General features: G+C 38.2%; 11 protein-coding genes and 1 long non-coding RNA gene across 15 annotated transcripts; 4 read left to right on the top strand and 8 right to left on the bottom strand.

The window, feature by feature from the left end:
* Positions 1–28,661: 28,661 nt before the first annotated feature.
* On the bottom strand, positions 28,662–32,295 carry LOC131311240 (valerianol synthase TPS1A-like). Its single transcript, XM_058338602.1, has 4 exons — positions 31,836–32,295; positions 31,176–31,394; positions 29,655–29,796; positions 28,662–29,170 (listed from the first exon to the last, which is right to left on the bottom strand). Exons 1-4 carry the CDS (start codon positions 32,147–32,149, stop codon positions 28,898–28,900), a joined length of 948 nt encoding a protein of 315 aa, XP_058194585.1. The 5' UTR covers positions 32,150–32,295; the 3' UTR covers positions 28,662–28,897.
* A 155-nt stretch (positions 32,296–32,450) lies between these two features.
* LOC131309583 (valerianol synthase TPS1A-like) lies at positions 32,451–33,143 on the bottom strand. Its single transcript, XM_058336198.1, has 2 exons — positions 32,920–33,143; positions 32,451–32,726 (listed from the first exon to the last, which is right to left on the bottom strand). Exons 1-2 carry the CDS (start codon positions 33,031–33,033, stop codon positions 32,451–32,453), a joined length of 390 nt encoding a protein of 129 aa, XP_058192181.1. The 5' UTR covers positions 33,034–33,143.
* Positions 33,144–46,968: 13,825 nt separating this feature from the next.
* On the bottom strand, positions 46,969–48,961 carry LOC131311055 (uncharacterized). The gene is made up of 2 exons (XR_009195377.1): positions 47,974–48,961; positions 46,969–47,193 (listed from the first exon to the last, which is right to left on the bottom strand). It is a non-coding gene; the product is annotated as an uncharacterized LOC131311055 (long non-coding RNA).
* A 610-nt stretch (positions 48,962–49,571) lies between these two features.
* Positions 49,572–52,701, bottom strand: LOC131311051 (uncharacterized). Its single transcript, XM_058338370.1, has 5 exons — positions 52,434–52,701; positions 52,142–52,336; positions 51,178–51,269; positions 49,953–51,082; positions 49,572–49,798 (listed from the first exon to the last, which is right to left on the bottom strand). Exons 1-4 carry the CDS (start codon positions 52,662–52,664, stop codon positions 50,428–50,430), a joined length of 1,173 nt encoding a protein of 390 aa, XP_058194353.1. The 5' UTR covers positions 52,665–52,701; the 3' UTR covers positions 49,572–49,798; positions 49,953–50,427.
* A 5,798-nt stretch (positions 52,702–58,499) lies between these two features.
* On the top strand, positions 58,500–63,041 carry LOC131311050 (uncharacterized). 3 transcript variants are annotated; one of them, XM_058338368.1, is made up of 3 exons: positions 58,500–60,913; positions 61,006–61,229; positions 62,483–63,041. In XM_058338368.1, the coding sequence occupies exon 1, from the start codon at positions 59,342–59,344 to the stop codon at positions 60,554–60,556; it is 1,215 nt and encodes a 404-aa protein (XP_058194351.1). In that variant the 5' UTR covers positions 58,500–59,341; the 3' UTR covers positions 60,557–60,913; positions 61,006–61,229; positions 62,483–63,041. The 3 variants fall into 3 exon arrangements, with proteins under 3 accessions (XP_058194351.1, XP_058194350.1, XP_058194352.1); XM_058338367.1 differs by lacking the exon at positions 62,483–63,041 and having other exon boundaries at positions 61,006–61,390; XM_058338369.1 differs by lacking the exons at positions 58,500–60,913; positions 61,006–61,229 and adding an exon at positions 61,690–62,395.
* A 114-nt stretch (positions 63,042–63,155) lies between these two features.
* Positions 63,156–63,982, bottom strand: LOC131311052 (uncharacterized). Its single transcript, XM_058338371.1, has 2 exons — positions 63,582–63,982; positions 63,156–63,475 (listed from the first exon to the last, which is right to left on the bottom strand). Exons 1-2 carry the CDS (start codon positions 63,801–63,803, stop codon positions 63,368–63,370), a joined length of 330 nt encoding a protein of 109 aa, XP_058194354.1. The 5' UTR covers positions 63,804–63,982; the 3' UTR covers positions 63,156–63,367.
* A 10,083-nt stretch (positions 63,983–74,065) lies between these two features.
* On the top strand, positions 74,066–92,941 carry LOC131311049 (uncharacterized). Of its 2 annotated transcripts, XM_058338365.1 has the most exons (11): positions 74,066–74,199; positions 74,291–74,486; positions 76,575–76,636; positions 87,409–87,725; positions 87,822–88,078; positions 88,229–88,435; positions 89,417–89,512; positions 89,615–89,719; positions 89,821–90,069; positions 90,161–90,498; positions 92,550–92,941. In XM_058338365.1, the coding sequence occupies exons 4-11, from the start codon at positions 87,689–87,691 to the stop codon at positions 92,560–92,562; spliced, it is 1,302 nt and encodes a 433-aa protein (XP_058194348.1). In that variant the 5' UTR covers positions 74,066–74,199; positions 74,291–74,486; positions 76,575–76,636; positions 87,409–87,688; the 3' UTR covers positions 92,563–92,941. The 2 variants fall into 2 exon arrangements, with proteins under 2 accessions (XP_058194348.1, XP_058194349.1); XM_058338366.1 differs by lacking the exons at positions 74,066–74,199; positions 74,291–74,486; positions 76,575–76,636 and adding an exon at positions 80,604–80,902.
* LOC131311047 (uncharacterized) lies at positions 83,147–85,246 on the top strand. The gene is made up of 2 exons (XM_058338362.1): positions 83,147–83,503; positions 83,591–85,246. The coding sequence occupies exons 1-2, from the start codon at positions 83,418–83,420 to the stop codon at positions 85,185–85,187; spliced, it is 1,683 nt and encodes a 560-aa protein (XP_058194345.1). The 5' UTR covers positions 83,147–83,417; the 3' UTR covers positions 85,188–85,246.
* On the top strand, positions 85,234–87,398 carry LOC131311048 (uncharacterized). Its single transcript, XM_058338363.1, has 4 exons — positions 85,234–85,858; positions 85,953–86,234; positions 86,320–86,431; positions 86,515–87,398. The coding sequence occupies exons 1-4, from the start codon at positions 85,260–85,262 to the stop codon at positions 87,142–87,144; spliced, it is 1,623 nt and encodes a 540-aa protein (XP_058194346.1). The 5' UTR covers positions 85,234–85,259; the 3' UTR covers positions 87,145–87,398.
* A 12,648-nt stretch (positions 92,942–105,589) lies between the features above and the next one.
* On the bottom strand, positions 105,590–109,200 carry LOC131309582 (valerianol synthase TPS8-like). Its single transcript, XM_058336197.1, has 7 exons — positions 109,095–109,200; positions 108,661–108,724; positions 108,026–108,028; positions 107,144–107,285; positions 106,412–106,660; positions 106,290–106,310; positions 105,590–105,880 (listed from the first exon to the last, which is right to left on the bottom strand). Exons 1-7 carry the CDS (start codon positions 109,198–109,200, stop codon positions 105,590–105,592), a joined length of 876 nt encoding a protein of 291 aa, XP_058192180.1.
* Positions 109,091–109,808, bottom strand: LOC131311053 (valerianol synthase TPS1A-like). Its single transcript, XM_058338372.1, has 2 exons — positions 109,560–109,808; positions 109,091–109,368 (listed from the first exon to the last, which is right to left on the bottom strand). The coding sequence occupies exons 1-2, from the start codon at positions 109,671–109,673 to the stop codon at positions 109,228–109,230; spliced, it is 255 nt and encodes an 84-aa protein (XP_058194355.1). The 5' UTR covers positions 109,674–109,808; the 3' UTR covers positions 109,091–109,227.
* An 8,164-nt stretch (positions 109,809–117,972) lies between these two features.
* LOC131309581 (uncharacterized) lies at positions 117,973–119,530 on the bottom strand. Its single transcript, XM_058336196.1, has 4 exons — positions 119,527–119,530; positions 119,243–119,424; positions 118,756–118,847; positions 117,973–118,645 (listed from the first exon to the last, which is right to left on the bottom strand). The coding sequence occupies exons 1-4, from the start codon at positions 119,528–119,530 to the stop codon at positions 117,973–117,975; spliced, it is 951 nt and encodes a 316-aa protein (XP_058192179.1).
* Positions 119,531–143,390: the final 23,860 nt, after the last annotated feature.

The following is a 143,390-nucleotide window of genomic DNA, read 5'->3' as shown; positions in this document are numbered from 1 at the left end:
GTGCACTTGCCGTCCTTCATACCGGAAGCCCAAACACTTTTAGAAATGGAAGTTCCAGTTTCCTGAGAAGTTTTCAAAGTTTCCAAAATCTGGCAGGTTTTCACGTAGGAAAAAATGGAAATTCTTCAAGAAGAAAAAGTTCAGAGGGCAGCGAAAGTTTGATCGCTGCTACATATGTGAAAAGAAGGGGTACTATGCAAAACAATGTCCAAACAAAGTAGCAAGGGACAAAATGGTGAACTCTTTGGCTCTCATTGATGATGATCTTGAAGATGCTGATGTCGAATATCTATTTTCTATCGACAATGAAGCAACAGATGAAGCAGTCATTGCATTCACTTTTGATGATTCAGACGATTCATCAGAATCAGGTGACTCTTCTGATGATCCTGACTCATTCCCCTATGAAGTCCAAACATTTGGGTTCTCCAATATCATGCTGGCGCAACCCTTAGCCAAAGTCAAAATCCTACTTAAAAAATATGAAAAACCCATACCAGTCATCGCTTTTTTTGATACTGGTGTAGCAGCCTTCATTTTCAACCCAGCAATCCTCCCCAGGTCCTACTGGCAATCGTGTTTTAGACCCTTTACAGCAGCCAATGGAGAAACTTTTGTCATCACTTTGATCAGTAAGCCTATTACCATCCAACTTTTCCCAGGATACACCATAAAACACCAAGTCTATGGTTCTGATCTTACAGGAAAAGATTTATTGTTAGGCTTTGATATTCTCCAAAATCTCAGCAAAGTCTCCTGGCTCAAAAAAGGTTTGAAATACAAAAACTACCTGTTACCCTGGACCACCCAACCAAATCTCTTTTCTATAGAAACTTTCTCCTCCATCAAAGAAGACATAATCCAAACTTTCTGTGCTGAATCTCATTCCCAATTCCTCACAAATGTTCCAACCCACTTTGGAAAAATCCAGATTTCTTCATTTCTCTTCTTTTTAAGAAAAATAAAGACATCAACCCCACTAAAGCTACCCATCATGGAATGAACCCAGAACACTACCAGCTTGCTCTTCAAGAGCTCCAGCAACTCCAATCAGAAGGTTTGATTGAGCCCACAACCTCTCAGTGGGCATGTGAAGCATTTTATGTGAACAAGAGGACAGAGCAGATAAGAGGAAAATTTCGCCTGGTTATCAACTACCAGCCTCTTAATAATTTTTTGCAGGATAACAAATTCCCTCTTCCTTGAAGAAGTGTTCTTTTTGCAAACTTGCCTAAAGCTCAAATTTTCTCAAAGTTTGACTTAAAAGTAGGTTTCTGGCAGCTGGGCATCCATCCAGATGATCGTCCCAAAACTGGTTGTTGCATTCCAGATCACCACTTCCAGTGGTCAGTCATGCCTTTTAGATTGAAAACAGCTCCATCCTTGTTTCAAAAGGCTATGATTCGGGTATTTGCTCCCATCCTATCCTCAGCACTTGTCTATATTGATGATATCCTACTCTTTTCCCCAGATATTGAGTCTCATGTTGTCTTACTACAAATTTTCCATTCCCTGGTCCAAACCCATGGTATCATGCTTTTAGAAAAAAAGATGCTTCTTGCCCAACCAGAAATTGATTTTTAGGGATGCATATCTCTAAAAGTCAATATACCCTCCAGCCTCATATAGCCTCCCAACTTGACCATTTTCCAGATGAAAATCTCACAGTCAAACAAGTTCGACAGTTCTTTGGAATTGTTAACTATATGGCTGATTTTATTCCCAACCTTGCCCAATACCGAACTCCTCTCTCAGCTCTACTAAAGAAAACCCCTCCTCCTTGGTCAGCCATTTGTACTAAAGCTATAAAAGGCCTCAAAGCCATAGCCAAAACTCTTCCTCCATTAACCATACCTTCAGATGGAAAGAGAGTTCTTCAGACAGATGCCTCTGATCTATATTGGGGAGCAGTTCTCTTGGAAGAAAATTCAGATCAAAAGCGCAGAATTTGTGGATACAAGAGTGGTGCTTTCTCTCCAGCAGAACTTCATTACCACTCTACTTACAAAGAAATTCTAGCAATCAAAAGGAGCATTGAGAAATTTGAATTTCATCTAATCGGTCATCATTTTCTATTTGAGACTGATATGATGAGTTTTCCCAGCATGCTCAAGTTCAAACAGAAGCACCTCCCAAAGCACCTCACAAAGGCACAGTTACTCAGATGGGCAAATTGGTTTTCCAATTGGAGTTTTGATGCTGTTCACATAAAAGGAAAAACAAATGTCCTCCATGATTTTCTATCAAGGCTCAAAAAAGAAATCAACCAGTTTTCAAAAATAAAACCACATTCCTTTGTTCCTGATTGTTTTCCCATGATTTTCTGTTTCTATCCAGTCAATTTTCCTTTCCACATTCAATGTCATAATTTAGAGTTAACTCTTCTTTCTAAGTGTGTTCAAATGTGTCAAAACCTTCAACATCTTTGTATTTTCAAGTATGATCTTGATGAAGGTCCCATAAAAGGTCTACCTTTCCATCATGTCTATCCCTTTCTCACTCAATTTGAAGTGTCCTACCACAATGTCTTTTATTTCAAAAAAGAAGCCTATCTTCTCTTATGGTATTTAGTCGATGTGTATACTATAAGTGTCTATTTTAATAAATCAGCAGTATTAGTCTATCTGGCTCATGCAGCGTTCAATCAAGTTCAACTTCCAAAAGATTTCTTTTTGAAATTTCTCCTGCTCTTTGGAAATATACCCTACTGGCAACAGAAAATCAGACAAATCCCTAACAGTGCAGGCGGAGATCTCCAATTTTGCTTTTTGGACAAGTCGCAACAACAAGAGTCATCCCAATCCAAATGGTTCTATCACTTGGCGAAAGGAGTATCACACTATGATAAGTGCCAAAATATACTTATTTTGGCCCTCCAAATTATATTTACTCGTCTTTTATATTTGTCAATTGTTATTTTTTATGTGTTTTTACGTTTACAGGTTGCTCGAGCTTGGTTTTCATGATTTTTGGGTAAAGATGGAAGTTAGCAAAAGTTTTGGATTGAAGTGCGAAGTGCATTGAAGTTTTGGATGGTTAATTCAATATTAGACAAAATTCAAGGGGCCACTTTGTAATTAATTCTTTCAAACCCTATAAAACCCATGTTTTACCCTACTGATGGATGAACTTTTTGGCTGCGGGAATTTCAGGAAGTTAGAAACGAAGAATGGAACTGCCGACTGCCAAGTTATTGTTAAGTTTTTAAGTTTTGTTTAATTACTTGCACTTCGGTAACTCGTTTTAATTTTTGTTTTTAATTAAAATTGTTCATTGATTCTTGTTTAACTTAAATTCTGTGTTTATTTTCTTTCTCCAGTACTAGAAGCATGAATCAAATTAGGGTTTCTTCTATTTCTTGCATAATGATTAGTGAGTAGTCGTTCAGGTAGAGTCGCGAGGTGATTAGCACACCGTGGCTAATTCAGGCACTGCTCCTTTTATCAAACTATTAAATTAAACGATTTTAGATTGGAAAATACTTCCCGCGGACGAACTTGGGCATCGTCGGAGCCCATGTGAACGGGAGAATGGGGGTCCAAAACTCATTCTTCGCTGCGCATGGATATACGACGACCATAGGGTCTCGCATCTTGCGGGGTATCTATTTCAATATAAAATTAAACGTTTTTAAGAACTCCAAACAGAGCAGGTTAACCCGGACTGGTTACGAGTGCTATGAACCCTACGACCATACCTTCTTTTAATTTTCTAGAAAAGCACATTCAATTTTCTTGTTTTAGTTAATCTCTCAATCAATCGTCAAAGGGTGGCTACCTAAGAGCCCGTTTAAATTATAATCACCCGAGTTTTTAATCAACACACATCACCGTCTTTGTGGATTCGACTCCGGTCTTACCGGATATTGTGCTACGTCGATTTCCGCCCTACGCTTGGGGCAACCCATTATTTTAGGACTAGAAAATCGTCAAGCACACTATATTCCTCTCTGCATATCAGGAGTCTCAGGACATCTAAACTCACAATGGAAATTATCTGGTCATGACTCAAGCACTGTGTTCTCTCAATGGATTGACACCTGCAGAAGTCCCTTCATCTCTCCTCCATTATGAATCTGCAAACTGGAAATTCAACGATACTTATCCGGAAGAATGGCGCCAAAATATCCGCTATCTTTTGGAACAGTATTACTTGACTGACAGAACTGAAGACTATTCTGGAAGCAGTGATTCAGATAATCCAGAGTGACAATCACGTGCTCATGCGACCTGTTTCTCCTCCCATTTCCGGGAGGGAGTGAAATTATTGGAATTTACTATTGTTTACTGTTGTAAGGAGTATAATTGATGTTTACTGTTGGTGTAAAGTACTAGTAGGAAAGTTTGCATAGCAGGTGTGATATAGTCCTTCCTTTATGGGTAGTAAATGTTGTGCATAGTAAAGTCTACGTCTATGTACAATAGATATGTCAAAGTCTTGTAACAGTAAATCCTAATTATATGGAGTACTATTACAAGGATGTAATTAGTCAAGCAAGTTAATGTTTGTACGTAAGCCATGATGTAAATACCAATGTCAGTATTCCCTCCTTACGCCTATAAAAGGAGGGCTCTGCCTATTGTAATAACCAAGTTAGTTCAAGCCAGTGTTCTAATAATATTACTTGTGTCTTGTGTTTGCCTTTACTCACTCTATTTCTCGATCCTAACCTACTTTGTGTTTGTACTCACTTACTGTTGGTGTAAAGTACTAGTAGGAAAGTTTGCATAGCAGGTATGATATAGTCCTTCCTTTATGGGTAGTAAATGTTGTGCATAGTAAAGTCTACGTCTATGTACAATAGATTTGTCAAAGTCTTGTAACAGTAAATCCTAATTATATGGAGTACTATTACAAGGATGTAATTAGTCAAGCAAGTTAACAACCAAAATGCAGTAAGCATTGTTTGGAAAGGAAATTCCGCCGTCATTGTTTTTGTCGGATAGACTTGGTGCGTTCCTTGTAGCTCCAATCAACCTAAAATCCAGAGAAATATAACAAGTATACCAACCAAAATGTACTATGACATTGGAGATGCTTGTACTTGATGTATCTAATGTGGGTGGTTCAGGATTCAAAGAATTACAATCCGTGTTCAATGGTCTGGTTTGTGGATTTATGTTGCTGGTTTTGGTTTCAATCCGTTTCGAAATGCGTATATATTATCATTCCACGAGAGGTTATTGAGAGCTCTTGGAACAATGCTCCACATCAATCACAACACACAATGAGTTATTTTGAACCCCGGGGGCACTTGTTAGCAGAACCTTTATTATTATATATCCTTGTAGTGTTAACATACCACAAGTATAAATGACTATTTTTTAATTTTTAAAATAATCAATAGGAAAAGTTCAAAAATTCAAACATTTTTTTATAAACTTCGATTTATCGTTAGTGCACGTTTTTACACTTGGTCAAAGTATGCATTTTTTATTCTTCTTATCTGTAACAATTTAAGAGGGATTTCGTATTCCATCATTCAAGAGAAGGCAAGAGCAAATTCATTCAGAGGGTTCCTAGGTGTGGGTTTGTGCTCGAGGATTCGAGATCGACAACATGATTGAAGATCTTTTGTGGTTCGGAGGGCACCATTAGACTTGTTGGTTTTAAGGCTACGGCAATTAAGCTGGGGTGTGGTGAACGTAGATCCAAAAAAAAAAAAATATATATATATATATATATATATATATATTTTTTTTTTTTGACAGTAAAAATCTTGCCCACAGGGCTACACAAAAAAGGAAAATTCTGAAGCAAGAACAGAAAAAACGGGAGGAGGTGGACAAGCCACCCAGTTACAAGGAAGTAAACCTCTAAGTGACTTGGAAGCCACAACATGTGCTAGTCCATTAGCAACCCTGCTGACCCAATTGAGAGCTATCTCACATTCCTTCCTCAACTCTCTGATATCCATCACAATGGAGGCCACATTCCATGGTGGAACCAGCTCAGAAACACTCAATTTGATGGCTTGCTGATTATCTGATTCTATACATGCCCTGCTGCAGCCCAGAGATTTGACCATTCCACAAGCAAATCGGACTGCTAGCAACTCTCCCTGAAGAGGGTTGGATACTTTAACATGATTCGCACTACCATTCAAAATCTGTCCCTTCCAATTTCTCTGCACCACTGCGCAAACTGCATCCTTCCCATTCTTTTTAATAGCAACATCGCAATTCAGTTTAAAGCAACCTTGGTTCGGAGCCCTCCACTGGGAAGGATTGTCCACAGTGGAAGAGTTATCCGTACGAACCAAACCTGGGACCCTAATCTCCATGAATTCTCGAAGGGCTTCTCCAGCTCTTCTCATCGTCTTCTCTGGATCAACTGGGTTAGATGAGAAAACAAAATCATTCCTTGATTTCCAAATATACCACACTATTGTGACTACTCTGCTCAAAAACTGATTAAGCTCCTTGCCTTTCAAAGCATCCACCACTTGAGATGTCCATACCTTGGCTGAATTAGGGGGACCATGACCTACATTCAGCTTTATATGACTCCCAAACCACACAGCACGAGTCCAACAACAATCAAACAACACATGTTCAATAGTTTCATCGAATGAGCCGCAAATGGGGCACACTTTGGAGTTACTGCACTTCCTTCGCACCAGATTTTCTTTCGTTGCCAGGCTATTACTGCACACTCTCCACCAAAAATGCCTTACTTTATGAGGGACTTCCAGCTTCCAAATTACATCCCAGAGATTTTTGTTGGGCATGAACGAGGATGAGGGTTGGCTGTCTCTTTTACAAACTCTTTCTTGAAAGGCAAAGCGATACCCAGACTTCACCAAATAGTCACCATTTTTAGCAAAATGCCAGACCAAAGAATCCTCTCTCTCCAGCCATGGAATTGGAATCGAAGTGATCGCTTGCCATTCTTGTTCACTCACCACTTGCCTCAGCTTATCTTCCTCCCAGACCCCTCTATTCTTGTTAATTACATCTGACACCCGCTCAATACCGCAATTGATAGGTTTGTGAGACATCATCTTGAAACCAGCAATTGACGAAATCCATTTGTCTTCCCAGAATTTGATCTTCTCCCCATTTTGAACTTGCCACCTCACTCCTTTTTCTAGAATCCCCCTTCCATGCAACAAGCTTAACCATACCCATGAAGCCCTACTCCCTCTCGCTGCCTCCATAAACGAACAATTTGGAAAGTACAACCCTTTTAAAATCTTTGCCCAGTAGGACTGAGGGTTCTTCATCAGCCTCCAACCTTGCTTCGCAAGTAAAGCTTCGTTCATTGCTCTGAAATTCCTAAAACCCATCCCTCCTTCAGATTTGACACAGGTCATCGTATCCCAATCTTTCCAATGAATTCCTTTCTTCTCCGGGTCTCCTTTCCACCAGAAATTAGACACTAGGGAGTTTAACTTGTCACAAATCTTTTTAGGAAGAAGAAAGCAAGACATGGCATAACAAGGAATAGCTTGCACCACTGATTTCAACATAATCTCTTTACCCCCTTGCGACATATGTTTGATTTTCCACCCTTGCATTTTTCTCAAAGATTTCTCAACAAGATACGAATAAGCCTCAGCTTTTGACTTTCCCCAAAAAGACGGAAGCCCCAAGTATTTAGAATCTAATTTCATTAAAGGAATATCCATATAATCACAAACAAGTTGCTTCTCAACATCAGTCAAGTTAGAAGAAAAAGCAATACCAGATTTGTCGAAATTTATCCTCTGTCCTGAAGCTTCTCCATACTTGCACATAATATCCTTGATCACTTGGCAGTTCTGAATATCAGCTTTGAGAAAAAAGAGAGCATCATCTGCGAAGAAAGAATGGGACAAAGATGGACAGTTTCGGTTAAACCTGACCCCAAAAAGTTGCTTCTCCACACAGGCCTTCGAGATCATTTTGGAGAGCACATCCTTTACCAACACAAACAAGTATGGTGAGAGGGGGTTGCCCTGCCTTAATCCTCTTCCAGGCCTCACTTGCACCCTAGCTTTTCCATTTACCACAATAGAAAACTTCACAGTAGAGATACATTTCATCACCCAATTAACCCAGGTAGCATGAAACCCCATCTTGTTCATTAAAGCTTCCACAAAATCCCACTCCACCCTGTCATACGCTTTATTAAAATCCAACTTCAAAGCCATAAATCCTCCTGTACCTTTCTTCTTCATCCTCAAAAAGTGGAAAGCTTCATGTGCCACTATAATATTATCCTGAATTAGACGCCCAGGGACGAATGCTGACTGGTTTGGGGATATTACTTCTTGAAGTATACTTTTCAATCTATTCGCCATTACTTTGGTAATCACTTTCAAAGTAAAATTGCACAGACTGATCGGTCGAAATTGTCCTAAAGCTTCTGGACAGAACACCTTTGGTATGAGGGTAATATTCGTGTTATTTAGCTCTCTTAAAATAAAGCCATTTGAAAAAAACCTTTTCACAGCCCTGCAAACCCCATTGCTAACCTTGTCCCAAAAAGATTGGAAAAAGAAGCCTAGATAGCCATCTGGTCCTGAAGACTTTAGGGATCCCAATTCAAAAGTAGCCCTCTTGATCTCATCCTCTGAAACATCCCTTATGAGACTCAAATTCATCCCTTCCGTGATAACATTATCCACCACTGACAAAATATTTGAGAAATCCCTTGGTCCAGAATGCTCATAATTCCATTTTTGAGGAGTCACAATTATGTAGTAAATTTTTCATGTAAATAGACATTAACAAAAGTTCTCGATTCACCCATTTTAGGGACTTTTCACGTATATTCTTATGTCCATCTCAAGATTTTTTTAATCAGTATTAACTGTGGGTTGATTATCAAGAACGATGTAGCATTGGATGTTAACCTACAGTTTAGGCTTTACTTATCGGAATGGTGTTGTATTTTTTTTTTTGTTATTTCTTGTAAAAAAATTAAATTCTTTAGGTTGGCTCCTTGCTGATTAGTCTGATTTCAACTTGATTAGTCTGATTTCATTAAAATCACCACCTATGCACCAGGGTATTTGGGATAAGACTTTGGCTTGTAGTAGTTCACTCCGAAATTCCCTCCTTCCCCTAGGATCCATTGGAAGATCCTTTGCTACTATGCAAAGAATGTGGGAATTAGTAACATTTAAATTTTTTTCTGTAAAAGTATAATGTATATTGATAAGTGCTAAAATATACATATTTTGGCCCTCCAAACTACATTTGTTAGTCATTTATTTTGGTTAATTGATTTTTATTTTGTTCTTTTCTTATTTATAGGTCGTTCGAACCCGTTGTCCGAGACTTTGGATAAAAAGAATATTTTAAAGAAGTTTAGGGTTAAAATGCGAAATGATCCAAAATTAAGTGGCTCATTTATTATTTCCTAAAGTTCAAGGGCCTTTGTGTGATTAAAGCCCTCAACCCTATATAAACAATTCACCTACTGACTCAGTAGGTCACGGAAGAATAAAAAGAAGAAAAAAGGCTGCTGCCGCAGCACTGGGGGATTCCCACGAACAGGACTGCCGTTTCTTTGATTCGGTTTTTATTTCGTAACAGCTTTTAGACTTACGTATTTATTTTCAGAGTTTTTCCTTTAAGTTTTTGAAGTTTTGTTCAGATCTCTGCATTCCGGTAATTCGTATTGATTTATGTTCTTTATTAAAGTTATTCATTGGTATTCCATTAGTTGTTATCTTTTGTTTATTTTTTATCTCGCGCATTAGAAGTATGATTAATTCTAAGGTTTTATTTCTTTTATTTTTAATAATGAGTGAGTAGTTTTTTTGAGGTTTGGTCGTTGGGTAAAGGTGCGCCGCGACCCAATTAGGATTTGTCTCATAAATTTTCCGTACATTAATTTAATTAAATAATTTTAGTTGGTGAAAACTACCTTCGTTGGACGAATTTGAGGCATTGCCGGGACTTATGTGAGCGGGAACGGGGGACCAAAATCTGTTCGCCGCTGTGTACGTGACCGGCAACCTTAGGATTCGCATCCTTCAGAGTTTCCAATTCTCCCTAAAATTTAACCGTTTTTAGAACTTTGAAAAGCGAGCGGATTCTGATTGGGTAGCGAGCGTCGGATTCCTTACGACCGTGCCTCTCTTTTTAATTATTTGAGCAAGTTATTTGTTAGTATTAGTTAATTAATCAACCAAAAGACAATGGGTGGCTATCTAAGAGCCCATTTAATCAGTAACAACTCGAGTTTTTAATCAGCACACATATCCGTCTCTGTGGATTCGACTCCGGACTTACTGGATATTGTGCTACGTCGGTCTCCGCTCTACGCTTGGGGAAACCCATTAATTTAAGATTAGGAATCCATCAAGCATTTTTTGGCGCCGTTGCCGGGGACGGTAACGTGTGTTAAGAATTCGGGTAGTTATTTTTTTTATTTGTTTTCTTTTTAGTTCTTTTTTTTTTTATTTTTATTGTTGAAAAGGAAAAAAATGACCCAATTTGCAAGGTGGTATAGAGGTTATGCAAACCAATTTGATTGTTCAGTGTCGCTTCTTATATTTTATAGTTTGACTTCAGAAAATCCTTTTTCGCATGTTCATGACCTTGAGAAAGCTTTTGCTAGTGATGACGTGACTCTTTTACATGTATTTCCAGCATCTTTGCGTGATAGTGCTCTAGATTGGTTTAATTTTTTGAGTTCAAGATTGACATGGGGTGAGATTGTAATACAATTTTTCAATCATTTCAATCCCTCATATGAGACTCATATGCTTTTACAAGAACTATCAGATTTCTATCAACAAGATGATGAGTCTTTGTCGCACTGTTGGGAGCGATTTAAATTTTCCGTATTCTCTTAATCGAGTTTTAATTGTGAGCTTGGCAGTCTTCTGGTTATCTTTTGCCGTGGTTTAAACCTTAAGCCATGCGAGGTGGATTTTAGGTCCACTGACGAATTCCTGGATAAAACCCCTGAAGAAGCTTGGGATTTCTTAGATGAATTAACCCAAAAGCTCCAATTTTGTGAGTTGACTGAAAGTTTTGAGTATACCAGTTCTGATGGGAGGGAAAAAAAGGAAATAGAGCCACCTTATTTTGATCAATTAGCTGATTCTCTTTCTTGCAATCAAGTTGAAAATTTTCAAGTGATTAATTCTTGTGTATTGGAAGTTGAAACAACAGAGCCACTTGTAACTAACGAAATAGTTAGTTCACCTGAAGTGCAACAACATTCTAGTACACTTGAGATGGATTTTTATGACGTGACTCCTGAGGAGTCGTTGCCAATAATGGTGCGAAGTCCACTTATTCTTGATGATCAAATATCCCCAGCCATAGATGTTGATGTCATCACTCCTATTGAGCATCCACCATTGCAAAAGATTGTTAAGTTAGAACAAATTGACTTTCTTGGTGTTGATAATTTTAATATGGTTTATCATCCATTTTTTCTGATACTCATCAACAACTTGAAAGTTAATTTGGTTCGGAATATACAATTGGTGGAATTTAAATTTCAAACGCGGCTAAGGCATTTAAGATATTCTAAGTATTTGGTTTTGTGGCATGGTCGCATACAATTTTTAACGGAGTGCTTGAAGTGGGTTGCGATGTTGATTTTGATTGCTCTTCGTAGTGTGAAGAATGGTTGGATTTCACATGATGGGAGTGAATGTGATTAATTTTTTTTTGTATAATTTTTTTCCTTTTTTCTTTCTTAGATTAGCTACTTTTATTTTATTTCATTTTTTTTGTGAGGACTAACATTGCAGGATGCTTCGTTCAAATTGGGGGTGGGTCTTCTTCCCACTATGTTATTTCTTGCGTAGTTCTCCGTTCCGAGGTGATTCCTTTCCTTTCTTTTTCTTTTATGTCCTATATTTTTATTCTTTTGTATTCAATGAGGACATCGAATGGTTTAAGTTGGGGGGAGAGATTACTTTTGTAAGTTTTTCACTCTTAGAGTCTTAAAAATCCCAAAAAAAAAAAATCCAAAAAAAAAAAAAATGAAATTTTTTCATTTTGAATGCGATTTGGCACTTGTTATGATTACTTGTTGAATAATTGAGTTGAGGTGTGTTGCCTACAATAGTGATATCTGTTTTTGGCTTAGTAGTTTTACTTGCTAGCTTGTCTTAAGAAGTTGACCATGGCACTCTTGTATAGCACTATTGCACGTCACTTTTATTTGGGCCTTGACCACTTGTGAGCCTTGACTTGACCAATTTTGATGGCTGGATTAGCGAAGACTTATGCCCTAGTGAGCTTTTGTGCTTTATCTTTTTTTTTTTTTTTTTGGAGTGGTGTCACTTTAACTCTTAGTTTGTCATGGAAATAATCTATTTGTTGTGGTCTCATTATTCTTGATTGTTGAGTGTTGGAACTTGAATGCATAACAATATCCCTTGGGTTTTGGTTCGTCACATGGATGTTACACCATTTGGAGAGGATTATAGGCATTTTCTTGATATTTGGGCCAGTTCGTTCCTTTGTTTTCACATTTATCTCTTGCGAGCCACTTTGAGTCTTATATATTTAGCATTTTCTTGGTTAGCTACACCTTCCATATTGTGTTTGAAGGAAGGCAAAAGTATAAAGGTGTAATTTTTGGATGGATTGTGAACTTTTGTGCTTGAATTGGTGGTGTCTTTTAAAAAAACAAAATAGAAAAAAAAAACAAAAGAAAGAGAAAAATAAAAGGGGTGCCGATATAGATGAAAAGGAGGAATCGTGCTTTTATTGCTGAAAAATGTTAAAAGGTTAGAAGGAGAGATAAGGTGGAGTTGAAAAGAATGGAAAAAATAGGCACGCATTGTTAAATTAGCCCCAAGTTGTTTGCCTATTCTCGGACATGTGATATTTTACCCTAGCCTTTACACACTTTCAATTACCCAACGTTACAACCAAAATTAAAGTCCTATTTGATCCTAGGGGTGATGGGAAGTGGATTGATGGATGTGAGAGAGAGTTCCAATACTTGGTGTTCTATTCATGAGACTGTGTGTTCACTATACAAAGCGTTCTTTTCGTGTCATAGTACAGTGTGCGAGTGTTTTGATTTCATTTATATAACTTCTAACCGCACACTTGAGAGTTCATACTATGCACCTTGTTTCGAGTGATTTTAGTTGTGAGTGCATGACACTGTGAGGATTGAAGTCGAGACTTGGTCCGGAGAGAGCGGTTAGTCATTGGACACTTTGGTTGAAACCCATGTCACACACACATGCTAAGCCTAGGTGCCATGGTTTATTTCTTGACTTGAAAGCGTTTGGAACTATTAGTGCATTCTTTATTTTTGTGGTAGCTGCACATTCTTTGCTTGATGTATAAATGAGTTGTATGACAAGTTTTGGATTACATGTAAAAAGGTTCAATGTGTTTTGTGGGTAATCACTGCTGAAAACCCTCACGAGACTTCACTCGTCCTACCGGGGCTGCTCGAGGGTTTAAAAGAAATATCCATTTTAATTAGTTGCATTTGTTTTGGTTTGCTAGGGACTAGCAAAGTGTAAGTTGGGGGGTGTGATAAGTGCCAAAATATACATATTTTGGCACTCCAAACTACATTTGTTAGTCATTTATTTTGGTTAATTGATTTTTATTTTGTTCTTTTCTTATTTATAGGTTGTTCGAACCCGTTGTTCGAGACTTTGAATAAAAAGAAAATTTTAAAGAAGTTTAAGGTTAAAATGCGAAATGATCCAAAATTGAGTGGCTCATTTATTATTTCCTAAAGTTCAAGGGCCTTTGTATGATTAAAGCCCTCAACCCTATATAAACAATTCACCTACTGACTCAGTAGGTCACGGAAGAATAAAAAGAAGAAAAAAGGCTGCTGCCGCAGCACTGAAGGATTCCCACGAACAGGACTGCCGTTTCTTTGATTCGGTTTTTATTTCGTAACAGCTTTTAGACTTGCGTATTTATTTTCAGAGTTTTTCCTTTAAGTTTTTGAAGTTTTGTTCAGATCTCTGCATTCCGGTAACTCGTATTGATTTCTGTTCTTTATTAAAGTTATTCATTGGTATTCAATTAGTTGTTATCTTTTGTTTATTTTTCATCTCGCGCAATAGAAGTATGATTAATTCTAAGGTTTTATTTCTTTTATTTTTAATAATGAGTGAGTAATTTTTCTGAGATTTGGTCGTTGGGTAAAGGTGCGCCGCGACCCAATTAGGATTCGTCTCATAATTTTTTCGTACATTAATTTAATTAAATAATTTTAGCTGGTGAAAACTACGTTCGTTGGACGAATTTGAGGCATTGCCGGGACTCATGTGAGCGGGAACGGGGGACCAAAACCTGTTCGCCGCTGTGTACGGGACCGGCAACCTTAGGATTCGCATCCCTCGGAGTTTCCAATTCTCCCTAAAATTTAACCGTTTTTAGAACTTTGAAAAGCGAGCGGATTCTGATTGGTTACCGAGCGTCGGATTCCCTACGACCGTGCTTCTCTTTTTAATTATTTGAGCAAGTTATTTGTTAGTATTAGTTAATTAATCAACCAAAAGACAAGGGTGGCTACCTAAGAGCCCATTTAATCAGTAACAACTCGAGTTTTTAATCAGCACACATCACCGTCTCTGTGGATTCGACTCCGGACTTACCGGATATTGTGCTACGTCGGTCTCCGCCCTACGCTTGGGAAAAACCCATTCATTTAGGATTAGGAATCCGTCAAGCATATATGCTTACCTTGCAGCTCTGTATGTCATTGATAACTCGGAATATTGTTGAGGAGGTCATGAAGATTCTAGGTTTTGATTGTAACCATTGGAATGCCTAAGGGGTTGCGATTTCTCCCATCCCTACAAACGCCGCCGTTGTGAGCAATGGAGATGTGATGGTTACTAAAGCATTGACCAAATTCTCATCCATTGTTTGCACATATCCTTTATTTAACCACTCGGTGTCAACGTCGTAGCATCTTACTACATCTTTGTACTGATTCGAATGAAGGACAAAGAAAAATAAAAATCAAGAAGAATTGAGTTAAAATAAACTTTTTAATTTTTTTTTTGCTCTGCAAGTTAAAATAAACTTTACTAAATAAAATAAGAAACTTCAGCTAAACCTTGAACATTGTTTGTAATTTTATTCATTAGTTTTTCTTTTTCTTCTCCAAATGTGTCAATCACTTGAGTTATGTTAAATAGTTTTGTAAGTTACTTATTGTGCTAGAAACTTACAACTTTTAATTTTGATTGTTGGATCCGAAAAAAAAAAATGCTTAGGAAGTTTAAAACTTGAACTCATTATGATGGTTGTAGATAATCAATTTATGTGATTAAAAGGATATTATCTATGAAAATATAAAAATAAAATGCACATATATTAGATGGAGGGACTTGGAAATTAACACTCTAGTAAGGCTGGATTTGAGAATATCAAATTAATCCCATTTGTTCATGATTTGGTGGAATTGTGCATACATAAGCTTCATCATCAGTTCCTCTAAAAGAAACTATCAAGTTGCCAGTTAACGACAAAACTGCCATTTCGATGTCATTTAAGTGAAATTTTTTGTAAAATATTTATGAAACAATATTAATTGTCCCAAATAAAAAACAAATTAAAAAATAGAGAGAACTATTTAGGGCAGCCGGTCATACTGTGCTTCTTCTAAATATTAGACGCCGTAGTTTAATTTTTGTTTGCCATCTCCTGGTAAATTTCATCATGAACATTTAATTGAGCCTCGTAGATTGGCTTCATGTACTTTGGGAGTTGATCAATCGCATTCATGTCCCACCTAACACCCGAGCACTTGATGTCACACAATCATACCACTTATATTCAGGGAAGAGCAATGTGCTAGACATGTTCCAAAGTTTACACATCCATTCTTACATCTTCATAAGTACATAGAAAAAATCACAACACTATTTAAGGGTTCCACCAGCACTTATCAAAGATCATCAACCGCGTTAAAAATCATGTTGATTGAGCAGTGATTGATATATTTTCGAACCACATTTATTTTGATATATGAATGGGTTCTAATCCAATGTTGCAATCTTTTTCTAAAGAATGCATTGTGATCAAATCCAGTGTTGCAATCTTTTTCTAAAGGTCGATGTCCTCGGAATAGCTCTAAGATGTGAACCATTTGGATCATCAAGGTGGGTCCAGAAAGGATCCGAAAATAGGCAAACTAAGTTATCAAAATGAATCCAAAAAGAACAAAAAAAAAAAATATGCGAATTTTTTAATTTTGTCTCTATAGCTAGCAATAGTACCTCTGCACTGCATTTGTGAAACATTTGAGTTCTTCATAGGTACCATGAGCCTCATAGATATCATCTAGAACATATATCATTATTATAATTTTTGTGAGAACCAGACGGGCAAGAGAGTGTTGCGGCTCGAAACAAACTGCTGTAGAATAGAAAAAGCACTCTACTGTCTCTCACATAAGGAATATGTGGCCGTAGGTCCCAGTCTTTCCACCACCTAAATATATGAAAGCAGAATGCATGGTTGCATATGAGTTAAACAAAAAAACACTTACAGGAAGCCCATGGTACACCCTGAAAAGGAGAAGCATGCATTTAATCTTTTCTCTATTTTGTTTTTTGAAACGGCAATCTTTTCACTGTTCAAAGCGCTCTCAATGTTTTAATCTTCTTTTTTTTCCCAATTTCGTTGTTTATCTTTTATGATAAGCTGTTTCTATTTTTCATTTAGGAAACAAAAAAGATTGAACAGAGTTTAGATTAACCGGTGTCATTGCCAAATATAAATAACATATACGCACACACAACATATTTTCTTTTAATAAGCACACACAAAATACCTGGAGATCTGGCAGAGTTCTTCCTTGTGTAACATTTGTAGTCGATTCCTAGAAGCATCCTTTTCATAAACAGAAATGTAATGCCTAGCTTCAACTCTTGGAATTTCCCTTTGGAGTGGTTGGTATAGGCAGTGGCGACTCCAGGATTTTGGAACCATGGGGTCATTTATTTATAAGCATATATTTTATTATCAATTATAAAAAAAATCAATGGTAATGACAACTAATAATCTAATTTTGACAAAAAACACATCAAAAGCTCAACAAGCATTTCAACTAAAACAATAGAAGATATCAAAAGGTATGTTCTAATAATCTTATTTTCAGTTTCACCCACACTAAAATAAACTCAAGAACTTCTACAGTTGAATTCAACGGGTTCCGCATTTTGAAATGTTGTATGATAGTTTCTTTGTCGATAATATCAAATACTTCATTTACGCTTGCATTTTATTCTATGTGGTGTCTTAACTTTTACTAAGGGTTACAAAGAGGAGTAATTTTCAGTAGTCTTGGGCCCAACATGTCACGACCCAAAACCGACCCTGGAAGTCGTGACCGGCCAAGGGGGTGTTAAGCCGCCGAAGGCCTGCTTATATTCTAGTTTAGGGATTTCTAACATCGGCGTCATTTTAAACAATAGAATTCAAGTATGCGGAAGCGTAGAATAAATAAGATAATCCAGAGCTTCCTAGTGTACAAGTATAATAGTTACAAACCATTAGACAATACACGATTCTCCACGGTTATTCTAACACCTCATTTAGCCACAACTTGCAATCTATCTTAACCTGAAAAATTGGAAATTTTTTTTTATAAGCCGAAGCTTGGGTGAAAAACGTATACTAAAGTTATAAGTTTGACCATGGAAATACCCCACATTATAAAACAGTTCAAAGCAACAATCCAAATATTTCCTTGAACATCCAGTACATGCATTTTAGCCCGTAAGCTCTTTTTTTTTTTGTCCAAAAGATAGACCCTTTTCTTTTCATTTCTCTTTCAACTTTTACACTTTTGAGCGATAATAGCATTCACCGGTATTTTTAATTTGCCAATCGGTTGGGTAGCGACCCCATTGAAGAGTGGTAAGATGTCATTACCCGGTGATGCATGCCTGGCTGCATCTCCTACCTTATTACTTCACGCCACTAGTATCTTTACCCGTCCCCAAGCGCTCGGGACACCGTTCGAATGAATCATATTATCACGAGCATGTACTAGCAACCAGTAAAATTCAAGTTTTCCAAACATATTGCCATGGTCTAATTTAACTGAAACTCAAAAGATTTATAAACCAGCCATTGCATGCATTAACATCAATTAAACCAAGTAGGAAGTTCAAATTCCATATTTTCCAGCAAAATCAAGCAATGGCATCTCATTCCAAAATTTCAGAAAATACATGTAATTAAGGTATGCGCAACTCACCAAAAAGTAACGTCTAGCTCATCACGCGTGCGAACTACTCCATTGAATTGATACCGAAGTAGAAGCGCACTGATTATCACTAACCCAAAAATATGGCTAAGTAATTAGTCTAAATTAGGACACCCCTGTAGGACCAATAACAATTAGTTCCCAAATCTCCCACAAAAATCCAATTCTCAACCTTTTTCACCGATTTAATACTCTAATTAGGAAGAAAACGTTAGGAAGAAAACGTCAAAAATAGTAACTCCTGTGAGTTTGTCCCGAAAATTCTGGAATATGTATGGATAAATTGAGGGGATGCGACCTAGAACTCAACAAGCAATCTGATCCTTTGTCAAAAATAAGTATCCTCTGAGATTATAAAATGGGTTTTATGGTGTATGGCTCAAAAATTAGGAGTAGGGATCAAGAACAATGAAAGATAGGAGGATTCAAATTTACTGATTAAGTTTCCTTGACTTCCGAAAAGAAATTGATGTTGAACGGTGATGGCCATGGCTGGACCAGATCTTAAAGGAGAAAAATGGCCGCCTCCTTCTCCTGCACGCGCTCGCTCTCTCTCTCTCTCTCTAAACGGTGGAAGAAAAGAGGGGTGGAGTTGATTTCCTAATTACTAAGTAAGTGTAATTAACTAATATAATATCCTTATACAAGACTATATATACTTCGGTGGATTCAAAAGTTGAATCAGCACCCATTTCACCCATGCATGCCACATGCCACCACAAAGCACCGTGTTGCACCACGTGGTGCTTCGCGCCCGATCGTCGCTATTCTGGTCCGTTCGCGTACAAATTCCAGTCTCCAAAAATTCTCATAATTTCGATATAAACAAATAAAAATATGAGGATCATTGTAGCATTGTTCAATTTTCAAGGCAAAATCCTAACATAGAATAACTTGTACCGTGTATCAGATGTAACTCAATTGTCCCTTAGTATTTACAAAATTAAATCAGAATTCACACATTCATTCGGATCATGATACACTTCGCGTAGCCTGACTAACAATTAGAATTAAATTAGAGCGTCGAGTCCCTATTCGGATCACGTGACTAGAATTTTAAAAGTCGGGATTTTACACAACACCCATCAATTTACCATCGAGGATCTTCTAATGATCATAAAGGATACTCACAATTCGAAGTGGATGAGATTAATTTATACAACACCATACATTTTTGCGGGATCCATACGCTTACCGGCGGAATATTCCACGGAAATGTGTGGTATTTAGGAGTGTTGGACCACCAAATAATGTTTCTCCAAGGAGTGGGTGGGTTTCACGTGAAAAAATAATCTAGTGTGGTCATCAAATTGTAAAGTGTGGTCATCAAATTGTAATGGGTGGTGCTTTAAGTTTTAACTTTGACGTGGAAATAATCTAGTTTGGTGTCATCGATCATCAAATTGTAATAGGGTCATTTATTAATGGGGAGTGATTTAGCCACTCCCCTTTTTGTTAATATCACTCCCCTTTGTGTCTTGATTCGATGATTTGTTTTGTGAGAGAAGAAGAGTGGTATTAACAAAAAGATGAGTGACAAAATCAATTCCCTTATTATTTTGGGAAAAAATTCAGTATGGTAATAATATTTTCTTTTTCCCTCCATGGGGTTGCCCGACCCTGCGGCTCACCATGTGGCATCGCCACTGGGTACAGGGCATGGATCACTTGTTCTGCCAAATCTGGGCTTAAATAGGGCATGGGTCACTTGTTCTGCCAAATCTGGGCCGAAATGAGGTTTTAAGGACTCAAGCCTAGCTTTTGTAAAATAAAAAAAAAGCCTTGTCAAGTATATCTTCTCCACGAGTCTTAAAAAAGTAACTTCATATTGGCTTAACATACCCATCGCATCACTGCTTATGATTTTCTTGAACTCCCCATTATTGTCTATGAATCTTTCGAAAGGCAACTGATATATTCACACGATCCACACACTATGTCAATGAGATATTAATTACTTTAACTTCCAACAAATTAAGTCTGTAATGTATATACATGTATATATGAAAAAATGAAGTGTTTAGATCAAACACCTACGCACGTTGGATGCCATTGATTTCCGCGCAAGCTCACTCGGTTTTTTTTTTATAAAATTTTTGGACGGCTTGGATCGGTCGTCCAGTGGCCGGAGATGGCCCGACGTGGCCGTAGGTACGATTTCGGTGCCGGACCCGTCAGTCCCTATAGCAGCACTCATGTACTAATAAAGAGTGATTCACAAATGAAAGTTCTTAATATGAGACAATTGATCTCATCAAAAATAATATGGCAGCGTCATTTTTAAAAGTTAGCTTCAGCGTTGAAAGTTTGGGCTTGAATGAAGAAGGGATCTTGAAAAAATGCCGGCCACATTATTTTGATTCAAAAAATGGTTTCTAGCTTTAAGAAACTTACAATACTCTATATGTCATTGGATCGTTTTTCTTCTTTAACTATAAAAAGGGTTGCTTACTGGAAGACAAGTCATAGCCATGTTGCCTAAAAACTCGAAAGTGAAGTGACACCATGAACAAATTATCATGGAAAACATCTTCAAAAGCTCTTCAATCTCTTTCTGGAAGAGGTAAGAAACACCATGGCGTTCAAGTGCATCGATCAGAACCATCTTCTCTGCTCCTGATTTACCACCTCCAACATCGTCATGATCTAGTGCTAGCATATCCTTCACTTCTTCCTTCAACACTTCAACCTCTTTACTGCATTTTTCTAGTAACTGCGTCATGTGTATATAGCAATGTCGAAAATGCAATTAGCTTTAGAATCCTTCAACATATACTAACCGCAGATAATAATGTATAGGAGTGTCTTTTTGTTCATTTTCCAGTGTTTTGATTCCACAGAAAATGTGAATTAGATAGACATTGAACTACATCTATGTAGCTACATAACAATGTGGAAATCTTTCCCATCTAAACTACGTACATAAAGGGTCCAAAGCCTCTCTAGTTCATTTCTTTGTGACCGACTCATTGTGGGTTCCTGCTATATATACCGCGGTATATATCACACCCAGAAAATCAAAATTCAAAAGCATCATAGAAGACAGGCCTCTAGACCCACTTGAATTTCTATGCTAATTACCTTACTTCATTCACTGAAAATCCAGAGCTTTGGCAATGCACATCAAGTAACCCAAGTAACAGTTGACTTTTAGTCAGAGTTGTGTGATCTAACCAATTAAATACTCCTTTGTTTTCTTTAACAAGAAAAAATAATTTTACTAATCAATATATATCGTAGAATATACAAAGACTAAAGGGAATGGGTGAGAACGGCATCAAATATGGTCTGGAAGCATGCATATGCAAGAAAGATGATATTCAAATACCTGGGTATCTAAAGTAAATGCGAAGAATCGATCTCCCCATAAACTGAGGGGAAAGTTCCCTAAGGGGCGAGGAGGCATTGTAGGCTTTTCCGGAGAGAGAGATGATCCATTGTCGTTGGAGAAAGAAGAAAAAAAAAAAATTACACAATTTACGCGAGTGAATATTCAAGCTAAAATCATGAGTCCTTTTAAGAAGATTCAAGCTCTCTCTGATATATAGAACAACAGCTTGATCGTTTGTGACGGTTTGTCAAATGTTTTGAGCTAATAACTCTCCTTAAATAGGGTGAAACCCAGCCTCTACCAGATAAAGCTTATCTCTGTAAATAGCTTAATTAACTCAATTATCCTTCTAACTTCATCTACATTTATTTTATTTCTGATTAACCCTACAAGAAAAATTACATAGGGTGACGAAATGATTTTGTCGCTAAAGAACCAAATTTTGTCACCAAAGGAATTCACAATGAAATATTTTGTCACCACATTTCATCACCTATAGGTAGACGTTAAAAGGGTATTGGTAGTTTAAGTGACGAAACTTTTCATCATGCTTTCATCACTAAAAGCGACCAAAGTAGAAAAATCAGAGGAAAGAAGATTTTTTAATAGTATAAATTTTTTTAAAATAAAAAATAAATTAGACTTAAATTTGGTGATGAAAGACCAAGTTTGTTGCCCAAAGTTACTCTTTCGATGACAAATTTTGAGTTTCGCCGCCAAAAGGTCATTCACGACGAAATAAATTTTTTGACTCTAGATGTGTTATCTTTTGGTTAGGAAAGAAGATTTCGTCACTAAATGGTACTTTTGGGTGACGAAATTGTGAGTTTTGTTGCCAAATACGAGTAGTATGTTTGGGTGACAAGATTCTTTTCTCGTTGCTAAAAAGGTTCAATTTGGTGATGATCAAAGAGATACTATTCGGTGACGACGTTTTGTCAAAAAATGCCATTTTTGTTGTAGTTATTGGGGGGTTATTGATAAAAGGCATAAAGAATGACTAAAGACTTTCCGTTTGACAAAAAAAAAAAAAAAAAGACTAAACAAATTGTGCTATGTCACTATAACCCAGTGTTAGGCAACTACTCACCTAATAGAGAATCTAATGACACTTCTAGATCCCATTTTTAAACCGAGTGGAGATTAAATTGTGATTAGTTTTCTAATGTATGAGCAAATATTCAGTGAAACCCTACTTTCTTTTCTGACAATACTACTCCATGAAATAGTTAAATATATAATCATGAGGAAAAAAATTTGAAACTACTCTAGGATGACTGGATATAATAGTTATATTCCCTTTCATCTTTTTTCCAATCTGCTTTATTGTAGTTTTGGGGGATTTCAACATTATTATTATATTGCGGATAAAAAAAAAACATTATTATTATATTGCAAAGGAAATTAAATATGTGGCATCAGCATTGTTTGACTTTAAAATTAAAGTTTGAAGTGATGCCAAATTCATGTAGAATTAACAACTTTAATTTGATAGCTCTCTTAGAGCCAAATGGAGTTCATTCAAAACACGGATTTGTCATCATTTTACGTGATTGGACTACCACGTTGAATTTGAAACTAAGGCTTTTTTTTTTTGGCTATATTTTATAGTCATCAGAGGTTAGTGGGAAATTAGTCAACACTCAACAGAGGGGTTCAGAGACTATCCATAGTCTTGAAACCCCAAATCCCACCCCTCGTGGAGTTTGAACTCTAGCCTCCGGGGGGAAGGGGGGTCAAGGACCTACCACTAGGGCTAGCTGATAGTTCAATTTGAAACTAAAATTAGAGATGCCCTTATTCACCTTATTCACAGGTAAGGGAAAGGGACAAACTACCTTTAAAACTAAGATTAGAGTGTGATATTTGTCCAAGAAAGAGCTGGAGATTCATTAAAGGATGACTTGTTCTTATTCCTCAATTTGCTCCATTGAAATCTAAGAGTGATTTCGTGTTCATTCATTAATCAAGAGAAGTCCTTTGGTGGATTTCTAAAGGCAAGAAATTCATTCAGAGGGCTCCTAGGTTTTCTAAAGGCAAGAGAAGTCCTCAATTTGTTGGTTTCAAGGCAACGGCGATCAAGTTGAGGTGTGGTGAACGTGGATTCAATTAATAGATATCTTAAATCAATTTTGAGGAGTCACAAGTGTATAGTATATAATTCTTGCAATTGACAAAAGTTCATGATTCACCCATTTTAGGGATTTTTTTACGTATATTCCTATGTTCATCTCAAATTTTTTTTTTTATAAAAAGTACTCCCTTTGTTCCATATTCTTGGTCTTATTTACTATTTGGGACCTCTAAAAAAATTGGCTATATATTTTAATTTATAATATTTTTTATATCAACTATGAATCTTATTTGATCGATTTCAAATAATTTTAGTAAACAAAGTTTTCGAAATCGTAAAAAATATTATAAATTGTGAGATGTAGACAATTATTTGATTGGCACAAAGAGTGAACCAAAACCAAGAATATGGGAAGGAAGGAGTATTTAACTGTGGGTTGATTATCAAGTGACAGTGTAGGTCCCTAACAGCCTGTTTGGATGAAGAATTTGTTTTGGATGGATATAGAATGAGAGTGGATTTAAAGGTGGATATGTATGAGGGATGATATGTTAAGAAGGGGCCCCACCTTATAAGAAGTGTGGATTTGTAATGAGGTGTTTGGATAATTTTTTGAGAAGGTGAATTTTGAAGGTACATATGATGAGATAAGATATCAAATGACTTAATTGCCCCCAGTTTATTAATTTAATAGATAATAAAGATAAATTTCATTATAATTAGAATATATACATATTTATCATTATTTTTTGGATAAAATAAATTCATTTTATCTTTACAATGTTGAAACCTTAATATTTACTACAATTTTTTTTAAAAAAATTTAAAACCAAATTTTATAAAATAAAATGCTTATGCATTTATTTAGAGAGGTTGAAAACATGTGACTGATAATTTAAAAAAAAAAAACATAATTCATACATACATACATACATAATACATATAAATATGTATATGTTACTGCCTTCTTTACCACCAAAATTCCAAAATCCCCTCCCCACTGTGTTGTTCTTTCTTTTTTTTTTGATCGGCAAAAAAAATATTTATTAACTCATAACATGAAATACAGAGCTATTAAGGTCTTGGGTACACCGGCCTGACCACCCGAAACCCTCTTCTCTTAACCTCATGGACAACTTGATTTAGGCGCAACAGGCTGAGTCCAAATCAGGAGGAAAAAACACCTAACAACCCAAGGTTGGTAAGGAACCAACACAAACCTAAATACCCCAAAACGGGCAAAGCCCAACACCGTACCTAAGCCCAAAACAAACCCTAAACCCTAACGCTAGCCGCCCACCATTAGGACCTCCGTCCACTGCCGCCACCACCTAAGCCGAACCTGCATCAAACCATAGCCAAACTCACCGCCTCATATCACCCATGAATCACAGCTGCCCAATGGAGTCCCAACCATTGCACACCACCATCACCACCAAGAGGGGTTACGCACGCATGCTCCAATCCACCTAAACAAACTATGACCAAGACGGAACGAACCAAATCTGAGGACGAAGAGAAGTGTGATCGTCGCAGCCGTAAGCCACACACCCTCCACCACCTGCAGCCAACCTCCGCCTAAAGAAACGCCTTTGTTGCAACCACCACACCACTGTTGCCAAACCTTCAAACTGCTATCTCCCATATCCACAACCACCACCTGCAAAAAAAAAAAAAAAAAAAAACTAGAGCCCCAACCCACCCCTCAACCATTGGCAAGAACCCAGCACCATCCAACACGAGAACCAGAGGGAGACTGACCGGACAGAAGAAAATAGATCGCCAAGCCGTTAGGCCGAAAAACCCGTCGTACCCAGTATTACCAACGACGGTGAACCAAAACGACCAGATAAAGGGCGTGGAGAGGAGGTAAAGGGAGAGGACAAAGGGAGGAGGTAGGAGAGAGAGAGGGAAAAAAAATAGAAAACGGAGGCTTGGGGGGAGGAGGAAAGGGCGTCCCCCCCCCCGGCGGCAGCTAGGAAAGAAGCGGAAGAAAGTAGCTGGTTTTGAGAGAGAGAGAGAGAGAGAGAGAGAGAGAGAGAGAGAGAGAGAGAGTGAAATTTTTCTGGTGCCACCCAAATTTGCCAAATTCCTCCCCACTGTATACACCCAAATACCCCAAATTCCCTACACCTTCACCACAGAAAAACTCAAATACTCAACATCTCTTTCGATTACAAGCAGGAGAGGGCCCTGGTGAAGGAGTAGAGGAAGAAAAAGAGCGGGAGGAGAGAGAGCACCTCCGGCGATGAAGGAGGCTCCGATGACGAGCGGTAGTCTTTTCTGCCTTTGTTTCCCTCTCTCTTTGTAACCGAATTTCTCAATTTTTTTTCTTTCTCTTCTGGTTCAAGGGGGATTTGGAAGGGTAAAATAGTTTGAAAACTCCCGGATTTATCAAGGCTGGGGTCTGACCTCCGCTTCACAAATCCACCTCCAGGTGGATTTGAATCCGCTACGGTGTTTATATCCGGCTTCCTCAAAACTCAACCAAACACCGGATTTGAGTGAGACAAGGACTACAAATCCGATCTCCTCAACTATCCACCTTCTTCTCCTCCATCTGATAAGTGCCAAAATATATATATTTTGGCCCTCCAATTCATACTTACTAGTATTTTATATTTGTTAATTGGTATTTATTATGTGTTTTTACGTTCACAGGTCGCTCAAGCTCGATTTTCATGATTTTTGGGTAAAGATGGAAGTTAGCAAAAGTTTTGGATTGAAGTACAAAGTGCATTGAAATTTTGGTGGTCAATTTAATATTAAGCAAAACCCAAAGGACCACAATTAATACCTTCAAACCCTATAAAACACTTTACCCAATTGACTTCAGAGGTCTGCTGGCGTGAAAAAGGAAGAAAAAAGGTTGCTGCTGAACGGAAAAAAGTTACGGACGGGGCTGTGGCACATATGGTTTTAGTGTTTTCTTTTCTCTTCAAGTTTTTGAGGGTTCGTTCAATTACTTGTATTTCGGTAACTTGTTTTAATTTCTGTTCTTTATAAAAATTGTTCGTTGATTCTTGTTTAACTTAGATCTTTTATTTATTTTTTATCTCACGCGTTTAGAAGCATGTTTCATTCTAGGGTTTCTTCTGTTTCTTGTGCAATGATTAGTGAGTAGTCGTCGAGGTAGGGTCGCGGGGTGATTAGCATACCGTGGCCGGATTGGATGCGTTCTGCTCCTTTTCGAAATAAAGAATGTTTAAAAAATAATTTTAGATTGGTAAAATACTTCCCGTAGACGAATCTGGGCATTGTCGGAGTCCATGTGAACGGGAGAATGGGGGTTCAAAACTCATTTTTCGCTGCGTATGGGTAAACGGCGACCATAAGGGTTCGCATCTTTCGGGATATCTTTTTCAGCCTAAAATCAAACATTTTAAAGAACACCGATTGAAGCAGATGAGTCTGGGCCGGTTGCGAGTGCTATGAAACCTACGACCGTACCTTCTTTTTAATTATTTGAAAAGGATAAATATTTTCCTAGCTTTTAGTTAATTTCATCCAATCGATAAGGGGTGGCTACCTAAGAGCCCATTTAAATTATAACAACCCGAATTTTTAGTCAGCACACATCACCGTCATTGTGGATTCGACTCTGGTCTTATCGGATATTGTGCTACATCGATCTCCGCCCTACGCATGGGGCAACCTATTATTTTAGGACTAGGAAATCGGTCAAGCACCATCCAAACACCTCGTAAGGATTGGATTTTAACCTACAGTTTAGGCTTACTCATCGGCATCTGTGCTTTGCGTTTTTGGATACCGAGTGGAATATTATTGGTTGCCAATGTAGTTAGGATTACTTGTTTCTAGTTGTTCTGATGGCAACACGCCTTAAAATCAATCCCATGTGTGATGTGAGATTGATTTTAAGACCAATCAGGAATAATACTGATGAAGACGCTAATACAAAAAATGAAGTTTCGAACTACTTTAAGGCCAATGCTTCATCCTCATCAATAATATTCCCATAAGTGAAAACCATAGTGGAACTCCTTGATAGGGAGCACTGCAATTTGATGCAACACATCTTCCTTTTACGAAACTAGTTGCAATAAGATATCACGAACTTGTTTATGCTAAAGATTCTTATTTTGAAACACAAACACGAATAGAGAAAACTCTCAATTTTCATTAATAATCATCAAAAAAGCAAACAATTTGCTAGAAGGCTTACATCTCAATTTATAGTAGAGCATTACTAAAATACTGAAAAGGAAATAAAACATATTGGATAAAATCAATCCTAAAATTGATTTTATTCTTAAATCAATCCTAAAATTGATTTCATTCCTAAAATTGATCTTAGAATTCTTATTCTTAAAATTGAAATTCCCTAACAAAATTACTAAAATCAAAATAAGGAAAACTAGAGAATGCTATTTATTAAATTATTTCGATTTCCATTCTGCATCAATATTGCTCTTGGACATAGAGTACAAATTGAAATCCCAGCATCCACTTATTTATTTCCCATTTGAATTTGGAAACAAACACCAAATTATCAATGCTTGATCATATGGAGATTGAATCTTCGTACAGTGCAATGATGGAGTCTTTGGCACATTCTGGTTGAGTATAGCCATCACTATACTTGTATACCACACCGTAAAGGCATGCAAATTTGAGAATTCGAATGACAAGATCTCTAGATATCATAGTTGGTCTCATCATCTCTTCATTGATGTCGATCCATGCATTCTCAATTATTTTCAACAAATCACTAATGGCTTCCGGCCTTGAAACACCATGTTGCTTCATGTAGCACTCAACTCCAGTAGCCACGTGGTTTCTCTCATCTTCTGTCTTCAATTGTTTAAAAAAATTACAAAAACAATTGTTAGATAAATGATGACCATGTGTGAGCATCCACCATATGTCAATGTTTCACCTATCAGTATTGCAGAATAACTTTATGTAAAGGGAGTCGTGTGAGTGACACGTATCCCTTAATTGTTTGCAGTTTTTAGTTTTATTAAATTTTAGAAACTATCTTCATAACATCTTTGCATAGACCCTAAAATTTGCTGTTAACATAAATCAAAGCTAACATCATTTTTCCAATAATCATGTGATAAAAGGTGCTTTAAGGTAAAACAATCAGGCCAAATCAAACCCAATCGAAACCAGTTTTGTCAACTAGGCATGCCAAGGAGTTGGATTTTTAAATATATTGTTTTGGTCAGATCATTGAAAGATCTAAACTCGTTGTACTATTAAATGGAACTGCCTTCTCTGCAGTTGAAACCAGGATTACAAGATTCAGTCTGAGAATGCAGTTTCAAACCAAAATGCAAAAATGCCAAACAGAATTAACAGTATATTGTACTAATTACCTTGCAGCTCTGTATGTCATTGATGACTCGGAATATTGTTGAGCAAGCCATGAGGATTCGAGGTTGAGATTGTAACCATTGGAATGCCTCAAGGGTTGCAATCTCTCCCATCCCTACAAATGCCGCTGTTGTGAGCAATGGAGAAGTGATGGTTACTAAAGCATTGGCCAAATACTCTTCCATCTTTTGCACATATCCTTTCTTTAACCACTCGGTCTCAACGTCGTAGCATCTTACTACTTCTTTGTACTGATTTGAATGAACATAGAGAAAGTGAAAATCAAGAAGAATGTGTCAATCACTTGAGTTAAAATGAACTATAATAAAATAAGAGACATAACTCAAGCATAATCTTGAACATTGTGTGTAATTTTACTCATTAGTTTTTTTTTATTTTTATTCATCTCTATATGTGTCAATCACTTGAGTTATGCACGTTCCATAGTTTTGTAATTTACTTATTGTGTTAGAAACTTGCAACTTTTAATTATGATTGTTTTGATTTGGATTCGGAAAAAAATATGCTTGTGCAGCTAGCTTCGTTATCATCATGAATGAGTTCCTCTAAAAGAAACTATCAAGTTGCCAGTTAAAGACAAAACTACCATTTCAATTTCATTTATGTGAAAACCTTTGTAAAATATTTATGAAAGAACATTATTTTCTCATAAAATTAGCAAAATAAAAAAAATAATAGTGAGAAGTATTTAAAGAAGTATTTAAGTTGCCATACCGCTTCTTCTAAATATTGGACGCTGTAGTTTATTTCTTTCTTTCCCATGATCTCCTGGTAAAATTCATCATGAACGTTTAGGAGAGCCTTGTAGATTGGCTTCATGTAGTTAGGGAGTTGATCAATAGCATTCATGTCCCACCTAACACATGAGAAAGATGGAGTCAGAGGGGGACAAGTGAAGGCAGCCGCCACTACAACAATTTCAAAACATACTATTTACTACATTGAAAAAATTATTTTATCCTCAAACTACATAAGCCAGCCACCACTAATTTTTTTCATTATTTTTGTTATATAGGATAGGAAGTCTTTAATCCTGTAGTTTTTTTTTTCCTATAAATTAAAGGAGGACAAAAAAATAGTCCAAAACCAAATTCAACGGGCCAAGTGAATATTATGATATATGAGGTTTAAATTAAGAAAAATCAAACTTCACAATTTGTTTTTATGTAAACTCTATGGGAAAAGACAAACAGAGAAGACCTCTAAATGCAAACATAAAAGAAATGTAGCAAATTAAGTATCAAAGGCTATGATTGAATGGCGTCGAAATTTGCAAATAAATTTTCTTCAAAGTCGAGAAGGTCTCATACATAGAGAAGCACATTGTTAAAAGTTTTGATGTCGATTCTATCATCAATACTTTTAACGATACGAAAAAGTATTCCAATTCAAAATACCTCATTTTAGTAGATAGATTAAATTAAAATTACACTGTCTTGGTATTGTGTTGGATATGACAAACATCGTGGATTATAGTTTTCAATATGCTATTTTAAATTTTTTTGAAGTCGATAGACATGCATATTATGGCCCCACCACTAAGGTAAAATTTTGGCTCAATCCCTGCACATGAGCACTTGATGTGACATAATCATACCTCCTATATTCAAGGGAAGAGCAATGCTAGACATAAATGTTCCAAAGTTTACATCCATTCTTACATCTTCATAAGTGATAGAAACACTCAAAATACTATTTAGGGGTCCCACAAGCGCTTGGAAGATAGAACGTAAGAACGTGTAAACTTGGATGTGTGGCTTGCTTTTTTGTATAGGGAAAGAAAAAAGGATCCTATCGAGTGCATACAAATGGATTGAACGGCCGGTCCAATTTGCCTATTTTCGAGAATTTCTAAGGTCCCACTTAGATGATCTAAAAATCCTTCATATTTTAGAGCTTGTCAAAAAACATCAATCGTGTGAAAAATCACGTTGATCAAGTAACGATTGATATATATTTGAAACATGTTTAATTTGAGATAAGAATGGGTTCTAATCCGGTGTTGCAATCTTTTTCTAAAGATAAATGCACTATGATCAAATTGGTATATGATAACTATGGTTTTTGACGTGGTCGATGTCCTCAAATAGCTCTAAGATGTAAACCCTTTGGATCATCAGGGTGGATCCGGAAACAATCCGAAAATAGGCAAACTGAGTCATCAAAATGGATCCAAAAAGAATTTTTAAAAAAATGGGAATTTTTTAATTTTGTCTTTATAGCTAGCAATAGTACCTCTGCACTGCGTTTGTGAAACATTTGAGTTCTTCATAGGTGCCATAAGCATCGTAGGTATCATCTAGAACAGATATCATTATCATAGTTTTTGTGAGAACCAAACGGGCAAGAGAGTATTGCGGTTCGAAACAAACTGCTGTAGAATAGAAAAAGCACTCCACTGCTCTGTCCCTTACATAAGGAATATGTGACCGTAGATCCCACTCTTTCCACCACCTAAATACATGGAAGTAGAATGGTTACAAATATGAGTTACCAAAAAAAAAACTTACGAGAAGCCCATGGTACACCCCAATTAAAAAAATAATTTCGTTTACCAAAAACTGAGCTTTTTAGCTTCTTTGTACTTTTATTTGCATGCTTTTGTTGTTTTTTTTGTTTATCTAAAAATGTGAAGCTGTGGAGTAGGTCGAATCTTTGCTAACAACCGCACTAGAAGAGTACATCCTCGTACTCTTCAAAGCTCTCTCAATGTTTTAATCTTTTATTGTTCACAATTTCATCGTTCATCTTTTTTGATATGTTATTTCTATTTTTCGTTTAAGAAAAATAGATTGAACGGGAATTAGATTAACCAGTGTCATTGCCAAATATATATAACATGTACACACACACAACATATTCTCTTTTAATAAGCACACGTGGAATCTTAATTACCTGGAGATGTGGTAGAGTTCTTCCTTGTGTAACATCTGTACCCGATTGAAATCAATCTTTGCAAGCCTCAATAGCTTTTCATTCCTAGAAGCATCTTTTTCATAAACAGAAATGTAATGCCTAGCTTCAACTCTTGGAATTCCCCTTTGGAGTGGTTGGTACAGGGCATGGGTCACTTGTTCTGCCAAATTTGAGCTTAAATATTGTGGTTTTAAGGACTCAAGCCCAGCTTTTGTTAAACAAAAGGCCTTGTCAAGTATATCTTCTCCATGAGTCTTCAAAAAAGTAGCTTCATGTAGGCTTAACATACCCATCACATCACTGCTTATGGTTTCTTTGAACTCACCATTACTGTCTGTGAATCTTTCAAAGACATCTAATACAATATTCAAGTGAGCCACACCATGTCCATATGATATTAATTTCCTTAACTTTCAAAAAACTAAAGTCTATAATGTAATAAAGAGTGATTTTCAAATGAAAGTTCTTAATATGACAATTGATCTCATCAAAAATAATATGGCAGCGTCATTTGTAAAAGTTTGGGCGTTGAAACTTATAATACTACTATATGTCATTGGATCGTTTTTCTTCTTTTTTAACTATAAAAAAGGGTTACTTACTGGAAGACAAGTCATAGCCATGCTGCCTAAACACTCGAAAGTGAAGTGACACCATGAACAAATTATCATGGAAAACATGTTCCTCAAAGTTTGGAAACATGTTCTCCAAAAGCTCTTCAATCTCTTTCTGGAAGAGGTAGGAAACACCAAGGCGTTCAAGTGCATCGATCAGAACCATCTTCTCTGCTCCAACATGGTGATCTAGTACTAGCATATCCTTCACTTCTTCCTTCAACACTTCAACCTCTTTACTGTATTTTTCTAGTAACTGCATCATATATAGCTATGTCAAAAATGCATCATATATAGCTATATATAACACTAATCGAGATTTATCAAATAAGATCTATATTATATATTTTTCAAGATCCAAGCTAAAAGATATAGACAAAATGCATAAAAGAGACATACAGAATAATGGACAATGAAAATGAGACAAAGGGAGTATATTAATTAAATACCTGGGCATCTAAAGTGAATGAGGAAAATCGATCTCCCCATAAACTGGGGGGAAAGTTCCCTAAGGGGCGAAGAGTGTCGGGCATTGTAGGCTTTTCCAGAGAAAGATGGTCCATTGTCAGTGAAATTAAGAAGAAAAAAATAAATTAACAATACACTTTACGCGAACGATTATTCAAGCTAAAATCGCTAAGTCCTTTTACTAAGAGAGAGAAGACTCAAAAAGCTCTCTCTCTGATAGAACAACACAGCTTGATAGTTTGTCAAATGATTCGGGCCAACTCTCCTTAAATAGGATGAAACCCAACCAGCCTCTGTTAGGAGTCTGATTTGTCTGAGGTCTTCTGTGTGCACCAAGGTCCAATCCGTTGGGGAGTATCTACAGAGTCCGCACCACATCACCTGAACCCAATATACATTGATTGACTCATATACACTTAAAATGCTAAGTCTTTGTAAGTGGTGAGCCATCTAATTATATATTGAGGTCCAACCCTTTTTTTATTTATCTGATGTAGGGCTCAACCTTTCACACATGTTTCTAACAATCTCCCCCTCATGTGTGAACCATGCATTTGGCCTTAGCTCCCCCTCGATTTGATCCAAATGACTCCCCCTTGATCCATGATCTTTTTACTCTCTAACACCGATTTAACCTTGGACTTCATCGCACCCACTCCATCGATCGAGAACCAACCCCTGGCCTTCACTCCATCGAGAGCCTCCATGCAGCGCTCTGCCTACATCCTTGCTCCATCGAGAGCCACCTTGGATTTTTCTCGCGCCATTGAGAGTCTCCATGCAAGCCCAACAAATCGGTTTGAGTCCGCCCAAAGATCGTCAGCCATCATCTCTGATACCACTTGTTAGGAGTCTAATCCACCTGAGGTCTTCCTTGTGCACCAAGGCCGAATCCATTGGGGAGTATCCACGGAGTCCGCACCACATCACTTGAACTCAATATATATTGAATGACTCATATCCACTTAAAAGACCAAGCTTTGTAAGTGATGAGACATCTAATTGTATATTAAGGTCCAACCCTTTTTCTATTTATCAGATGTAAGATTCAATCTTTCAAACATGTTCCTAACAGCCTCCACCAGATAAAGCTTAATTAATTAACGAATTAAATGACGACAAAAAAAATGACGACAATTATCAATAAATTTTTTTTTAAAGAAACAGATGTCGCACGGTTAAAATGTTGAACGTACTGTTGCATGTTGACTCATGTTTGATACTTTACGTCCCACTCCCAGCAGCCCTTGACTTGGATCTTCTCAGTCTAGCTCCATGTCCATGGATTTGAAGGCATGTCTGGCATGCATGCATGGGAATTGAGAACGGGGTCTCCCTGGCCAGGCCCGTCCTTCTGGGAAAGTGAGGAAGTCTTGTGCCTTAAGCTTCTCTAACAATTTACTCCCTACGTCTGGATTTAATTGTTCTTAGTTCTATTCTAACCGGCTAAAAAACTTGTTATATCTTTGTGGGAAAGTGAGGAAGTCTTGTGCCTTAAGCTTCTCTAACAATTTACTCCCTACGTCTGGATTTAATTGTTCTTAGTTCTATTCTAACCGGCTAAAAAACGTGTTATATCTTTGAATCCGTAATATATTTCATATCGCATAAGTATTTTGTTTGATAGATCTCGATTAGTTCTATAATACAATATTTTTGAAATTACGTAAAACATTATAAATTGGAAGATATAATCGATTGAAAAATGGCACGAACTCCAAAAAAAAAAAGACTAGTAAATCCGGACGGAGGGAATATTTATTTTTGGTAAAATTAAGTATGCGCTCCAAAGTTAATAGGGTGTACAAAAAATAAGCACGTTATGCAAGCGTAATTGCTAGTGTTGTCGCTAAAAAATACACGAAGAAGAGTGATATTAAACTGATACAGTCACATTAATCAATGATTACTGCTGTCGGAAATTTTATCTACCTTGTTATATGTATTCTTTTTTTTTTGAATTTTTAGATTGATTTACTACTTATTTTGTTCTATCTTCTGTTAAGGGTTCCAACAAGCCAACCTTGAAAATCGCCTCTGACCCTCAAAATGCCGGGGACGTGCTTGTTTCAAGCCTATAATAATTCATTAGAAATCAGAGGGAGCCATGGAAGGCCCTGAGCTGAAGACTTAAGCCCTTATTTGGTTGCAAACTTGGAAAAAAAAAAATCCAACTCAAAAAACATTCGTTCTCTTACTTTTAATTATTACTCTCATTTCTCTCTCCACTCATTACCCATATCTCCAATCAATACACTCATTTCTCTCTCTATTTCTCTTCGCTCATTACCTTTATCTTCAATTATTACCCTAATTTATCTCTCCACTCATTACCTCTATTTCCTATCATTACTCTCATTTTTCTCTCCAATCACTACTCTCGTTTCTCTCTCTATCTCTCTTCGATCATTATCATTATCTTCAATTATTACCCTAATTTCTCTCTCCACTCATTGTCCCAAAAATCAAACTCAAAAATTTTCCAAAAAGGAATCGAACAAAGCATTAATCTCCTGAATTTTCACTCAAACTTAGGGCACTAGATAGGTATAGCCAGGTATATGTAGTGTATATATTTAATCTAATTTTATACAACATACGAGCTAGCTAGTCTAATGAAAAAGCATAGTTTTACTATTCAACTGGTGCATGATTCAAGTCCTAGGGTTCTCGCTTTTCCTTCTGCATAAAAATAATTTTTTCCTCTCACACAATCACAATCCAACGAAAAAATTTAATTTTACTATCCAATAGACACACGATTCAAGTCCTAGGGTTCTCTCTTTTAATTCCTTTTGCATAAGAATAACTTTTTCTTCTCACATACTCACAATTCCTAAGGTATATTTGTTTGATTGGTGCATGTAGTGGCCCCAGAATAGGCCTCCAACCATCCCCAAGCCAAGAACCACTAGGCGCATTCACATCAGCCTGTTTGGGTCACCGCAGATCGAGCTCCATCCAATGTACCCAGAGCTCGGAGTCCCATCGTCATGTGGCTCGGTTGCTCCAAGCTAGGTCGGGCTCCTGATGCCCCGAGCGAATTATTTGTGATATCCCACTTTTTCAATAAAAAATAATAATTATTTTGATGCAAATAATTAAATCTTCTATTTTTCTTTTCCGAACTTCTTTCTAATACAAAAAAGGATGTTGATTGTTATTTACGACATTTATTTCAAAAATTCATATAAACTTGAATGACTTATAATTTGATTTGCTAGATAATATTAAACTAGTTTGAATGAGTATACGTAGGGCCGGCCCAACCCCAAGGCCCAAGAGGCCTGGGCCTTGGGCATCATAAAAATATTCAATTTTTGGGGCACTCAATTTTTTTTTCTATTTGGGTTTGAATAAAACTCTTTTTTAGCCCAATACCATAAAAAATGCCCATCCAACGTGCAAATAAAAGCCCAAAAACTCAGATGACCCAAAAACTCGGTGGCATTTTTGTAAATCAGAGAACTAATTGGTTCATTTTCGAAGAAAACAAGAAAACCAATGCTCTGCGCCTTTGGCACGTTTTTTCCACGAGAATATGTCCGGCTCACATGGAAAACCATCTTTGCCAGCCAACCAATCAACAGGTGACAGCTCAGCTATTGCCTTTGGTTGCCTTGGAAAAACATGTGCACAGCTATTACTATTGTGGTAAAAAGCAAAAACGGAACAATCATTCTACCTCCACACCCAAACACACACTCATTTGCACATCCTCACTCATAATAGGGGTAGAATCTGTACACACTACACACCCAGTGTGTGTAGGCCTCACTTCTATTGTGGGTGGGGATATGTAAATGGGTGTGTAAGTGGGTGTGGAGTTAGAATTAACATAGTGTACTATGGTTGGTTTGGTAGGTTTTGATTAAAAAGTTAGGGCTGACTTATTATTTTTTCTATTCAATTTTTTTTCCGTATTTTTTAGTTTTGGATTCAACTCTTGTGACTTATTGATTCATCTCAATGAGAGAGATTGAAAAAGTAAAAAAAAAAAATTGATCGAAATTCATAATTTTTTTATAAAATACAATAATAAGTAAAAAATACAACTTTTTGACTTATATTTTTGTATTTTTTAAAAAATTTACGAGTTTCGATCCAAATTTTTTGTTTTTTTGATTCATCTCGCCGAAACAAATCAATAAGTCACAAAAGTTTGATGCAAAACTCACAAATACGAAAAAAAATTGAATGAAGACAAAAAAAAAGTCCTTACATTTTAATAATCCCACATCCCAGCAGTATATTGTTCTGACAAAATTGGTATGGGTACACCACTTGTACACCTTCTTGTATGAGACCTATTTTGAGGGCCTACACAAATATTGTGAACCTTGCAATTTGTTCACAACATTTTTTGAAGAGTCCCTATAAAAACTAATTCACTCAGACATCAGTAAGTGCTTGATCTATATGATGTTTTTTTGGTCTATACAAGTAGAGACAAAAAAAAAATGCAAAGATCAAGTACTTACTGATATCCGGCTGAAATGATTTCCTGGAAACCCTTCAAAAAATATTTTGAACAAATTAAAACAACTCAGATAATTTATGTGAGATCTTGAAGACTTTGTATTTTGTGTTCGTATGTAGTACTCCCTCCGTCCCATTTTTATTGTCCATTTTCGTTTTTCGTGCCGTTCTTTCAACGCTTATATCTTTCAATACACTACAAGAAATTACACCATTGCAGACTAAAATTTCCGACTAAAATAAATTTAGTCACCTATTGTTGGACAATTACCGACTAAATAAATTTAGTCGGGAAATAATAATCTTTGCCAACTAAAACAAATTTTAGTCGGGAAATAATAATGTTTGCCGACAAAAAAATAAATTTAGTCGGCAAATATAAATTTTCCCCTAATTTAAAAAACAATAAATGAAAAACATTTTTCGACTAAATAATTTAGTAGGGAATAGGTAATATTTGCCGACTAAAATTACATTTGGTCGGCAAAAATCAATTTTCCTCTAATTTTAAAAAAATCAATAAATGAAAAAACATTTCCCGACTAAATAATTTAGTAGGGAATAGTAATATTTGCCGACTAAAATTACATTTCGTCGGCAAATATCAATTTTTTTTCTAATTTACCAAATCGATCAACAAATGAAAAACATTTCCCGACTAAATAATTTATAGGTAATATTTGCTGACTAAAATTACATTTGGTAGGCAAAAATCAATTTTTTTCCCCTTTTACACAAATTTCAAGAAAGGAAATATTTGTTCCGACGGACATTGATCACGATGCAACCTTTCCTGATCTAAACCGTTCTTTTTTTTTCCTTCTTTAATCATAAGATTTTTCGAAATTTTTTGGCTCGATCGGGTTAAGGAAAGCCGTCTATCAACATGCAAATTCTTAAATAAAAAGAATTTTGTTGTCAGATCAAGTGTCTATTCATAGGTGATTAACTTCATTCTTGGTACGAATGATCTAATTTGTATTACGTCAAAAGAGATGATTTGGATTTGGCCAAAGAAAGACCTCAAGCAGGGCTTGGTTAGTGCACTATAACACTTAAACATCTCCGAACGCATTAAATATCTTTCGATCTTAATTAATTGAAAAGTCGCATGGACTCCCAAAAATGGCTAAAAAATTAGAATTGAGGAAGTAATAATTAAGGACTGTGCGCAAAAAGAAAGGGTTGGATCACTAAACTCAAACCGAACGTAGTCGCGTTTCTTGGGAAGAAGATAGTAGTTGGTGTTGGTGTTGGTGTTGTTGTACGGTGTGGTGTGGTTGCTGTGCTGATCAAGGTTCCGTTCTGTGGTCTTTGCTGTCTCTTGGCCGCCCTTGACATGGCGGTAGTGAGGGTCTTGATCAACGTTTTTGGGCGGCTGAACTTAGGGCTGGGCATGGATCTGTTGTTTGCTCGTAGGTTTTGCTTTAGTTTTTGTTTTCTATTTTTTTGTTGTTGTTTTCTTCCCCTTCATGGGAATTTCTCTCACTCCTTGTGTGTGTTGTTTTGGTGGGTTTTCTACGTCGTCTTGATGGCTTTTCGAAGTCGGAAACGAGTCTTGTCCTGAATGTTCAATTCGTTTGTAAGTTTAGGTCTCTTTGTGGTTGCTTTCCTTTCTCCTTGGAGGTGGCTACCCGTTCGGCCGTTTCCGATATATGTTTTTCATATCAATGAAAGTATCTCTAGAGTTTGACCAAAAAGTTAAAAATTTGGTAAGAACCCTAGCCCCGTTATATATTTTAGCAAAAAATTAAATAGACATCCTATCGAAGTTATCATGGGTTCCACGGAGTTAAATGTTAAGTCTTGGTCATTGGATGGTTCTGCCCATTGTCTTGGTCGATGTCGATGGTAAGCCCTTCATATTCCCATTGACTTGGGCATGCTTGTCTTTGATCCAAAGACTCCACACATACTTCTTGGAGTAGTCTTTTCTGCCTTTTTCATTTTTGACCTCCTAGCTAGCTTAATATAAGCGTACAAGATCACTCTGCCCATCTATGTTCTGCCCGTCTATTTTGGTCCCCATTTATTTACTATTTTTTGTCCCACATATACCAAGTAATTGCTGGGACTAAACCAGTCATGCATCATTTTCAAAATGTATCTATTCTTTGGATTTGTAAATGAAAAGTATTTAACTTGTGAATCTAACTTTTGGCCCCAGCAAACAAAATTCCTTGCTCCACCCCTAGGTGCAATGAATCTAATCTAATAGGCGACTCGTCCTCAGTGTCGTTATTAGAGTGAAGAAAAATGAAATTATGTATTATTGATCATGTGTAGCTCATTTGCGGGCTTTAGATAACAAAAAGGTTAATAACTATTGCCCACTAAAGAACCCTTTTTGCACGAAGGCAATTAGCTATAAACTCATATCAAAACATTAGTTTTATTTAGAATTACAACAAAGCATTTCCTTGTTTTTCAAAATGACTTTTTAATAAAAACATTTTACCTATACTTTTAAGAAATCAATTTTGTCATAGAATATAAGCAAAATCAATAATTCTAATTCTAACACAAAACCTAATATCACTTATATCCCAACAAGCGTTATCAATTGAACCTCAAATGGTACTATGCAAAGAAACGTTATCATTACGGTCCACACTAGGACAATAACCAAAATGACAAAGGTTTACGAACTTATGCATCTCTGTGGGTGAGACAACATTGGCTGGAAATGTATAAGCGAACGACATGGTCATCAGTGGCGGGCAGGAATTTTGACCCGGGAGGACCGACTTAATAGACATATATTTTTGGAAAATTTATATAAATGGTCTTCTTAGTTTCACCCGAGTCTCATTTTCGTCCTCCAAGTATATTATGTGGTCACCGATATCGAGTGATCTTCGATTTTGGTGACAATGCTATGATTGGTAATAAGTGAAATCCTATCGGTTCATATCAAGCATTATAAAAAATTACTCGGCAGTTATGTTTTACAATTTATAGCTTTGATTTACTTGATAGTCAACTAGGTCTTATGTTGCACTTATTGTTGCAGAAGCCACACGATCGCGAGAAAATCATTACGATCGAGACCGTTCATTTTGTCACACTTGTTGAATAATTCATCCTCGTAAATTTGTGACTCGATTAGGTTTAGAAAACCCCTTTATCGAGACATGAACTCATAATAAAATAATATTTTCGTTCAAACAATTGTCTAATGAAAAACGATCAAACTATAATCTCCGGTAAAGAATGATCTTTAACCCACTAATAAAACAAAGATAGATGGTTCTAACCTGGCAAAAGGACCTCAAGTGGGGCTCGGGTGATAATGGTTCTAATTTGCGTATTTGGAGAAATAGGTTCTGTCTGTGAATGTAATTGCAATATTCTCTTTTAGTGTGTAGGTCCTAAAAAAAAGATTTAGTGCTAACAAGTTTTTTTTTTTATTTTAAGAGAGTAAATTTAAAAGCTTATCCAAAAAAAAAAGTAAATTTAAAAAATAAGAGTAAAACAGATGAAACCGAATGGTATAAGTATATTTATTACCGAAAAGAAAACAAAGTATAGCGGTGGTGGAGTGGCAAGTTGCGTGTGGGATGAACCATATGGTCTTAGGTTCAAGACCCTCCATCTTGGAACAAGGGAATCTTGCCAAGGCAAATCCCCATCAAAAAGGGCAATTTAATTTTTCCATTTTGGCGACACCCCTTGATTTTTTTGTAATAACATTTGAAGCCACAATGCAATTATTATTGCTGACTAAATATTCAGTCGGCAAAAGTTAACTTTACCGACTAAAAGAGAAACTGTGACTAAGTTTTTTAGTCACCCATTTAGTCGCAAAAACCATCCATTGGCCGATTAAACCTTATTTAGTCGGCAATTACATTTGCCGACTCTCATTCCCCGACTAAATTGCCGACCAAATTATTTAGTCGGGAAAACCATTTTGCGACTAAAAAGGTTACATTAGGTAACTAAACCTTTAGTCGGCAATTGTGTTTTTTCCTGTAGTGATATAAATCTCAAAAAATATACAATATGGATCTTGTTTGATAGTTCTCGATTAGATATATAATACAAAGTTTTCAAAATTATGAAAAACATTGTAGATTGAGAGATATAACCGTTGAAAGAACGACACGAAAAATAAAAATGAACAATAAAAATGGGACGGAATGAATAATTAGTCGAAATTTTATATTAGATTAGCTTTCTCGTATTTTGATCATTGCTGTAAAAATTGTTGTGTATTAAGGGCACACTTTTTTTAATTTCGCCTTGAGCACTCAAAACTCTTGGCCTGGCTCTGAGTATACGTGAGTATGTGTTGTATCATTGGGCCGGTTAGTTTACTTGGGTTGTACTTAACTACTCCATCCGTCCCTTTTTAAGTGTCCTGCTTCGTAATTTCAACTTATTAAAAAGACATCATCATTATACCTTTCACATTAATTTTTTCCTCCACTTTCCTTACTTACCCATCATCATTACACTTTTACTCACTTACTTTTTAAAATATAATCTACTTTTAGGGACAAAATAGATAATTCACTAACTTTTACCCACTAACTTTACAAAGTGGACACTTGTTAAGGGACAGCGCAAAATGAAATACGGGACTATAAATAAGGAACGGAGGGAGTATTAAATTCGGGTCGGACCAATTGGTGAAAGTGTATTTAATTACCGGACCCTCTATTTCTTATACATGATGTGGACTAGGGTTACTTTATTTCAACGCTGAAATGACAAGTTTGGGCTGCGGCAGCCGGAGGTACTCACGTGGTTTTACTACTCTTCTAGTTGGCTTCCAGAAGTTCTAATCCTTTACTATTTTACTAATCTCTTTTTTGTCTTTATAGGTTAATTATTGAATCAGTTTTTGTTTGGTAGTTCAGAGAGAGAGAGAGAGAGAGAGAGGTGCGTGCACGGTGGAAATTATTACTAGTACTATACGTTTAAGCATCATTTGACTAGCTACAGTACATTGAATTATTATTCAAACACATATGGTTTTTCAGTACACTGAACTATTGTCGGGATCTGTAGTTTGGACGTAAAAGGCATTTTCATTTTTATTTCTTTTCTCGTGTCAAACAACTTGTGCACTTATATTTATTGACAGTTTCAATGTGAAATTTTGAGTTGGAGAATGTCGGATATTGTGTCATTTTGCCTAACAAAAATATTGGATTTTGGGTTTGCACAATTTACTTTAATAAAATGTCTATATTTTATTTGTTTCAAGTTGTTAAAATAATTTTAATTAGGCTTCGTATTCCATGATTGTTACATGGTTCACAGCTGGTCAAGCTCCCGAATTTAGGATGTGACATTAGAAGTTAAGTCTTGTCCCCGTGCACTCGAGCTGCTCGGCCATGTATGTCATCTTGACGTAGGCACGGTTACAGCACGTGAATCATCATTGCAGCTAGCTCAAGCCATTGCTTGATCCGTAACTGCCTTATCCTATGTGTCATATGTAACGTCACCTGAGGTGGTTATCCGAGCGTGCCCTGCACGCGCTTACTTGGTGGCCAAGTAAGGTGAGGTCTATAAAAGGAGAAGGAAAATAACCTAATGATATACAGTTTCACCCTAACCCTTAATCTACCTTCTTCTTCCTAGATCTAACTTGATCAGCGAGGGGAGCCAAGAACCAAAGCAAACTTGATGATCCTCAAACCGAACACCACATTGCATAAAATAATGAGCAAAAACTATTTTTAATTGGAAAAATGAAATGAATTATGAAAAAAACAAAAAAAAAAAGGGACCAAGTAACTATATTTTGACGTTAGTTTATTTTTATTTTTTTAAAAGAAAAGATAAGGGCCAGTTTTATAAGTTCGTTTTAAACCCAAGAATCTTAAGGCCGCCATTGAGAGAGTCATTCATACATAAGATATAATGAGAGGTTGTGAGTGACGGTGTGAATAATTTGTAGTTTTTCCATACAAATTATAGATCTGCTGCCCCTAGAGTACCCGAATCTGGAGAAGCACATAAATCTTGTGCTTGGTTTCTGTCAAAAAACGCAGTTGCCCGAAACTTTATTTTGGGCAGTGGGCTAGTTTCGCCTCGATGAGACGGATCCCAGAGAATTTCCTTGATCACCGTCCGACCATCAGGGACACCGCACGCGCAGTTTAAATCCGGCGCACGAAAACCGAAAAGCTGCGTTCAGGTTCACACACCGTAGTCGGCACCCGCTTCAGAAGGGAGATGAAGAAGAAGAAAACCGGTCATAATCCTTCCACGTTTTTTTTTTCTAATCCTTAATCCTTCCATGTTTTGATCAGGTCCTTTTCCACCCCAAGTTTGTAAATACTCTACTTTCAAAGATTCGCAAACCTAAATAAAACAACAAAGAAAATTTACTGTTAATATATGGAGTACGGTTAAAAAGACTCGTATTAGCAAAACAAAGGACAGGTTGCCGTAGTGTGGTACAAGCATGCAGTTCCTAGGTGGGCTATTGTGCAATGGTTGGCCATCCTGTGTAGACTTTCCACAAAGGACAGGTTGCAGCAGTGGGGTGTCTTGGTGGAAAACTAATGTGTGTTGTGTTCAAATGCTGTGGAATCTCATGAGCATCTATTTTTTCAGTGCCCTTTTTCATCTCAGTTGTGGAGCTTGTTGCAAATGAAGTTTAGTTCCTTTTGCAGCCTTTCTGTTCTTTCTCAGGTGGTAGATTGGATGGTTCAACACCATACTGGCACTCTTTTCTTGAATCTGGTGGCTATATAAAGTGGTTTTTGCTGCTACGATTTATCATGTTTGGGGGGAGCGTAACAGACGTATTTTCCAACAGCATAGAGGCTTAGATGTGCGGGGTTTGGAAGCTCAGATTTGTACAGAGGTTAGAGCTTGTATCAGTTCTTGGAGAGGAGTGAAGAGAATAGGTGTTAATCTGGCTCTCTGCTCTCGTTGGCGCTTCTCTACTCGTATTTTTTTACTCTAAGTATTAGCGAGTAGCTTGTATAGTTGTTGATTTTGGGTTAGTTGTCTTTTCTGCTGTAGAGTGTTCTTTTGAGCAATTTTTTGGCTTGGTTCACTGGGGGATGCCCCTTTGATTTTGTTTCCTGTTTGTTGTGAATAAAATTTTAATTACCCAAAAAAAAAAAACAAAACAAAACTAGATGAAAAAGACTGGCAAGTATTCAAATAAAGAAAAAAAAGAAAAGAAAAAGACTAGAAGTAAGGTAAAAACCGTGTGCCATATTATACACAGTAACTTACATCTAAATTCTAAAAAGATTGTCTTGTGAAAAGGGAATCAAGTACTTAAAAAAAAAAAGTCTTAGTAGAATAGGGCTTAAGCCTATAATACGATTTAGTACATGGATAAAATTCCAAACAAACATTTTACATCACACAATTTCGCCATAATCTCCAAAGAATTAAACAATAGCAAGAAAGCCACAAGTTTTTACACCACTGACTAAACACAAGAAAATAAAACCAAACGTTTGATTTGTCAAGAGGATGACTTTCAATGAAGATTTATCTTTTAGTTGGTTGACAGACAATCCAAATTTCGTTACTGTTCACCAAAGAGATCAACAAAGAGAGGTTACTTAAACTTTGGAACACCAGCGCAATACCCTTGCTTGAAATGGTCAGTTGACTGATCAGTTCATTGAAGGCAATCCTTGACCTAGCCCAAGTACAATAGTATGGGCCGCCCTTCTTCTTCTTCCTTTGTTTGGGCTAATTAAGCACACTTAACGCTTGAAAAGATTTTTCTCCTTGTAGCTAAACTGTTTTCACCAAAAACTTATAATAATGATCTTGTTCGGAACCTTCATTTTCCGCTAAACTTTCCAAACTTCTTTCTTTGATCGGTTTGAATGATGCTTCCAGTTTGTTGGATACAAATTGTGAGCTATACAATACCCAGACTTGACCTGATAGATGCCACTCGAGTTGAAGTGCATGTCACACCTACTACTGGGAGAGGAATTGCAAGAATGGCTTCCAACGAAAAGGCAAATTTAGATTTCAGCTTGTTAGATTTTGAATCTAACAAAAAGGCAATCTAGTTGGATATACCAACATATCTTCTTCTTTCTTGTGCATGTCATTCTTGGATTTATGTGTCACATGTCGGCTCCGTTTGTTTGGAAGTAAAATATTTTCCGGTAAAATGTTTTACCTATTTTTCGGTATTTGATTGTGTAAAAAATGAAGAAAACATTTTACATGAAAAACATTTTCCATCAATTGGATAAAAATGACTTACCCTTAAATCTTCCGTAAGTTATTTTCCGAAATGAACCCGTTGCTTTCTACTACAATTTTCACTGCTCAATTTCCTCAATCATCAGTCCTAACCCACGATCAATTCCAATAATCTCAGATCTCTTTACCGTTTAAGTCCGCCCCCCCCCCCCACTATTTTGTTGATTTTTGAAAATATTTTTAAGCGCCAACCAAACACCGAAAAATAAAAGTTTGAAATTTATTTTCTGAAAAAATATGGAAAATATTTTATATTGTAATACATCGAAACAAACGGAGCCGTAATGCACAAAAGAGCAATATCTTTGCTATAGATACGATATACCAACATATCTATAGCACTTCAATTTTTCTAAATACGGAAACACAACATTTATTTGGTCAAATCCATTTACAAACTTCCATACCGAATGGATGTGCTGCAATAATGAAGTACTCAGACAAAGCTGTATTTCAAGATGAAACAAATATCTAAGCAACATAAACTTATCACTCAATAGAAACCTACTGTATAATAAGATTTAGTACATGGATAAAATTCCAAACCGTTTGACATCACACAATTTCACCATGATCTCCAAAGAATTAAACAATAGCAAGAAAGCCACAATTAATTTTTCACACCACTGACTAAACACAATCTCTTCTACAACTAGGTGCGTGCCGACGTGCACAGCACGTCATTCATGCCTGTTGTATAGATGTGTTTTGGATTTCGTTTAAATTATGGCTGTTGTTGATCATAGCAAAGGTTATATGGATAAGCTTGATCAAGTGTATGATCAGAAGTTGGTAGTTGTAGAAGTTATGGCCTAGATAAGTTTTTGCACTAAAAAAAAGGTTTCAAGTTATTCAGCTACTTGCATGACTTTGGCTATAGGGTTTTTTATACAATTGCCAAAGGATTATACATAGCAAAAGGTAGAGTTTATTCTAGTCAGACAAAGCAAAAGCTCTTGGTGTGTCAGTTGTTCATGCCTGTTGAGGAGAGCGATGTTGAATGTTTGTGGAATTGTACAAGTATTTGAGTCTAGTAAATGTAAGTGAAATCAACAATCAAAAAATATAGAGACTAACAAAACTGGAATGTTTGAATGATAGGCTTCAAGGTTCCCCACGGTGCGCCATAAAGGTTGAACTTATGAAGGCGTTTCACTCAGTTAGCTTGGATTTCATCATGGACATTCTCATAGCCAACAATACTCCTACCCACTTCATTAGGTTGCGGGGTTCAGAACACAATGATGAGCCCCCCACACAATGTTGATCTTCTAGACTCTAAGTATACAAATAATAAAGTCAGAAACCAGAAGCACTCCTTGAAACATAGGCTGCTACAGAACACGTAAATTAGTTATCGAATGACCAAACATTGTTACAAATGGTACTTCTCCACTTGTCTCAGTCTTTGACCAATCTAAGTGCATGGATCACAGGAGCTTACCTGATAGTATTTAAGAAACTTGTCCCTCTTCTTCTTGGAAGTTGGGGGTGAGAAGATCTCAGTCCATGTCAAATGGCATCGGGTCAAGATTTACACCTTTTATCAACTCAAAACCTTTTAGCTGCAAAGAAAGCAATATAAGTCGGGGACACAAAAATTTCATATAGCTATTTGATTTCAACTCGCAACCTTTTATTCTCAACTTTCAATACAAAGTATAATTGTTATGTGTACAACCACTTAACAACATGTTAAGAGAGCGAAAGGAACCTTCTTTTCTTTTCCAGTCTTAGTAAGGTCTTCAAGAATGAATGTTTTTGCCTTGGTATTCTCACAAAGGGTTTTGAAATTGGCAGTCACTCCATTCTTTTCAGCCCAATGTACCAAAAAATTGCCTTGGTACACATACCAGCGCTCACAATGAAATCAGGTTGTTCAAGCAGTCAAAAGAGCTCAAAAAAGACACCTAATGCGGCAGTTTAGCTCTAAACAAGAACGCGAAAATAACTTCTGAGTACAAGGTTGCGAATAGCTATTTTTCCAATGCCAGTATCTTATTAAAGCTCAGAAACGCAAGCGCAACAGATCAAACACCAATGTCGATAAAAATGGCATAACTTTGAGAAGAAGGAAGTCTAAAGTTTAATGTGAGCTCTTTGCTGTTTGCCCTTCGCAGTTATGACAATAAATGAAAATAAAGTAAGCATGGACATTTCGAACGACGATTCTAAGACATCCCATAACCGTAAGGGATATATAAAAGACTGAACTCTGCAATTTCCTTTTTTCATCTGATCTTTTATAGGATTCTAGAAGCATAAAAATGGAAAATAAATAAAGTAAGAGCTTTGGGCTGAGAAGTGGACAAAAAATACCTACAAAGGAGTGAAAGGACTCTTACCAATATAAATGCCCTCTTTTGTCTCATTCGGGTTTTCTCATTCCTTCATTGGGTTGGTTGGGAAGTATGGGCTCGCTAGACACATATTTAACCCATGCATATGGACTTACATTCCCATGGCAAGATCAACAACATTAGATTTCAACACTACCATTGCATTCTCCATATTCTGACAACAAAACCAAACAGAGTATATAGGCATTATTAGTTTGTGTTTCTTTCAGATTAAAAAACAAAGCAAAAAAAATTTGTCTTTGCTTATACAGGATGTTTTACCCTAGACTCTCAGTCCATTTCAATTTAAAATAGAACTATCACACACAGAAAACCTTCTCTCCACCATATTAGTCAGTTTAAAAGAAAGGATTGGGTTTCACATGATCATGTTTGATGAGTTAGAAAGGAAAGCATCAGAGATAAGAATGGGAATGACCTTTCTTTGTTGACATTTGAATTTACTGAGCAACCTCATTGTTTCTTAGAGACCAACAAGTTTGTTTCTCACCAATTCCCACCATTTCCGTTGTAAAACAATGCCGGATGAATTAAAAAGTTCCCTTTCCCCTCTCCCTCACCCTTTCCCACCAAACATTAGTCAATAACAAACATTACGATTGGGCATGCGTTGCAAATGATTTGGGATTTTCTTTTTTCATTGAGTTAGCTTTTTTTAATATTTGTACGACAATGAAAACAAGAAATGGGCAAATATACCATGGGTGCGAGAATAAGCGTGAGACTCATGAGTGCACGGAGGCGTAATGTAAACAAAACATTCTTCCATCCATACACATCCTTTGGCTAAATCACGTACAAAACTGAAATAAATTCCAATGCCCATTTCAATATCGTCCATTTCAAAGAAATGTTCAAAATCATCTTAGAAACTCAAAATGACTCTTCCATAGAACTATCAAAGCAACACTACATAGGCTCAAATTAGTTTATATCTTGTGAATATGTTCTATCACCAATGTTCGAAATATACTCACACGTTATTCAAGTCCATTGCGCCCGGTGCAGGTACTTAAAATCTAGCATGGATGGTGTCAAAATCTAGCTAGGAAGCATAGGCTCCAATAACTAAAAACTTTATTGATTACAAAAGCTCATGCTTTAGTTTTTCCCCAAACAAACAAAGCTCTACAAAAAATCAAAAGGAAACAGTGAAAAGAAAACGGCAAGAATTCAATTGGTTTTCCCAATTACCGAGAATTATCAAAGAAAATTGCTTCCAAAAATTCTTTGCAAGTGTAGCAAAATTCAAGATGCTGCTTCTAACCAGATAATCAATCATATACAATGTAGCTGTTTAGTACCTATTCGAGAGTCAGATTTCTAAGCGTGTCCACAAACTATTTTAAGACGACACAGAAAATTGACTAAAAAATCTGGAAAAGAAAACGATGAACCAACATGCATCGCCGATAACAAGTTGAAAATTAACCTAACAATGAACACTAACAACAAACTAACCTAAAAACCCAATCTTGCTGAAAGAAAACATTCACGCAAATACGAAATTCTTTTGGAAACTTACCAACAATTTCAGGACTTGAAAATCTGCTAAATTGCTGAAAAAGATAGTAGGAAAAATAAAACAACAAATCACCTATAGTGCAGCAAAGTAGCAAAAATCAAAGATGTATACTCTAGTAATGAACGGGGGACCAAACCATAAACTAAACTCACCACTTGTTCTGAGCAACCAACTCCTCCCATAACAAGTTCGTGCGATTAACCCTAGAAACCATGGTAGCTCTGTTGGCATCCTATGGTAAATTCGTCAACAAAATCGCGAGTCCATCAACGCATGTATCGCGACCTGCACATAAAAACATCCCGTCGGTCAATACAAAATTTTCAACCAAAATTAAGACGCCAGCACTAAAAAATCTCCCAAGCAAGATTTTCAGGTAGAAAACCCCTACATGCGGCATAAGCACATTCACCAAAAATCAATGCAATTTGAAACCCACCTACATGCAACTCGAATTCCGCGTTGAAATACAAGTCCAGGGGAAGAGTCGTGCAACCTTCTCATCGCGATCTGATGTTTCCATTCCCGAAATCTCTCAAACTCAACGTCCCTTATCTTCTCCGATTCACGGAGTACTGGCGTGATGGCGATGAGGATTTCGTTCCAGAGAGAGAGGGCAGCAATGGCGTGGTGGTGTGATTCGGTTAAGAGAGAAAGAGTGGGAAAGTAAAGTTGAAGGGCTATACCTGGCTGGACACAATGAAGCCACGTACTCCATGCTTAGACCCAACAAACAATTAAACAAACACGTAGCCCAGTAAATTCAAGAAGTGAAATTATGATTTTGCCCAACAAAAAAACCAACAAGAAGCCAAAACCACAAAGGGCAAAGTCGTCCACCGAGAAAGTGGCGAGCGAAAGACGTTCTTATTTAGGAGGAGGAGGATATGACCCTAACATTATATTGCCCCCATTCAAGGATTCTTCATCTTGATCCTTAACTTCCTGGCCACCTGCTCCGCTCTAGGATGCACAGGCCTTTTGCTAGAATCACACCGTTCGACTTCCACCCAGTTGATAACCTTCAATATGAGCGACCGAGGAACTTTTTGCACATCTCCCTCTACTCTCCCCTTCGTTTTCTTCAGACCCGTCTCCAAAGCTTTCTCAAGAAATTCCATGAACCAGTTTCCCGCTTCGGTCTCAATCTGCCTCCCCAACTTGATCGTATTCCCAAGGCTGCAGCAAGTAGCTGGTTTCTTGTTTTCATCGTTTTCGGAAGAGGGAGGAGTGGGCACCACCTTGAGACATGATGATCTCACATGCTTCCCTAAGATTGTCTTCTGATCACTTCGTTCAGGAAACACTGCGATTGATTTGTAGAGTACATTCCTTCTTTTGGATGATGCTTTCGCGTCCAAGGAGTTGTGAGGGAGTTCATTTAAGATGGAGGAGTCTTCTTCAGATTGTTTTGTGTTCGGGGTTTGGGCCATTTCAGTTGCTGTTGCTGCTTGAATGGACACCATTTCAGCTACTGCTTGCACAATTTGGGTATGGAAATCCAGGAACTGATCGAAACAGGCAGCCGGTGCATCTGATTTCGCAGTTTTGCTTAAGTTTGAAAACATCCTAAAAGGAGTCAATCATGTTAATTTATGAACGAAGCATAAAGATTAACAAATCAAGTTTTTGAAAAAAAATTGGTGGAAGGAGAGGTATTGTACTTGAGGGACCGGACTAGATTTTCGGTGGCTGAAGCATCTCTTAGTGCTTGAAGTGCAACCTTTTGTGCTGTTTCTCTCGGCTGCATTGCTTCCTATAATGCCACAGAATTTAAATTTACTGAGACAAAAATGATCATAATCAAACATAAATTTCAAAAAAGATCATAAGATTGATGGTTGAAAGCATTGTTGTTTGTTCAGTGGAAGTTAACAACATACAGTTCAACAAGACGGAATGAAAAGAGGGAGACAGTGACTGGGGAATTTTTCAAGGGCCAAAACTAAAATCTTGAAGTTAAAACTGAAATTCGAGTTGTACGTTAAGGTGCTATATGTCAGACATCCAATGGGACCATCAAAGTCATTCTAAAACCATCAGCAATGATATTGTTTTTTATTGGGAGTGTTTGCTAAGTTTACGTCTAACCATTGCGAGTTGCGAATAAGGTGTCTTGAAGTGTGCTAATGCATTACGAGGTGTAGTGCACCTTGGTAGGCTTCATCGACATCTCATCACCATATTCTTGACAGCTCTTTTTGGTAAAAGCCCTTGTCTGAACAAGTGACCATGGGATCCAAACAGTTTAACTTTTTCCGCGAATGTCCTCTTCTTAGTGAAATTTAAAAAATACACGGTTCAAATCATTATGATGGAATTTCGATAGAGCCCTCCGAAATATAGCACAACCCCTTATTGTATGACTACACAACAAGGGCCCTTTCCCCTATATTCAACACTCTCAAAGTACCATGTGATATTTTCACGTGATTCTCTTGACAAATCAGGTAACTATAAATCTTTTGTGGGTGAGACATAAAAACACACCATGGACTAGAATACTACTAAGCGGAGCTGCATAATACCACACAGAATTTCGGGAGTACCCAATAAGTAGTCCCTATTCACACTCCTTAACAATTACTATCATAGAAAGAGAAGGCATATAAACAGAATCCAATTCACCTTTCCCAACGTGCTTAGCTTTCCAGGAAAATTCATTGCCAGACTTTTGTAGTCGCTACCGGACTGAGACTCCGGTTGCGAAACCACCACCACCTTTGAGTTTGCTGAATTCTGTGCATCCCCGGCCCCCATTTTCAGAGAAGCTGCCGCTCTCGCATTGCGCAAGCTCGGCGGTGGAGTCACACTTTTCTTCTCCTGAAATAGAACAAACGAAAGAGAAAAGGCTCCTCAAAACTTCTATTAAGAAAGAAATTTTTAAAAAAGGAATGGCAAAGAGGCAAAATGTACCTACAGCTGTGTTGTAGGGACTCCTAGGGATCCTCGGCTCTCTATCGCAAACACTCTTGCTCCTCGGAAACTTCGACACAGACGGAGTCACGCAGCTTTTCCTGAACAAAGCAGGACTGGTCGAATCCCCCTTCGAATCCACCATTTTAGACAAAAGCCCTCCCCCAAATGAAGACCTAATAACAGACCCACCACCACTTGAGCTTCCGTCTTTCACAGCCCTGCCTCTTATCATCGGCGAACCTGGAAAAATACCGCCGAATCTCCCCGAATTAGTCCTCTCTTTTATCGGTGTACTGCACTGACAAAACTGCCATTTCGATGTCATTTAAGTGAAATTTTTTGTAAAATATTTATGAAACAATATTAATTGTCCCAAATAAAAAACAAATTAAAAAATAGAGAGAACTATTTAGGGCAGCCGGCCATACTGTGCTTCTTCTAAATATTAGACTCCGTAGTTTAATTTTTTCTTTGCCATCTCCTGGTAATTAAATTTCATCATGAACATTTAAGAGTGCCTCGTAGATTGGCTTCATGTACTTTGGGAGTTGATCAATCGCATTCATGTCCCACCTAACACCCGAGCACTTGATGTCACACAATCATACCACCTATATTCAGGGAAGAGCAATGTGCTAGACATGTTCCAAAGTTTACACATCCATTCTTACATCTTCATAAGTACATAGAAAAAATCACAACACTATTTAAGGATCCCACCAGCACTTATCAAAGAACATCAACTGCGTTAAAAATCATGTTGATCGAGCAGTGATTGATATATTGTCGAACCACAGATATATGAATGGGTTCTAATCCAATGTTGCAATCTTTTTCTAAAGGTGAATGCATTGTGATCAAATCCAATGTTGCAATCTTTTTCTAAAGGTCAATGTCCTTGGAATAGCTCTAAGATGTGAACCATTTGGATCATCAAGGTGGGTCCAAAAAGAATCCGAAAATAGGCAAACTAAGTTATCAAAATGGATCCAAAAAGAACAAAAAAAAAAATGCGAATTTTTTAATTTTGTCTCTATAGCTAGCAATAGTACCTCTGCACTGCATTTGTGAAACATTTGAGTTCTTCATAGGCACCATGAGCCTCATAGATATCATCTAGAACATATATCATTATTATAATTTTTGTGAGAACCAGACGGGCAAGAGAGTGTTACGGCTCGAAACAAACTGCTGTAGAATAGAAAAAGCACTCCACTGTCTCTCACATAAGGAATATGTGGCCGTAGGTCCCAGTCTTTCCACCACCTAAATATATGAAAGTAGAATGCATGGTTGCATATGAGTTAAACAAAAAAACACTTACAGGAAGCCCATGGTACACCCCAATTAAAAGAATTAATCTTCTTCTGTTGTGCGAGTGTGTGGGTAAAATGAGCCTGGAAGCAGAATGGTTGCACCCTGAAAAGGAGAAGCATGCATTTAATCTTTTCTCTGTTTTGTTTTTTGAAACGGCAATCTTTTCACTGTTCAAAGCGCTCTCAATGTTTTAATCTTTTTTTTTGTTCCCAATTTGGTTGTTTATCTTTTATGATAAGCTGTTTCTATTTTTCATTTAGGAAACAAAAAAGATTGAACAGAGTTTAGATTAACCGGTGTCATTGCCAAATATAAATAACATATACGCACACGCAACATATTTTCTTTTAATAAGCACACGCAGAATACCTGGAGATCTGGCAGAGTTCTTCCTTGTGTAACATTTGTAGTCGATTGAAATCAATTTTTGCAAGCCTAAATAGCTTTTCATTCCTAGAAGCATCCTTTTCATAAACAGAAATGTAATGCCTAGCTTCAACTCTTGGAATTTCCCTTTGGAGTGGTTGGTACAGGCAGGGGCGACTCCAGGATTTTGGAACCATGGGGTCATTTATTTATAAGCATATATTTTATTATCAATTATAAAAAAAATCAATGGTAATGACAACTAATAATCTAATTTTGACAAAAAACACATCAAAAGCTCAACAAGCATTTCAACTAAAACAATAAAAGATATCAAAAGGTATGTTCTAATAATCTTATTTTCAGTTTCACCCATACTAAAATAAACTCAAGAACTTCTACAGTTGAATTCAACGGGTTCCACATTTTGAAATGTTGTATGATAGTTTCTTTGTCGATAATATCAAATACTTCTTTTACGCTTGCGTTTTATTCTATGTGGTGTCTTAACTTTTACTAAGGGTTACAAAGAGGAGTAATTTTCAGTAGTCTTGGGCCCAACATGTCACGACCCAAAATCGACCCTGGAAGTCGTGACCGGCCAAGCGGGTGTTAAGCCGCCGAAGGCCTGCTTATATTCTAGTTTAGGGATTTCTAACATCGGCGTCATTTTAAACAATAGAACTCAAGTATGCGGAAGCGTAGAATAAATAAGATAATCCAGAGCTTCTAAGTGTACAAGTATAATAGTTACAAACCATTAGACAATACACGATTCTCCACGGTTATTCTAACACCTCATTCAGCCACAACTTGCAATCTATCTTAACCTGAAAAATTGGAAAAAGATTTTTATAAGCCGAAGCTTGGGTGAAAAATGTATACTAAAGTTACAAATTTGACCATGGAAATACCCCACATTATAAAACAGTTCAAAGCAACAATCCAAATATTTCCTTGAACATCCAGTACATGCATTTTAGCCTGTAAGCTTTTTTTTTTTTTTTGTCCAAAAGATGGACCCTTTTCTTTTCATTTCTCTTTCAACTTTTACACTTTTGAGCGATAATAGCATTCACCAGTATTTTTAATTTGCCAATCGGTTGGGTAGCGAGCCCATTGAAGAGTGGTAAGATGTCATTACCCGGTGATGCCTGGCTGCATCTCCTACCTTATTAGTTCACGCCACTAGTATCTTTACCCATCCCCAAGCGCTCGGGACATCGTTCGAATGAATCATATTATCACAAGCATGTACTAGCAACCAGTAAAATTCAAGTTTTCAAAACATATTGCCATGGTCTAATTTAACTGAAACTCAAAAGATTTATAAACTAGCCATTGCATGCATTAACATCAATTAAACCAAGTAGGAAGTTCAAATTCTATATTTTCCAACAAAATCAAGCAATGGCATCTCATTCCAAAATTTCAGAAAATACATGTAACTAAGGTATGTGCAACTCACCAAAAAGTAATGTCTAGCTCATCACGCGTGCGAACTACTCCATTGAATTGATACCGAAGTAGAAGCGCACTGATCATCACTAACCCAAAAATACGGCTAAGTAATTAGTCTAAATTAGGACACCCCTGTAGGACCAATAACAATTAGTTCCCAAATCTCCCACAAAAATCCAATTCTCAACCTTTTTCACCAATTGAAATTTGGAAAGGACCATAATGAAAAGTAATTTAAATGACATGAAATATTTATCCATTTAATACTCTAATTATGAAGAAAACGTCAAAAATAGTAACTCCTGTGAGTTTGTCCCGAAAAATCTGGAATATGTATGGATAAATTGAAGGGATGCAACCTAGAACTCAACAAGCAATCTGATCCTTTGTCAAAAATAAGTATCGTCTGAGATTATAAAATAGGTTTTATGGTGTAGGGCTCAAAAATTAGGAGTAGAGATCAAGAACAATGAAGGATACGAGAATTCAAATTTACTGATTAAGTTTCCTTGACTTCTGAAAAGAAATTGCTGTTGAACGGTGATGGCCATGGCTGGACCAGATCTTAAAGGAGAAAAATGGCCGCCTCCTTCTCCTGCACGCGCTTGCTCTCTCTCTCTCTCTCTCTCTAAACGATGGAAGAAAAGAGGGGTGGAGTTGATTTCCTAATTACTAAGTAAAATTAACTAATATAATATCCTTATACAAGACTATATATACTTCGGTGGATTCAAAAGTTGAATCAGCACCCATTTCACCCATGCATGCCACATGCCACCACAAAACACCGTGTTGCACCACGTGGTGCTTCGCGCCCGATCGTCACTATTTTGGTCCGTTTGCGTACAAATTACGGTCTCCAAAAATTCTCATAATTTCAACATAAACAAATAAAAATATGAGGATCATTGTAGCATTGTTCAATTTTCAAGGCAAAATCCTAACATAGAATAACTTGTACCGTGTATCAGATATAACTCAATTGTCCCTTAGTATTTACAAAATTAAATCAGAATTCACACATTCATTCGGATCACGGCACACTTCGCGTAGCCTGACTAACAATTAGAATTAAATTAGAGTGTCGCACTACAAGAAAAATTGCATTGGGTGACGAATGAAAATCGTCGCAAATTGTATGTTTTTCGTCACAAATAATATAGGTGACGAAAAAAAAATTGTCGACTAAAGGTTGTTGAGGATTCCTACCTGGTGACGAAATCTATTTTTCGTCACCTATAGTGCCTTTTGGTGACGAAAAATTTCGTTATGGAAAAATGACTTGGTGACGAAATTTTCTTCGTCACCTATTGTGCTTTTTTGATGACAAAAAATTTCGTCACAAATAATTCCCTGTCAAAGGTCCATCGGTGACGAAATTTTTCGTCGCGAAAGACATTCTTATATGTGAAAAAAATCCAACTTTCTTGATCCTGAGGGGTTTCGAACCCGAGTCTCCTAAGTTTTGCATGCAAACTTTGCCCAACTACACCACACAAACTTTTCAGCATATGTTTGAAATATCTAATATATAACACATACATTGAACATTAAAATATATTTTGAACGGCATTTTGAACTATTAAACATTAAAATTAGCAATTTTATTAAACATGAAAGTCGTAGCTTTTTATGTTATTGTTCAAACCCAATTTAAATTATCTCAATCGGAGTTCTGAGCAAAGAGTTATGCCCGAAATATATTTGGTGACAAAGCGTAATTCATAAATTTCGTCACCAAAGGATAAATTTTTCGTCACTGAAAACGTAAAAAGAAGACGAAATATTTTTCGTCGCCAAATTGGTTCATTTGGCGACAAAATATTTTTTCCGTCACCGAATAGTTATCTTTGGCGACAAAAAATAATTTCGTCTCCTTTTTTACTCTTTTGGCGACGAAAATTTTATTTCGTCGCCAAATAGGAGCTTTTGGTGACAAAAATATATTTTTCGTCGCTAAATAGTTATAGTTGGTGACAAAATAATTTCGTCAAAAAAGTTATCAAAACAGTGACGAATTTATTTTTTTGTCGCCAAATATACTCATTTAGCGACGAAATTAAATTTTGTCGCCACTTTTTTGTCACTAAACATACTTTTTCTTGTAGTGTCGAGTCCCTATTCGGATCACGTGACTAAAATTTTAAAAGTCAGGATTTTACACAACACCCATCAATTTACCATCGAGGATCTTCTAATGATCATAAATGATACTCACAATTCGAAGTGGATGATATTAATTTATACAACACCATACATTTTTGCGGGATCCATACGTTTACCGGCGGAATATTCCACGGAAATGTGTGGTATTTAGGAGTGTTGGACCACCAAATAATATTTCTCCAAGGAGTGGGTGGGTTTCACGTGAAAAAATAATCTAGTGTGGTCATCAAATTGTAAAGTGTGGTCATCAAATTGTAATGGGTGGTGCTTTAAGTTTTAACTTTGACGAGGAAAGGGTTGGTTTCAAGTGGAAAAATAATCTAGTATGGTGTCATCGATCATCAAATTGTAATAGGGTCATTTATTAATGGGGAGTGATTTAGCCACTCTCCTTTTTGTTAATATCACTCCCCTTTGTGTCTTGATTCGATAATTTATTTTGTGAGAGAAGAAGAGTGGTATTAACAAAAAGATGAGTGACAAAATCAATTCCCTTATTAATTTGGAAAAAAATTCAGTATGGTAATAATATTTTTTTTTTCCCTCCATGGGGTTGCCCGACCCTGCGGCATCGCCACTGGGTACAGGGCATGGGTCACTTGTTCTGCCAAATCTGGGCTTAAATAGGGCATGGGTCACTTGTTCTGCCAAATATGGGCTTAAATGAGGTTTTAAGGACTCAAGCCTAGCTTTTGTAAAACAAAAAAAAAAGCCTTGTCAAGTATATCTTCTCCACGAGTCTTCAAAAAAGGGCTTTTTTACTTTTTTGGTCCCCAATCTATTTTCGCGGTGCCGTTTTGGTCCCCAATATACCAATTGCTAACATTGCATCCCCAAAGTATCGATTTTGTGTTTAAATGGTCCCTGGGTCTCACACCGTTTCTTCCCTCCGTCAAAACCAAGGGCAATTTTGGTATTTCACCTCTTCTATCATCACACGTGAATATCACGTGGGTTGAAGCAGCCCTTTTCCGGTCTCGATATACATACATACGTATACGCATATTGTGAACGAGATCCCAAAAGTCAAGTACAGAGTGAAAGATCGCCCTTGATAGAGACGATGGCCTTTGACGACTGGAATGCATCGCTGAAAGGTATGAATCTGAACTGGATCATCTCAATTTCAGGGCTTAAAGTTGAATTTTTTTTTTTTTTGATCTGAGGGCTTACAGTTGATTGGCTTTAGTAAATGAAGACATGCATGAGCTTTTTAGTCCATATAGATGTATACGTATATACATATGCAGGTGGATTGAGTGGAGGTATTTTAGGGTTATTTATTGTATGAAAGCATCTTTATAATGGGTAGAGTATTAAAGTAGGGTTTTTTTGGGTAGTTGTTGCTATTCCTGTTGTTTTTCTATGCATAAAAGCAAAGTTTGTGGTCCCATATTTGTTTGACGGTATATGGTCATGGATTCATGTAAAGTATGATAATTTTTTTTTTTGGCTGCTTTTTACTCAGGAGCCCTTGTTTACCCTACTGACTTTTCCATTGAAGTGCATCATGGTGGTGCATTTACTCTTAAGCCCAGGTCAGTGTACAGTGGTGGTAAAATAGACACAGTAAATGGATTGAACTCAGATTATTTGTCAATGTTTGAGTTGGATGGCCTGGTCCAACAACTTGGGTATGCTCCTAATGTCTTATTTTACTGTAAGAAGCCCAATTGCAGTTTGGATAATGGGCTTGTACCTATTAGGTGTGATAAAGATGCATATGGGATGTTGAATTTTTTGCACAAGAATAGGACTATTGTGCTTTACTTGAAACATGTAGGAGGATTGGACCCAATTGAGAGTCAAGTGGGCAGTTCAAAGAATAGTGTAACCCAGGCCCAGGTAATTGAGAGTCAGGTGGGCAGTTCAAAGAATAGTGTAGCCCAAGTTGATTTGGAATCCCATGTTCAAGTGTGTGATGTGGATGTAGAACCCTACAATATTGATTTAGGGCCTATTAATTTAGAATCTGAGTTTGTGTTTCAAGAGGGTAATATGGAACAGGGTAATGGATTGGATGATGTGAACATAGAGGATGTGAACCAAGTACACATGGGAGATGCCAACTCTGAGTCTTCCAATGACAGTGTGTATTATAGTGACCATTCTTACCAAGAGAGTGATGATGATAGATTATATGACATATTTGTAGATGAGAATGAAGAGTTTGTTGGATTCCCTGACATTGATGAGAGAAACCCACATGTTGAACCTATTGATGATCAAGGGCAGTTGAGTGATGGTGATCCAAAGTATGATTCAGACTATAGTTTTTATAGTTCATCTGATGAAGAAGCTGATAGGAGAACCAAGCCACCCTTTAAGACTTTCAAGCCTGAAATTGATATGGAAGATCCTAGATTTATGAAAGGCCAGTATTTTAATTCAGCTAAGGAGTTTAAGGAAGCTATTAAGCAACATGCCATTAAGCATCAAAGGAATGTAAAACTTGTGAAAAATGACAAGAGAAGAGTGAGGGCAAAGTGTGAATCTCCTTGTGAATGGCTGGTATATGCTGCTAAAGTCCTAGCAAATTCAAAATATCAGGTGATGACCTATAAGAGTAAACACACATGTACCATAACTTACTCCAATAGGAATGTAACTTCCCACATGATAGCAAAGAGATACATGGAGGATCTCAGGACCAATCCAAGGATTCCATTGCAATCATTCAAAGACAGGGTAAGGAAAGAAATGAAGGTGGATGTTTCTAAGACTCAGATCTACAAAGCAAAGAGAAAGGCAGCTGAATTGATTTATGGTTCTGATCTTGAACAGTATGGTAGGCTTTGGGATTACTGTGCATAGTTGAGGAGGTCAAATCCAGGTTCAACAGTGGTCCTGGATGCACCAATTGACTCAGAAAGTGGGCAGCCCAGATTCAATAGGCTTTACATATTTTTAGCTGCTCCCAAGACTGGATTTCTAAGTGGTTGTAGGAAGATTATTGGAGTGGATGGCTACCATCTCAAAGGTCAATATAGTGGCCAGTTGCTAACAGCAGTAGGTGTGGATCCAAACAATGCTTCTTACCCTATGGCTTATTGTGTGGTGGAGACAGAGAGCAAAGACACATGGAAGTGGTTTTTTACCCTTTTGAAGATGGATTGCAACATTACAGATGCAAATCAGCATGAGTGGACATTCATCAATGATAGACAAAAGGTCATGTTTTGTTAATGCATGTTGAATTAATTGTGGTTTACTAACATTGTTTTACTAACATGGTTTAACATGGTTAAATATTTTTTTTGCAGGGGCTAATTGGTGTGCTTAATGAGGAGGTCCCTAGAGCTGAGCATAGACACTGTGCTAAGCATTTACTGAGTAATTTGCAAAAGAGGTTCAAAGGAGTGTCTGTGGATGACAAGTTCTGGGCATGTTCTAAGGCAAGCCATGTAGCTATGTTCCAAGATGCCATGGGAAAGATGAAGGAAGAGAGTAAAGAGGTTCATGATTGGTTGTTTGAAGAACCCCCAAGGTATTGGACTAGATCTCACTTCAATGATACTATTAAGTGTGACATGTTGTGCAATAATCTGTGTGAGGCATTTAACAAAACTATTTTAGAGGCAAGACAAAAGCCAATAATAGAAATGTTAGAGTGGATAAGATGTTATTTCAGTAGCAGAATGCTGAGTAGAAGGGAGTGGATTAAGAAGTTCAGTAATGAGTTACTACCCAATCCATATGGTAAGTTAGAGGACTCCCTACATGAGTCATCAGTATGCTCAGCAAAGTGGTTTGGGGACCTACAATTCCAAGTTTGGTGTGGGGAAGGGGAGCAATACACAGTTGACCTAAACCAAAGGTCATGTAGTTGTAGGAAATGGGACATAACTGGGATACCATGCCCCCATGCTTGTGCTGCAATTCAGTTAAAGAAAGATAAACCACAAAGGTATATCCATGATTGCTACTCAAAGATGAGTTAACCAACCACTTGTAAACCCTACCAATGGATACAAGATGTGGCCATAGACTGAATCTGACCTTGTCCTACCACCAAATGAGAGGAGAAAGCAAGGAAGGCCAAAAAAGAAAAGAATTCTTGGAGCAGAAGAGTACATCAACCCTAAATATCCCCACAAGTTGAGAAAAATTGGACAAAATTCTGTGTTCTGTAGTAAATGTGATCAACATGGCCACAATAGAAGGACATGTACTGCACCTATGGCAGAGGAGAGTCATACAAGTAGGGTTAACACCTTTGATGTTGGAGCAGGTAGGGGAAGTGTGCAGATGAGAGGTGGGAGGAATGGTGTGAGGGGTGGGAGGACTGGTGTGCAGACAAGGGGTGGTGGGAGGACTGGTGGGAGGAATGGTGTGAGGGGTGGGAGGACTGGTGTGCAGACAAGGGGTGGTGGGAGGACTGGTGTGCAAATGAGGGGTGGTGGAAGGACTGTTGTAAAAGCAAGGGGTGGTGGTTCGACTGGTGTCCAGGTAGGGGGTGGTGCAGCTAGGGGGCAAGGCAGGGGTGCATCTAGGGGGCAAGCTAGAGGTGGTGGTACACAACAAGGAATGGTTGCAGCTGGACAAGGTAGGGGTGCAGCTGGACAAGGCAGGGGTGCAGCTAGACAAGGTAGGGGTGTGACAATCAGAGGTGGTGGTGTGTTTAGAGGTGGTGTAACTTTAAGATCGAATCAGGTACACATTATGATAAATCATTTACTTATTCCAAAGCCTACCATACTGAATAAATCATTTACTTATTCTCGTGTATTACATTTGCAGCTCAATATTCCAACAAACTATGATCAAGCAACACAGGCCTCTCAAACATCAACTGTGGCAGCAGTAAGGAAAGACAAGAGGATGGCTACAATTGCTACATTGTATGGAAACAGGCCATAGAAGGTTTGGAGATTCAGTTTTTTGTAAATGGTGCACAAAATAGTTTGCCAATTTCTGCACATTTAGGTCCACTTTTGGGTATTGTTATGTTCAAGTAGATAACTTATGTTGAACTGGTATATTTTGGTTGGTTGAACTGGTATCTTTTTGTATGGACATGCTGCTATAGATTTGATGCAGCATTGTTGGGTACTTGTGCCAATGAACTGGTATAATATTTGGTGCTATGTACAAGTAAACACCAAATGCTGTTAATGGTGGGTATAATAGTTTGGTGCTATGTTTTTGTAAACACCAAATGATGTTAATGGTGGCAATGGAGAATAGATGGACATGTTTTTGGCAGTCTTCCATGTTGGTTCTCTGTTTTTGTTGTTTGCATTGCTACCTGTTATTGCACAATTCTATTACATGTTTCATATACATGGGCAGTTCAATTAGGCACACAAATATGCAAAAAGTGGGGATTTCATTACATGGGGGAGTCTACATTACATATTACATGTGGTTTTTCCATTTGTTTTTTCATCCATACTCATGCCACATTTAACCCTACTTCACCACATTGGAGCAAAATGAAACCCTTCTTTACCACCCCAAAGCCTAAACCCTACAAGATTTAACCCCACAATACTACCCCATTGCTAGTACAAAGACAAAAGCTCACTTCTACTGCAACACCCAAGCCAGGACACAGATCCATAGAACCCAACTAGCAATAAGGGCCAGCCCCAGAAGCTGCTTCATCTTGTTTTGCCTCCTTAGCTAAGCTTCAAGCCTCCCAATAGACCTGAGGAGTCCTGGAATCACCACTCTTGATCTAGCACACATAGGGGGGTCAACCCACACGAAGAAGCCACATGCACCATCTTTCTGCATTTTTCATCCACATAGTGTTGTAAGAGAGAGAGAGAGAGAGAGAGAGAGAGAGAGAGAAAGAGAGAGTGAGAGAGTGAGTGACAGTGAGTGAACTGCTTACCCCATATCTCTCACAACCAATAAACCTCCTTCCTGGGTTGGAGTCTGTCCAAGAGGTTGTGGTCTTCCCGACCTTCCCACAGTAGCAGAACTGGCCCTCCATCTCTTCTTCTTTGTGTTTTTTCTCTCCTTTTGGGTGTGCTCTGTTTTTACCTTTCCAATGGCAGGTTATGTACTTATATTTCAGGGCACAGAGCTGGTTTGGCGGGAGTTTTCCCTCCATGGTGATGGGGGTGGTGAAAAACCAAGTTTACCCTTGGTTTTGACGGAAGTAAGAAACGGTGTGAGACCCAGGGACCATTTAAACACAAAATCGATACTTTGGGGATGCAATGTTAGCAATTGGTATATTGGGGACCAAAACGGCACCGCGGAAATAGATTGGGGACCAAAAAAGTAAAAAAGCCTCAAAAAAGTAGCTTCATATTGGCTTAACATACCCATCGTATCACTGCTTATGGTTTCCTTGAACTCCCCATTATTGTCTATGAATCTTTTGAAAGGCAACTGATATATTCACACGATCCACACACTATGTCAATGAGATATTAATTACTTTTAACTTCCAACAAATTAAGTCTGTAATGTATATACATGTATATATGAAAAAATGAGATGTTTGTATCAAACACCTACGCACGTTGGATGCCATTGATTCCCGCGTAGGCTCACTCGTTTTTTTTTTTTAAAAATTTTTGGACGGCTCGGATCGGTTGTCCGGTGGCCGGAGATGGCCCAACGCGGCCGTAGGTACGATTTCGGTGCCGGACCCGTCAGTCCCTATAGCAGCACTCATGTACTAATAAAGAGTGATTCACAAATGAAAGTTCTGATCAATATGAGACAATTGATCTCATCAAAAATAATATGGCAGCGTCATTTTTAAAAGTTAGCTTCAGCGTTGAAAGTTTAGGCTTGAATGAAGAAGGGATCTTGAAAAAATGCCACATTATTTTGATTCAAAAAATGGTTTCTAGCTTTAAGAAACTTACAATACTCTATATGTCATTGGATCGTTTTTCTTCTTTTAACTATAAAAAGGGTTGCTTACTGGAAGACAAGTCATTGCCATGTTGCCTAAAAACTCGAAAGTGAAGTGACACCATGAACAAATTAGGGAAAATGACTGCTCAAGACGTATTTTGATAATTAATATCTGCCAAGGACAAGCTAAGAACATTTTTTAATGCTGAAAAAGTTTTTGGCGGGTATTAATTATCAAAACGCGTCCTTAGCCGTCATTTTCCCAACAAATTATCATGGAAAACATGACTATAATATTCCTCAAAGTTTGGAAACATGTTCTCCAAAAGCTCTTCAATCTCTTTCTGGAAGAGGTAGAAAACACCATGGCGTTCAAGTGCATCGATCAGAACTATCTTCTCTGCTCCTGATTTACCACCTCCAACATCGTCTTGATCTAGTACTAGCATATCCTTCACTTCTTCCTTCAACACTTCAACCTCTTTACTGCATTTTTCTAGTAACTGCGTCATGTATACATAGCAATGTCGAAAATGCAATTAGCTATAGAATCCTTCAACATATACTAACCGCAGATAATAATGTATAGGAGTGTCTTTTTGTTCATTTTCCAGTGTTTTGATTCCACAGAAAATGTGAATTAGAAAGACATTGAACTACATCTATGTAGCTACATAACAATGTGGAAATCTTTCCCACCTGTACTACGTACATAAAGAGTCCAAAGCCTCTCCAGTTCGTCTCTTTGTGACCGACTCATTGTGGGTTCCTGCTATATATACCGCGGTATATATCACACCCACAAAATCAAAATGCAAAAGCATCATAGAAGACAGGCCTCCAGACCCACTTGAATTTCTATGCTAATTACCTTACTTCATTCACTGAAAATCCAGAGCTTTGGCAATGCACATCAAGTAACCCAAGTAACAGTTGACTTTTAGTCAGAGTTGTGTGATCTAACCAATTAAATACTCCTTTGTTTTCTTTAACAAGAAAAAATAATTTTACTAATCAATATATATCGTAGAATATACAAAGACTAAAGGGAATGGGTGAGAACGGCATCAAATATGGTCTGGAAGCATGCATATGCAAGAAAGATGATATTCAAATACCTGGGTATCTAAAGTAAATGCGGAGAATCGATCTCCCCATAAACTGAGGGGAAAGTTCCTTAAGGGGCGAGGAGGCATTGTAGGCTTTTCCAGAGATAGAGATGATCCATTGTCGTTGGTGAAAGAAGGAAAAAAAAACAATACAATTTACGCGAATGAATATTCAAGCTAAAATCGCAAGTCCTTTTAAGAAGATTCAAGCTCTCTCTGATAGAACAACAGCTTGATCGTTTGTGACGGTTTGTCAAATGTTTTGAGCTAATAACTCTCCTTAAATAGGATGAAACCCAGCCTCCACCAGATAAAGCTTATCTCTGTAAATAGCTTAATTAACTCAATTATCCTTCTAACTTCATCTACATTTATTTTATTTCTGATTAGCCCTACAAGAAAAATTACATGGGGTGACGAAATGATTTTGTCGCTAAAGAACCAAATTTTGTCACCACATTTCATCACCTATAGGTAGACGTTAAAAGGGTATTGGTAGTTTTAGTGACAAAACTTTTCATCATGCTTTCATCACTAAAAGCGACCAAAGTAGAAAAATCAGAGGAAAGAAGATTTTTTAATAGTATAATTTTTTTTAAAATAAAAAATAAATTAGTCTTAAATTTGGTGATGAAAGACCAAGTTCGTTGCCCAAAGTTACTCTTTCGATGACAAATTTTGAGTTTCGCCGCCAAAAGGTACCCATTCGCGACGAAATAAATTTTTTGACTCTAAATGTGTTATCTTTTGGTTAGGAAAGAAGATTTCGTCACTGAATGGTACTTTTGGGTGACGAAATTGTGAGTTTCGTTGCCAAATACGAGTAGTATGTTTGGATGACAAGATTCTTTTCTCGTTGCTAAAAAGGTTCAATTTGGTGATGATCAAAGAGATACTATTTGGTGACGAAATTGGGATTTCGTCACAACGTTTTGTCACAAAATGCCATTTTTGTTGTAGTTATTGGGGGGTTATTAATAAAAGGCATAAAGAATGACTAAAGACTTTCCGTTTGACAAAAAAAAAAAAAAAAAGACTAAACAAATTGTGCTTTGAGAATCTAATGACACTTCTAGAGAATCTAATGACACTTCTAGATCCCATTTTTAAACCGAGTTGAGATTAAATTGTGATTAGTTTTCTAATGTATGAGCAAATATTCAGTAAACCCTACTTTCAATACTACTCCATGAAATAGTTTAATATATAATCATGAGGAAAAAAATTTGAAACTACTCTAGGATGACTGGATATAATAGTTATATTCCCTTTCATCTTTTTTCCAATCTGCTTTATTGTAGTTTTGGGGGATTTCAACATTATTGTTATATTGCAAAGGAAATATTTGGCGTCAGCATTGTTTGACTTTAAAATTAAAGTTCGAAGTGATGCCAAATTCATGTAGAATTAACAACTTTTGATAGCTCTCTTAGAGCCAAATGGATTTCATTCAAAACACGGATTTGTCATCATTTTACGTGATTGGACTACCATGTTGAATTTGAAACTAAGGCATTTTTTTGGCTATATTTTATAGTCATCAGAGGTTAGTGGAAAATTAGTCAACACTCAACAAAGGGGTTCAGAGACTATCCATAGTCTTGAAACCCCAAACCCCGCCCCTCGTGGAGCTTGAACTCTAGCCTCTGGGGGGAAGGGGGGTCAAGGACCTACCACTAGTGCTAGCTGATAGTTCAATTTGAAATTGAAACTAAGATTAGAGATGCCCTTATTCACTTTATTCACAGGTAAGGAAAAGGGACAAACTACCTTTAAAACTAAGATTAGAGTGTGATATTTATCCAAGAAAGAGCTGGAGATTCATTAAAGGATGACTTGTTCTTATTCCTCAATTTGCTCCATTGAAATCTAAGAGTGATTTCGTGTTCATTCATTAATCAAGAGAAGTCCTTTGGTGGATTTCTAAAGGCAAGAAATTCATTCAGAGGGCTCCTAGGTTTTCTAAAGGCAAGAGAAGTCCTCAATTTGTTGGTTTCAAGCAACGGCGATCAAGTTGGGGTGTGGTGAACATGGATTCAATTAATAGATATCTTAAATCAATTTTGAGGAGTCACAAGTGTATGGTATATAATTCTTGTAATTGACAAAAGTTCATGATTCACCCATTTTAGGGACTTTTTACGTATATTCCTATGTTCATCTCAAGAATTTTTTTTAAGAAGTACTCCCTTTGTTCCATATTCTTGGTCTTATTTACTATTTGGGACCTCTAAAAAAATTGGCTATATATTTTAATTTATAATGTTTTTTTATATCAACTATGAATCTTGTTTGATCGATTTCAAATAATTTTAGTAAACAAAGTTTTCGAAATCGTAAAAAATATTATAAATTGTGAGATGTAGACAATTATTTGATTGGCACAAAGAGTGAAACAAGACCAAGAATACGGGACAGAGGGAGTATTTAACTGTTGGTTGATTAAATGACGGTGTAGGTTCCTAACGGCTCGTTTGGATGAAGAATTTGTTTTGGATGGATATAGAATGAGAGTGGATTTAAAGGTGGATATGTATGAGGGGTGATATGTTAACAAGGGGCCCCACCTCGTAAGAAGTGTGGATTTGTAATGAGGTGATTGGATAATTTTTTGAGAAGGGGAATTTGGAAGGTACATATGATGAGATAAGATATCAAATGACTTAATTGCCCCCAGTTTATTAATTTAATAGATAATAAAGATAAATTTCATTATAATTAGAATATATACATATTTATCATTATTTTTTTGGATAAAACAAATTCATTTTATCTTTACAATGTTGAAACCTTAATATTTATTACGATTTTTTAAAAAAAAATTTAAAACCAAATTTTATAAAATAAAATGCTTATGTATTTATTTAGAGTGGTTGAAAATATGTGACTAGTAATTTAAAAAAAAAAAACATAATTCATACATACATACATACATACATATAAATATGTATATGTAATACATATAAATATGTATATGTTACTGCCTTCTTTACCACCAAAATCCCAAAATCCCCTCCCCACTGTGTTCTTTTTTTTTTTTTTTTGATCGGCAAAAAAAATATTCATTAACTCATAACATGAAATGCAAAGCTATTAAGGTCTTGGGTACATCGGTCTGACCACCCGAAACCCTCTTCTCCTAACCTCATGGACAAACTGATTTAGGCCCAACAGGCTGAGCCCAAATCAGGAGGAAAAAACACCTAACAACTCAAGGTCGGTAAGGAACCAGCACAAACCTAAATACACCAAAATGGGCAAAGCCCAACACTGTCCCTAAGCCCAAAACAAACCCTAAACCCTAACGCTAGCCGCCCACCATTAGGACCTCCGTCCACCGCTGCCACCACCCAAGCCGTACCTGCATCAAACCATAGCCAAACTCACCGCCTCAGATCACCCATGAAATCATAGCTGCCCAATAGAGTCCCAACCACTGCCCACCACCATCACCACCAAGAGGGGTTACGCACGCACGCTCCAATCCACCTAAAAAAACCATGGCCAGAACGGAACGAACCAAATCTGAGGACGAAGAGAAGCGTGATCGTCACAGCCGTGAGCCACACACCCTCCACCACCTGCAGCCAACCTCCGCCTAAAGAAACGCCTCTGTTGCAACCACCACACCACTGCAGCCAAACCTTCAAACTGCTACCTCTCATATCCACAACCAAAAAAAAAAAAAAAAAAACTAGAGCCCCAACCCACCCCTCGACCATTGGCAAGAACCCAGCACCATCCAACATGAGAACCGGAGGGAGCTCGACCGGACAGAAGAAAATAGATCGCCAAGCCGTTAGGCCGAGAAACCCATCGTACCCTGCAGTACCAACGGCGGTGAACCAAAACGACCAGATAAAGGGCTCGGAGAAGAGGTAAAGGGAGCGGACAAAGGGAGGAGGTAGGAGAGAGAGAAGAAAAAAAAACAGAAAACGGAGGCCTGGGGGGAGGAGGAAGGGGTGTCCCCCCCGGCGGCAACGAAGAAAGAAGCGGAAGAAAGTAGCTGGTTTTGAGAGAGAGAGAGAGAGAGAGAGAGAGAGAGAGAGAGAGAGAGAGTGAAATTTTTCTGGGGCCACCCAAATTCCCAAATTTGCCAAATTCCTCCCCACTGTATACACCCAAATACCCCAAATTCCCTACACCTTCACCACAGAAAAACTCAAATACTCAACATCTCTTCCGATTACAAGCAGGAAAGGGCCCTGGTGAAGAAGTAGAGGAGGAAGGAGAGCGGGAGGAGAGAGAGCAGCTCCGGCGATGAGGGAGGCTCCGACGATGAGCGGTAGTCTTTTCTGCCTTTGTTTCCCTCTCTCTTTGTAACCGAATTTCTCAATTTTTTTTTCTTTCTCTTCTAGTTCAAAGGGGATTTGGAAGGGTAAAATAGTTTGAAAACCCTTGGATTTATCAAGGCTGGGGTCTGACCTCCGCTTCACAAATCCACCTCCAGGTGGATTTGAATCCGCTACGGTGTTTATATCCGGCTTCCTCAAAACTCAACCAAACACCGGATTTGAGTGAGACAAGGACTACAAATCCGACCGCCTCAAATATCCACCTTCTTCTCCGCCATCTGATAAGTGCCAATATATATATATATATATATTTTGGCCCTCCAATTCATACTTACTAGTATTTTATATTTATTAATTGGTATTTATTATGTGTTTTTACGTTCACAGGTCGCTCGAGCTCGGTTTTCATGATTTTTGGGTAAAGATGGAAGTTAGCAAAAGTTTTGAATTGAAGTGCGAAGTGCATTGAAATTTTGGTGGTCAATTTAATATTAGACAAAACCCAAAGGACCACAATTAATACCTTCAAACCCTATAAAACACTTTACCCTATTGACTTCAGAGGTCTGCTGACGTGAAAAAGGAAGAAAAACGGCTGCTGCCGAAGGGAAAAAGTTACGGACAGGGGCTGCGGCACATATGGTTTTAGTTTTTTCTTTTCTCTTCAAGTTTTTGAGGGTTCGTTCAATTACTTGTATTTCGGTAACTTGTTTTAATTTTTGTTCTTTATAAAAGTTGTTCGTTGATTCCTGTTTAACTTAGATATTTTATTTATTTTTTATCTCGCGCGTTTAGAAGCATGTTTTGTAACGCCCCCAATCTTGGGTACGTTAATCTTGGGTACGTTAAAAAGATAATTTTATTGAAAATTGAAATAAAGTATAAGAGTTTGGCTCAATATTACATCATAAATATTACATCATAAACATTACAAAAGTACTTTTATTCAAACAAGGAGGGAACTAAGGTTCCTAATTACTGCTCTGCTTCTTCCTCCATCCAGGCTAGCTCTTCGGCTCCGAAGGCCTCCAAAGTGTAGAGTTCACCCTGTTCATCTATGAGGTCTGACATATTATACCGGCGTTGCCACCAATATAATAGGTCAGGGTCACCAAAAAGGCAACACCGTGAGCTTAAAAAGCTTAATAGAATAATCTAAAACCCACTAACCCTTAACTTACAAACAATAGAAATTATACAACAGACAGTAACAATAACACATCCATATTCGATATTCAACTATCGTTGGTGTCCATGATTTTCTGTGTTTCTCCTACGCGACTCATCGTAGACCGTGTCACCATTTTCCACTTTTCTTTTTCCAAATCAACGTTTCCAAAATTTGTGTTTAACACACCCAACCTCGGTTCCGCCGCTCCGGGTTCCCGAGTATCCGCACAATGGTTCCGCCGCTCCGAGTTCCCATTGGCACCTCTCCGCCGTAACCAAGCCACACACCCTACCTCGGTTCCGCCGCTCCGGATTCCCGGGTATCCGCACAATGGTTCCGCTGCTCCGGGTTCCCATTGGCACACACACACACCCCCAACTCACATAATGCCACCAAAATTGGTCATTATGTAGTTTCAAAATATTTCCTTCTTCGAACACTTTTTCCTTGTTAACCACACCCTAGGTGCTATGTTTCTAACTTCCTTGATTTCGATGTCTTGTTTTCATGCATAGACTCCGCGGTAAGACTTTCCACATAAGGAATCATAAAGCATTCATTGAAATCTTGAAACTAAACTAGCAAGATCATCCAACTCTATATTATTTAGCATGCTCAAAACATAAGTTGACGAGTTCAACATACTCCCCATCCCTTTCATTATTTCTAGAAAACACCTTTCAAGTATTTCATGGAATTCTAACATTTTAGGCAACAGATAACCTTATACACTTATGACAGATAACCTTATATACTTATGAAAGATAACCTTAACAGTCAACAGATAACCTTATATACTTATGACAGATAACTTTAACAGTCAACAGATAACCTTATATACTTAGAGAAAACGGTTAAGATCTTTGAACTAAAGACATTCTACTTTCCAACATATGATTCTATACTATACGTAGAGTTAGTAGGCTAGGGATTCTATCTTACTTCTTGGCGGTGGTCGGCAACGAAGATTTGGTCGTCGGTTTTGTGATTCGGCAGCTTCGGATTGCTTCGAAAGGAAGAGAGATGGACTTTTCTCTTCCTAGAAACAACTTGCTAACTAAACTAAGCTATGTTAAAGATCTAGTGGTGGTTTTGGAAGTGGTTTGGTGGTTTCTCTTAAGAACTCTCAAGAAACTCAAGAAACTTTAAACTTTTGAACCAAGAACACTTAGAATTTCTAGAGAGAAGTGAGAGCAAGAAGTGAAGGTGTGAGTTCAAGCTTGGAATGAGCTTCTATTTATAGGCAAGGCTCACTCTCTTCCTCCTCTTGGCCGGCCCCTCTCTCTCTCTCTCTCCATATCCCATTTTTTAATTCAAGAAATCAAGCTTTCAAGGAAGATCAAGGTCTAGTTTCTAGGTTTGCATGGCTAGGTTTAGTCCTTGGATTTGATTCTTGGAAGATTTGTGGAAGAAAGGAGAGTTTGTACAAGATTTTGTGTTAAACAATTGATAATTGTACAAAGTAGGACAATGGAGGTTAGATTTGTCAAAGATTGGAAGGATGAAGAAGATCATGGTGGTTAAGGCATGGTACAATCCAAATCTTTCTTCTTTCTCTTCCTCTCTCTCTCGGCCAACTCTCTCTCTCTCCCCTAGAGGTGTAATATGGGTTGGGTCGACATGGGCACGGTATGGCACGACACGTTTGAAGGCGGCACGGGCACGAGCACGGAATAATCCTGGCAGGGCACGGGAACGGCACGGTCTTAGTGGGCACGCGGCACGGCACGGGCACAGAAGTGAGCAGGAACGACACGGGCACGGCACGGAAGTTGACTTGGCACGGCACGGCACGGCACGGTCTTAGACGGGCACGACACTGGCACGGCACAGAAGTGGGACGGGGCACGAGTCACGACATGGCACGACACGGTTCTAGCCAAGCACGGCACGGGCACGGAAAGTTGACTTGGCACGGCACGGGCACGAAAAGTTGACTTGGCACGGCACGGCACGGTACGGTCTTAGACAGGCACGACACTGGCACGGCACGGAAGTGGGATGGGGCACAAGTCACGACACGGCACGACACGGTTCTAGCCAAACACTGGGCACGGTTCGGGCACGTGGCACGGTTCGGGCACGGAAGTGAGGGGGAACGACACGGGCACGATACGGAAGTTGGCTTGGCACGGACGGCACGATACGGTCTTAGACGGGCACGGCACGGAAGTGGGATGGAGCACGAGTCACGGCACGGCACGACACGGGCACGGGCACGCAGGGCCGATCTTGAGATTTTCGAGGCATAAAGCGAATTTTAAAAATGAGGCTCTATATTTTTAACAAAAAAAATCAATGTATGTCAGTATGTGTCTAATATAAGGTTAAGAGATTAAACTTTTAGCTTCATAATTTAACTAAAATAAAATTTTAAAACGATTTATACCATTAGAAAAAAAATGAATCAAACGTATCGGTATCGCTCATACATTGTGTTTTTTTTTTTACTAATGAACTTTAATTGTAAGAATGTTATTTTTAATAATAAGAGAATTAATTATTTTAAACAACTTTTATCAAATTTTGTTGAGTTCGAAGTAAATATTATGCTTTTATATAGTCAAAAGTATTTTTTTTTCCTGTGAACTAGATATTAAAAGTTAAAAATTAAATTAAAAAGAAAACTTATCCAAACATTTATAGTAGTGTGCAAAAAGATTTGAACCCTCAGAGTAACATTTAAAACAACTGAAGCATAACTAATACAAGAAAATCTGGCAAATGAGCCTCGTGGGGCTCGAAACAGGGACCTTTCGGTTTAAGCAATATGGACAAACCACTAATACTTGAAGCTTGGAACTCTACTCGTGCTAGAATTCTGAATAACTTATATATAATCACTACAACAAATATGAGTTTTCACAGTTTAACTTTATAGCGTTTTTTAAAAAATGCTGTAATTGAGTTGCATCTTCAGGCTACCATAGCGTGCACTGCACTGTAGCGGAGTGGAAGACATTTCATAGCGTTCCATTAAACTCAATTACAACGTTCACCCAATTAAGAAAGGCGCGAGTCTCAATTCGGTGGGAAATTTTTAGACGCGGAAAAAACTTGGTGGGAAATCCCTTCTCTCTCTTAAATTTCGTACAGATTGCGATTGCAATTTTAAGCCCTAACACAAACACTCTCTCTCTCTCTAAACTAGATGGACGACCGCTGATTTCCGTGGATTTGGAAGAAATGGCGCCTTGAGCTTTGTAATCTCATCCTCAGAAAACCTCACAAAGCGATCTACTCCGTCGTCACCACCGCTGCTGTATCCACCCTCACCAACTCCACGTTGCAATTGTCGGAACTTAGAGAGAAGGGGCATCACGTTTTGCTTTGTGTTCCACCCAAAGGTTTGGTCCTTCTCCTCTATTTTTCCAACAATCTGATCTAAATGGGTCTCTCTCTCTCCTCTCTCTATCTCACACACACACACACACCTCTTAGCTCGCCCTCAATCAACCGCAGGAGTAAGGAGTACTTGAGGACTTCCTCCTAAGGCCCATTACTACGGAACCCCAGAATGGATGGAGTTGGCGTTGCCGAACCATCTACATCCTAGACCCTGCAAATCGAGATACAGAAGCGTGCACATACACGCACACGCACCCAATCGATCTGTCATCAACCATCAGATTGAACCATCGCAGTAACTTAGCCACTTCAAAATTAGAGTGAGAAGCTTTCGATCATGTACGATTAATCAAACTCAGCCAGAAACCCAGTTGTAGAGTTAGAAGCTTTCGAACATGCACAAACCCAGCCACTTCGACAGTGATTTCTTAAATATTTAACAGACAAATATGTACGGTTAAGCAATTTTAGGGTTGGATTTTGGGAGTTTGTGATATTGCATTGTTTATTAGAAATTAGGGGTTTTTTTTTTGCGTCTATGTGTTCTAAATGTTCTACCTTGTTTAAATCTCCATTTTATATACATAGTTTGCATAGAATAGAGCATAATTTATTTTAAATTCTGTGGGCTCCTACCCTACCTTTTGTGAAACAACTATAAAGAAAAATTTTGAAGTGGTCCACTAGTTGTGTTTTAATGTCTGGAATCAAGTATATGGATTGGACTGTTTGAAGCATGAAGCTGGGTGCTATATTAGGATATGGTGCTATATTATGGCTATTTTTTTGGAATGGAGTATATGGTGCTATATTAGTCTTCTCTTCTTTGTAATCCATCCATTCATTAGGCCTTGCAATCCATTCATTCATTTGAAGAAAAACAGATTAGGCCTTCGCTTTGGACTACATTTTTGTTTATGGAAGCATGAAGCATTATGCTTGTGGTCTGTTTTGTTTTTTCCTGTAGAATTTCAGTTGAATACCGTTTTTCCTTTCAGAATACTCGTTCTTGCTGCTTCTTTTTTTTGGTATATTAGGATTGGAATGCTTAAAGGTTGAAGTTGGTTGGCTGTTGGTTCAACAACAGTCATTGAACAGCATTCATAAAGCTAGGAAACTAGTTTTGTGACTAGCATTTATAAAACTAGTATTGTGTAAGGTACATTGTATTCTTTTAGACCTACTTGAGGGGGTTGTCCCTTGCTTCTTGGCTGTCTCACCTCATAAACAAACTTCAGGTCGCTGCTGCAGATTTGGTTAATTATTTTGCATTCATTTGTTCATGAAGATGTATCTTGTTGTTTTGGTATGCTGCATTTTCTTATGGCCGTGTCCTAAGGGTGTCGCTTGGAGTGGGTTAGTTCTTACCACAAACCACTTTAGTCTTGATTGTATTTTCAACAAGACTCATGTTTTTTTTCTGCTGCTAAACCATACTGTTCGCTACTGTGAAGAATCTGTAACTGCATTATTTTGTATATATGCTGTTGCTGTTGTGTCTGCTACAGCTGCTATGTTTCTGCTGCTGTGTCTGCCGTATCCTAGAGCATCCAGATTTGGATGTGAAGGCATCATAGAGCAGTGTAATTGTTGCTGCTGTTTTGTTGCTGTTTTTCTATGGCAGCTGCAGCTGCTGCTGTTGTTTTGCTGTTAATTTTCTGTTATGGCAACTACTTTTTATGTCAAGATGGTGTATCTTGCTGCTTTTTCCTATGGTTTGTAGTCTACTGCTGTTTATGCGCAGTCCGTGAGGTGCAGCTCCAGGAAACCATGGGGGGCTGTACCTTGGAGCTTTGGGTTTTCTGACATAGAAAATGTTCTTTCATACCTTGGAGCTTTAGGTTTTCTGCTATAGAAGTTATCCTACCCTACCTTTTGTGAAACAACAATAAAGAAAATCTTTGAAGTGTTCACTACTTGTGTTTTAATGTCTGGGTTCTAGTGTCCCTAAATTATTTGAGTGAATATAAAATGCTTATTGATGCGGATGCATAAATATTGGTGTATTATTGTCAGTGCATGGATTTACCTCTGTTTCCTTATTAATATCCTAACCTTGATTGTTCTTCTGCTTCTTGATTCCGTAGTCATAGAAGAATACATACTGCACTGGTAGAAGTAAACAACCAGTTCAAAGAGTGCTCAACAGGTGTGATTTGATTTTTGGCAGGATTGGCTTACTATTTGATTTTTCGTACATGCCTTAGTTGCCTACATTATCTTGACATAGTGCCCAAGAGTGGATAGGTTGGAGTGTGTGTATTTATGTAGTGTGTGTTTTCTACTATAGTGCAACTTTAAAAGTCCATTGGAGCTTATGTAGTGTGTGTTTGTCTGAAGTTAATTAACTAATTGCTTGTTGGTTTTCTTACAAAGGGCTGTATAATTGTTCTTGTTATAAGGTCTTTGTTATAGACCAGAAGTTAACTAAATAAGGATATCTAATCTAATTAGTCAAAGAAAGGCTTTTTGGGATGAGGGGACAGAATATCACTATGTGATTCATGAAGTAAGATTGCTACATTTGGATGTAAATTGATCCAGTGTTTTGTGGTGTTGTAATTGCTCATTTTAATTTTTCGGTTCTCTTAATCCATTTGGGGGTTTCTTGTGCTGTGATATGATCTCTTAGGGTTGTTATATTGGTGCTTCTTATGCTTATGGTGTAGTTTGTAGGTTTCTTTTCCTATTGATGCTATTTGTAATCTCTAGCTCTATAAAGAATTTTGGGGGATAATTTCTAGGATTTTTGTTGGCATCCTTTGTGGTTATTGTTCCAAGACGAGTGGACTTACCCTATGTATTACATGTACAATTGTATGATATAAGGACAAGCTTGGTGTTGTTAAGATGGTGGACAAAGATTGGGTGCATTTGAATAGGTAATAGAAAAACTTTTTTAGACAACTATAGATAAACTAGTTACATATTCTTAAAACATTTAACACACTTAGCTTGTACATTTGTAGATGCACTGACGAGTATATGAATACATCATTGAACTTTGTGGAGATGGCTAATCGAAACATAGGATATTTGGGAAAGATTCTATGCCCTTGCAAACGTTGTCGGAATTTGAGTCACCATTGTGTTAATGATGTTTATGAACACTTGGTCATAAATGGAATGGATCCACTACAACAAACAACGCCTATTATAGCATTTTTTTATAGCGTTTTCACGCCCACTCTATAATAACTGGGCTTCCGTTCCTTTTCTTTTCAGTTCAATAGCATTTCATTAAAACTGCTCTCACTATAGCGTTTTCTTCCCCTTCCATAGCGTTCCAGAACACAGGAAAAAAACGCGCCCAACTTTTCGCGCTCTCGCTTTGATATTTCCCCAAATATTTCTAATTTCCTCCTAGTTCCCAGTGCGTACTTTGCTGCTCTGCACGATAGCTCCCAAATCCCAAAATTCCCCAGACGGAATCGTTTCCCTTCTCATCCGCTTACTCAGGTAAGAGAAAACCTAATCGATTATTCCAATTATTACACGAAAATCATTGGCGCCATATCTGTTAATAATTTTGTGCGACTGGTTCTAGGAAATTCAAGTTGTGAGAGCTGCTGTTGCTAGCTAATGGATCGATTTTGGGTATTCTAGGTTTCACTCGTGAGCACCAGGTTTGTTCTTCTTCTTCTTCTTCTCTCTCTCTCGTTCCATCAAACAACAGATTCATGTTTTATGAAAAGAAAATGAAGACAGGAACACAGACCAGTTTGAGGGTGAGAAGCATTCGACATGCACAACCCTAGCCACTTTGAAGACGAAAATTTTGAATATTTGACTACATATATGTACGATTAAACATTTTAAAGGTTTGATTTTTGGGGTTTATGATTCTGCGTTTATTGAAAATTAGGGCTTTTTTTGGTCTCTGTGCTTTAAAAGTTCTACTTACTTAAAATCTCCATGTTATATACATAGTTTGCAGAGAAGCCCTAAATAGGTTCAGTTCGATTTTCCTTGATTCTTGTCGAAATACAAACTAGGGCATAATATTCAGTACACTTTTGCCTAGAAAACACAAGAAGATCATGGGGTTTTTATATGTTTCATTCATCCGATTAATGTCATGTTAGCCAGGGCTTTGCATGCGATGCCTCAATACAAGGAACTTTATACTGTACTTTAAGTTTTTCGTGGACTCTGATGCAAGTTAGAATTTCCTGTTTTTTTTTTTTCTCGTCTTGTTTGACTTGATTATTTATATTTTACACTTACCCACTTGACTAAACTTTATACTATAGTTTAAGTTTGTATGGGAGTGTGGACTTTTTTTCTTTTTTCTTTTTCAATCGGCTTTGTTGTGTTTGGGAATTTGGGCTTTGCTTTGTTTAGTCTTTTTTTGTGATATTATGGTTGCATGTTCGATTAGAGTAATGAATAGCTCAAAAAAGGCCCCTAATTTATTTATTCCAAGTGATCTTTTGTCTGTGGTCCCCCATATGCTTCTTCTTTATGTAATCTTCAAGCCAACAAAATCCTTTGATATGTCCTTCTGTTTTGTCTCTTGAAGAAGAAGCATAACGATCTTGAGATCTCTAACCATTTTTTTAACTTTACTTCTTTCCTCCCTTTTGCTTAGGCCCCTCACATTCCAAGAGAGAATTTTCATATTTGCTTGATTCCCCAAAAAGTCAGCTTTATGGTATGACTAAGTAGATGGGTGAACTGTCAGAGCAGCCCTCAATAGTTCTTCCTCATCGGTGACCATGATACTGCTGATGACCTCTTCATCATTGCCCAAGTAGTCAGTTCCCATAATTTTTGTAACCGTCCACACTGCCTGTGATACATTTAGCAAAATTCTGTTCCTGTTATTGATCCCTTAAGTGGAAACAGAAAGTGCAGCAGCAGCCAGAGCAAAGCAAAAAACCACACAATTTCGTTTTCTTCTTTTACCACCTTTGCGTCTTTCAGATACCCTTGGGATTCCCAGAATTTCCTCAACAGATTTCACTTTTCTTTTAGTTTTTCTTGCTTCCTTTGAAGAATCAATATTCACTGAAGATTTGTTAGACGACAATGCTTTACCACAAATTTTTTTGGTGATGAAGGTTCTTGTTGTATGGGACAAGGTTTAAACTCGACTCTATTTGTGATTGGGAGAGCATGGGTGAAGGGGTAGGAGATTGAGGCAATGGTAGCCCAAAACTAAGTAAGTAAGAGGCCCACCTGGCCCACCACCCAATTTAAAAATCATGTCTGAGCAAAACTTACCTCCACGGCAGATGAGATTGTTCCCCTTCCATGGGAATTCATGGTTGTTCCAATGACCTCGAGTTCCGAATAGCTACCAATTAAATATTTATTATTGTCTTTGAATAAAACCAACTGCCTGTTTTCAAAATACGACTTACCAGCATCGTGAGCCACATCAGTTGCACTGACATTTGGCAAAGTACCCACGTTGTTCCCTTCAGTTTCAGCCACCTCCTCAACCAAGTTCAAATGATCATCCACGTCATCATCTTCCTCATCCTCTTTTTTGTTCTGCTTTGACTCTTCAGTTGGTGTTTTTAGAGATGAATCCTCAATGTGGCATCCAGGGCAAGCACAATCAGTACGGAGTACCGTATTAATGACCATCTGTTATTCCATAACTCTTATCTGGAACGCACTATCGTTGTTTTCAATCTCCACTATTTGATTTATCATGTCCATTTGAGATTGTTGTGTTGTTTCTGGCTTTGAAATCTAGCAAGATTTGCCATGAGTTTGTGTCCACAAACCCATGAACCATTAATTTCCTCTGCAGCATTGACAGCTTCCATTCTGTTCCCAAGTCTGACGAACCCAAATTGCTGACATGTGATTCTGCTTGTCTTGTTGGGGATGTATAAATCACTAATTTTTCCAAATCTGGAGAATAAGTTGTAGATCCATATCTGCCAAGTATCTTTTGGTAGACTATCAATGAATAATGAGAAGATCTCGACGCCTCTATCCCGGCTTCTCTCCATTGTCTTTTTTGTTGTCTTTTTTTTGTTGTGCAACCCACAAACCATTGTCTTTTGAGAATGATTATTTGTTAATCTAAATAGGCATGCTTTTGAGATTCCAAGCAAAAGTGATAATCTTTTTAATCTATATAGGCATTCTTTGGTTCATTATGTGGGCTCCTACCGTACCTTTTGTGAAACAGCTATAAATAAAATCTTTCAAGTGGTACACTACTTGTGTTTTAATGTTCGGTTTCTAGTGTCCCTAAATTATTTGAGTGAATATAACATGCTTATTGATGCCGATGAATAAATATTGGTGTATTATTTTCAGTGCTTGGATTTACCTCTGTTTCCTTATTAATATCCTGACCTTCATCATTCTTCTGCTTCTTGATTCTGCAGTCATAGAAGATTACATACTGCACTGGTAGAAGTAAACAGCCAGCTCAAAGAGTGCTCAACAGGTGTGATTTGATTTTTGTCAGGATTGGCTGAGTATTTGATTTTTTGTACATGTTTTAGTTGCCTACATTATCTTGACATAGTGCCCAAGAGTGGATAGGTTGGAGTGTGTGTTTATGTAGTGTGTGTTTTCTACAATAGTGCAACTTCAGAAGTCCACTAGAGTTTATGTAGTGTGTTTGTCTGAAGTTAATTAACTGATTGCTTGTTGGTTTTGTTACAAAGGGCTGTGATAAGCACCCAATAATGCATATTCTTGGTGCTTAAGTCCTCTAGTATGTTGTGTTTGTACATATATATTGTCGTTTCTATGCGATATTGCACGTAAGGTACGTTTTTGTGTATTTCAGGAAAAACGTGCTAATAAGGCGGTTTTGACGCCAAGAGACGTTCCGGGATGAACCATGAGTTCAAGTGCCCGGCGGCATATGGTCATTGTCACCAGAGCCTAACGGTGCCACAAGAAGCCTCGGAGATTGGCTGGAGGTCAAGGTTGGCAAGGAACGTGCCAAAGTGGTTCAAGCGAGCCTAATGCATCGAGGATGGCCCTCGAGGGTATCCGAGACTCCAAGGCCATAAGGCATACCTCCGCCAAGTCCCGTTGATCATGTAATGAAGCATCGGAAGGCCGTCGAGGCACGACAAGGCATGATGGCCCAAGCTGACCCTGTTCTGCTGTTTTCACACAGAGGTACCAATACCTTATTTTTTAGGTATTGGTACCATCATGCCGAATTAGAAGACAGTTGAGTTGGTACCAATACCTCATTTTTTAGGTATTGGTACCAATGCCCTTCGGCCAGCACCTTTTTTGCTGAATATTTCAACCTTCCATAAATGGAAAGTTTCTACTTCTAGTATGTTTTTGGGATATTTTGGGGGCCTTTTTGTCCATTGTAAGGCTGATTTTGTAAGGCCTATAAATGGTCTTGTATGCCATTTATGGAAGGATATGGCCATTAGTTAGTTTTTAGGCCTAAGTCTTTTTCTTGCTTTCTAGAATTTTCATATTGTGTTCTTAGCTTTTCAAGCTTTCAATCTTCAAGAACTCAAGTAAGTTTAAGTGTTTTGATGTTTTCTCACGTATTAATGTTGTAGCTACTTGTTAGATCTTCATATAAATTAAGTTTATTTTCGTTTTCATCGGTAAATCATGTTTTCCATGCTTAACTCTTTTTCTAGTCTTTTTATTATGAGTGAGTAGTTAATATGTTCGGTCATGGGGTGAGGTTCACCCTATGGATTAGTCCATTAAATGGTTTCTCTTAACTTTAGCTTAATCTTAAGGTTTTGAATGAATTAAACCCATGATTTCTAGCTTTGATCATGGGGTTGGTGGCTTCTTTGATCAATGAAGTTTATCGCCTTATGCTACGAGCTTGATAATCCTACGCGTGCGAACGATCTTTTTTCGTCTCTCACTTGCGTTAAATGAGTTCAATTTGAATTAGAGCTTTGAATTAAGTTATAAGTAGTCTTCAGCTTTTAATTCGTCTAGTGGATCCGAACGGTTTCGGTCCACTCTTGAGTTAGATGAAGAAACCGTTTGATGGCTAAGTCGTGGGTAAATCAATCCTTTTGACTCGACCATCTTAACCTAGTTTATTTCCAAGTTTAATTTCGTCAATCGAATCAAAACTCCAAAGTTGGCCGCTTGAATGCCATAACTCTTTAAGCAACTTCTATTCCAAATTCGCTAAAGAAGATTTCTCTGTGGGAACGATTCCGGTCTTACCGGTTATTATGCTTTCAACGACCTAGCCCTACGCTTGGGGTGTGAACCTTTCCAAGAGGTTAGGTTGCGGCGAAGCAGGCTGCATAATTGGTCTTGTTATAAACTGGAAGGTATGAGTGGTCTTTGTAGAAAAACAAGACCTGCGTGGCTACTTGCGAAGCTGATAGGTTCTAGAACATAAATATGTTTGAAACCGCCTTGTGGGAAATTAGGCAATAACTTGTTAATGTTGCTACCTATCTAAGTTTCAACGCCTAGCTTCCACTACTTTTAGTGATGGTTGTGGAATTGAAAAAACTAAGAAAAGATGAGGAAAAATTGGATAGGATTTGCAATTGGTAACAACTTGGTTATATACTTGTTTGTAATTGGCTCTAAGTCAGTAATTTACACCACTTCAGTCTTGATTGTATTTTCAACAAGAGTCATGTTTTTTTCTACTGCTAAACCATACTATTTGCTGCTGTGAAGAATCTGTAAGCTACAATGTTTTGTATATATGCTGCTGTGTTTCTGTTGCTGCTGTGTCTGCTATTGTTGCTATGTCTGTCGTATCATAGAGCAGTGTAATTGCTGCTGCTGTTTTGTTTGTTGCTGCTACTATTTTTCTACGGCTGCTGCTGCTGCTGTTTTGCTGCTAATTTTCTGTTATGGCAACTATTTTTCATGTCAAGATGGTGTATCTTGCTGCTTTTTCCTATGGTGTATGGTCTACTGCTCTTTCTTAGGATTTTTGTTGGCATCCTTCGTGGTTATTATTCCAAGATGAGTGGACTTACCCTATGTATTACATGTACGATTGTATGATATCAGGAAACAAGCTTGGTGTTGTTAAGATGGTGGACAAAGATTGGGTGCGTTTGAATAGGTAATAGAAAAACTTTTTTAGACAACTATAGAAAAACTAGTTACATATTCTTAAAACATTTAACACACTTAGCTTGTACATTTGTAGATGCACTGACGAGTATATGAACGCAGCATTGAACTTTGTGGAGATGGCTAATCAAAATGCAGAATATGTAGGAAAGATTCTATGCCCTTGCAAACATTGTCGGAATTTGAGCCACCATCGTGTTGATGATGTTTATGAACACTTGGTCATAAATGGAATGGATCCTACATACACAACTTGGTTTCATCATGGGGAGGAGCCAAGTGCTGCACAAAAACCTAATGAAGCGGAAACGTCAGATGCTCATAACTTATACAGTGCGACTTATGCACGAGATGCCGACCATCTTGAACCACTCGACGAAGCTAAAGATAAGGTCTTTGCAAAAGCATTAGGGGATGCAGAAACTCCATTATACCCTGGTTGTGAAAACTATACGAAGTTGTCAGCAATTGTCACTTTGTACAAGATCAAAGCTGAAAGTGAATGGACAGATGAGAGTTTCACAATTCTTTTAGGGAAACTTCACGATATGTTCCCCAAGGACAATTCACTGCTATGCTCTGTTCGTGCAGTTAGAAAGTTCCTTAAAACATTTGAATTGGGTTACGAGAAAATTCATGCTTGTGTGAAGGATTGTTGTTTATTTAGGAAAGAGAACGCAGAATTGGAGAATTGTCCAAAATGTGGTTGTTCAAGATGGAAGGTAGACGTACGCACAAAGAAAATAAAAAAAGGGGTTCCTGCCAAAGTGTTGAGATATTTTCCAATAATTCCAAGGTTTCAGAACATGTATAGGTCATTGCAAGTAGCTAAAGATTTGACATGGCACTCTACTCATAGAAGCAGTGATGCCAAGATGCGACACCCAGTAGATTCACCAACTTGGAAAACAATCGATGATAAGTGGCCATCTTTCTCAGCAGACCCACGGAATCTAAGACTTGGTCTTGCTACTGATGGTTTCAATCCATTTCGGAATTTGAGTTCGACGTATAGTTGTTGGCCCGTTATGTTGGTTATGTACAACTTGCCACCTTGGTTATGGATGAAAAAGGAAAATGTTTTGTTAACACTTTTGATTCCAGGACCTAAGCAACCGGGTAATGATATTGATGTATATCTACGACCTCTTATAGAAGACCTACAAATTTTGTGGACCAACGGAGCACCTGTCTATGATAGGTTCACTAACTCTACATTCAATTTGAGGGCAATTTTGATGTGGACAATGCATGATTTTCCAGCATATGGAAATGTTGCCGGGTGTACGACAAAGGGTAAATTTGCATGTCCTATTTGTGGTGAAAATACACGTTTTCTATGGCTGAAATTCAGTAGGAAAACTGTATATTTGTGCCATAGGTGCTTTCTTCCACCATCTCACCCCTTTCGGAAGAAAAAATCATGGTTTGATGGAAAGGAAGAAAAGGGGAAAAAACCTAGAATCATGACTGGCAAACAAATTTCGGAAACCCTGAAAGATATGAAGAATGACTGGGGGAAAGGTGGAGAAGGAAATAAAAAACGAAAGCGGGACAATGAAGTTAAACAAAGGCGGAAAAAGAGGTCAATCTTTTTTGATTTATCATATTTTGAGGTAAGTGTTATCAACCGGCATTTTGATCAATCTATATCTTATATTTACATATATTGATCTTATTATAGTTTATGATTGTTTCTCTACTATTCTTTGTAGGAATTGCTAGTACGAAATAACTTGGATGTCATGCATATCATTAAAAATATTATTGAGAGCCTTATTGGTACGTTGTTGGATATTAACGGAAAATCCAAGGATGGTTTAAATGCTCGCAAGGATATGCAAGATTTAGAAATAAAACACGACTTGCATCCGCAAGATCGAGGGTCTAGGACATATCTTCCTCCAGCTTCCTATACACTTTCCAAGGATGAGAAGCGAATATTTTGCAAGAGGTTGTTTGACTTAAAAGTACCTGATGGGTATAGTTCAAATATTGGGAATTGCGTATCAATGGATGAATTGAAGGTCACAGGTCTCAAATCTCATGATTGTCATGTACTAATGCTTCAGTTGTTGCCTGTAGCCTTAAAGGGGTTACTACCAACAGGACCGAGAAATGCAATACTTCGCCTTTGCGCATTCTTCAATAGATTGTGTCAAAGAGTTATTGATCAAGAAGAAATGGCATCCATTGAGGATGAGGTGGTTGAAACGTTATGCATGCTTGAGAGGTTCTTTCCACCTTCGTTCTTTGATATCATGGTGCACTTAACAATTCACTTAGGACGAGAAGCACGACTTTGTGGGCCAGTCCAATATCGTTGGATGTACCTTTTTGAGAGGTGAACCTTTTTTGTTATTTTTTTGAATGCATCATCTATGGTTCCATCCATCATCTACGATTGTATAATGTCAATGTACTTTCTTCATGATTAGACATATGAAGATATACAAACGAAGTGTTGGGAATCATGCACGACCTGAAGGTTGTATAGCTGAACGCTACCTCGTAGAAGAGTGCATAACATTTTGCAGCCGACACATGAAATCTGTGGAAACAAACAATAGGGGACCTCGCAATCAAGATTTTGAGAACGATGTAATTCTTGAAGGTCGTCCAATATCAGCTGCCACATCTGTCACATTGACTGATGAAGTTTTAGAAAGTGCACATCGTTACGTGTTATTCAATACAGCCATAGTGGAACTTTATTTGGAGTAAGCTCGATGAAATTCTGCTTGCAAAATTCATAAATTCTCATACACATGTGAATCACTTACTCATTCTTTCTTTTTCTAGTAGGATGCATATAGAGGAGTTAAAGAATTCGGATGCTAGTCTTGGTCTTCAAAAAAATAAAAGTTTACTTTTGAAGAGGCACGCCGACAACTTTTCAAAATGGTTGAGGGAAAAGGTTACCACTTATTTTGTTTGAGGTTTATCAAATTTAATATTGTAATCAGTATAGTATTAATTGGGTTGCATATACTTGAACAGATTCAGATAAAAGCATGCACAAATAATGAATTGGAGATACTACAATGGCTTGCTAATGGTCCTAGGAAGCATGCTATGAGTTATACGGGTTATATCATCAATGGGCAGCGGTTCCACACAAAGGAAGCTGAAAAATCAACCCAAAATAGTGGTGTTTCCATTGACGCGGCAACTCTATGTAGATCAAGTGTGAAGGACAATGCACAAGTTCTTGATGTAGTTTCATACTACGGGGTGATAAAGGATATAATTTTGTTAGATTATCACACATTTCAACTACCAATGTTCAAGTGTGACTGGGCAAACATTGGCCATGGTGTTAGGATGGAAGATGGTTTTACACTTGTTAACCTACACCAAGGTCAGATCCAATATGACAAAGATCCATTTATCCTTGCATCCCAAGCAAAGCAAGTTTTTTATTCAAGGGAAACCGAATCTTCGAATTGGTATGTTGTACTAAAGGCACCTCCTAGGGGATTTTATGACTTGGAAATGTACGAAGATACTGTGGATACAACTTCTAGGCCGCAAGATGTTTCAGTCCTTGGTATGAATGATGACGATGATGATGGAAGGATAACTAACGTTAGAGGAGATTGTGAGGGTACATGGATTGAGGATTTCTAGTGATCGCGCCTTGTAACTTTTGGTTTTTGTTTTTTGGTTTGTATCTTGCTAGGATCTTTGTTGGTTTGTAACTTTTGGTATGTTGTACTAAAGGCACCTCCCAGGATCTTTTGATTTGTCTTTTTTGGCTCATATCTTGCCATCGTGCCTTAATTTGTTGTTCATATTATACTTGGATATTCGTTAAGTTAATTTCTTGTTCCTGCTATATTATTGAACATTGTTGATTTATTTTTTGTTAACTTGTTTCTTTTATGTATTCAGTAACATGAATATCCAGCCGGGGCACTTGTCCAAAATGTTGACAGACTATCAAAGGTTAAAGGAAAAAAGAATGGAACAAAACTTAGGAGAATTGAAGGCTGCTGGAATCAAGAATGTGCCAAAGTCATTGTTTGGCTTAAATCAAAGTGGTAACGGAAAAGGTAATGATAAGGAAAAGAACGACATTGGGTGCTGTGCAGTCGAGATGGAAAAGGGTGGCAGCCCCTAGGGAGCAACCCAAGCTCAGCAGCTTCCCACATCACCTGCTGAACAAACAGACATGTTTTGCAGCCCACATACAGTTGTCGGCTGCGGAGGTGAGAAACAATATTATGAGTTTATGTCTTCTTTGTTAACTTTTTTTTAATGTAATATTTCATAAGTACATTCATATCCAATGCCAAATTCTACAGAAACTCCTGCTATCCCTTCAAAAGCGTCACAAAATCTCAAACGCAAAAGAGGCCCGACCAAGCTGAAAACCATTGCTGTAGATGGAAGTAGTCGGATTGAAGTTATGTTTGACGAGATTGGTCAACCAATAGGTGAGGGATCAATCAAGTTGTCTTCTTTCTTGGGACCTCTAGTTCGAGAGATTGTTCCATATACACTTTCAGATTGGCGAAAGCTTCCTTCAGGAATGGCAGAAATCCTATGGCAATGCATTAAGGTATGGTATAGTGCCCAACAATAATGCTTTTAGTTACATGATGATAGAGTTACATGATAGAATCTTATGACTTCAACTCTTTTTTTTCCCCAAATTACTCGTGGAATTAAAAATTTTAGAATTTCATGCAAGTTACATTCAAATTTTTAGGTAAGATTCAATCTTGATGAAGAATGGCATAGACAAATGATTTTCCGGAGAATGAATGAAGATTGGAGAGCCTCAAAGTCGATATTAGTAAAAAAAATAAGAAACGCTTCAAATGAGGAGGAAAGGCTAAAGCTACAGCCTGACAATGTCAAATCACTGCATGATTGGAAGAATTTTGTGAAGGAAAAGACTAGTGAACAATTCAAGGTATGTGCACCCTGTTCATCCTACTCCACTACTTTATTCCTAAAAATTTAGTACATACTCGATTTTCTTCATCTTATAGACAATAAAACATGTCTCTTGAAATGCAAGACAAAGTGGCAAGGGCTAAAAGATCGGGATAACTTTAAAAGAGTGATTTTGATCAAAGCAATGGTTTCGATTTTAGTTTATTCTTGACTTTAGGTTAAAAGCGAGAACTTTAAAGATATGAGAACTCCAATACCATTGAACTAGGAGTAGTAGGTGCACACTGGGTGGGGAAGCACATTGGGTGGTTGTTTCTATGGTTAGGTTGCTTGGTGGAGTTTGGTGTGTAGGCAGTCTGTTATATATTTTGTTTGGGTTTGGTTTTCTGGGTTGAGTCTGTCTTTGTATAATTTTTGCTGTATTATAATAGTTCTAGACTTGCAATTTGGTGCATTTCAACTCTTTTGGGGCTGTTTTTTACGGCCATGGTCCAAATCTGTCAAATCTTTGGGGCTGATCACTTCTAAAGGGTTTCCTTAGTTCTACACTTGCATTTTGGGATCGCTACTGCCTTTTCTAGGTGCGTACATAATCTGTGGCTACAGTTCATAGACCAGTGCTGCCGCTCTCACACACATTTAGGATTTGTTGCTGCTCTCACAAGGAGGAACACAATCATTGGTCCTCCATTCTACTACTCTTTCTTTGCTATATTTAGGAGTTACTACTACCCTTCTCTGCTGCATTTAGGACTTGCTTCACATTCTAAGTTGACACCTTGACAGAGGAGTTGGATGTTTGTACAGTGCTTCTAATTGGAGCCACAAATTACCTTTGATCCTTGGTCAGACACATGCAATCTGTTGTGATGCCTTTCCCTCTCCCAGTTCTTGTACTATTCTTTTGGATCTCAATAAAACCTTATTTTTGCCCTTAAAAAAAAAAAGGGTTGTGATCAAGAGAATGGTTTTGATTTTAGTTTATTCTTGACTTTAGGTGACAAGCGAGAACTTTAAAGATATGAGAAGGAAACAATTGGAGCTGCAGCATACCATGAGTCGTAAGGGATATGCACGGTTGACTGCTGAACTGGTAATACCTCTATTATTTTGTTCATTATCAAAGGTCATTGGACTTCTTATTACAAACTATAACTTCAATTGAATTCTGATCAGATATTTGTTTTTACTCTAGAAAAAGAAAAAAAAAGTGACCTCCATAAGTAGAGCCGTTGTTTGGGCCGATGGACATAGAGACAAGAATGGTAAACCCAAGAACAAAAATGTTGCTCAAAAGATTGTAAGGCCATGGCTCATTCCTTATTTGTGTGTTTTATTTGTTACATATGTTTGACAGTCTCATTAGTCATTTACATTGTTTTTTTATTATGCCATTTTTAGGAAGATATGGGAAAAATTGAACGGAATGGACAGAATTCAACTAATCTAAAAGAAGATGCTGTTTCTAAAGTGCTTGGTGCCGAAAGGCGTGGCCGTTTAAGAACATTTGGAAAAGGAGTCACACTAACAAGATTAACTATATTATCACAAATGAATGGTCAGTTTGCTCAATTACGTGAAGAAAATGCTAAGATGAAGTCTCAAATGTCGCATATGCAAAATACATTTGACGAGTTCAAGAAAAGCCAAGTAAGTCGGTTATCATTTTCTTCGTTGGTGGTTATTTCGGACTAGTTTGATTAATGACATTTTATTTGTTTCCCGTTGTTGAACTTTCTAGGTTCTGAATCCAGTGACAAATGAAGCAACGCCTACACCCATTATTTCTCCCTCGGTAAGAAGTCATCATCAGAGTGACATTACCAAGTGCAAGTTGCTAGATTGGATGGGGACAGGAGACGTAGTTGCTGAGGGGCGTTGGGCTTCAAGTGATCCAACTTCGTGTGCTCATTGTATTCCGATTGGACCTAATGCAATGAAAATTTGGGTGGATGTAGCAAAGAAAACTGAAGTGTATCTGTGGAGGGCTCCAAGTGATATGATCTATATCGAAGATGCTGTCGGAACTACCATTGCATGGCCTGTTGACTTTGTTATTATGGACTCTTCTTCGCCAGGGTATTATACTTTTATTCTCTTCTCCATATCGAAGTATTCTCTTGGATGATAAATGTATGCCTGATTGCCCGTGTTAATGATCTCCATGTTGGAGAGTAGATTGCTATACCAGAATTTATGCATACCTAGTTTTAGTGTTGTCCATTTTTGGCTAGTTTAGTGTTGACCAATGTTTGTCCATTTTTGGCTAGTTTAGTGTTGGCCTATGTTGTTTGAAATCTGACTCTTGCACAAGTGGAGCAAGGAAACATTAGTTAACTATTTGGGAGGACATTAGTAGGCATAACATGACAAGAATGCAGAAACTTGACGATAAGGTCATTTTTAGGAGAAAACGGTTAATAGCTTTGAAAGGAACATTGAGTATGAAGGTGTTTGATCAAAGTAATGCATGCTTTTAAAAAGAAGAATATGATGCTTTTCTCTATCTATGTGGACAGCCCGTTACTAATAAAAAGAAGACTATGTTGCTTTTCTCTATCTATGTGGACAGCCCGTTACCAATATGGTATTGAATAAAAAAGAAGGATACGATACGTTGGGGGATACGTTGAATATAAAAGTAACTAAAAAACATATTATACATATAATTTACGCTCACGCGTATCCGATGGAAAGCCCATTCAGGGACTTTGTTAGCTCACTCTTTGAGAGCAGGTTAGAGGCAAGGAAATCTGGTAATGAGGCCTTTGCCTATGTGTACAAGATCCTTATGAATTCGCTATATGGTAGATTTGGTATTAACCCTTAATGCACGACTATGGAGGTCTGCGATGAAGATTGATACAAACATTTGATTAGGCATAGTGAGTTGATATTCGGTGATATGCTTAGCGATAACTGCTACATCATTGCCTACCATAGCAATATCGGGACGGACTCAGATTATTGGAACCCACCGAAGAACTCTGCTGTCCAACTCGCTGCTGTGATCACTGCCTCTGCTAGGATCTATATGTACCCTTATATCTCAAGAGAGGACTGCCACTACACGGACACATACTCAGCTATGCTTGGTTAGCCACTACTTGAAAGTGATTTCTTCTTCAGTCTTGGGTAAGTTTAAGCTAGAGCACAGAGTCATGAAAGGCTACTTTTTAGCACCGAAATCCTATTTCTAATCACAATGCATGGATGACACCAAAGTACTCAAGTACAAGGGACCAGCGAAAAGCTTGGTCAATCGCGCGTCCGAAATGTATCGAGATGCCAAAAAATAATTCTAAAAGCTAAATACTTTTAAAAAATGTATTGGATATGTATCCGGAGAGTATCGGTATCCGATACGTGATACGGAGGTCAAAATAGAGTATCCGTGCTTCATAGAGTCTAAGTAAACCAAAACCCCTTAGAATGAATATCTTATTGATGAATATCAGGGAGGCAAGCATTAAATTTGAGTGTTGCTACAGGTACCGAAATTGGGGGACCGAAATCGGACCGACGGCCGCCGGCGGGCCGTCTCCGGCCACCGGACGGCCGATCCGAGCCGTCCAAAAATTCTAAAAAAAAAAACCGAGGGGCCCCACGCGGGAATCAACGTCATCCGAGGTGTGTAGGGTGCTTGATCGGAGCACCCCTTTTCGTGTGTATATGTAAAAATTTACATATACACACGAAAAGGGGTGCTCCGATCAAGCACCCTACACACCTCGGATGACGTTGATTCCCGCGTGGGGCCCCTCGGTTTTTTTTTTTAGAATTTTTGGACGGCTCGGATCGGCCGTCCGGTGGCCGGAGACGGCCCGCCGGCGGCCGTCGGTCCGATTTCGGTCCCCCAATTTCGGTACCTGTAGCATTTTTGATTAAATTTAGGGGCAGCTTGAGCATTAAATTCAGGGGCAGCTTGAGCATTAAATTCAGGGGCATTTGTTATTTGTGTGTTCGATCTACTTGTCATATATGTTCATGGTTTGCAATTTTTTGGATGATATGGAAAATATTGAACAAGATACACCAAGCTCACCTTCGATTAATCTGAAAGAAGATGTTTAGTAGAAAAAATTGTTATGACTCCATCAAATTGATATGTTTGCTTTAACCATATGTAGGTTTATGGGTTGATAGAGAAGTGCTGCTGTGACTTTTTGCTGAAGATATAGGTATGATATGATCTTACTAGCGTGTTGAAGCCTTTTTGTTGATACTTATTGGATGGATAGATATTTTGGAAGGACTGTTTTGGTTGAATCGCACCTTTTTGTTAATATTACGGTGCCAAGGTTTGAACTCCACTTTTGGGATAGATAGATGTTTCGGAGGGCCTTTTTGTTGATATTTGGTGACAAGGCTTGTACTCCACTTTTGGGATAGATAGATGTTTCGGAGGGCCTTTTTGTTGATTTTTTGTGACAAGGCTTGTACTCCACTTTTGGGATAGATAGATGTTTTGGAGGGCCTTTTTGTTGATTTTTGGTGACACAAGGCTTGTACTCCACTTTTGGGAAGGATAGAAATGTTGGAAGGACATGTAGTATACTGATTTTCTTCTATGTAATGGTAATTCCTTTAATGTTTGGAGACATTTTGTTGGTTTTGTATGCAATATGTGAATATATGCCAAGGAAGTCATTGGAGCCATCTTTTTTTTATTTTTAGCATTGCATGGGCTTGCTATGTAGAATGTTATTCAAGTTATTGGATTGTGGGTTGTATAAAGTAAAGAAAATTGTTAAAAATCAGTTGGAAAATCATTTTACATAGCCAGTATAGAATGCTATGGAAGGTTGAACAAATATAGTGGGCCAAAAATGCAATACAAAATCTTAAAAAAAAAAAAAAAAAAAAGCAGGCCAAAAATGCAGTAGCAAATTTACCACGGATAGCGGGCCGAAAATGCTATAGAAAATTTACTGTGGGTAATAGAAAATTTTTAATAGATAGCGTTCTGAAAACACTATAGAAACGTTACATTCTATAGTGTTTTCGGAATGCTGTAAAAAGGTTCAAATTTATAGCGTTCTTTAAACCCTATAGAAACTTTCAAATTTATAGCGTTCAAAGAATGCTATAGAAACTATCACATTTATAGCACGCAAAGAACGCTATAGAAAGTTTCAAATTTATAGCACACAAAGAACGCTGTAGAAAGTTTCAAATTTATAGCATGCAAAGAACGCTGTCTAAAGTCCAAGACTTTTAACAACATCGGCTAATATAGCGTTCGACAGAACGCTATATATACCCTTCAATAGCGTTTTTAGAACGCTGTAAAAAGTGATTTTTCTTGTAGTGAATATATTTTTGTCTAATGAAAAACGAGGCCCAGTTTTCTCCCGAATTTTGGAGGCCTAAAGCGGCTTCACCTCAAGGTGAGCCCTACGGGCACGACACGAGTCACAAGGCATGGAAAAACCAAAAAAGAAAAAATGTTATTAAATAAACAAGAGTTTTAAGATTATAGTTTACTTTATTTGTGTGTATTTTTTGATAATCCAATAATTTATTAATCTTTTCCTTTTATTTAAGTAAAATAAGCTTTTAAAATATTTTATATGATTAAGAAATTTTGAATCAAATTCAAACATGATAATATATATTAATATTATATAATTGTATTTTTAAAAAACGGCCTCTTGTACGCTAGGTCGCTAGCCACACGATTGCAATACAAGTATGACGATCCATACCGTTCATTTCGTTGTTTTTGGTGTTTTAATCACTCTCGCACATTTTCGGGTCTATCGGGTTTTTGAAACCCTTTTATCGGGACGTAGATTTATTGATAGGGGATTTTTTTTATGTGCGATCGAGTATATAACGATAACCAATTTACTTTATTTTTTGTACAAATGATATAAATAGTCCCACATAAAAGGTAGACAGTTCCGATTTTCAAAAAACAACTCGGGCGGCCCTAAAGTGGTGCATTATAGGACTTTTACGTCGTTGGAAGCACCGAATGTGTTCTGATCACATGGTCTCCGATATCCGATTATCACCTATTTTGGGGAGGATGATAAATTTGATAAGATCTTAAATCGTAACGGTTTAGATCGAATATTTGAAATAATGAGTCTGCAGCTACCGTTTAAATCTATACATCTAACTTATCTAGTTCTAAATCAATGTATTCCGTTATAGTCCAATGTATGCTAGCCACACGATTGTGACACAAGTATGATGATCCATACCGTTCATTTCGTTGTTATTGGTGTTTTCATCACTCTCGCAAAAATTCGGGTTTATCGGGTTTTGGAAGCCCTTTCATCGGAACATAGATTCATTAATAGGAATTTTTTGTCATGTGCGATGTAGTATATAACGATAGCCAATTTGCTTCATTTTTTGCATGAATGATATAGTCACTCTCACATAAAAGGTAGACGGTTCGGATTTTCAATAAACAGCTCAAGCGGCTCTCGAGTGATGCATTATAGGACTCTACGAGAATTTTCGATAAGTTGGTGCATATGGATTATGGTGTATCGTATGCACATGATCACACACATCATATAAAAGGAATGAGATGCTGCCCTAGCAGACATCTCATTCAGTCATTCTTCGATCTCTCACTCTCTCAGACTCCTCTCAAGTTCTCAACGTCTCTCTGTCCTCTCACGGTCTCACCTCTGACGACGAGCCTCAACGTTCGGATTCTGGCATGCCTTATTTCTTTGGATCCATTCACCGAGTGATTCACCTCTCTCTGTTTCTCACTCTCTCACTCTTTCAGAGACTCAGACTCATACACACACACACACTCTCTCTCTGTCTCTGTCTTGCTGCTCCTCTCTCTGTCTCGTTGCTCACGGTCACCTGACATCTCTCTTTCTCTCTCTCCGTTTTCGACTTTCTGGCGACACAACTCGCAATTCTCAAAGGGTGAGTCGGTGCGACAGTGACCATCAGTCTCTCAACGTCTATCACTCCGACTCTCTCATCACCTCAGGCTCAGGTACTGAGCTCACCGACTCATTCACCAGTCACTGTATCTCTCTAAGCACAGCTGCATAGGTACCTCTCTCACTTCCCTCTTCAGTCTCCATTTATCTACTGTAAATAGGATTTCTGAAAATAGGGTTTTAACCTGGTTTTTGAAATTAGGGTTTTTGTTAATTGTTACTAATTTCTGAAATTAGGGTTATGAAATTAGGGCTCTTGTTAATTGTTACTAATTTTTGAAATTAGGGTTACGAAATTAGGGCTTTTGTTGCTAATTTCTGAAATTAGTAACAAGAAATTAGGGCTTTTCACTTTTGTTACGAATTTTTGAAATTAGGGTTACGAAATTAGGGTTTTTGTTGCTAATTTCTGAAATTAGTAACAAGAAATTAGGGCTTTTCACTTTTGTTACGAATTTTTGAAATTAGGGTTACGAAATTAGGGTTTTTGTTGCTAATTTCTGAAATTAGTAACAAGAAATTAGAGCTTTTCACTTTTGTTACTAATTTCTGAAATTAGGGTTATGTAATTAGGGTTTTTGTTGCTAATTTCTGAAATTAGTAACAAGAAATTAGGGCTTTTCACTTTTGTTACTAATTTCTGAAATTAGGGTTACGTAATTAGGGTTTTTGTTGCTAATTTCCGAAATTAGTAACGAGAAATTAGGGCTTTTCACTTTTGTTACTAACTTGAGTAATTTCGTATATTAGTATATTTTCGACAAATTTGTCGAAACTGATTTTGTACACACATGGACACGAGACACACCTGCACTAATTTCATATATTAGTACACACATGCACAGATGCACTGTTGATATTTTGTATATTCTAGAAATGACCAGATCTGATGATTTTGTTATAGATATGCACCGTTTTCTGTTGATGCTTCACATTTGATATGGATTAGTTTATTTTTGCATTACTTGAATATTGCATTTAGGGTTACAAAATTAGGGCTTTCGTGTTTTCCAATAACCCCTGTTATATTGTTTTTTTTGTAGATGGATGCTGGAAATGGGGAGGATCGTGACTCCCACTCAGGTTCTGATGAACTACCACGAAACCCTATTGGACCACAGCATATGGGTTCTGTAGGTGAGGAGGCTGCTTCAAACATTGTTGGTGGTGGAAGTGGTTCAAGTGGAACAGGACCTCTAGGTTCTACTGCTACTCCGACAGATTCTACTCATGCAGCTGCAAATTAGGCCTCAGTGGTTCAAAAAGGTCAAGACGCCACTCATGGGTATGGAATCATTTCTCTATAAATGAAAACTTCAAAAATGAAAATGGTGTTGACATAGGAGCTAGGGCTGTATGTCATTATTGTGACAAAAATTATAAATGCAAAAGTAATAATGGTGTAGGGCCACATGGTAGACATCCAAGAAGTAAACATGCTGATAAAATTGGTGATGCATCTGATAGTAGTAATTTTGTTTATTCAAAAGAAAAAATGAGACATGGACTAGCCCTTTATGTAGTTGCAGCAGAACAACCATTTACTTTTGGTGATGATATTAGATTTGAATATTTTGTCAAAAATTGTCTGAATCCTTCATTTGCTAAAGTTTCTAGAAATTCAACCCGTAGTGATACGAAGAAAGCTCATAGTGAAGTTAAAAAAGATTTGATTAGTGAACTTGCAACTGTTGGTGCAATAGGTTTTACTTATGATATGTGGTCTGGTATAAATAATCGTGGTTATATTTGTGTGACTGCTCATTATATAGACTCTAGTTGGACTTTGCGAAAAAAAATTATTGCTTTCCGTTTAGTGGAGTTTCCTCATGATGCTGAACAAATTTATGAAAGTATTATGGGTGTTTTTAGGAATTTTGAAGTTGTTGATAAAGTTTATAGCATTACTTTTGACAACTATAGTGCTACACTTCCATTGTTTATAAGAAATTTGATGACTCTTTATTTTGGTGAATTATTGCATTTGCGATGTGTATGTCATGTCATTAATTTAGTTGTGCAAGATGGTTTGAAACATATAGCACCACAAATTAAAAAAATTAGAGATGCTGTTCTTTTTATTGCTACTTTCCCATCTAGGCAACAAGAATTTGATAAATTGTGCACATCACTTTACAATCTTAAACCCAAAAATATGAACTCTGATGTTCAAAATCGTTGGAATTCGACCTACCTTATGTTAAAGTCTTGTTGAAAATATAGTGATGCAATATCTGCTTATGTTAATCAGAGGTATCGACCGTGTCGTGGTAATTCTTTAACTCAAGCTGATTGGGAAATTGGTTTTGAGTTCATGAAATTTTTGAAAGTGTTTTATGCTGCTACCGTAGCTTGTTCAGGTGTTCGTTATCCTACTTCTTGTATTGTTCTTCATCATCTTTTCAATATCAGTGTCAATTTTCGTAAACATAGGGAACATCCAAATTTTGCACATGCTTGTATAGATATGGAAGGAAAATTCAGAAAATATTATGAGAAAATGCCACCAATATTTATGTTAGCTGCAGTAATGGACCCTAGGATGAAGTTACAAGGTGTTAGCTTGCTCTTAAGAGAGATTGGTACGAATTTGGGGATTACCGCTTTACCTTCTTCTGCTAATGTGAATGATTTATTGACTATCATCTATGCCAAATATGAATCTAAGTTTCGTTCTAATGCTGTATGTACTGCTGCTCCTTTAACATCTTCTACAAGTACCAATGATGAATTTTGGGATTTTGTTAGTTCAAATTTAGGAAAAGGAAGTAGCACTGGAACTTCACGCATTGAACTTGAGAAATATTTGGACCTAGAATCTATTAACGTGAATGACAGGCATGATTTTGATGTCTTAGCTTGGTGGAAAAAAAATGAAGATAAATATCCTGTTCTTTCAATCATGGCACGTGATCTACTAACCCCTTCTGTGTCTACAGTGGCATCCGAATTCGCTTTTAGTGCAGGTAAAAGAGTGTTGGATGAGAGGAGGAGCAGACTAGCTCCAGACATTTTGGATTGTCTCATATGCTTGAAAGATTGGGAGGATGCACGCAATGGAATTCAAAAACGCTTAGCTAAAGATGAATTCAGAGGCTATTTTGCAGATTCTGATATAGACAGTGATTAGGGGGACCTGCTGTCATTTGGTTTGAATCTATTATTCATTTTTTCTGTTGGGGTTGTCTGTGGCTTATTCATTTCAGCATTGTGTATGGCTTATTCATTTCAGTAAGTGGGCTGAAGTGGATATTGTGGCAACTTATGAAGGCCTTAAATGGCAACATGATGTTGCCCCTGCTTCAGTTTTTGGCTATGATGTATTTTGTTAACTAACATGCTGAGCCTAAGGCCCTAAGTTATGCTGCATGCCTTGTGGTCTGTTTAGCTTCACTTAACTGAAGTGGATGTTGCCTGCATGCGTTGTGGTGTGTGTGGACAGTGTGGTAGTGTGGGGTGTGTGTGTGTCTCATTTTAATCTGAAATGAATAAGCCACAGACATAACCCTAGTTTTTGGCAAAGCGAAGTGTGATTGTGTTGCAACTTATGAAGGCCTTTAAGGCAACTTAACGTTGCCGCATCCATTTCAGTTTCCGGCTATGATGATAAAAAAACACTAATGTCTGAGCCATAGTCGTGTTGTTATGAACTATGAAGTGGTGTTGCAACTTATGAATGCCATAATGGCAACTTAACGAAGCATCCATTTCAATTTTCTGCTATGATGATAAAAGGAACTAATATCTGAGCAGAATTCAATTTTCTTATTCAATTTCCTTATTCATTTGGCTTTTATCTACCTGTTTTCTGCTGTTGCTGCTGCTGCTGGTTCTTGTTTTGTAGGACATTGTAGACCATAGACGCCAAGAACTAAACCACGTGAAGGCTGAAGCAAATTAATACCAACAAAATGTTGAAGGTGGATTTTCTTACTTATTTTTGTATCCATAGTTGTTTTATGATTCCCTCAATTAAAGTAAATGGTTCTTACTGCTTGGTGCTGGAAGTAGTGCTGGAAATAGTGCATACAACATATGCAGTTTGATCTGTTTGAATACCAAAAGTAAATACGTGAAATAGTAAGGATTGGAGCATTTTCAATCTCTAGACTCTAGTAGTTTATGTGTTAGTAGCTTGTATTTAGCTTGGTGGATACCTCTAACCTGTTTTTATGCTAACTTGAGGTGTAACGAAGCCAGGCTAAATATTGTGTTGTTTTTAGTTAGTATAGTTAGTTTTATTTGATTGCATTTCTTAGCTGAGGTGGTGGCATAACCCCCCGTATATTCTGTTTGCTGAGTTGAGATGGCGGCCTAGCCCTTCCAGTCTGTTAGTTTGTTAGTATGTTAGCTGTTTATTTGATTGCATGCCTTGTGGTCTGTTTAGCTTCACTTAACTGAAGTGGATGATGCCTGCATGCGTTGTGGACAGTGTGGCAGTGTGGGGTGTGTGTGTCTCCTTTTAGTCTGAAATGAATAAGCCACAGACACAACCCTAGTTTTTGGCAAAGTGAAGTGTGAGTTTTTAGGAAACCCCGAGAGGTGTGGATGTGTAAGAGGAGTGGGAAAATGAGTCGCACAAATAAGATTAGGTAAGTGAAGAAACTATTCAGTTCAAGTCTCAAATGGCACATGTGCTTAATGTAATCAACGAGTTAAATAAAAACCATGTAGTTCACTCATTGAATTCATTTAGCATTAAGATGCTACTATTGAAATGTGGTGAAATCGTGAATTAAGGAGTTTGGTTCTCTGGAACAATTCTGTTGAGTTGAGTCCTAAATGGTGGATGACGATTCCATTTGCATTCTGTTCTCTTCGAATGGTCAGAAAAAGCATTGCAAGAGATTGCCCAATATATTCCTGCATTCATTCCAATAACCAACAACTACTTTGCCTAGAATTGAACCTTGAGGTTTTTTTTTTTACCATTCAGCTTTCAGCCCTAGTTGAGTTCACACTAAATTTCTGTGGATCATGTGGTTTTTACTTATCAATTCATGAATGACCCTTTTTTCCTCGCAAAAGTATCTTGTAGTTGTCTGTCCCGCGTGTCTCAAATAATTTTACTCTATCTAAGCCCCAGGTAGCCTTCAAGGAAACGAAATTATGAACCATTGACTCACCTCACCTGATACAGCTCAAACACGTGACCTCTTTTTCTAGTTTGTGTCAATTAAGTTGAAAACCTCTTTTTGTTTTCTGCTACCGGCATTGCTATAAGAAACGGTTATCGTTATGGTTCTCAAAAACTATCAGTAACATGAGTTGGAACTTGGAAAGTACGCTAAAATAAAATCAACTTCTTTTAAAAGTAGAAGCTGTTATAGTAGTTGATTAATGGTAACAAACATTTTGTTACGAAGATCAGTTGAGATAGTATTTCAATTGCAGGAGTTACTTGAGTAAGTTGAGTTGGGTGAGGCAGTTGGAACTCAAAGACGAGGTCTTTCCCAAGACCTTATCTCCATGCTTCCAGTTAAGAAATTCAAGTGTGGCTTCTTCTCTAGGAAGAAATCAAGAAATGAGAGGTACCATTTAAGATTCTGAACCCTGTCATTCTATCGTCCTCTTCTGTCAAGTTGCTACTTCTGAGGTCAGTTTTTATGTGCTGAGAGATGTCCAACTTTCTGTCCATTATTGTTCCGTACAATTCTGGAATTATGAGACAACATGGAAAGGATTGACATAGGATAAGGTTATCAACAAAAAGTTGACCAATGTACACAGTTCGTACTATCATGTCTATGGTTAACTAATTATTGGGCATTCATTTTAGCTCAGTGTATAGTTATCTCCCTCTGTTCTGGGGATTTAGAATTATGATAACCAATGTACACAGTTCGTACTGTCATGTCTATGGTTAACTAATTATTGGGCATTCATTTTAGCTCAGTGTATAGTTATCTCCCTCCGTTCTGGGGATTTAGAATTATGATAAAGTTAACTTTCCCCAATCTAAGCTGAAAACGGAATAAGCTCCTTATTTGCTTGTTTGGACGGTGTGGTTTAATTACCTTGCCAGTGAGTAGAGGGAGGAATGCTTTATGTTTAGTTATATTACTCAGAGAGTGTCCTGTTAAACACTTTGGTAAATGCCAAACCTTTTTACTTGCAGTTTAGTTGAGTCAGCCACCCTTTCCATTTTCAGGTTCAGAAATTTGACTCTAGGATCCTTCGGGAGATTGAGTATAAAGTACATGTTTCACTTGAGCTAGCATTAGTTTCTTTGGTTAGTTTTGCTTCTACTCTCTTTGCTACCTGGGCTGAATTCAAGTAATGGAAGAGTGTTTTGTGCGTTGCATTACTTTAAAATTGGTTTTATGTATTTTTGTTATTATGTTTATTGTGTTCCTTGGAGACAGTTTTATGCTTGCAGTTCTGTATTTGTCATTGGGAGCAAAGAGGTGATGAATCGCAAAGAAGCAAGTTTCGAGTATGGAAAATTTGCAGATGAAGAATAGGGGATATTTGAACAAGATGGTTTGCCTTGTGCATTTTCTTAAAGTGAGATGCATTTGTGTATTTTATGAAAACCATGTAATTACTTTGACTATTTTGTGTGGTTTTGGGTGGAAACTATTTCCAAATCTGATGTAATGAATCATTGTGCATGGATGACTTGTTTGTTTTAATTGAAATCATGGGTTTGGATATAGTTGGTGTGTTGAATGGAATGGCAGTATAATGAATGGTATTTAAAACATTCAAAAAAACTAGGCTAACATAGGCAATGTTTGGTAACGTTGCCACTTTTCTATTTTCTGTTTTCTATTTGTTGAAATCAATTTCTATTTTTTTTTTAAAAAGTAAAAACAGAAAACATGTTTTTGTCAATTTATTTTTTTTTTAAAAAGAAGCAAACGGTGCCTTGTTGCATTTTTTCATGCCAAACAGGGACGTGCATAGATAATGTAGTGGAGGAAGATCACATGTGGCCTGTGGATTTGCAGATTCTCTTCTCTCTCTAAAATATACTCTGCCTCTCTCTCTCTCTCTCTCTCTCTCTCTCTCTCTCTCTCTCTCCCGCCTTTCTTCACGTTCTTCTCTTTCTGGTTTTTTTTTCTTCCTCTTTCTTCTCCATTTCCCTTGTCCATTTCTACTCCCCTCTTTGAGTGCTTTTACAGAAAGTGAGTGCCTGATGTTACTGGATGACCCAGAGGGTGTTTCCAGCATCTTGGAAAAACTTCTACGATCTGAAAATAAGGATGATGCTTTGCTCGCATTTCAAATAGCTTTTGATTTGGTCGAGAATGAGCACCAAGCTTTTCTACTGAATGTCAAAAATCTGTGTTTTTTGGGCACCGGAATGTGTGTTTTGTGGGAAGATTTTTTTGTAGACAAAAATCAATTGCCGGTTGGTAATGTGTATACGAAAATCGATGGCACAACATGGCACGGCACGACACACGATTAAGGGCCGCACGGCATGACACGAACCGACAAACAAGGCACGGCACGACACGAGTCACACGACCCGACAAAAAAAAGCACGACACGACACACACAACCCGGCAAAAAAAGGCACGGCATGACACGACAAAAAAAAGGCACGACACGACACGACCCGACAAAAAAAGGTACGTCACAATCCAGCACGATTAATTAATTGGGCACGACACGACATGACACGATTTAAAAAAGGCACGGGCCGACAAAGCAAAATGGCCCACCACGGCATGGCACGGGCACGGTATGGCATGGCACGCCATGGCACGATGAAGTAAACGGGCACGGTACGGCACGACACGAAGCACGGTTGGCACGGAAGAAAATGGCACGGCACGGCACGGCACGACAGACACGTTTGACACCTCTACTCTCCCCTCTCTTGTACTAGTACACACACACACACACTCACATATATATATATATATATATATATATTACAATGTGCAAGAAAATAATAGATACTTTTGTACTTGTGTCAAAGAGTTTTAAAAGGCTAAGATTTTCCCTTTAAACTAATCAATTAGCACATGTGTACTTAGTAAGTTTTTTAATCAACCAAGTACATATACTAATATATAATAAAGGTACTATGTACTCTAGGTAGTTCAACTCCCCATTAAATTAATCTAATTGGGTACAAAACCCCAATATAAAACAATATAAGAGTACTTAGAAAATCTTAGGTCTTTTAAATCCAAGGTACATATATAATATAATATAGGTACAAACATCACATGGGGATTTACAAAATGACTAGTTTATGAAAACCCTAGCACTAGTTGGAAAGACTAACCTTATTACCCAATGGATAATAAAATCCCTAGTATTTATTGTCCAATAGACAAAAGTAATAAGGAAGCTTTTATACTAAAATAATCAAATGTCCTTTTAAACAATTATAAAATTCTATTTTTTATAAATATTAGTACTTGAACAAATCCATCAAGGAACACTTTTAATATAAAGAATGGGGTTTCTATTATCCAATGGATAAAAGTTCTCCTAACTTTTATTGTCCAATGGATAAAGAAGAAAACCAAAATAACAAAAGAAAATAATTAATAAATTTTCAAGTCTAGGGTTTAAAAGGTTCACAAGGTTCAAAGATGGGCAAAAAGATCCATCTATGGTTAGGGAAATGTAACTAGGTGACTTCCTAGTTTGGTTTCTCCAACAAATTGGTTAGAAGCTAACTAGACTTGCTAAGTAGGGCTTAAAAGTCAAGAAACGATCTTTGAAGGGTTAAAGTGTAATTATGACAAATTATGGAAATTTAAAAGGAAATATTAAAAGCAATCTAAGTAATTAAAAGAAAAATTCAAATATTTAACGAAATTTTTATTGACTGAAAATCAGGGCTGTTACATGTTTCATTCTAAGGTTTCTTCTATTTCTTGTGCAATGATTAGTGAGTAGTCGTCGGATAGGGTCACGGGGTGATTAGCATACCGTAGCCGGATTGGATGCGTTTTGCTCCTTTTCGAAATAAAGAATGTTTAAAAAATAATTTTAGATTGGTAAAATACTTCCCGTAGACGAATCTGGGCATTGTCGGAGTCCATGTGAACGGGAGAATGGGGGTCCAAAACTCATTTTTCGCTGCGCATGGGTAAACGGCGACCATAAGGGTTTGCATCTTTCGGGGTATCTTTTTCAGCCTTAAATCAAACGTTTTAAAGAACACCGATTGAAGCAGATGAGTCTGGGCCGGTTGCGAGTGCTTTGAACCCTACGACCGTACCTTCTTTTTAATTATTTGAAAAGGATAAATATTTTCCTAGGTTTTAGTTAATTTCATCCAATCGATAAGGGGTGGCTACCTAAGAGCCCATTTAAATTATAACAACTCGAATTTTTAGTCAGCACACATCACCGTCTTTGTGGATTCGACTCTGGTCTTACCGGATATTGTGTTACATCGGTCTCCGCCCTACGCTTGGGGCAACCCATTATTTTAGGACTAGAAAATCAGTCAAGCACCATCCAAACACCTCGTAAGGATTGGATTTTAACCTGCAGTTTAGGCTTACTCATCGGCATCTGTGCTTTGCGTTTTTGGATACCGAGTGGCATATTATTGGTTGCCAATGCAGTTAGGATTACTTGTTTCTAGTTGTTCTGATGGCAACACGCCTTAAAATCAATCCCATGTGTGATGTGAGATTGATTTTAAGACCAATCAGGAATAATACTGATGAAGACGCTAATACAAAAAATGAAGTTTCGAACTACTTTAAGGCCAATGCTTCCTCCTCATCAATAATATTCCCATAAGTGAAAACCATAGTGGAACTCCTTAATAGGGAGCACTGCAATTTGATGCAACACATCTTTCTTTTACGAAACTAGTTGCAATAAGAGATCAGGAACTTGTTTATGCTAAAGATTCTCATTTTGAAACACAAATACGAATAGAGAAAACTCTCAATTTTCATTAATAATCATCAAAAAAGCAAACAATTTGCCAGAAGGCTTACTTCTCAATTTATAGTAGAGCATTACTAAAATACTGAAAAGGAAATAAAATATATGGGATAAAATCAATCCTTATTCTTCTTGACCAAGCATAGGAAACTAAATACTTCTTAGAATTCTTATTCTTAAAATTGAAATTCCCTAACAAAATTACTAAAATCAAAATAAGGAAAACTAGAGAATGCTATTTATTAAATTATTTCGATTTCCATTCTGCATCACAATTGCTCTTGGACATAGAGTACAAATTGAAATCCCAGCATCCACTTATTTATTTCCCATTTGAATTTGGAAACAAACACCAAATTATCAATGCTTGATCATATGGAGATTGAATCTTCGTACAGTGCAATGATGGAGTCTTTGGCACATTCTGGTTGAGTATAGCCATCACTATACTTGTATACCACACCGTAAAGGCATGCAAAGTTGAGAATTCGAATGACAAGATCTCTAGATATCATAGTTGGTCTCATCATCTCTTCATTGATGTCGATCCATGCATTCTCAATTATTTTCAACAAATCACTAATGGCTTCCGGCCTTGAAACACCATGTTGCTTCATGTAGCACTCAACTCCAGTAGCCACGTGGCTTCTCTCATCTTCTGTCTTCAATTGTTTAAAAAAATTACAAAAACAATTGTTAGATAAATGATGACCATGTGTGAGCATCCACCATATGTCAATGTTTCACCTATCAGTATTGCAGAATAACTTTATGTAAAGGGAGTCGTGTGAGTGACACGTATCCCTTAATTGTTTGCAGTTTTTAGTTTTATTAAATTTTAGAAAATATGTTCATAACATCTTTGCATAGACCCTAAAATTTGCTGTTAACATAAATCAAAGCCAACATCATTTTTCCAATAATCATGTGATAAAAGGTGCTTTTAAGGTAAAACAATTAGGCCAAATCAAACCCAATCGAAACCAGTTTTGTCAACTAGGCATGCCAAGGAGTTGGATTTTAAAATATATTGTTTTGGTCAGATCATTGAAAGATCTAAACTCGTTGTACAGTTAAATGGAACTGCCTTCTCTGCAGTTGAAACCAGGATTACAAGATTCAGTTTGAGAATGCAGTTTCAAACCAAAATGCAAAAATGCCAAACAGAATTAACAGTATATTGTACTAATTACCTTGCAGCTCTGTATGTCATTGATGACTCGGAATATTGTTGAGCAAGCCATGAGGATTCGAGGTTGAGATTGTAACCATTGGAATGCCTCAAGGGTTGCAATCTCTCCCATCCCTACAAATGCCGCTGTTGTGAGCAATGGAGAAGTGATGGTTACTAAAGCATTGGCCAAATACTCTTCCATCTTTTGCACATATCCTTTCTTTAACCACTCGGTCTCAACGTCGTAGCATCTTACTACTTCTTTGTACTGATTTGAATGAACATAGAGAAAGTGAAAATCAAGAAGAATGTGTCAATCACTTGAGTTAAAATGAACTATAATAAAATAAGAAACATAACTCAAGCATAATCTTGAACATTGTGTGTAATTTTACTCATTAGTTTTTTTTTATTTTTATTCATCTCTATATGTGTCAATCACTTGAGTTATGCACGTTCCATAGTTTTGTAATTTACTTATTGTGTTAGAAACTTGCAACTTTTAATTATGATTGTTTTGATTTGGATTCGGAAAAAAATATGCTTGTGCAGCTAGCTTCGTTATCATCATGAATGAGTTCCTCTAAAAGAAACTATCAAGTTGCCAGTTAAAGACAAAACTACCATTTCAATTTCATTTATGTGAAAACTTTGTAAAATATTTATGAAAGAACATTATTTTCTCATAAAATTAGCAAAATAAAAAAAATAATAGTGAGAAGTATTTAAAGAAGTATTTAAGTTGCCATACCGCTTCTTCTAAATATTGGACGCTGTAGTTTATTTCTTTCTTTGCCATGATCTCCTGGTAAAATTCATCATGAACGTTTAGGAGAGCCTTGTAGATTGGCTTCATGTAGTTAGGGAGTTGATCAATAGCATTCATGTCCCACCTAACACACGAGAAAGATGGAGTCAGAGGGGGACAAGTGAAGGCAGCCGCCACTACAACAATTTCAAAACATACTATTTACTACATTGAAAAAATTATTTTATCCTCAAACTACATAAGCCAGCCACCACTAAATTTTTTCATTATTTTTGTTATATAGGATAGGAAGTCTTTAATCCTCTAGTTTTTTTTTCCTATAAATTAAAGGAGGACAAAAAAATAGTCCAAAACGAAATTCAACGGGCCAAGTGAATATTATGAAATATGAGGTTTAAATTAAGAAAAATCAAACTTCACAATTTGTTTTTATGTAAACTCTATGAGAAAAGACAAACAGAAGACCTCTAAATGCAAACATAAAAGAAATGTAGCAAATTAAGTATCAAAGGCTGTGATTGAATGGCGTCGAAATTTGCAAATAAATTTTCTTCAAAGTCGAGAAGGTCTCATACATAGAGAGAAGCACATTGTTAAAAGTTTTGATGTCGATTCTATCATCAATACTTTTAACGATACGAAAAAGTATTTCAATTCAAAATACCTCATTTTAGTAGATAGATTAAATTAAAATTACACTGTCTTGGTATTGTGTTGGATATGACAAACATCGTGGATTATAGTTTTCAATATGCTATTTTAAATTTTTTTGAAGTCGATAGACATGCATATTATGGCCCCACCACTAAGGTAAAATTTTGGCTCAATCCCTGCACATGAGCACTTGATGTGACATAATCATACCTCCTATATTCAAGGGAAGAGCAATGCTAGACATAAATGTTCCAAAGTTTACATCCATTCTTACATCATAAGTGATAGAAACACTCAAAATACTATTTAGGGGTCCCACAAGCGCTTGGAAGATAGAACGTAAGAACGTGTAAACTTGGATGTGTGGCTTGCTTTTTTGTATAGGGAAAGAAAAAAGGATCCTATCAAGTGCATACAAATGGATTGAACGGCCGGTCCAGTTTGCCTATTTTCGAGAATTTCTAAGGTCCCACTTAGATGATCTAAAAATCCTTCATATTTTAGAGCTTGTCAAAAAACATCAATCGCGTGAAAAATCACGTTGATCAAGTAACGATTGATATATATTTGAAACATGTTTAATTTGAGATAAGAATGGGTTCTAATCCGGTGTTGCAATCTTTTTCTAAAGATAAATGCACTATGATCAAATTGGTATATGATAACCATGGTTTTTGACGTGGTCGATGTCCTCAAATAGCTCTAAGATGTAAACCCTTTGGATCATCAAGGTGGATCCGGAAACAATCCGAAAATAGGCAAATTGAGTCATCAAAATGGATCCGAAAAGAATTTTTAAAAAAATGGGAATTTTTTAATTTTGTCTTTATAGCTAGCAATAGTACCTCTGCACTGCGTTTGTGAAACATTTGAGTTCTTCATAGGTGCCATAAGCATCGTAGGTATCATCTAGAACAGATATCATTATCATAGTTTTTGTGAGAACCAAACGGGCAAGAGAGTATTGCGGTTCGAAACAAACTGCTGTAGAATAGAAAAAGCACTCCACTGCTCTGTCCCTCACATAAGGAATATGTGACCGTAGATCCCACTCTTTCCACCACCTAAATACATGGAAGTAGAATGGTTACAAATATGAGTTACCAAAAAAAAAAACTTACGAGAAGCCCATGGTACACCCCAATTAAAAAAATAATTTCGTTTACCAAAAACTGAGCTTTTTAGCTTCTTTGTACTTTTATTTGCATGCTTTTGTTGTTTTTTTGTTTATCTAAAAATGTGAAGCTGTGGAGTAGGTTGAATACAAAAGGGCACTTACCAGAAGACAAGTCATAGCCATGTTGCCTGAACACTCGAAAGTGAAGTGACACCATGAACAAATTATCATGGAAAACATGACTATATTCCTCAAACTTTGGAAACATGTTCTCCAAAAGCTCTTCAATCTCTTTCTAGAAGAGGTAGGAAACACCAAGGCGTTCAAGTGCATCGATCAGAACCATCTTCTCTGCTCCAACATGGTGATCTAGCACTAGCATATCCTTCACTTCTTCCTTCAACACTTCAACCTCTTTACTGTATTTTTCTAGTAACTGCATCATATATAGCTATGTCAAAAATGCATCATATATAGCTATATATAACACTAATCAAGATCTATCAAATAAGATCTATATTGTATATTTCAAGATCCACGCTAAAAGATATAAACAAAAGACATAAAAGAGACATACAGAATAATGGACAATGAAAATGAGACAAAAGGAGTATATTAATTAAATACCTGGGTATCTAAAGTGAATGAGGAAAATCGATCTCCCCATAAACTGGGGGGAAAGTTCCCTAAGGGGCGAAGAGTGTCGGGCATTGTAGGCTTTTCCAGAGAAAGATGGTCCATTGTCGGTGAAATTAAGAAGAAAAAAATAAATTAACAATACACTTTACGCGAACGATTATTCAAGCTAAAATCGCTAAGTCCTTTTACTAAGAGAGAGAAGACTCAAAAAGCTCTCTCTCTGATAGAACAACACAGCTTGATAGTTTGTCAAATGATTCGGGCCAACTCTCCTTAAATAAGATGAAACCCAACCAGCCTCTGTTAGGAGTCTGATTTGCCTGAGGTCTTCTGTGTGCACCAAGGTCCAGTCCGTTGGGGAGTATCTACGGAGTCCGCACCACATCACCTGGACCCAATATACATTGAATGACTCATATACACTTAAAATGCTAAGTCTTTATAAGTGGTGAACCATCCAATTGTATATTGAGATCCAACCCTTTTTTTATTTATCTGATGTAGGGCTCAACCTTTCACACATGTTTCTAACAATCTCCCCTTCATGTGTGAACCATGCATTTGGCCTTAGCTCCCCCTTGATTTGATCCAAATGACTCCCCCTTGATCCATGATCTTTTCTCTCTCCAACACCGATTTAACCTTGGACTTCATCGCACCCACTCCATCGATCGAGAACCAACCCCTTCACTCCATTGAGAGCCTCCATGCAGCGCTCTGCCTACATATCCTTGCTCCATCGAGAGCCACCTTGGATTTTTCTCGCGCCATTGAGAGTCTCCATGCAAGCCCAACAAATCGGTTTGAGTCCGCCCAAAGATCGTCAGCCATCGGCTTTGATACCACTTGTTAGGAGTCAGATCCACCTGAGGTCTTCCTTGTGCACTAAGGCCGAATCCATTGGGGAGTATCCACGGAGTCCGCACCACATCACCTGAACCCAATATATATTGAATAACTCATATCCACTTAAAAGGCTAAGCCTTGTAAGCGATAAGACATCTAATTGTATATTAAGGTCCAACCATTTTTCTATTTATCCGATGTAAGATTCAACCTTTCAACCATGTTCCTAACAGCCTCCACCAGATAAAGCTTAATTAATTAACGAATTAAATGACGACAAAAAAAAAATGACGACAATTATCAGTAATTTTTTTTTTAAAGAAACAGATGGCGTACGTTTAAAATGTTGAACGTACTGTTGCATGTTAACCCATGTTTGATACTTTACGTCCCACTCCCAGCCGCCCTTGACTTGGATCTTCTCAGTCTCCATGTCCATGGATTTGAAGTCATGTCTGGCATGCATGCATGGGAATTGAGAACGGGGTCTCCCTGGCCAGGCCCGTCCTTCTGGGAAAGTGAGGAAGTCTTGTGCCTTAAGCTTCTCTAACAATTTACTCCCTACGTCTGGATTTAATTATTCCTAGTTCTATTCCAACCGGTTAAAAAACGTGTTATATCTTCAAATCCGTAATATATTTCATGTCGCATAAGTATTTTGTTTGATAGATCTCGATTAGTTCTATAATATAATATTTTCGAAATTACGTAAAACATTATAAATTGGAAGATATAATCGATTGAAAAATGGCACGAACTCAAAAAAAAAGACTATTAAATCCGGACGGAGGGAGTATTTATTTTTGGTAAAATTAAGTATGTGCTCCAAAGTTAATAGGGTGTACAAAAAATAAGCACGTTATGCAAGCGTAATTGCTAGTGTTGTCGCTAAAAAATACAAGAAGAAGAGTGATATTAAACTGATACAGTCACATTAATGAATGATTACTGCTTTCGGAAATTTTATCTACCTTGTTATATGTATCTTTTTTTTTTTTGGAATTTTTAGATTGATTTACTACTTATTTTGTTCTATCTTATGTTAAGGGTTCCAACAAGCCAACCTTGAAAATCGCCTCTGACCCTCAAAATGCCGGGGACGTGCTTGTTTCAAGCCTATAATAATTCACTATAAATCAGAGGGAGCCATGGAAGGCCCTGAGCTGAAGACTTAAGCCCTTATTTGGTTACAAACTTGGAAAAAAAAAATCCAACTCAAAAAACATTTGTTCTCTTACTTTTAATTATTATTCTCATTTCTCTCTCCACTTATTACCCATATATTCTATCATTACTCTCATTTCTCTCTCCACTCATTACCCATATCTCCAATCAATACACTCATTTCTCTCTCTATCTCTCTTCACTCATTACCTTTATCTTCAATTATTACCCTAATTTAGCTCTCCACTTATTACCTTTATTTCCTATCATTACTCTCATTTTTCTCTCAAATCATTACTCATATCTTCAATTATTACTCTTATTTCTCTTTCTATCCCTCTTCGATCATTATCATTATCTTCAATTATTACCCTAATTTCTCTCTCCACTCATTGTCCCAAAAATCAAACTCAAAAATTTTCCAAAAGGGAATCGAACAAGGCTAATCTCTTGAATTTTCACTCAAACTTAGGGCACTAGATAGGTATAGCCAGGTATATGTAGTGTATATATTTAATCTAATTTTATACAACATACGAGCTAGCTAGTCTAATGAAAAAGCATAGTTTTACTATTCAACTGGTGCATGATTCAAGTCCTAGGGTTCTCTCTTTTCCTTCTGCATAAAAATAATTTTTTCCTCTCACACAATCACAATCCAACGAAAAAATTTAGTTTTACTATCCAATAGACACATGATTCAAGTCCTAGGGTTCTCTCTTTTAATTCCTTTTGCATAAGAATAATTTATTCTTCTCACATACTCACAATTCCTAAGGTATATTTGTTTGATTGGTGCATGTAGTGACCCCAAAATAGGCCTCCAACCATCCCCAAGCCAAGAACCACTGGGCGCATTCACATCAGCCTGTTTGGGTCACCGCAGAGCTTCATCCAATGTACCCACAGCTCGGGGTCCCATCGTCATGTGGCTCGGTTGCTCCAAGCTAGATCGGGCTCCTGATGCCCCGAGCGAATTATTTGTGATATCCCACTTTTTCAATAAAAAATAATTATTATTTTGATGCAAATAATTAAATCTTCTATTTTTCTTTTCCGAACTTCTTTCTAATACAAAAAAGGATGTTGATTGTTATTTACGACATTTATTTCAAAAATTCATATAAACTTGAATAACTTATAATTTGATTTGCTAGATAATATTAAACTAGTTTGAATGAGTATACGCAGGGCCGGCCCAACCCCAAGGCCCAAGAGGCCTGGGCCTTGGGCATCCTAAAAATATTCAATTGGGGCACACAATTTTTTTTTGTATTTGGGTTTGAATAGAACTCTTTTTTAGCCCAATACCATAAAAAATGCCCATCCAACATGCAAATAAAAGCCCAAAAACTCAGATGACCCAAAAACTCGGTGACATTTTTATAAATCAGAGAACTAATTGGTCCATTTTCGAAGAAAACAAGAAAACCAATGCTCTGCGCCTTTGGCACGTTTTTTCCACGAGAATATGTCCGGCTCACATGGAAAACCATCTTTGCCGGCCAACTAATCAACAGGTGACAGCTTAGCTATTGCCTTTGGTTGCCTTGGAAAAACATGTGCACAATTATTACTACTGTGGTAAAAAGCAAAAAATGAACAATCATTCTATCTCCACACCCAAACACACACTCATTTGCACATCCTCATTCATAATAGGGGTAGAATCTGCACACACTACACACCCAGTGTGTGTGGGCCCCACTTCTATTGTGAGTGGGGATATGTAAATGGGTGTGTAAGTGGGTGTGGAGTTAGAATTAACATAGTGTACTATGGTTGGTTTGGTAGGTTTTGATTAAAAAGTTAGGACTGACTTATTATATATTTTTTCTATTCAATTTTTTTTTCTCGTATTTTTTAGTTTTGAATTCAACTCTTGTGACTTATTGATTCATCTCAATGAGAGAGATTGAAAAAGTAAAAAAAAAATTGATCGAAATTCATAATTTTTTTTATAAAATACAATAATAAGTAAAAAATATAACTTTTTGACTTATATTTTTGTATTTTTTTTTAAAATTACGAGTTTCGATCCAAATTTTTTATTTTTTTGATTCATCTCGCATAAACAAATCAATAAGTCACAAAAGTTTGATGCAAATCTCACAAATACGAAAAAAAATTGAATGAAGACAAAAAAAAAAGTCCTTACATTTTAATAATCCCACCATCCCAGTAGTATATTGTTCTGACAAAATTGGTATGGGTACGCCACTTGTACACCTCCTTGTATGAGACCTATTTTGAGGGCCCACACAAATATTGTGAACCTTGCAATTTGTTCACAACATTTTTTGAAGGGTCCCTATAAAAATCAATTCACTCAAACATCAGTAAGTGCTTGATCTATACGATATTTTTTTGGTCTATACAAGTAGAGACAAAAAGAAAATGCAAAGATCAAGTATTTACTGATATCCGGCTAAAATGATTTCCTGGAAACCCTTCAAAAAATATTTTGAACAAATTAAACAACTCAGATCATTTATGTGAGATCTTGACGACTTTGTATTTTGTGTTCGTATGTAGTACTCACTCCGTCCCTAAATAAGTGTCCGACGCGCAAACCTAGGCTTTCAAAAAGATGCATTTGTTTCATTAAAAAAATCAAATTCTTTTCACAGATCAATAGATAACAATAAGTTATATTAGATTGTGAAAAAAAATTAATTTTTTTAATGAAAAATATGCATATTTTTTAATGTCTAGTTTTGCACGCTGGACACTTATATAGGGACGGAGGGAGTAATAATTAGTCGAAATTTTATATTTGATTAGCTTTCTCGTATTTTGATCATTGCTGTAAAAATTGTTGTGTATTAAGGGCACACTTTTTTTAATTTCGCCTTGAGCACTCAAAACTTTTGGGCCGGCTCTGAATATACATGAGTATGTGTTGTATCATTGGGCCGGTTAGTCTACTTGGGTTGTACTTAACTATTAAACTCGGGTCGGGCCAATTAGTGAAAGTGTATTTAATTACCGGACCCTCTATTTCTTATACATGATGAGGACTAGGGTTACTTTATTTCAACGCTGAAATGACAAAGTTTGGGCTGCGGCAGCCGGAGGTACTCACGGGGCCGGTTTTACTACTCTTCTAGTTGGCTTCCAGAAGTTCCAATCCTTTACTATTTTACTAATCTCTTTTTTGTCTTTATAGGTTAATTATTGAATCAGTTTTTGTTTGGTAGTTGGGAGAGAGAGAGAGGTGCGTGCACGGTGGAAATTATTACTAGTACTATACGTTTAACCATCATTCGACTAGCTTCAGTACATTGAATTATTATTCAAACACATATGGTTTTTCAGTACACTGAATTATTGTCGGGATCTGTAGTTTGGACGTAAAAGGCATTTTCATTTTTATTTCTTTTCTCGTGTCAAATAACTTGTGCACTTATATTTATTGACAGTTTCAATGTGAAATTTTGAGTTGGAGAATGTCGGATATTGTGTCATTTTGCCTAACAAAAATATTGGATTTTGGGTTTGCACAATTTACTTGAATAAAATGTCTATATTTTATTTGTTTCAAGTTGTTAAAATAATTTTAATTAGGCTTCGTATTCAATGATTGTTACATGGTTCACAGCTGGTCAAGATCCCGAATTTAGGGTGTGACATTAGAAGTTAAGTCTTGTCCCCGTGCACTCGAGCTGCTCGGCCATGTATGTCATATTGACGTAGGCACGGTTACAGCACGTGAATCATCATTGCAGCCAGCTCAAGCCATATGCTTGATCTGTAACTGCCTTATCCTGTGTGTCATATGTAACGTCACCTGAGGTGGTTATCCGAGCGTGCCCTGCACGCGCTTACTTGGTGGCCAAGTAAGGTGAGGTCTATGAAAGGAGAAGGAAAATAACCTAATGATATACAATTTCACCCTAACCCTTAACCTACCTTCTTCTTCCTAGATCTAACTTGATCAGCGAGGGGAGCCAAGAACCAAAGCGAACTTGATGATCCTCAAACCGAACACCACATTGCATAAAATAATGAGCAAAAACTATTTTTAATTGGAAAAATGAAATGAATTATTGAAAAAAAAAAAAAAAGGGACCAAGTAACTATATTTTGACGTTAGTTTATTTTTATTTTTTTAAAAGAAAAGATAAGGGCCAGTTTTACAAGTTCGTTTCAAACCCAAAAATCTTAAGGCCGCCATTGAGAAAGCCATTCATACATAAAATATAATGAGAGGTTGAGAGTGACAGTGTGAATAATTTGTAGTTTTTCCATACAAATTATAGATCTGCTGCCCCTAGAGTACCCAAATCTGGAGAAGCACATAAATCTTGTGCTTGGTTTCTGTCAAAAAACGCAGTTGCTCGAAACTTGATTTTGGGCAGTGGGCTAGTTTCGCCTCGATGAGACGGATCCCAGAGAATTTCCCTGGTCACCGTCCGACCATCAGGGACACCGCACGCGCTGTTTAAATCTGGCGCACGAAAACCGAAAAGCTGCATTCAGGTTCACACACCGTAGTCGGCACTCGCTTCAGAAGGGAGAAGAAGAAGAAGAAAACCGGTCATAATCCTTCCACGTTTTTTTTTTCTAATCCTTAATCCTTCCATGTTTTGATCAGGTCCTTTTCCACTTTTGTCCTGATCCCAAGTTTGTAAATACTCTACTTTCAAAGATTCGCAAACCTAAATAAAACAAGAAAGAAAAGAAAAAGACTAGAAGTAAGGTAAAAACCGTGTGCCATATTATACACGCTAACTTACATCTAAATTCTAAAAAGACTATCTCGTGAAGCGGGAATCAAGTATTTAAAAAATAAAAGTCTTAGTAGAATAGGGTTTAAGCCTATAATATGATTTAGTACATGAATAAAATTCCAAACAACCATTTTACATCACACAATTTCGCCATAATCTCCAAAGAATTAAACAATAGCAAGAAAGCCACAAGTTTTTACACCACTGTCTAAACACAAGAAAATAAAACCAAACGTTTGATTTGTCAAGAGGATGACTTGCAATGAAGATTTATCTTTTAGTTGGTTGACAGACAATCCAAATTTCGTTACTGTTCACCAAAGAGATCAACAAAGAGAGGTTACTTAAACTTTGGAACACCAGCGCAATACCCTTGCTTGAAATGGTCAGTTGACTGATCAGTTCATTGAAGGCAATCCTTGACCTAGCCCAAGTACAATAGTATGGGCCGCCCTTCTTCTTCTTCCTTTGTTTGGGCTAATTAAGCACACTTAACGCTTGAAAAGATTTTTCTCCTTGTAGCTAAACTGTTTTCACCAAAAACTTATAATAATGATCTTGTTCGGAACCTTCATTTTCCGCTAAACTTTCCAAACTTCTTTCTTCGATCGGTTTGAATGATGCTTCCAGTTTGTTAGATACAAATTGTGAGCTATACAATACCCAGACTTGACCTGATAGATGCCACTCGAGTTGAAGTGCATGTCACACCTACTACTGGGAGAGGAATTGCAAGAATGGCTTCCAACGAAAAGGCAAATTTTGTGCGTGTCATTCTTGGATTTATGTGTCACATGTCGGCTCCGTTTGTTTGGACGTAAAATGTTTTCCGGTAAAATATTTTACCTATTTTACGGTGTTTGATTGTGTAAAAAATGAAGAAAACATTTTACATGTAAAACATTTTCCATCAATTGGATGAAAATGACTTACCCTTAAATCTTCCGTAAGTTATTTTCCGAAATGAACCCGTTGCCTTCTACTACAATTTTCACTGCTCAATTTCCTCGATCATCAGTCCTAACCCACGTTCAATTCTAATAATCTCAGATCTCTTTACCGTTGCCTTCTACTACAATTTTCACTGCTCAATTTCCTCGATCATCAGTCTTAACCTACGTTCAATTCCAATAATCTCAAATCTCTTTACCGTTTAAGTCCTCCCCCCCCCCCCCCACTATTTTGTTGATTTTTGAAAATATTTTTAAGCGCCAACCAAACACCGAAAAATAAAAGTTTGAAATTTATTTTCTGAAAAAATATTTTACATGGAAAATATTTTATATTGTAATACATCGAAACAAACGGAGCCGTAATGCACAAAAGAGCAATATCTTTGCTATAGATACGATATACCAACATATCTATAGCACTTCAATTTTTCTAACATACGGAAACACAACATTTATTTGGTCAAATCCATTTACAAACTTCCATACCGAATGGATGTGCTGCAATAATGAAGTACTCAGACAAAGCTGTATTTCAAGATGAAACAAATATCTAAGCAACATAAACTTATCACTCAATAGAAACCTACTGTATAATAAGATTTAGTACATGGATAAAATTCCAAACCGTTTGACATCACACAATTTCACCATGATCTCCAAAGAATTAAACAATAGCAAGAAAGCCACAATTTTTCACACCACCGACTAAACACAATCTCTTCTACAAGGATTCTTCATCTTGATCCTTAACTTCCTGGCCACCTGCCCCGCTCTAGGATGCACAGGCCTTTTGCTAGAATCACACTGTTCGACTTCCACCCAGTTGATAACTTTCAATATAAGCGACTGAGGAACTTTTTGCGCATCTCCCTCTACTCTCCCCTTCGTTTTCTTCAGACCCATCTCCAAAGCTTTCTCAAGAAATTCCATGAACCAGTTTCCCGCTTCGGTCTCAATCTGCCTCCCCAACTTGATCGTATTCCCAAGGCTGCAGCAAGTAGCTGGTTTCTTGTTTTCATCGTTTTCGGAAGAGGAAGGAGTGGGCACCACCTTGAGACATGATGATCTCACATGCTTCCCTAAGATTGTCTTCTGATCACTTCGTTCAGGAAACAATGCGATTGATTTGTAGAGTACATTTCTTCTTTTGGATGATGCTTTCGGGTCCAAGGAGTTGTGAGGGAGTTCATTTAAGATGGAGGAGTCTTCTTCAGGTTGTTTTGTGTTCCGGGTTTGGGCCATTTCAGTTGCTGTTGCTGCTTGAATGGACACCATTTCAGCTACTGCTTGCACAATTTGGGTATGAAAATCCAGGAACTGATCGAAACAGGCTGCCGGTGCATCTGATTTCGCAGTTTTGCTTAAGTTTGAAAACATCCTAAAAGGAGTCAATCATGTTAATTTATGAACGAAGCATTTAGATAAGTACTAAAAAGATTAACAAATCAAGTTTTTGGAAAAAAATTGGTGGAAGGAGGGGTATTGTACTTGAGGGACCGGACTAGATTTTCGGTGGCTGAAGCATCTCTTAGTGCTTGAAGGGCAACCTTTTGTGCTGTTTCTCTCTTCTGCATTGCTTCCTATAATGCCACAGAATTTAAATTTATTGAGACAAAAATGTTCATAATCAAACATAAATTTCAAAAAAGATCGTAAGATTGATGGGTTGAAAGCATTGTTGAATGTTCAGTGGAAGTTAACAACATAAAGTTCAACAAGACGGAATGAAAAGAGGGAGACAGTGATTGGGGAATTTTTCAAGGGCCAAATAAAATCTTGAAGTAAAAACTGAAATTCGAGTTGTACGTAAAGGTGCTATATGTCAGACATCTAATGGGACCATCAAAATCATTCTAAAACCATCAGCAATGATATTGTTTTTTATTGGGAGTGTTTGTCAAGTTTACGTCTAACCATTGCGAGTTGCGGATAAGGTGTCTAGGAGTGCGCTAATGCATTAAGAGGTGTAGTGCACCTTGGTAGGCTTAATCGGCATCTCATCACCGTATTCTTTGGCTCTCATTGATGATGATCTTGAAGATACTGATGTCGAATCTCTGTTTTCTATCGACAATGAAGCAGCAAATGAAACAGTCCTTGCATTCACTTTTGATGATTCAAACGATTCATCAAAATCAGGTGACTCTTCTGATGATCCTGACTCATTCCCCTATGAAGTCCAAACATTTGGGTTCTCCAATATCATGCTGGCTCAACACTTAGCCAAAGTCAAAATCCTACTTGGAAAATATGAGAAACCCATACCAGTCATCGCTTTCTTTGATACTGGTGCAGCAGCCTCCATTCTCAACCCAACAATCCTCCCCAGGTCCTACTGGCAATCGTGTTTTAGACCCTTTACAGCAGCCAATGGAGAAACTTTTGTCATCACTTTGATCAGTAAGCCTATTACCATCCAACTTTTTCTGGGATACACCATAAAACACCAAGTCTATGGTTCTAATCTCCCAGGAAAAGATTTATTGTTAGGCTTTGATATTCTCCAAAGTCTCAGCAAAGTCTCCTGGCTCAAAAAAGGTTTGAAATACAAAAACTACCTGTTACCCTGGACCACCCAACCAAATCTCTTTTTCATAGAAACTTTTTCCTCCATCAAAGAAACCATAATCCAAACTTCCTATGCTGAATCTCATTCCCAATTCCTCACCAAATGCTCCAACCCACTTTGAAAAAATCCAGATTTCTTCATTTCTCTTCCTTTTAAGAAAAATAAAGACATCAACTCCATCAAAGCTACCTATCATGGAATGAACCCAGAACACTACCAGTTTGCTCTTCAAGAGCTCGAGCAATTCCAATCAGAAGGTTTGATTGAACCCACAACCTCTCAGTGGGCATGTGAAGCATTTTATGTGAACAAGAGGACAGAGCAGATAAGAGGAAAACTTCGCCTGGTTATCAACTACCAGCCTCTTAATCATTTTTTGCAGGATAACAAATTTTCTCTTCCTCGAAGAAGTATTCTTTTTGCAAACTTGCCTAAAGCTCAAATTTTCTCAAAAATTGACTTAAAAGCAGGTTTCTGGCAGCTGGGCATCCATCCAGATGATCGTCCCAAAATTGGTTTTTGCATTCCAGATCACTGTTACGGCCTAGAATTTTTATTTATCTTATTAGTTATTTTGGATCATTATTAATTGAAAGTGTTATGGTGTGGGTCCTAATTAGCAATTTTCTTTTTTTGCATAATATAGTTACTAGGTACATTATTATAGTTTGAGGGTATGAGTATAATTATTAATTACATTAGTTAGTCTATATCAATTGGATACATTAATTATCAAGTCAGCTATAAATTAGGGATTTTACGTTGTGGGTAGTTTTAAAGTTACATGTGAAGAGATATTTTAACAGAGTAGGGCTTTTATTTGGAAGAGAACGTTCGAGATAGGAAATTTGAGAGGAGAAGTTGAGGGGGCTGAGTAGTAGAACGAAGCACTTTTACGTTCGGCTGATTGGCGATCGATTGGGTAAGCGTTCTTTTTCCTCTTTATTCTCGTTCTTTTCCCATCCTTTGTAGTTCATGGACTGGGATAAAGTTGAACTTTTGAAAGGCATCGAACAATGGGATTTCTGAGAGATTAATTAAGTTCCATCGTTTTCGGCACCAATCGTTTTATGTTAATCAGATTAATTTATGGAGCAGTGGAGTTTGGGTATGGGATCAGGAGGTGTGGTGATTGCACGTGGAATTGGAGGTTGAGTTGGGTTTTGTAGCTTTCGTGTTTACTGTAGGATTGTAATTAGGATTAGTCTAGTTTCATTTTATTATTTTACTCTTACATAGGCAGGACCCTATATCTACTCAGTGTATATTAGAATAGTTAGTCATTTTGTGCTTTGATTTTATTGTTCAGGTTAGCCTCGGTCTCTATTGTTCGAGTTGCATTACTTTTGGACCCAGGTGAGTAGTTAAGCATGTTACGTATTTTCGGACTTCCCCGTGTCCCTTAAATTATTGTTTAGTTATGATTGGAATTGGAAACCCATAATTGTTTATTTGGTTACTTGAATCGGCATGCGGGAAAACGTTTGGTGAAATTTTTTATTGTCTGAATAAATCTTTTGGTGAGAACTTTGTGTATATTGTTGGGAACATATTTTGGAAAGTCCAGGAAAATTAATCCTCTATATGCGGGTGACTCTGGCCATTAGAGAAGAGACCGGGTTAGGCCGGTGACTCTAATCCTCAACGGCTTTCTTTTGTCGGGTCGTTCTTTGGGAAAACACTACAAGAAAAATGAAAATTGGTGACAAAAAAGTGGCGACGAAATTTAATTTTGTCACTAAATGAGTATATTTGGCGACAAAAAAATAAATTCGTCACCGTTTTGACATCTTCCGTGACGAAATAATTTTGTCACCAATTATACCTGTTTAGCGACGAAAAAAATATTTTCGTCACCAAAAGTACCCATTTGGCGACGAAATACATTTTTCGTCACCAAAAGCTTAAAAAAGGTGACGAAATTATTTTTTGTCGCCAAAGATAATCATTTGGTGACAAAAAATATATTTCGTCGCTAAATGAGACCAATTTAGTGACGAAATATTTTTTTCGTCACCAAATGCTTAACTTTGGTGACGAAAAATAATTTCGTCACCATTTTAATGCTTTCAGAGACGAAAAATAGATTTCGTCATCAAATGGGTACCTTTCGTGACGAAATTTATGAATTGCGCTTTGTCACTAAATGTATTTCGGACATAACTCTTTACTAAAAACTCCGATTGAGATAATTCAAATTGTGTTTGAACACTAACTCAACTGCCTACAACTTTCATATTTATCAAAATTACTAATTTTAATGTTTAAAGGTTCAAAATTGCATTCAAAATATATTTTAATGTTAAACATATATGTTATATATTAGATATTTCAAATATTTACTGAAAAGTGTGTGTGGTGCAGTTGGTTAGAGCTTGCGCGAAAAACTCAAGAGACTCAGGTTCGAAACCTAGCAGGAGCAAGAAAGAAGGATGTTTTTTCCATATGAAAACGTCTTTTGCAACGAAAATTTTCGTCACCGATGAGACTCATCAGTGACGAATTTTTTCGTCGCCAAAAGGAATAATTTATGACAAAAAATTTCGTCATCAAAAAGCACAATAAGCGAGGAAAAAAATTTCGTCACCAATTATTCACTTTTTGATGACGAAGAATTTTGTCATCAAAAGACACTATAGGTGACGAAAAATAGATTTCGTCACCAAGTAGGAATCCTCGACAACCTTTAGTCGACAAATTTTTTTTCGTCACCTATATTATTTGTGACGAAAAACAAGCAATTTGTGACGATTTTCATTCATTACCCAATGTAATTTTTCTTGTAGTGAAAGTTCCACCGGCTGCCTACTCGTGGTGACTCAAAGATACAATATTGGATCCAATTATGAGATATTTATTCACTGGCATTTGGTTCTATCGATTTTGGTTGTGGTTCCCCATTGTTGTTGGAGAATGGTTTGTGATCACCATTGAGATTTATTGGTAAATGATTTATGGTTGAAATTTGTTGGTTTAATGCACACCTTCGTATGCCAAAATACATTATCATGATAATCTATTTTTAGCCATGTTTTAGAACTACATTATTATATATGCTTTGCTACTCAATCAGCTGACGGATTTATTCCAACTTCTTTTTCAGGCAAGGTGGGAAGATAGGCAAGGACTCTGGCGGCATCTCGGGGATTCCGTTTGTTGACCTCCTTAGGGTGTCTCATCCTAGCTTAGTATTTTTTTTTCTTATTGCTTCCGCATTTGAAACATTTTTGTCTAATATTTGGATCCTCTTAATTATTGTTGTTTCATGGATATTGATTGGTTCATGGAATGTTTATTCCCCATGCTTTTGACTGGATCCAGTTGGTTTAAGTTATTGGTTGGGAATGTTTTGAATAAAAAAAAAATGATTGTCTGTTTGGAGGCTTGAAAGTTTTTATAAAATTTCTTTTTAGGCTGCATGTTCTTCGAGCTTTAGTCTTGTGGTTCATGGCCGGTCACTTCTCATTTTGGGGCGTGACAATTGTGGTATCAGAGCCAGGTTCAAAAAAAAAAAAAAAACAATTTACTTTTCTATTCATTCCATGTCATGTTCATTTAGTGGAGGTCCGAGTCCCCAGAGTCCTTTAGATTGATGCATACTTATTTATCGGTTATTGCCTTATATATATTGCCCTGTATTTATGTCTAGATTGTTCTCTGGTAAAATTCAGGTGATGGATCGTCCACGTCGTAGCACTAGGTCGACATACGCGGCTCCTACAGCTCATGGCCACGGTCAGGCGGCTGTTGCAGCTCGTGGTCGAGGTCTGGCCACTCCTGAAGCTCGTAGTCGTGGTCGGGCTGCTCCTTTACCTCGTGGTCGTGGTAGCACCAATTCGACAGGTCGTGGCCGAGGTGGTGTTGTTGAGCCCGAAATTAATGCTAATGCTGTTGAAATAGAAAATGATGAAGATCTAGTTAACCCCGTTAAGGATTCAGTTGACCCTATTACAGAAATTATTGCCAATGCTGGTACACCTGCAGGTTCAGTTGACCCAATAGCTGCTGTTCAGGCCTTCCAGACTTTTATGGGAATATTTGCAGGGCATCAAGCTCAAGTGGCACCAGCAAATGCTACAAGGTCTTTGACATTGGACAAAGGCAATACTTTTGATAGATTTCGAAAGACTAATCCACCGCTTTTTATGGGGACTGATAAGCCATCGGATGCTGAGGCCTGGCTATTGCAAATGGAAAAGATCTTTGATGTGTTGGGTTGTTCCGAGGCCCAAAAGGTGTCTTTTGCAGCATATAAGCTACAGGGGGACGCTGAACATTGGTGGCGATCAGCAAAGCAGCATTACAAAGACAAGCCAGATGAATTAGTGTGAACCAATTTCAAGAAGGACTTTGAGGAGAAGTTCATTCCTCCAGCAATCAAAGATCAAATGCGGATGGAGTTTTTGAATTTAAGGCAGGGAAATATGTCAGTAGGGGAGTATCAGCAAAAATTTGATGAATTATCTAGGTTTGCAGGGGGCTTAGTGGAGAAAGAAGCAGATAAAGTGTGGCATTTTCAGAGGGGACTTCAGCCCGAGATTCGTGGAAGGGTTTCTTTGCTTAACACTAAGACCCTACCAAAACTTGTGACTAGAGCACTTACAGCAACTGACTTAGCAGATGAAAAGAGGAGTTCAGAGAATCATGCCAAGAGATTCAAGCCAGGACAAGATAGCGAAGGTGATTTCACTGCAAGAAATGTACGTCCAGCAACTCAGACTAATGAAGGGTTGGGACAGGCATCCAGGCCATGTTTCAAGTGCGGTAAGCCACACGCGGCACTTTATCGTTGGGATGGATCAGTGCGGGTATGTTTCAGTTGTGGGCAGCCTGGTCATACCTCCACCCATTGTAGAGCTCGAGGTGATGGAAGGAATCAGATACGTACCTCAGGGTCAGAGGCAGCCAGTGCGTGGAGGTGGGCATAATCAACAGCGACAGTTTAATAATCAGGGAAATCATAGACAGCAAGCTCGAAATGGGGGTCAAGGACAGAGAAATGTGACAGAGGGACGTGTGTACGCATTGACTCAGCAACAGGCTAAGGATGCGCCATCTGTGGTGCAAGGTACTCTTTCTATTTCGAATGTACCAGCTCGAGTTTTGTTTGATTCTGGTTCTACCCATTCCTTTGCTGCTCCTAGATATTTGCATCAATTACCTGTTGTTATTGAGGCATTAGAAGTATGTGTTGTGGTGACTACTCCAGTAGGGAAAACAGTGACATTGGATAAGGTGTCTAAGTCTTGTGATGTGGAGATAGATGGTAGGATCTTACCCATAGACCTAATTTCATTAGAGATGCATGACTTTGATGTTATTCTGGCGATGGATTGGTTGTCAAAATACCATGCTACTATAGACTGCAATCAGAAAAGGGTTGTTTTTGCTATGCCAGGTCAGTCAGAGTTTAGTCTGCAGGGGGATTGAGACGTGTCATCGTTCAGTTTTATTTCATCTTTTCAGGCAAGTCGATTATTGAAAAAGGGGTGTTTTGGTTACTTAGCTTATGTGGCGAGTGGGGAGCCATCTGCACAAAAATTGGAGGAGTTGCCTATAGTGAAGGATTTTCCCTACATCTTTCCAGAGGATCTGCCTGGTCTTCCTCCAGATCATGAGGTTGAGTTCACAATAGATCTTGTTCCTGGCACAACGCCTATTTCTAAAGCTCCTTATAGAATGGCACCAACAGAGTTAAGAGAGTTGCAAGTGCAGTTGCAGGAACTACTTGATAAGGGATTTATTCGGCCTAGTGTGTCATCGTGGGGAGCTCCTGTCTTATTTGTGAAAAAGAAGGATGGTACTATGCGGTTGTGCATTGACTATAGGGAGTTGAATAAGGTTACAGTTAAGAATAGATATCCATTACCGCGTATAGATGACTTGTTTGATCAGTTGCAAGGGGCTCAAGTGTTTTCTAAGATTGATTTGAGGTCTGGATACCATCAGTTAAAGGTGAGAGAGGTGGACATTATGAAAACAGCGTTTAGAACTCGTTATGGGCATTATGAGTTCTTAGTGATGCCATTCGGTCTAACTAATGCGCCAGCAGCATTTATGGATATGATGAATAGAGTTTTCAAACCTCAGCTTGATCATTTTGGGGTGGTGTTTATAGATGATATTTTGATCTATTCCAAGAGTAGGGAGGAACATGAGGAGCATTTGAGGATAGTCTTTCAGATTCTTAGAAAGAAGAAGTTGTATGCAAAGTTTAAGAAATGCGAGTTTTGGTTGGATAGTGTGTCTTTTCTTGGCCATGTGATCGGAAAGGAGGGTGTGTCTGTCGATAGTAAAAAGGTGGAAGCTATTGTTGATTGGCCACGTCCGACATCAGTAACTGAAATACGTAGTTTCTTGGGTCTTGCTGGTTATTACAGGCGGTTTGTGGAAGGGTTTTCTCGCATTGCCCTGCCACTTACCAATCTTACTCGGAAAGGGGTGAAGTATAAGTGGACGGATAGTTATGAACGAAGTTTTCAGGAACTTAAAAAGAGATTGACTACAACACCTATTCTTGCATTGCCGACAGATGGTGGTAACTTTGTTATTTACAGTGATGCATCTCTCCAAGGCTTGGGTTGTGTACTTATGCAAAATGATAGAGTGATAGCTTATGCCTCTCGTCAATTGAAGGTACATGAGAGAAATTATCCGACACATGATTTGGAGTTGGCAGCAGTTGTGTTTGCACTAAAGATATGGAGACATTATTTGTATGGGGTGACTTATGAGACTTACACTGATCATAAGAGCTTGAAGTATATTTTCACTCAAAAAGAACTTAATTTAAGGCAAAGGCGATGGCTTGAGTTGTTGAAGGATTACGACGTAAGTATATTGTACCATCCGGGAAAAGCGAATGTGGTGGCAGATGCATTGAGTAGGAAATCATCAGGGGGTAGTTTGGCATTTTTGACAGTTCAACCGCATTTGATAGAGGACATTAGAAGATCGCAAGTAGAGGTTGTATGACATGGAGATGGTGCTATATGCAGTCAGTTGATAGTGAAGCCAAATTTGTTGGATAGATATCGAGTAGCTCAACAAGATAATCGTTGGTGTAAGAAAATTTTGGAGGGCATGTTAAAAGGCGAGAGTAGAGGGTTTACCTTGGGTGAGGATGGAGTACTTAGGCTTGGGGATCGTGTTTGTGTACCAGGTGATTGTGGTTTGAGGACGGAGATTATGGCTGAGGCTCACAGTTCTGGATATAGTATTCACCCAGGTAGCATTAAGATGTATAAGGATCTACGAGAGCATTTTTGGTGGAATGGAATGAAGAAGGTCATTGCGAGGTATGTGGCACAGTGTCTTATTTGTCAACAGGTTAAGGTAGAGCATCAGAAACCAGCAGGAAAACTTCAACCTTTACCGTTACCTGAGTGGAAATTGGATCATATCTCTATGGATTTTGTGTCTGGGTTGCCTCGTACGAGCAGTGGGCACGATGCAGTTTGGGTTATAGTTGATCGACTTACTAAGTCCGCTCATTTTATTGCTATTAACATGACATATAAGTTGGATCGTTTGGCGCAGTTATATGTAAAGGAGATTGTTAGACTCCATGGTGCACCTATATCGATTGTGTCAGACCGTGATCCCCGTTTTGTGTCTAAGTTTTGGGGTGCATTGCAGGCAGTGATGGGTACTCGGTTACTTTTTAGCTCTGCCTACCACCCACAAACTGATGGTCAGAGTGAGAGAACTATTCAGACTTTGGAAGATTTACTGAGAGCATGTAGCTTAGAGTGGAAAGGAAATTGGGATGATCAATTACCGTTGATGGAATTTGCATACAATAACAGTTACCATTCGAGTTTGGGAGTAGCTCCTTATGCGGCTTTGTACGGACAAAAATGTAGATCCTCTATTTGTTGGTACGAGGTCGGAGAAAGGCGAATTTTAGGACCAGACTTGGTGGAGGATGCGACCCAAAAGATTGCCACTATTCGGGAAAGACTTGTAACATCTTAGAGTAGACAGAAAAGTTATGCGGATAATCGTAGAAGGGACTTAGAGTTTGCAATTGGAGATATGGTGTTTCTTAAGGTGTCCCCATGGAAAGGAGTTATTCGGTTTGGTAAAAAGGGAAAGTTGAGCCCTTGTTATATTGAGCCATTTGAGGTTTTGGAAAGGATTGGTGAGGTGGCTTATCGTTTGGCATTGCCGCCTAGTTTGGCTAAGGTTCGTAATGTTTTTCATGTGTCGATGTTGAGAAGGTATGTGCATAGTCCGTTCCATGTTATTGATTATGAGCCACTTCATGTTCGGGATGATTTAACCTATGATGAGCAACCCGTTGAGATTCTTGATACGAAGGAGAAAGTACTTCGCAACAAAACGATTCTACTAGTCAAAGTTTTGTGGCACAACAATGCGGTTGAAAAAGCCACTTGAGAGCGTGATAAGGAGATGCGTGATAAGTACCCACATTTATATGAATGAGGTTAGTATGCAATTTCGAGGACGAAATTTATTTTAAGGGGGAAAGGATGTTACGGCCTAGAATTTTTAGTTATCTTATTAGTTATTTTGGATCATTATTAATTTGGAAGTGTTATGGTGTGGGTCCTAATTAGCAATTTTCTTTTTTTGCATAATATAGTTACTAGGTACATTATTAGAGTTTGAGGGTATGAGTATAATTATTAATTACATTAGTTAGTCTATATCAGTTGGATACGTTAATTATCAAGTCAGATACAAATTAGGGATTTTACGTTGTGGGTAGTTTTAAAGTTACATGTGAAGAGATATTTTAACGGAGTAGGGCTTTTATTTGGAAGAGAACGTTCGAGATAGGAAATTTGAGACGAGAAGTTGAGGGGACTGAGTAGTAGAACGAAGCACTTTTACGTTCGGCTGATTGGCGATCGATTGGGTAAGCGTTTTTTTTCCTCTTTATTCTCGTTCTTTTCCCATCCTTTTTAGTTCTTGGATTGGGATAAAGTTGAACTTTTGAAAGGCATCGAACAATGGGATTTCTGAGAGATTAATTAAGTTCCATCCTTTTCGGCACCAATCGTTTTATGTTAATCAGATTAGTTTATGGAGCAGTGGAGTTTGGGTATGAGATCAGGAGGTGTGGTGATTGCACGTGGAATTGGAGGTTGAGTTGGGTTTTGTAGCTTTCGTGTTTACTGTAGGATTGTAATTAGGATTAGTCTAGTTTCATTTTATTATTTTACTCGTACATAGGCAGGACTGTAACAACTCCGATTTTTCGTTCAATAAAAATCTCGTTGTTATTTGAAATTTCTTAATTTCTGTTAATTGCTCGTTGATTTTCTTATTTGATTTCCTTGTGGTTTGTATTTAAGCAATCAATCGCCTTATCATCGTATTTCTCGACTAGAAACCCTAATTTCACTTTGGACCCTCAAGGATCGTTTCTTGACTTATATGCCCTACTTAGCAAGCCTAGTTAGCTTCTAACCGGCTCGATGGAGTAACCAAACTAGAAAGTCACCTAGTTACTTTATCCCTAACCATAGATGGACCGTTTTGCCCATCTTGAACCTTTTGAACCCTAGACTAGAAATGGTTTAATTGTTTTCTTTTATTATTTTGGTTTTATTCTTTATCCTTTGGACGATAAATGTTAAGGAAACTATTATCCATTGGATAATAGAAACCCATTTCTTTATATTAAAAGGGTTTTGAAAGATTTGAACAAGTACTTTGATCTTTTAAAGAAATGACATTTGAAAAGTACTTTTGATTATTTTTTCTAATAAAAGTACCCAAGTAACTATGGACCATTGGACAATAACCATTAGGGTAATCTTTACCCATTGGACAAAAGCCTTTTCTTTATTTTATTTGGTAAATACATATATATATATATATATATATATATCACATGTGTATTTTCAAAAAGGACATGTAGTCTTTTCCAAAAACTTAATTTAGTATTTAAAGTACCCGTACCTTATTATCCTTTGGATAATAACCGTTAGGGATTCTATTAACCATTGGGTAATAGGCTCATCTTTCAAACAAAGTACTTAACCCATTAAAATAATATTTTGTTAAGATTCCCGGGAGTACAAAAGTACATTATTATATTAATTAAAGTACTCGTACCTTTTAATTGTTTATTGGGGAAATCTTGACCCTTTAAAGACTAAATTGCCCTTTTGTACAAAGTACCTATTGTTTATTTGTATTCTTACATGTTTGTACATACTTATACATATATATATATAGCTAGGACATGAGAGAGAGAGAGAGGAGAGAGGAGAGAGAGAGAGCCGTGAGAGAGGAGAGAGAGAGAGCCGTGAGAGAGAAGAAAGAGAGAGGCCGAGAGAGAGGAGAGAGGAGAGGGAGAGAGAGAGAAGGAAAGAAGAAGGAAGAAGAAGAAAGATGGGACTTGTACTTGGTGATTCTTCATCTTTTCAAACTTGGAAGATGTATATCTTCCATATCTACCACCATTGTCCTCCTTTGTACCAATTCCAATTGTTTAAACCATGAATCTTATACCCATGTCTCCCCCTTTCCAACATATCTTCCAAAGATCAAATCCAAAGGACCAAAGTAGCCATGCAAGCCTACCATTTAGCCATTGATCTTCCAACCAAGCCTTAACTTCACCCATCAAGCTTTCAATCAAGCTTGACAAGTGAAAGAAATCAAAGATGTAGAGAGAGAGAGAGAGATTCGGTTGAGAGAGGGAGAGGAGAAGCCCTTGCCTATAAATAGAAGCTCATTCCAAGCTTAAACTCACACCTTCAACCATTGCTCTCACTTCTCTCTAGAAATTCCAAAAGTTCTTGCTTTCCAAGTTCTAGTTTTCTAGTGTTCTTGAGTGTTCTTGAGAGAAACCACCAAACCACCTCCCAAAACCACCGTTAGATCTTTAAAAGTAGCTTAGTTAGTTATAAAGTTGTTTCTAGGAAGAGAAAGTACAACTCTCTTCCTTTCGAAGCAAACCGACGCCGTTACGCCGCCGAAATCCCAAAACCGACGACCGAATCTTCTTAGCCGACTACTACCGCCAAGAAGCAAGGTAGAATATTCTTATCGTCCACCCCAAATATAGTGTAGAAATTCCTTATCCCTATTCCTAAGTATAAAGTAGTTTTGTATCATAACTCTAAAAGAAGTTCATTTGAAAGTAACTTTGATCATTAAGCTTATGTAGATAAGGTTATCATTGTTTAAGAATGTATGAAATGCATGTTGTTTGTTATTAAGTGATTCAAGCATGTCACATAGTTTGAAATGTATGATCTTGTTAGATTGAATATACAAGGAATGATATCGTATGTGAAAAGTCCCACCGCGGAGTCTATGCATGAGAAACGAGACACGGAAATCAAGGAAGTAGAAACATGACACTTAGGTTGTGGTTTATGAAAAGGGCGTGTTTTGAAAAGTGTGAAATGTTTTGGAAACCACAAAGTGGCCGGACGTTGTAGCCCTTTATGTGGTGTGTGTTTTGTGTGCCAATGGGAGACCGGGACGGCGGAACCATTGTGAGGATACTCGGGAGTCCGGAACGGCGGAACCGAGGTTGGGTGTGTGCTTGGTTATCCGCGTTACGGAGCCAATGCAATGTGTGCCAATGGGAGCCCGGGACGGCGGAACCATTGTGAGGATACTCGGGAGTCCGGAACGGCGGAACCGAGGTTGGGTGTGTTAAAAATTGAGTTTTTGAAAAGGTGATATGTTTATGAAATGTGAAAAATGTTGACACGGTCTACGAGGAGTCACGTAGGAGAAACTCACGAATCTTGGACACCAACGTTGATGGTTTATCGTATACGAATGTGTTGTTGTTAGATGAGCATGCTATGTGGAAATCTTTGACTATATGTTGTATTGTTATAAGTTAAGGGTTACAGAGTTTGGATTATTCTATTGAGCATTTAAGCTCATGGTGTTGCCTTTTTGGTGACCCTGACATGTTATATCGGTGGCGACGCTGGTATAATGTGTCAGACTTTGTAGATGAACAGGGTGAACTTTACACCTTGGAGGCATTTGGAGCCGAAGAGCTAGCCCGGATGGAAGAACAAGCGGAGCAGTAGTTAGGAACCTTAGTTCCCTTCCGTTTGTAATAAAAGTACTCCTTTTAAGTTTCTATTGTAATAAAGAGCTTGACTCAGTTTATTTTCAATAAAATTACTTATTTAACGCCCAGACTCCATTTGATTTTATGAATAAAATGTCTTTTTAACGTACCCATAATTCGGGGCGTTACAACTTGGTATTAGAGCCAGGTTCAAAACCTCGGCCATGGGTAGAATGGGTAGAACCACACAATAAGCTTGACCGTTGCACAAACGTGAATTGAATTTAAGTTTACCGTCCCAAATTGGGTGGAATTCTGTCAAAACAATCTTCGGATTGAAGCAAGGCGCGGAATTGGCAGTACCGCCGAGCTGGGAATTCCCGAACAATTGGATGATGACTTAAATCAAATATCGAATGTGGAATGTAGAAACCTAAAAAGTTTTCTCTAAGTTTTACTAAAACTTCTTTTCAAAAACTTGACTAATAGAAATTTTTCCTTGTAGATGAATCACTTGAGTGCATACCAAATCAACTTGCTAGCCGAAGCACACCATCTCGTGAGTACCCTAAGGTCGATGACAAACCAGCTGATAGAAGATCCTTACTTCCCTTATGCCTTTCCCTACACCAATGACTTCTATCGAGAGCATGGCTCAATCATACTTCCCGAGGGAGGAGGTGATGTCGAAGCGGCACCAGTTCTAGTCCAAATAGCACCTCCCAACGACGTAGAATTCCTAATTGAGGGAAATGAAGAGGACAATGCGGGAGCAGCCCTCACCCAAATTCCGATGATCCCACCTATTAACATGATTGCGGGAGAACCCGAGGAAGATCCGGAGGAGGAAGAACCTATGGAGGAACCCGAAGAGGACCCCGAAGAATTCAGCGACGAAGAAAATTGGGGGCAAACGATGAACGGACCCGATCTCGATGATCCGACCGACGACGAAGATTGGGAATCCGATGAGGAGGCAGAAGCATTCCTAGGAGCGGAACCCGAAGTCATGGATATAGCCACTGACTCCGGAGACGTGCCACCACCACCTTTTGAGACTGACATAGGCGCTTATCGAATGGAGTTCCCTAGGATTTTCTAGAGTAATTAAGGAAGCTTAAGTAGTAGTTGGACCCTTTTAATGTAATCAGTTCTAGTAGGAAGTTGTGGCTAGTAAGCCTTCTATGTGGTACTTGTTTATTATGAAATGAAAGACTTGTGTTTTCAGTCTACTTGTTTTATAGTAGAACTCTATGCTTATGATTGTAATTTCTTGTTTATTTATGAAAAGCTTGCTTTGTTGTCAAAATACCGTTGCATAGTATTCAATGAATTGCATTTATAAAAAGAAAATGTTTTAAGTAGACTAAACCGCCCCCGTACAATTTTTACTCGTAGATGGTGAACCGACGCAGCGGACTAGGGTACGAGAACGGAGAATCCTCGAACACTAACACCGACCTAGCTCAAGTCATGCGAGCACTCGTAACCGCCCTGAACGCTAACCGCCATAACCAAAACCACGATGATGGACCAATGACCCGCACCCGGGCGATGAATGAGTTTTGCAAGCGTCGACCCCCGACCTTCAACGGAGATCCTAACCCTACCGTGGCGGAAGCCTGGCTGAAAGAAACCAAGGTGATCCTGGACACCTTGGAGATCACCCGGAACGGAGACCGTGTGGCCTTAGCCACTTACCAGCTAAATGGAGAAGCTCGTTACTGGTGGGAGTTGATGGAAGCCACCCATGCCATTGCCACCATGACCTTTGCCGAGTTTGAAACCCTTTTTCTCGACAAATACTTCCCTACACCCCTTCGCCTAGCCAAGGAGCAGGAATTCATGAACTTAAAACAAGGAACAATGACCGTGACCCAGTACGCGGTCAAATTTGAAGAGCTGTCCCATTACGCCCCAACCGCTGTGGCAACAGAAGGCAGCAAGGCAAGGAGATTCGAGTGGGGGCTGACTACCGCTCGAAGGGCCGTAGTGGCACAAGCCTTTACCACCTATAATGGTGTGGTTCAGTGTGCCCTCCGCCTGGAAAGCGAGGAGGCTGACTTCAAGACTCGATGGAGGAAGGCAACGGGCAACACTGGCGGGCCAATTCAAACTCCGCCACCCAACAACAATTGTGGACCTTACCCGACCAAGCTATTCACCTCAGCTCAAAGCAACCAACCCTGGAGGACTGTTGCATCCGGGCATAGTAAACCGCAGAGGGGCAGCCAGGACAGAGCAACGGTCCAGTGCTTCAACTGCCAGGCCATGGGTCACTACAGGCGTGAGTGCCCCCAGCCCCAGAAAGAGAAGAATGGGAGCTTTTGGAGTCAGAAGACTCAACAGCCCGGGCAGGCCAGCTTTGTGAAACAGAACCCTGGAGGATCAACACAACAGCTGAACGGGCAGAACAAGGGAAAACAGCCCATTGGAACCCAGCAAGGCGCCGGAGGACGTAACTTTGCTCTACAGGCTGAGGAGCAAGAGCAGAATTCCTCTGTGATCCAAGGTACACTATTATTGTATAGCACCTGTGTACAAGCTTTATTCGATTCCGGAGCATCGCATTCGTTCATATCTACTACTTGCGTAACTGCCTTAGCACTAGAAACAGAACCCCTTAGCAAAAGTACGAAAGTAGTATCACCAACGGGGGGGAGCATAACTGTTAATCTAGTGTGTAGAGGGTGCGAGTTAGAAGTAGCCAACCTACGCCTGACCTGCGATCTCAGAGTGATCGACATGGTGGATTTCGACGTAATACTAGGCATGGACTGGCTATCGGCTCACCGAGCAGTCATAGACTGTCATCAGAAGACAGTGACGGCCTTCACTCCAGAGGGAACTCATTTTCGTTTTAAGGAGGATAGAGAAGCAACGAGTTTGACAACGAGGAGATCTAGGTGGCAGAATCAACTATTTGGATGGCTGGCTAGTCTCCAAATGGAAGAAACTGACAGAATGGAGTTAGGATTACCTCACATCGTGTGCGAATACGCCGATGTTTTCCCTGAGGAACTTCCTGGCTTACCACCTCCTAGTGAGATAGACTTCTCTATAGAACTTCAACCAGGAACGGCTCCAATCTCGATGGCGCCATACCGAATGGCCCCGGCCGAACTAAAAGAGCTCAAGACCTAGTTGCAGGAGCTATTGGACAAGGGATTTATCAGGCCGAGTACTTCACCGTGGGGAGCACCTGCTCTGTTCGTGAAGAAAAAAGAAGGGACGCTGTGATTGTGTATCGACTATAGGAAGTTGAATCAAGTCACAATCAAGAATCGATATCCGTTGCCTAGGATCGATGACCTTTTTGATCAATTAAGGGGAGCAACATGCTTCTCTAAAATCGATCTCCGATCTGGCTATCATCAACTACGGATTCGAGACGAGGATATTGCCAAGACGGCTTTTCGTACCAGATACTGTAGGGGGATGAAAACAATTGATGGCTCGGTTCAACTGGATTGCAACGGCTTATTCGTGCCTCTTCACCGGAACCCTAGCTCGACGTCTGAACCCTAATCTGCAAAATAGACAGGGGGTGAGTGCACCTTTGCCTCTCGTGGCAAAGGCCCTCCGATGCCTTTGTTAGTATCACGTACTAAGAACAAAAACCCTAATTATCAGTAGGAAAGCAATAATAATGCAGTCTATTGCGTACCTCTTTCCTCTAGGTTCACCTCATATTTATAGATCTCGTGTATGCTTGTTTCCATAGGACTCCCAACTCGTATAGGAAACCAAGGTTATCAAGGACTCTCGTTTCCTTTATCAGTTTAATGGAAAAGAGTCCTTTTTAGGATTCCTTTCCTTTACTGGCCGAACATCCCATTCTCATTGGGTATCTTTCTCAGATCCTTTATTCATGGGATCTTATTCCTTTAATGGAATAACAACACTCTGGATTCTTCCAGAATGTTCCCCATGTTTCAACAATTAATTTGGGGTTGTTTCCTTGTTTGGCAATCTCGTTGCCGATCAGGCTGCCTGGACCAATGACTTCATATGTAATCTGGTCCAAGCAGTAATAAGAATGTCACTATGTGCCGAACAGCTTAGTTTCACGCCACTGGCTTCACTTGCCATTGACCTTTAACTAGTCGAACAGACTTCACAGATCAATGACTTTCCATGCTACTGATCCGTACTTCCGTTCACCATACTGCCCGGCGATGAATCCCGTCGTATTCACCTTGCACTCCTAAACATCACGTGTTCGGCGACTAAATGTCTCTGCTCGGGAACACCTCCCTACAATTGCTCCCCAGCTTCATGTATTTACCACTGTTCGGGGGCAATATATGACGCTTTTAGAAACAGAATTTTTACTACGACCAGACTCTTCTGATCCCATGCAGCCATAATTTCAATATCTCATTGATGTATTTTGGCGCCTCCGTCACTATACCATCTCGAGGTAATGACTCCACGTGGTGCTCATCGTACGCTTTTCATTTAATGTGATCTGCCACTCTGTTCAAACGACGTCAATACACCGTTTAGTTAGAACCCTTTTCCCCGTTACTTTTCCTGTAACGGCGTAAGAGGGGACGCTTCGTCTCCGTTTCTCCCTCTTAAACCCCAAAAAAAGGGGTCATTTGGGTTTTTACCCAAAAACACTCGAACTTTCTTTGAGACTTTCCCTCTAAGCTTTTCTGCCATCGCCGCCTTCTGAAAACCCGATCGCGTTTCAGGAAATCGTCACGGTTCCCTTGTAAGATTCTCGTTCTTAACTCTATTTTCTCTGCTTAGGTTTTCCATCTGAGATTTCATTCTCGAATTTGTAGATCACTTCTAGGGTTTCAGTCTCGTCCAGTCGTATTTTTATACTTCCTTCGAGTATATCCATGGTGGATGAACACGATAACCTTCCTAAACCCGGTAAATTTAGGAAATTATGCGAGACCCCTTCTGCCATGACAGCATTTAGGAGGGATTACAACGTTCCAGAAAATGTTGGTCTCGAACTCGCCCCTCTAGGGGCAGATAGGGACGGTGGCTCTTGGGATAGAATGTGTATCCCAATCGTAGCCATCGTCGAAGGCGGGGTCCGTTTCCCCCTTCATCCACTCCTTCGTCAAATCCTGAGTTGGTACCGTCTCACTCCAATGCAAGTGTCAACAAATGTGTTTAGGTTGATAATGGGGGTAGTTGCTTTGAATAGGATTCTAGGCACCCAGCTGGGGATCTGGGATATTCAGTGGTGGTACAGCATTGTACTTAACCCTGATTATAACACATACTATTTCAAAGTAAGAAGGGCAGAAAAGCGCCTCGTGCTCAACCTGCCAGATTCTGCTCGGGACCATGAGGTTGATTTTCTCTATGTCACTGGAGCTTTCGAACCTCTAGGAGAGGATGGTCAAGTGGTGGGGCTCCACTGCCCCCACATATGGGGCTACCCACGTAATACTCCTCATTTTCCTAATTCTGAAAGTTTCTGTTTACTGCTTTCTCGTAGCGTTTCCTTATGTCTTATTTATTTTAACATTTTGGATGCAGCTGATAACGCTAACCACCGTCCCAGACGTACACCAAGCAATATCCGAACAGAGGATATCAACAAAGTACTTAAATACACAGGAGTGCCGGGTACCCGAACAGCTGGTCGGGGTCGGGACGTTGACGTGCTGCTGGGGTACGAACCTTCATACAGAGGAGTCATTGACAGAAGACTAGCTCATCCCAGCACCAGTGCTGCTTCTACCTCCACTGCCCCCCAACCACGAAACACAAGGCTACAAGCTGGTGTCACTGTTGCCGGTCAGTCAGACGAGATTGCTATCCCTGACGGTGTACCTCAAACACGTGTGGTACTTAGAAGATCTAGGCGTAGGCAAGTCATTACCGAACAACAACCTGTTCTACACCCAATCACCAGTCAGTCTTCCTCATCCGGATATTCTCGATCTCCTCCGACTCCAGGTACAATGACACACCAACCCATCAACCTTAGCTCTTTACTTACTGTCTCCTCACGGGGACGAGGTGCTACCAATAGGGTAGCATCAACTGGTGTCCCTCCCCCGCGTTCACGTCGCAATAGGGGGGGATCTGCACGGTCATCTTCTTCTCCTCGGGAAGTTGATACTGCTACAGAAGCCACCGACTTCCATCGAGACAAACGTCCAAGAGCTGACAGTCAAGACGGTACTGCTCCTGGAGCAGTTACCGAAACTCATCATCCCATCTCTCCAACCACTGAAGTCCTTCCTCAGACTTGGACGCCTCCCTTCACTAGGGGAGATCGTCCTGTTCATGTCGGGGATAGTGCTAGCTCCTCGGAGACAGCACTTGCCCTTGCCCAAGGCTTACTGCTCCCTGTAGATATGCAGAAAGAATCTGAGGCTACATCTGATCGGCTCGTCGCCACTGGACTCGTCAGTGGTATTAGGGTAATGTGATTTAATCTTTTCATATAAATCTTAGTGCATATTTCATACACCACTGGATATTCTTATTGCTTACTTGTTCGGTGTTTTGCCAGTTCATTCAAAAAATGGTCACTTTAGGTAAAAAGTACCAAGAAGCAGACGCAAAAAGGGTGAGGCTGATGAATGACAATACCAGACTGCTCCGAACAGTTACCAGGCTGGAGAGAGAAAGAGACAAGGCCAAATCTGACTTCAACCAAACTAAGGAAAAACTTGAAGTTGCCGAAGAGAGCCTCAATCAGGCGTTATCAGAGATTGATACTGCCAAAAAAGCTGCATATGAGGATGGGTACCAGAAAGGATTTGACACCACAACTGCGAACTATGTTCAACAGATTCCCGCTCTTCAAGATCAAATTTGGATTGCTTGCTGGGAAACCTGTTTAACAAAGGTTGGCGTTGCTGAGGACTCTCCATTGTGGACTGATAATGAACTACCGAGCAGCCGGTCTGCAGCTTCCCAACAGCAAGATGTTCCTCTGGAAGATGATGTTGAGCAGCAGATTGAAGATTTTACTGGAGCAGAAGAAGACATCCCATCTGGTTCCCAGGCTGTCCTGTCCCCAGCTCAAGATGCGGTCAATGAACCCATTGTGTTGGAGGAGAATCCAGCAGATGATGGGGCAGGTCCCTAGGTTAATACGGATGTTCCGGAAGTCCAGAATGTGGACTGACTGTTGGTAGGCTTGTCTGAACTCCTTGTTTTTGGTTGCTGGTCCTGCGTGACCATAAGCATTTGGCCCTGTGTGGCTCCCAAACTTTTAATATTTTGTCTCAAACAGGTATTCGGCCCTCCGTGGCATTTGCTCGGCTCTCTTCTGTTTATTACATCTGTTCGGATGCATTGCTTTAATCTCAAGTATTTCGTACTATTGATTTGTTTGATCATATATTTTGTGTCTGCATAAGTATTTCGTACCCAAGCAGATCCTAGAAACAGGACGTCGTTGTACTGAATCTAAGTTTCACGTACTTAGAAACTTTTGTTAAACCAGTTTTTCGGACTGGTTTTCAAGTTTTAGTACATACAAGTGTTTTCATACTTGTATTCGTAAGGTTCATATAGGCATATAGGTGTAAGCCATGCCATTTGCTTTTTACAAGTCTTTCAAGTGTTGTCACACAAACACTTGATCATAAAGGATTTCCTCAAGTTTCACATACTTAAGTATCTCGTACTTGTATTCGTTAAGTGTCACGTACTTAAGAATTTGGCTTACATTTAAGTCAAGCCAATATAGTCTCTTAAGTATCACGTACTTAAGATGCCATATAAGTATCTCGTACTTTGAACGTCCATACAAGTATTTCGTACTTGTATTATAAAAAACATACAAGTGTTTTCATACCTGCAGTTAGTTTAAGTGTCACGTACTTGGTTTTAAGTTTCACATACTTAAAAACTTTTAAGTTTCACATACTTAAAAGGTATACCCTGCTCCCCAATACGAATAAAGGAGACTAAACTCGTAGTTCGTATTTAAATACCACAACAGTTATATGAAATAAGTGATTTTATTCATAATCTGCAAAACGCAAGAGGGCGTTTATTCGTACCCCATAAAGTAATCAAAAATAGAACAAAGGAATTATATTCGTAATTCCCACACAATCACGTAGTGCAAATCTAAAACAGATTTTAATACTTCTAAACAAAGAACTTTCGTAAATTATGAACATTCCAAGGTCTTGGAATTGGATCACCATCCAGATCTGCCAATCTATAGGCTCCTATGCCCACAATTTCAGTTACTCTGTACGGGCCTTCCCAGTTGGCCCCCAACTTACCTTCGTTAGCCACCTTGGTATTGCCGAGCACTTTTCGTAGCACAAGGTCCCCAACACCAAATTCCCTAGGATGAACATGTTTGTTGTAGCTTTTCATCAGCTGTTCTTGGTAAGAAGCAAGATGTACCAAGGCTTTTTCTCTCTTCTCCTCGGCAAGATCAAGCTCAATTTCAAGGGCCCTGTCATTGCCTCCACTTTCAACCAAAGCTGTCCTGTTGGTCGGCAGACCCACTTCCAGAGGTATAACAGCCTCTGTTCCAAATGCCAACGAATAGGGGGTCTCTCCCGTAGACCTCCTAGGCGTTGTTCGGTGAGCCCACAAAACTAATGGTAACTCATCAGGCCATTTGCCCTTAGCTTTGTCCAGTCTTTTCTTGATTCCATCAAGGATAGTTTTATTAGATGCCTCTGCTTGCCCATTACTCTGAGGGTAAGCTGGGGTGGAATAATAATTTCTTATTCCATACTGGGCACAAAAAGTCTTGAATTTCTTCTGAAATTGGGATCCATTGTCCGTAATCAATGAATAAGGGACCCCAAAACGAGTGATGATGTTTTTCCACACGAACCTTTCTATCGTAGGTTCAGTGATTTTGGCTAATGGTTCTGCCTCAATCCACTTCGTAAAATAATCAGTTGCTACAAGCAGGAATTTTCGGTTCCCAGTTGCTTTGTGCAATGGACCTACGATATCCATTCCCCATTGGGCAAAAGGCCAGGGACTCGTCAAAGGCACCAGATCCTCAGCAGGTGTTCGAATCATTGGTGAGAATTTCTGACACTTCTCACAAATCTTTACATAAACTTTTGCATCTTCTTGCATGTGTGGCCACCAGTAGCCTTGAGTAATTGCTCGGTGAGCAATGGATCTCCCTCCAGCATGGCTCCCACATGTTCCCTCGTGGATCTCATGAAGGAACTTCTGTACCATCTCAGGATGTACGCATAGCAAATAAGGACCTGTGAAGGATTTCCTGTACAACTTACCCTCTGGGGACATCCAAAACCTAGCAGATTTGACTCTTATCTTATGGGCCTCCTTCTTATCAGAAGGGAGTATCTCGTCTCGTAAGAACTCTATTATTGGGTCCATCCAACTTGGTCCTTGGTTCACGTCCAAGACCAAGTCTACACTCCTTCCAATGCTCGGCTCATTCAGATATTCAACTGCTACCTTCCTTTTGAACTCAGTAGGAACAGCCGCAGCCAACCATGCTAAGGAATCCGCATGAGCATTCTGTCCTGAACTTATTTGCTCAATATATACCCTCTCGAAGGTATCAAGCAGGTCCTTGGCTGCCTGCACGTAGGCCACCATCTTTTCATTTCGAGTCTCGTACTCGCCGGACAGTTGATTCACAACAAGCTGGGAATCACAATACACCCTTACCCGCTCTGCTTTAAGGTTTTTCGCACTTCTCAGTCCTGCCAAGAGTGCTTCATATTCAGCCACATTATTGGATGCACTAAATCCAAGCCGAACAGAGAGTTCAATCAGAACTCCTTGAGGAGGAAAAAGGACAATTCCAATTCCAGAACCAGTATTACATGCTGATCCATCAACGAATAGCTTCCATTCTTTAGGATCCTGTTCGGCAAAAGGTTGATCCTTCAAGGATGATGTGTTAGCCGCCTGCTCCTTTCTCGTAGGAGGCAAGGGAGCTACAGTGGGGGAAAACTCTGCCACAAAATCAGCCAACACTTGGCCTTTAATTGCTGTTCGTGGCTGATATTCGAGATCATACTGGCTCAGCTCCACAGACCATGTCGAGATCCTTCCCGAGAAATCTGCCTTTCGAAGCAGTGATTTTAATGGATACTCGGTATGAATCACAACCTTATGGCTTTGGAAGTAGTGTGGCAATTTCCTAGTTGCTGTCCTAAGAGCCAGGACAAGTTTTTCTAATGGCAGATATCTCGTCTCTGCATCCAATAATGTCTTGCTAACATAATAAATGGGGATTTGCTCGATCCCCAAATCCCTCAATAAGACTGCACTAACTGCGTGCTCGGAAACAGCTAAATACAGAATTAAGGACTCACCTGGCTGTGGAGTTGACAATAATGGGGGTTCGGCCAAGTACTTTTTCAGGTCTTGGAAGGCCTGCTCACATTCAGCTCCCCATTCAAATCCCTCCCTCTTTTTCAGTAACTGAAAAAAGGGTCTGCACTTGTCACTTGACCTGCTGATGAATCTGTTCAATGCTGCTGCCATTCCTGTCAGCCTCTGGACTTCCTTGGTAGTTTTGGGACTCTGTAATCTCTGCAAAGCATCAATTTGTTCGGGATTTGCCTCTATCCCCCTTATGGTTACCAAATGGCCCAAGAACTTTCCTGAACCAACTCCGAACGCACACTTCGAGGCGTTGAGTTTCAACTTGTATTTCCTCAAAATGTCAAAGACTTCTCTTAAATCAGTGATATGCCCTTCTTTTTCTCGACTTTTCACCACCATATCGTCAATGTAAACTTCTAAAGTTTTCCCAATGAGATTTTTGAACATGATGGTTGCAAGTCTTTGGTATGTAGCCCCAGCATTCTTCAGTCCAAACGGCATGACACTGTAGCAGTATAATCCTCGAGGTGTGATGAAGGAAGTCTTCTCTTGATCAGGTTCAAACATAGCAATCTGATGATATCCTCGATATGCATCGAGAAAACTCATTCGCTCGTAACCAGAGGTTGCATCAACCAACTGGTCAATCCTGGGCAAAGGAAAACTATCCTTAGGACACGCTTTGTTTAGGTCTGTGAAGTCCACACAGACACGCCACTTTCCATTCTTCTTCTTTACTACAACAGTGTTGGATAACCACTCGGGGTAATAGACTTCTCGTATTGCTTTGGCTTCCAACAAACGATCTACCTCCTCAATCACTGCATCTACATGCTGCACGGCTGCCCTTCGTTTCTTCTGAATGATCGGCTTGTGCTGTGGGTCGATGTTTAGATGGTGACAGATCACATCTGCATCCACCCCAGGCATTTCCTCAGGCACCCATGCAAAAACATCAATATGCTCTTTCAAGAATTTTACCGATTCGGCCTTTTCATCTATTGGTAGTGATTCCCCAACCAAAAAATATCTTTCAGGATCAATCTCGTTGATCTGAATCTTCTCCAAGCCCTCTACCACTTTTTCAGCCGGGCTTCTTCCAACATCTTCGATGGTTGGTTGATCTGGTACTTCCAGTGTATGAATATGGTGGACTTTTGGGGCTGCTTTGATGATGGAAATTAAGCATTGTTGCGCCACCTTCTGGTTGCCTTTAAGAACTTCAATCCCATTTGATCCTGGGAATTT

The sequence above is a fragment of the Rhododendron vialii genome, chromosome 12a, assembly GCF_030253575.1.
Source record: "Rhododendron vialii isolate Sample 1 chromosome 12a, ASM3025357v1".
NCBI lineage: Eukaryota > Viridiplantae > Streptophyta > Magnoliopsida > Ericales > Ericaceae > Rhododendron > Rhododendron vialii.
Note: the sequence above shows the minus strand (reverse complement) of the source record. Positions and strands in the feature narration are given on the sequence as shown.

Coding starts and splice junctions, on each gene's coding strand:
- LOC131311240 (XM_058338602.1), bottom strand. CDS start 32,149: ATGGGTATGTTAAGCCTACATGAAGCTACTTTTTTGAAGACTCATGGA. Junction 29,797..31,175: donor TTCACAAACGCAGTGCAGAG/GTACTATTGCTA, acceptor CTCATGTGTTAG/GTGGGACATGAATGCTATTG. Junction 29,171..29,654: donor TCCAATATTTAGAAGAAGCG/GTATGGCAACTT, acceptor CATTCAAATCAG/TACAAAGAAGTAGTAAGATG.
- LOC131309583 (XM_058336198.1), bottom strand. CDS start 33,033: ATGGACCATCTTTCTCTGGAAAAGCCTACAATGCCCGACACTCTTCGC. Junction 32,727..32,919: donor CATTCACTTTAGATGCCCAG/GTATTTAATTAA, acceptor TATATGATGCAG/TTACTAGAAAAATACAGTAA.
- LOC131311051 (XM_058338370.1), bottom strand. CDS start 52,664: ATGATAAGAGGCAGGGCTGTGAAAGACGGAAGCTCAAGTGGTGGTGGG. Junction 51,270..52,141: donor AGCTAAGCACGTTGGGAAAG/GTGAATTGGATT, acceptor GTGGCATTATAG/GAAGCAATGCAGCCGAGAGA. Junction 51,083..51,177: donor AATCTAGTCCGGTCCCTCAA/GTACAATACCTC, acceptor GACTCCTTTTAG/GATGTTTTCAAACTTAAGCA.
- LOC131311050 (XM_058338368.1), top strand. CDS start 59,342: ATGTTTGAGTTGGATGGCCTGGTCCAACAACTTGGGTATGCTCCTAAT.
- LOC131311052 (XM_058338371.1), bottom strand. CDS start 63,803: ATGGAGGGAAAACTCCCGCCAAACCAGCTCTGTGCCCTGAAATATAAG. Junction 63,476..63,581: donor TTGGTTGTGAGAGATATGGG/GTAAGCAGTTCA, acceptor TGAAAAATGCAG/AAAGATGGTGCATGTGGCTT.
- LOC131311047 (XM_058338362.1), top strand. CDS start 83,418: ATGTATTACATGTACGATTGTATGATATCAGGAAACAAGCTTGGTGTT. Junction 83,504..83,590: donor GATTGGGTGCGTTTGAATAG/GTAATAGAAAAA, acceptor GTACATTTGTAG/ATGCACTGACGAGTATATGA.
- LOC131311048 (XM_058338363.1), top strand. CDS start 85,260: ATGCATATCATTAAAAATATTATTGAGAGCCTTATTGGTACGTTGTTG. Junction 85,859..85,952: donor TGGATGTACCTTTTTGAGAG/GTGAACCTTTTT, acceptor CTTCATGATTAG/ACATATGAAGATATACAAAC. Junction 86,432..86,514: donor CAAAATGGTTGAGGGAAAAG/GTTACCACTTAT, acceptor ATACTTGAACAG/ATTCAGATAAAAGCATGCAC.
- LOC131311049 (XM_058338365.1), top strand. CDS start 87,689: ATGTTTTGCAGCCCACATACAGTTGTCGGCTGCGGAG. Junction 87,726..87,821: donor TACAGTTGTCGGCTGCGGAG/GTGAGAAACAAT, acceptor CAAATTCTACAG/AAACTCCTGCTATCCCTTCA. Junction 89,513..89,614: donor CACGGTTGACTGCTGAACTG/GTAATACCTCTA, acceptor TTTTTACTCTAG/AAAAAGAAAAAAAAAGTGAC.
- LOC131309582 (XM_058336197.1), bottom strand. CDS start 109,200: ATGTTTCCAAAGTTTGAGGAATATAGTCATGTTTTCCATGATAATTTG. Junction 108,725..109,094: donor TGGCTATGACTTGTCTTCTG/GTAAGTGCCCTT, acceptor TATCTGTTCTAG/ATGATACCTACGATGCTTAT. Junction 106,661..107,143: donor TCCAATATTTAGAAGAAGCG/GTATGGCAACTT, acceptor CATTCAAATCAG/TACAAAGAAGTAGTAAGATG.
- LOC131311053 (XM_058338372.1), bottom strand. CDS start 109,673: ATGGACCATCTTTCTCTGGAAAAGCCTACAATGCCCGACACTCTTCGC. Junction 109,369..109,559: donor CATTCACTTTAGATACCCAG/GTATTTAATTAA, acceptor TATATGATGCAG/TTACTAGAAAAATACAGTAA.
- LOC131309581 (XM_058336196.1), bottom strand. Junction 118,848..119,242: donor TGCCGATTAAGCCTACCAAG/GTGCACTACACC, acceptor GTGGCATTATAG/GAAGCAATGCAGAAGAGAGA. Junction 118,646..118,755: donor AATCTAGTCCGGTCCCTCAA/GTACAATACCCC, acceptor GACTCCTTTTAG/GATGTTTTCAAACTTAAGCA.